This window comes from Argentina silus, assembly GCF_951799395.1.
Source record: "Argentina silus genome assembly, chromosome: Y".
NCBI classification, from domain to species: domain Eukaryota; kingdom Metazoa; phylum Chordata; class Actinopteri; order Argentiniformes; family Argentinidae; genus Argentina; species Argentina silus.
Window position 1 is genome coordinate 8,714,670 of NC_139654.1, and position 139,302 is coordinate 8,853,971.

The window sequence follows — 139,302 nt, forward strand, 5'->3', positions numbered from 1 at the left end:
CCAGTCAGTCAGTCACCCCGTGAGTCAGTCACCCAGTCACCCAGTCAGTCAGTCACCCACCCAGTCAGTTACCCAGTCAGTCAGTCAGTCATCCAGTCAGTCAGTCAGTCAGTCAGTCAGTCAGTCAGTCACCCAGTCAACCAGTCAGTCAGTTAGTCAGTCACCCAGTCACCCATTCAGTCACCCAGTCAGTCACCCAGTCAGTCAGTCAACCAATCACCCAGTCAGTCAGTCACCCAGTCAGTCAGTCAGTCAGTCACCCAGTCAGTCAGTCAGTCAGTCACCCAGTCAGTCAGTCAGTCAGTCATCCAGTCAGTCAGTCAGTCACCCAGTCAGTCAGTCAGTCAGTCAGTCACCCAGTCAGTCAGTCAGTCAGTCAGTCAGTCAACCAATCACCCAGTCAGTCAGTCAGTCAGTCACCCAGTTAGTCAGTCAGTCAGTCAGTCAGTCAACCAATCACCCAGTCAGTCAGTCAGTCAGTCAGTCAACCAATCACCCAGTCAGTCAGTCACCCAGTCAGTCACCCAGTCAGTCAGTCAGTCAGACAACCAATCACCTAGTCAGTCAGTCAGTCATCCAGTCAGTCAGTCAGTCAGTCATCCAGTCACCCAGTCAATCAGCCACCCAGTCACCCAGTCAATCAGTCACCCAGTCAGTCAGTCAGTCAACCAGTCAGTCAGTCAGTCACTCACCCAGTCAATCAGTCACCCAGTCACCCAGTCAGTCACCCAGTCAGTCAGTCAGTCACCCAGTCAGTCAACCAATCACCCAGTCAGTCAGTCAGTCAGTCAGTCAGTCACCCAGTCAGTCAGTCAGTCAGTAACCCAGTCAGTCAGTCAGTCAGTCACCCATTCAGTCACCCAGTCAGTCACCCAGTCAGTCAGTTAGTCAGTCACCCAGTCACCCAGTCAGTCACCCAGGCAGTCAGTCAACCAATCACCCAGTCAGTCAGTCACCCCGTCAGTCAGTCACCCAGTCACCCAGTCATTCAGTCACCCAGTCAGTCACCCACCCAGTCAGTCACCCAGTCAGTCATTCAGTCAGTCACCCAGTCAGTCAGTCAGTCATCCAGTCATTCAGTCAGTCAGTCACCCAGTCAGTCAGTTAGTCAGTCACCCAGTCACCCATTCAGTCACCCAGTCAGTCACCCAGTCAGTCAGTCAACCAATCACCCAGTCAGTCAGTCACCCAGTCAGTCAGTCAGTCAGTCACCCAGTCAGTCAGTCAGTCAGTCACCCAGTCAGTCAGTCAGTCAGTCAGTCACCCAGTCAGTCACCCAGTCAGTCACCCAGTCAGTCACCCAGTCAGTCAGTCACCCAGTCACCCAGTCACCCAGTCAATCAGTCAGTCAGTCAGTCAACCAGTCACCCAGTCAGTCAGTTAGTCAGTCACCCAGTCACCCATTCAGTCACCCAGTCAGTCACTCAGTCACCCAGTCACCCATTCAGTCACCCAGTCAGTCACTCAGTCAGTCAGTCAACCAATCACCCAGTCAGTCAGTCACCCAGTCAGTCACCCAGTCAGTCAGTCAGTCAGTCACCCAGTCAGTCAGTCAGTCAGTCAGTCAGTCACCCAGTCAGTCAGTCAGTCAGTCAGTCACCCAGTCAGTCAGTTAGTCAGTCACCCAGTCACCCAGTCAGTCACCCTGTCAGTCACCCAGTCAGTCAGTCAACCAATCACCCAGTCAGTCAGTCACCCCGTCAGTCAGTCACCCAGTCACCCAGTCAGTCAGTCACCCAGTCAGTCACCCACCCAGTCAGTCACCCAGTCAGTCAGTCACCCAGTCAATCAGTCACCCAGTCAGTCAGTCAGTCATCCAGTCAGTCAGTCAGTCACCCAGTCAGTCAGTCAGTCAGTCAACCAATCACCCAGTCAGTCAGTCATCCAGTCACCCAGTCAATCAGTCACCCAGTCACCCAGTCAGTCAGTCAGTCATTCAGTCAGTCAGTCAGTCAGTCACCCAGTCAGTCAGTCAGTCATCCAGTCAGTCAGTCAGTCAGTCAGTCAACCAATCACCCAGTCAGTCAGTCAGTCAGTCACCCAGTTAGTCAGTCAGCCAGTCAGTCAGTCAGTCAACCAATCACCCAGTCAGTCAGTCAGTCAACCAATCACCCAGTCAGTCAGTCAGTCACCCAGTCAGTCAGTCAGTCAGTCACCCAGTCAGTCAGTCAGTCAGTCATCCAGTCAGTCAGTCAGTCACCCAGTCAGTCAGTCAGTCAGTCAGTCACCCAGTCAGTCAGTCAGTCAGTCAGTCAGTCAACCAATCACCCAGTCAGTCAGTCAGTCAGTCACCCAGTTAGTCAGTCAGTCAGTCAGTCAGTCAGTCAACCAATCACCCAGTCAGTCAGTCAGTCAGTCAGTCAACCAATCACCCAGTCAGTCAGTCACCCATTCAGTCACCCAGTCAGTCAGTCAGTCAGTCACACAGACAGCCAGTCTGTCAGTCAGTCAGTCATCCAGTCACCCAGTCAATCAGCCACCCAGTCACCCAGTCAATCAGTCACCCAGTCAGTCAGTCAGTCAACCAGTCAGTCAGTCAGTCACTCACCCAGTCAATCAGTCACCCAGTCACCCAGTCAGTCACCCAGTCAGTCAGTCAGTCACCCAGTCAGTCAACCAATCACCCAGTCAGTCAGTCAGTCAGTCAGTCAGTCACCCAGTCAGTCAGTCAGTCAGTAACCCAGTCAGTCAGTCAGTCAGTCACCCATTCAGTCACCCAGTCAGTCACCCAGTCAGTCAGTTAGTCAGTCACCCAGTCACCCAGTCAGTCACCCAGGCAGTCAGTCAACCAATCACCCAGTCAGTCAGTCACCCCGTCAGTCAGTCACCCAGTCACCCAGTCATTCAGTCACCCAGTCAGTCACCCACCCAGTCAGTCACCCAGTCAGTCAGTCAGTCAGTCACCCAGTCAGTCAGTCAGTCATCCAGTCATTCAGTCAGTCAGTCACCCAGTCAGTCAGTTAGTCAGTCACCCAGTCACCCATTCAGTCACCCAGTCAGTCACCCAGTCAGTCAGTCAACCAATCACCCAGTCAGTCAGTCACCCAGTCAGTCAGTCAGTCAGTCAGTCACCCAGTCAGTCAGTCAGTCAGTCACCCAGTCAGTCAGTCAGTCAGTCACCCAGTCAGTCACCCAGTCAGTCAGTCAACCAATCACCCAGTCAGTCAGTCACCCCGTGAGTCAGTCACCCAGTCACCCAGTCAGTCAGTCACCCACCCAGTCAGTTACCCAGTCAGTCAGTCAGTCATCCAGTCAGTCAGTCAGTCAGTCAGTCAGTCAGTCACCCAGTCACCCAGTCAGTCAGTTAGTCAGTCACCCAGTCACCCATTCAGTCACCCAGTCAGTCACCCAGTCAGTCAGTCAACCAATCACCCAGTCAGTCAATCACCCCGTCAGGCAGTCACCCAGTCACCCAGTCAGTCAGTCACCCAGTCAGTCACCCACCCAGTCAGTTACCCAGTCAGTCAGTCAGTCATCCAGTCAGTCAGTCAGTCAGTCACCCAGTCAGTCAGTTAGTCAGTCACCCAGTCACCCATTCAGTCACCCAGTCAGTCACTCAGTCACCCAGTCACCCATTCAGTCACCCAGTCAGTCACTCAGTCAGTCAGTCAACCAATCACCCAGTCAGTCAGTCACCCAGTCAGTCACCCAGTCAGTCAGTCAGTCAGTCACCCAGTCAGTCAGTCAGTCAGTCAGTCAGTCAGTCACCCAGTCAGTCAGTCAGTCAGTCAGTCACCCAGTCAGTCAGTTAGTCAGTCACCCAGTCACCCAGTCAGTCACCCTGTCAGTCACCCAGTCAGTCAGTCAACCAATCACCCAGTCAGTCAGTCACCCCGTCAGTCAGTCACCCAGTCACCCAGTCAGTCAGTCACCCAGTCAGTCACCCACCCAGTCAGTCATCCAGTCAGTCAGTTAGTCAGTCACCCAGTCACCCAATCAGTCAGCCAACCAATCACCCAGTCAGTCAGTCAGTCAGTCAGTCACCCAGTCAGTCACCCAGTCAGTCACCCAGTCAGTCAGTCAGTCAGTCAGTCACCCAGTCAGTCACCCAGTCAGTCAGTCAGTCAGTCAGTCAGTCAACCAATCACCCAGTCAGTCAGTCAGTCAGTCAGTCAGTCAGTCACCCAGTCACCCAGTCACCCAGTCACCCAGTCAGTCAGTCAGTCATGCCGGCACCATCCACTCCACGCGCTCCCTGGCTGTCTGAAACCCTGCAAGCTTGTAGAATAGGGCTCCGGGCAGCTGAGAGGAAATGGAGAAAATCTGGCCTTCCTGATGATCTAGACCCTTATCTCTCTCTCCTCCTCAACTACACCTCATCTGCATCAGCTGCTAAAGCCTTATACTACCATTCCAAAATTCAATCCTCTGTCTCTGACCCAAGGAAACTGTTCTCCACATTTTCCTCATTCCTCAACCCTCCTCCTCCCCCTCCTCCCTCCTCTCTGTCTGCCGATGACTTTGTCACCTATTTTGAAAAGAAGGTTGATGACATTAGCAGCTCCTTCCCTCTACCTCTCACCAACAATGCTACCTCTCCTCCCAAATCCACTGTGAAACACCCAGTCTCTAGTTTATCAGATTTCTCCCCCCTCTCCCCTGATGATGTTATAAAGCTGGTCACATCCAAGCGTGCAACCACCTGCCCCCTCAATCCGATCCCCTCCCCCTTTCTCCAATCCATCTCCAAAGACCTCCTTCTGTTCCTTACCACCTTAATCCATTCCTCTCTATCCACAGGATCTGTCCCAGCTGCCTTCAAGACAGCCAGAGTCAAGCCTCTTCTCAAGAAACCAACTCTTGACCCGTCTGCTGTCCATACCTACAGACCGGTATCCCTTCTCTCCTTCTTATCTAAAACCCTTGAACGTGCTGTCTCTAACCAACTGTCTAACTACCTCCTTCAAAACAACTTCCTTGACCTTCACCAATCCGGCTTTAAAGCTGGGCACTCTACTGAAACTGCTCTCCTCGCTGTCACAGAGGCTCTCCACGCTGCTCAAGCTTCTTCCCTCTCCTCTGTTCTCATTCGTCTGGACCTGTCTGTTGCATTTGACACAGTAAACCACCCAATCCCCTCTCAGAATTTCTGGCTCTGCACTCTCCTGGTTTGCATCCTACCTGGCCGGTCACTCCTACCAGGTGACCGGCACGACCCCTCACCACTGGTGTCCCCCAGGGCTCTGTCCTTGGGCTTTTACTGTTCTCTCCCTATACCAAATCTCTCGGCTCTGTAATTTCTTCACATGGTTTCTCCTACCACACCTACACAGATGACATTCAACTTTTTCTCTCTTTCCCCCCACAGGTGGCAACACGTGTCGGCATGTCTTGCAGACATTTCTGCTTGGATGTCAGCCCACCACCTCAAGCTCAACCTTGACAAGACTGAGCTGCTCTTCCTCCCAAGGAAAGCCTGCCTTCTCCAAGACTTCTCCATCACAGTAGAAAACTATATTGTGACCTCCTCCCATACAGCCAAGAATTTTGGGGTGCTCCTTGACAACCACTTATTCTGTGTGGCGAACATCACAGCGACAGCACGCTCCTGTAGATTCTTCCTCTACAACATCTGAAGGATACGTCCATTCCTCACCAGAGAAGCAGCGCAACTTTTGTTCCAAACACTTGTAATCTCTCGTCTTGACTACTGCAATGCACTCTTGGTCGGACTCCCTGCCTCCTCCATCAGGCCTCTGCAGCTCCCCAAATTCTCCCATGTCACGCCCCTCCTCCGCACCCTCCACTGGCTCCCGGTAGAGGCTTGCATCAAATTCAAGACCCTGGTGCTTGCCTACCGGGCGGCAAAGGGAACAGCCCCTCCCTACTTGCAAGCAATGTTTAGCCCCCAAACCCCTGCAAGATCACTCCGCTCGTCCACCTCGGCTGCCCGCCTGGCACCGCCGCCTCTACGTGGATGCAGTGGCCGCGCTACTTGGTCACGGCTTTTCACTGTCCTGGCGCCCCGCTGGTGGAATGAGCTTCCCACTACTGTCAGGACTGCAGAGTCACTTCCGATCTTCCGCCGTAGATTGAAAACCCATCTCTTCAGGCTACATCTTAACAGTCCTTCCTAAGACCTCTTCACACCTACTACCCTCCCTGTACTAACCTTAACCCCAACCCTAGAGACCTCTTCACCCCCGCTACCCCCCCAGTACAAGTTCTCTCCTGCTAATAAAATAAATGATAAATGAGCATTGATTACTTTGTCTTATGATGACTGTTGGATAGACGATTCACTTACTTAAACAAATGTATTGTTGTAAGTCGCTTTGGATAAAGGCGTCTGCTAAATGCCATAAATGTAAATGTTAACCCTCTAGCCCCCAATAGAATTCTGGGCTACCGGGCAGGTTGTTCTGGGGGTAGGATCGACCGTCCACGCTTGTCCATCCAGTCCCCTTACTCCCATTCCCCACCCACTGCCACCTACCTCCCCTGTTCCCGATCTGATCGGTGTTCCCCTGGAGTATTGGGACCTGGCGGAGGTCTTTAGTAAGTCACGGGCCAAGAGCCTGCCACCCCACAGGTCCTACGACTGCGCTATCGACCTCCTGCCAGGTTCCACGCCTCCTAGGGGTCGCTTGTTCTCCCTGTCCCGACCAGAGACATTGGCCATGAAGGAGTACATTGAGGAGGTGCTCGCCGCGGGACATATCCGACCTTCCACGTCCCCGGCGGGTGCAGGGTTCTTCTTCGTGGCCAAGAAGGACGGAGGACAGCAGCCCTGCATCGATTACCGGGGCCTGAACGCCGTCACCGTGAAGAATCGCTACCCACTCCCCCTGATGACATCGGCCTTTGAATCCCTGCAGCAGGCCCGGGTCTTCACCAAGCTGGACCTACGTAACGCGTACAACCTGGTGAGGATCCGGGAGGGGGATGAGTGGAAGACGGCGTTCAACACACCGAGGGGCCACTACGAGTACCGGGTCATGCCTTTCGGATTGGCCAACGCCCCAGCGGTCATCCAGGCGTTGGTCAACGACGTCCTTCGGGATCTCCTGGACCTGTCCGTCTTTGTCGACCTGGACGATATCCTTATTTTTTCTAAGGACCTGGCCCAACATAGGCTGCACGTTCGCCAGGTCTTGCAACGCCTTCTCCGCCATCAACTTTATGTCAAGGCGGAGAAGTGCGTTTTTCACCAGGAGACAGTCTCCTTCCTGGGATTCATCGTTTCATGGACCCTGCCAAAGTCAAGGCAGTGTTGGACTGGCCCCAACCCTCCTCATTAAAGCAATTACAACGCTTCCTGGGGTTCGCCAATTTTTATAGGCGATTCATCTGGGGGTTTAGTGCCCTGGCCGCTCCCTTGACCGCCCTCACCCAGTCCAGCCGCCCTCAATTCGCTTGGTCCCCCGAGGCAGAGAACGCCTTCGCCACACTCAAGCGGCGCTTCACCTCCGCCCCGGTCCTTGGGCATCCGGATCCTGCCCGACCCTTCGTGGTGGAGGTGGATGCCTCCGACACTGCAGTGGGGGCGGTGCCTTACGGACGGGAAGGTCCATCCCTGTGCCTTCTTCTCCCGTCGGCTGTCCCCAGCAGAGCGGAATTACGACGTGGGCAACCGTGAGCTGCTGGCGGTTAAGCTGGCGTTGGAGGAGTGGAGGCACTGGCTGGAGGGCGCCGTCCAGCCGTTTGAAGTGTGGACGGACCACAAGAATCTGGAGTATATCCGGGGGGCCAAGCGGTTGAACTCCCATCAGGCGAGGTGGGCGCTGTTCTTCACCAGGTTCACCTTCACCATCTCATATCGCCCAGGGGCGAAGAACGTCAAACCGGACGCCCTCTCCCGTCAGTTCGACCCGGTGGACCTGGTGGAGACCCCCGACCCCATCATTCTGCGGCGCTCATCCGTTTGAAGTGTCCTGGGACATAGAGCGGGTGGTCAGGACGGCCCTGAGGCGGGAGCCCAACCCTCACAGGTCACCCAGGGGCCGGCAGGCCCTTGGAATTCATCCGGACGAGTTTCTGGTGGCCTTCGTGGCGGCGTGTGCGCGTGCAGCAAGAGCCCCCGTCTGGCCCCGGCGGGTCTCCTCCAGCCCCTTCCCATTCCCAAGCACCCTGGTCCCACATCTCATTGGATTTTATATCGGGCCTTCCCCCCTCCGACGGGTTCACCACTTTCCTGGTGGTGGTGGACTGGTTTTCCAAGGCGGCCCACTTCATTCCCCTTCCCAAGCTGCCCTCGGCCCTGGAGACCACGGACCAGGATGTGGTGTCGGATCAGGGTCCCCAGTTTGCCTCCAGGTTCTGGAAGACGTTCGCCACCAGCCTCCGCGCCTCCGTCAGCCTCTCGTCCGGGTTCCACCCTCAATCTAACGGGCAGACGGAGCGCGTCAACCAGGACCTGGAGGGCGTGCTGAGGTGCTACGTCTCCGGTAACCCTGCGACCTGGAGCCGGCGACTGGCCTGGGCTGAGTACGCCCACAACACCCTCCTCTGCTCCTCCATTGGTCTGTCCCCCTTCCAGTGCCAGTATGGTTACCAACCCCCCCTGTTCCCTGAGCAAGAGGAGGAAGGAGAGGTACCTTCGGTCCAGGCCCAAGTCAGTCGGTGTCACAGGACCTGGAGACGGGTGCGGGTGGCGCTCAAGAGGGTTTCGGCCAAGTCCCAGCTTCAGGCCAATCGCAAGCGTCGCCCGGCCCCGGTCTTCCGCCCGGGCCAGAAGGTGTGGCTCTCGACCCGGGACCTTCCCCTCCGGGTCGAGTCCCGGAAGCTGTCCCCCCGCTTCGTGGGTCCCTTTCGGGTGGTTAGGCGGGTGAACCCAGTCTCGTACAAACTGCAACTCCCCCCCTCCATGCGGGTTCACCCGACCTTTCATGTCTCCCTCCTCAAGCCTGTCATCTCCTGCCCCCTGACCCCCCCTCCCCGCCCTGCTCCCCCACCTCGTCTCGTCGGAGGACAGCCGGCGTACACCGTGGACCGGATTTTGGGTTGTAGAAGGGTGGGGAGGGGTCTGCAGTACCTAGTAGATTGGGAGGGGTATGGTCCGGAGGAACGGACTTGGGGCACCCAAGTAACGGCTGGTGCCGTTCGTCGGGGGGGGGGGGGGGTACTGTCACGCCTGAGGTTGCTGTCTGGTGACTCTGGTGCCCTCCTCTGGTGGTATGGGGCCAGTGCCCTCCCAATCTATCAGCATTCGTTTCACCTGTGTAGTCTGTCTCCTGTTTGTTATATATAGCCTGTGTGTTCCCCATGTCTTTGTTGGAGATTCTCCCTGTATGTCCTTGAGTACCCTGTCTGCCCGTCTGTTCCGTGAGTCTAGTTGTTTACCCCATTGCCCTAGTTCGAGTCTGGTCTTTCTTTAGTTCTAATTATTCCACTTAAGTGTGTACTTTTGTTAAACGGAGCTTGGTTTTCTCCACCTTTATTTTACCCTTTTTCCCCAGTGTTTGTTTGGTGTGCCGTGCCCAGTTTTCCTATTAAAACCCTCCTTGATTTACTTTACGCTGTCCGTCTGAGTATCTCTCCGCACTTGGGTCCTCTGCACTATCACTTGCTAACAGTAACCTCCACATGGGCCCGCTTGACAAACTTCTTACAGTAGCTTCTCAAATGATAAAATGTGGGGTAGGGTGCATGATAAACAAATGGACTAACTGTAGAGAGAGATGAGAGGACTGGACTGGAGTAGATCGGACACACTGACTGTAATTGACTGAGATTGATTGTGCCACTTGTTAAAGGTAAATACATTGAAAGGGAATAAAATAACAACAACTGAAAAACCCACTAAACAATACAGGGGGGAAAAAATGGAAAATGTTTCCCTGATCTCTTTCAACAAGACAATCAAGCAAGCTTCTGGAAAATACATACATGTAGCAAACAATGATTCAACACAGTAACACACCTCCTATACAATTATCCACAGCCCTGAGCCTGTTGTTCTCTCGTGACTTGCCACAAACTCTGCTGGCCTTGTGCGCTGCTGCCTAGCGTGCCTAGCGGGCAGGCATGAAGATGTCGATCGACTCAAACCTAACAACTCGCTCGGCCTAAAAGCGAGTGCAGCCCTAAACCTTCTGCAGAATCCTCACCATGATCTCTAGGGATGAATCTGCAGAGACATTAAGATCATGACATGCATGAAAGGATGATTTTATGTATTTGAATACCTCAGGCAGCATCAGGTCCAACACAAAGTCATTAGACTTTGGATCGAAATCTGGACCTGTGCAGTACATGACTTTCGGGGTCTAAATAGCTGCTAGTACAGACTCTGTATTGTTGAATACATGAGTATGTTGGTAGAGACTAATCTGTCAGAGGGAAATGCTGTGTGAGAAAGAAATATACAAAAAACTATTTATTTATTTACTTCATTTAGCTGCTTGGTGTAATATGGGACTAAATTTGATTTGTGTTTGTGTCTTACCTGTCCCAACCCCATGACCTCTGTCCCTAAAATGGAAAGATGCCATTCAGATTAACCCTTGTGTGGTCTTCGGGTCAAATTGACCCGTTTTACATTTTTACTTGAAGAAAAAATATACAAGGAAACAATTTTTCAACCTGAAACTTCATGGCCTTGGCTTATTTACTGTGAAGAACATGTCAAAGAAAAAAAAATCATTGAGTGCACATGCTACACCCCCCCTACACATTTATGTCCTTCACAAAGTGTTCAGGTCAATTTGACCCGCATATACACAGAGACACACAGACTCACAGAAACATGCACACACACACTCACTCACACACATACAAACACACACACACACACAGAATCTGCACAATGTTGTTACAAAACATTCTGGGAAGCCAGAGGGAGGAGACCCTGAGAGACACCAGGGGACACGGGTGGTACTGGATATGTCACAGGGCCTCAGTGGCCACAACATCACTTGGGATAATTTTTTCACATCGTACAGCCCGGGACAGGAACTTCTCAAAAGAAAGCTGACAATGGGTGGAACAGTCAGAAAAAATAAGACAGAGCTCCCACATCAGCTTCTAACTGTAAAGAACAGGCCAGTCCATTCCTCCCACTTTGTGTTTACGGCCAACATGGCCCTGGTATCCTACATACCCAAAAAGGGCAAAAATGTGATGCTTATGAGCACTGGTGACACCGCACATACAGAGGAGACAACATGTGCCCAGGAACCCAGCTTCTCTAGCCATAGTGAGGAGGGTGGAGGAGGCTCCTGCTGTCCCACCTGCACGACCCACACAACCACAACCTCCAGTGCCTGAAGTAAGTGTCCTGTTGTTGTTGTTGTTTATGTGTGCATGTATCTGTGTGTGTGTGTGTGTGTGTGTGTGTGTGTGTATGTTTCTGAGTATCTCTGTATGTATGTGGGTCAAATTGAAATTGACTATTAGAAGATGTGGTGGGAAAAAAATCCTGAACTAATAAAGTATTTTCATTATTCTAGATTGCAGCTGGTGGCAACAAGAGGAAGCACAGCGAGGTGTGTGAACCCTCAAAGGACTCAAAGACACAAACCACATGGATAAACTGCTAAAAGTACATCTGTAGTACACATACTCTCAAATTGTATGTATCCAATATTATTTCAGAATTGTTTGAAAGATGTATTTTTCAGTGTACTGTATTTCATTGACAGTGAATAAAGCAGTGTACATTTCGTTCATGTTTTGTGTTTCTATTTATTGTAAATCATCTCAAATTATTTTTGAGACATTTTTGAGAGATGTATTTCATATCCAGTGACTAAATCGATCTAAGTTTGGTTCTCGTGTTTCTATTGTCGTTCATCACCTGTATTTGCTTTTCACAGCTTTGATTATAATAAGATAAAGATGAAAATCAAATGAGAATATCTCCTCAAAAATAATAAACATCAATGAAAACATTGTTTCATTTCAACTTTTCAGAGATAAGCATTCCACCCAAGTCCTTATTATAGCAGATTTTTTACATAAATTATAACTTTATCACAAAAAACTAATTACACTTCCACTGTTAAATATGATCTAGCAGAGATTAATTGCAAATATTAATCATACATGTTATCTATATTGTTTGGAATTGAGATAAAGACAATATATGTTAAAGAGTTTTGAATGGAAATTTGTATTTTTGTATTGCTTTTAAAGCCCCAATAATGTCCCGGGTCAATTTGACCTGAAGACTTCCAAAGGGTCCAAAAAGTGAAGACAATACGAGGGTTAAGACCAGGGCCCAACATGCTGTGACAATAATGGGAGTGCCCACTGTCTATGGTGGGGATAGGGATGGTCATGTCAGGCCTGGTCAGAGTTAGCTGCTGGTCAAGGGCAAGGGTTATGACAGGAAGGGTACTATGTGGTGTGTTGGCTTGGATAGTTTAGGGATCACTGGTCCTGAGAAGGAGAGAATAAAAACATGAGGGAAGAAGGCAGGCAGTATAAGCATAACCGGTAACGATAGAGGTCCAGTGTAAGAATCAATGCTAAAAATAGATGTAAGATACTTATTTTGGAAATGGGTAGGCGACAAGATGTTAGCTATGAGCTCAGCTTTCATGTCAAAACTCAAATTAGAATCAGACATAATATAACTGACATGCACTACTAGATAATTGCTTTTGATTATTACTGTAAACATGAATTGATGATGAAAAAAAACAACATTTATTGCTTAAAGAAGGTTATGTGGATCTTCCTTGGTATGCCTTGTTGTTACGTTCCCACTCCTGCATGTGCGTGTGTTTGCCTTGTTGTGTTTTGTGTTTCCTTCTGTTTCTCCCTTATCCTATCATTCTACATTCAGGTGTCCGTCAGCAATTGGCCATTCATCCCCGTCATCACTCATCTGTTCCTGTCCAATCATAGAGCTGTCCGTTTCCTTCATAAGCTCCGCCTGTCTTCCCTTCGAGAGTTGACCCGTTTCATTTCTTGTGTTAGCCGTCGACTCGCGATTCCATTGTTTGTTCGAATCCCATACGTATTTCAGTTTACATCATGTTTTCTTTTGAAGAAGAAGAAGAAGAAGAAGACTCTTTATTTGGCCATGCAATCAATTCTCATCAATTGTAGGAATTTGACACGTGCACACCCCTCCCAAGACAACACACACACTGCACACACCACACCCCCAAGGGAGAACAGAGCTCTGGGCTTTGGGCACAGGGCAGCCATATTCAGCGCCGCTGGAGCAGTTAGAGGTTAAGTGCCTTGCTCAAGGGCACAACGGCAGTGGTAGGAGCCTTAGATATGACGCCAGCAACCTTCCAGTTACCAGCTCACATCTGGCTCCCTCCTAGGGTGGGGATCGAACCAGCAACCTCTTGATTGCTGGCCGGCCTCTCTAACCTCTAGTCAGTGGTTGTTTATGTCATTATTTACTTATTTTATGTTTCGTCCTCATCTTGTTTTCTCGTAATTTGTCTCTTTGTTATTTGTACGCCATAGGGGTAAGGTGAATAGGTAAGAGACCCATGGGTTTACATTTCCATCACGTAGGCTTACCTCTGTTACAATTCACCAGGTTAGGAGTGGGTGCCTCCTTCTGTATGTATTAGTCTAGTGTAGCATAGCATTTTAGTATAGCCTTGATAGTATAGCCTACTATTGCAATAGTTTAGGACATCACTTTTGTTTATGATTTCTTTGCTTTGTCACCGCTCGTAGTTCCCTTTTCCCCTTGGCGTGTCTTGTGTTTGTGTTTGCCCTGAGCAAATAAATACATGTATATCAGTTGGATTGTGGCCTGTTTAATTCCTACAATAAGTTCAGTGTACTACCTTTTGTTGCAACTCCTCTACAGCCCCTAGACGTAGATGAGTTTTCATCTAGAGTCGTAACACTTGTGACTACCAGCACTGGGACCACCAGCACTCATGGGCTGTGATGATGGTGGTAATTTGGCACATAGCTATATAACTATTCAATCAATTATCTTGCCTAGGTTAACTTGAAATATCACATATGAATATGAATATCATGAAGCCAGCAGCTGATGATCTTGGCTGGCTAAGTGGCTAATTATCTCTACAACGCCACACAACCAATGACAAATATGACTAGAAAGACAGCAAAACGTAGTAAGGGGAATAAATGCATTAACAACTATGTTCTGGATAGATTAGATACAACTTTTCAATCGCGAATTCAAGTGTTATTTTTTTTCAGCAAACACATATGCTAATTTACGATCCATAAAGACAGCTTGATACAAAATTAGCTAAATTACACCCGAAAACATCCGTTAAATACACTTACACACAGATTATTGCATAACGTCAACACCTGTAAAACGACCCGGAAATAGAAGCTTACTTTAATTTAATCCATTTTAAATTGAGTCTATAAGACAACATAATGTGGAAAAAGTCAAGGGGTCTGAATACTTTCCGAAAGCACTGTATTCATCATGGAGGACGCTGGCTTTTGCTAGCTGTATAACTGTTGTCCCAAGCACTGTCAATTCTGGCGAGTGTGAAAGCTATTGACAGAATCATCAAGTCATCAAATCAAATGTATTTGTATAGCACTTTTTACATAGACAAATGTTGCATAATGCTTCACAACAAAAACAATACTAAATAATATAAACAATACAAACAATATGATCTAACACCAAACCATAGACCCCCACGAACTAAGCCAAGGAAAAAACTGGGAAGGGGAGAAAAATATAGGGCACAGTGGCAAGAAAAAAACTTCCTGGGAGGAAGAAACCTTGAGAGGAACCAGACTCCAGGGGGGACCCATCCTCCTCTGGCTGATCAGGTGCTGAACAGTAAACTAATGTGGAATGTGGTGTGGTGCAACAGTTCAGGGGTCCATAGTGAAGGGCAGCTTCCTGGTGGGACCCGGGTGGGGCGGCAAGGACCAGGATATAGGGTGGAGTAGACTCAGCCTGGAAGAATTCTGGAACTGGAGTCTAGTTTTGAGAGGCTCAGAGCCTCTCGGACAGATAAGCAGGAAGAGGACAACACAAGATCAGAAGCTGTTACAAACTGAAAAACTGATACAGTAGGAGGTGACCTGAGGCCCATCTAAGGGACATTTAAAATACATCTAAAGGACAAGGGCCCGCTTACACCATGTCCACTCTGTCACGGGCCGGCCCGCCAGAGTGACATCAGGGGGGTAGAGAGGGCAGCAGCAAAGCCGAGACGCCCAGAGTCAGCACCGTGACCATCCTAGCCTGCACGGTACTGGGCCGTATACCTGCACAAGGAGGGCCTACAGCAGAGGCCCCAGCCAACCCAAGCCCACACAAAGCAAGAGCCCACCCACCACTGAACGGGAAGAAGGACCCGAGATCGGCCCAGGCAGAACACTTCAGTATAAGAATCCTGTCAACCAACTTGCTGTTTCTTTGCAAACATAGGCTTTAGAGTGTATGACAGTTATGGCCAAGCTTTGGCCCTTTCTCAATTGTTAGAAACACGTCAAGCCACACCTGCTTCCATCAGCCCTCGATTATTAGATCAGTCATTGTCAGCTGGTTATGAATATGATAATAGCCTATCACTTTCTATTGTGAAGGTGTGCATGTCGTTAGACATATTTAATGTAAAAAATATGTATTATTATTATTACTATTATTATTTATTAAAATATATTTAATGTTTCAAAAATGTGGTATCTGATGTGATACTTTTCATAATGTGAAGTAATATGATTCAACAATACAATATTATTATTATAAATATTACAAATTAATTTTGTGATCAAAACCGTCAAGTGTTGAGTTATATTCTTAATTTTATGCGTGTTAAACATGTCCCCGGTTTCAGCCACTAGTTGTTGCCATTTCACACCTGTCATTTAATATATCCACTGTTATCAGTCTATCCAGAATAAATGTAGTAAAAATCATGTTTAGCCTTGGAAAATATTTTGTGTACAGTCCATTATCCCTATGCAGTGCAGCAGTCTTTCATCAGGGTAATTTGGATATTAGAAGAATTACAAACCCTTAACAACACAAATAATACATTGAGAGGATTTTATGTGTGTTCCCAGATATAGTTACATATCATTTATGGTTCCTTTATACATATTTAGTATTTCTAAATGCTTAAACAAGCATTGTGTGCGCTTATATTTTGAAGAAATCCCCATTGTCGTTCACAGAACACAGATGACATTACATTCGTATCGTCACCATAATTCTATGCACATCTGTGTTCTCTGATATGGCGTTATTCCAACTAGCTCCATATAGCTCCATTAAGACTTCCGGTTTCGCTTTCCGCCGTATTCGCGGCTTCAAAATAAAAGCGAGAGTTAAAACATGATTAAATGTTTATTCCCAGGTATAGTTACATACAATTTGTAGTTCCTTTATCCATATTTAGTATTTCTAAATGCTTAAACAAGTTCAACATGGGTGCTTTTATTTTGAAGAAATCTTAATTTACAAACATTTGCATCGACCGGAAGTAGGTGGGCGGAGTTCCACTGTTGGAGCACAGAGAACACAGATGTAATGCACTGTTTGAGCTGAATCTGGACGATATTCATTAAAGCACTTCCATATTATTCTGAGAAAAAGTATACGCCAAAGGGTAAGATAAATTTACCAAGCTAGCGATTCAGATTGATAACTGTTGTTGGTTCGCTAACAGATAGTTGGTTCGCTAACAGGTAGGTAGCCAGCTAATAGTAAAAACAGCTAGCTAGCTGTCAGAAATGATGATCGGGTCGCCAGGCCAAAGTCTCAGTCAGTTTACACTATCACAGACTTTGAGCGTGGCAGAGATCTGTAGTACTAGTAATTTACTAGCTAGGTAGTTGATATTGCGACCAAAAACTGTTTATAGAAATGTCACTGTGTACGAAACAGGGTTTCGACCTCAGTACATAATTATGTTGGTTACGTTAACCTATCATCAGCCAACTCCACGGGTAAAAGTGTGTAGCTACATAAATGGTAAATCATTTAGGTGCCATCTCTTAGGTCTTGTTCACCATTGTCTTGTTTATCGTTGCAAGGCCAAGGGTATTCCCAAACTATGCTGTGGAGCCAGTTAAACTGGATTAACTTGGAAAGTAAAGACTGTAAGAGACTGCAGAGTCTCTTAAATCAAATCAAATTGTATTTGTCACTTATCGCATACAGATCAGAATCAGAATTTGGCCAAGTATATTTGCACATACAGGAAATTGACTTGGTGAGGTTGGTGCATGAGACATAAAAAACAATAGCAAATAATGACAACAATTTACAGAATAGCAAAATATTAACAAAATAGCAATAACAAATTTACAAAATAGAACAATAAAACAATACATTAAATTGAATACAATACAAGGCTTGCGAGGCGGAGTGGCAATGAGGCTAGAGGCTGTGAAATGGGTATGGGGCATGTACACTATAAATTAGAATAATTTTAAATAGTTATAAATTACACTGTCAGTGCATTGTGTGTGTGTGTGTGTGTGACAGGGTGGGGTGGAAGTCCCAGAGTCAATGAGAGGCAGGAAGCTTGTTTGTGAGCCCCACTGCCATGGGGAAGAAACTGTTCAGGTGGCTCGAGGTTTTGGTCTTGATTGACCGGAACCTTTTGCCGGATGGAAGTCTATGGAAGAGGATGGGAAGGATCAGCTATGATCTTTCCTGCTCTCTTACTGGTCCTGGAGTGAAACAGGTCCAGGAGAGATGGCAGGTTGCAGCCGATGACCTTCTCGGCTGACCGAATGGTCCGCTGTAGTCTGCCTTTGTCTTTGGCAGTGGAGGCAGCGAACCAGATGGTGATTGATGAGCTGAGGATGGACTCAATAATGGCCATGTAGAACTCGACCATCACTTTCTGCGGCATGTTGAATTTCTTCAGCTGCCGCAGGAAGAACATCCTCTGCTGGGCCTTTTTGATGGTGGAGGTGATGTTCTCCGCCCACCTGAGGTCCTGTGAAATGATTGTCCCTGTTGGGGCTGGGCTTCTCCTGAAGTCTACTACCATCTCTACAGTTTTTAGAGCGTTCAGCTCCCAGTTGTTCTGGCTGCACCAGGAAGCCAGGCTGTCAACTTTCTCTCTGTAGGCGGACTCATCCCCATTGGAGATTAATCCAATGAGGGTTGTGTCCTCCGCAAACTTCAGGAGTTTGACAGAAGGGTGGCTAGAGGTGCAGCTGTTGGTGTAGAGGGAGAAGAGTAGAGGAGAGAGCACACAGCCTTGTGGGGCTCCAGTGCTGATGGTCCGGGGCTCCGAGACAAGCTTGCCCAGCCGCACATGCTGCTTCCTGTCTGTCAGGAAGTCAGTGATCCACCTGCAGGTGGGCTCAGGCACGCTCAGCTGGGATAGCTTGTCCTGGAGGAGAGCTGGGGCGATGGTGTTGAATGTGGAGCTGAAGTCCACAAACAGGATCCTGGCGTAGGTGCCGGGGGAGTCTAGGTGCTGGAGGATGAAGTGGAGTCCCATGTTGACTGCGTCGTCTACAGACCTGTTGGCTCTGTAGGTGAACTGCAGTCGGTCGAGGAGGGGGTTGGTGATGGCCTTGAGGTGGGTGACCATGAGGCGCTCAAAGGTCTTCATTACCAGAGGTCAGGGCGACTGGTCTGTAGTCATTAAGGACTGTGATCCTCTGCTTTTTGGGAACTGGGATGGTGGATGTTTTGAAGCAGGCAGGTAACATGCATTCGGCTAGTGAGGTGTTAAAGATGTCCGTAAACACTGGAGACAGTTGGTCTGCACAGTGCTTCAGTGTGGAGGGGGAGTCCAGCTGCCTTGCGGGGGTTCTGACTCTTTAACAGTTTGTTGACGTCTCTCTCCTGGATGGAGAGAGGTGTGATGGGGGGTGCAGGCCAAGTGTGGACATTTTGTGGATGAGTCTGTGGGGGATGACCGTATTAAAAGCGGAGCTGTAGTCTACAAAGAGCGTCCTGATGTAGGAGTCTTTGTTTTCCAGGTGGGAGAGGGAATAGTGGAGGACAGCAGCGATAGCGTCTGAGGTGGACCTGTTGGGCCGGTAGGCATACTGCAGGGGGTCTAGGGTGTCCGGCATGCTGCTCTTAATGTGTGCCAGTACCACTCTCTCAAAACACTTCATAATGATTGGAGTGAGTGCTACTGGCCTGTAATCATTCAGGCAGGCAGGTTGGCTCTTCTTGGGAAGGGGGACGATGGTTGTGGTCTTGAAGCAGGAGGGAACAGTGCTGTGACTGAGGGAAAGGTTGAAGATGGAGGTGAGAACATCAGCCAGCTCGTTGGCACATGCTCTGAGAGCCCGCCCAGGGATGTTGTCTGGTCCTGCTGCCTTGCAGGGGTTGATCTTCCTCAGGGCTTTGTTTACCTGGCCTGATGAGACGGTTAGTGGAGGGGAGGGGGGTCCCGGTGTGTGTGCCTCCTCTCTGTGCTGTGGCTGGAGGTCTCAAAGCGGGTGTAGAAGATATTTAGGTCGTCCGGCAGGCTGTCTGTGGAGCTGATGGTGTTGGTGGTGGTCCTGTAGTCTGTGATGTGCTGCAGGCCTTGCCACATCCGCCCGGAGTCAGCAGTGGAGTAGAAGCCGTCCAGCTTCTCTCTGTACTGCCTCTTGGCCGCTGTAATGGCTTTTTCAGTCCATACTTCGCAGCTTTGTACTCCGTCTCATTGCCTGATCTAAATGCAAGAGAGCGAGCACGCAGCATGTGGCGTACCTGACTGTTTATCCAGGGCTTCTGGTTGGGAAACTTCCTGACTTGTATGGTGGGCACAATGTTGTCAACACAAGTGCTAATGTACCCAGTCACATACTCAGCATAGTCCTGTATGCTGACAGAAGAGTCCTCCAGCGTGGCTGCAGCTTTAAACACATCCCAGTCTGTCCGAGCAAAACAGTCCTGCAGGGTGCTCTCAGTCTCTGGGGTCCAGAGTTTGATTTGTTTAGTGACAGGGTTTATCTGTTTCAGTCTTTGTCTGTAGGCTGGATACAGGAACAACGAGATGTGGTCCGAGTGTCCAAAGTGGGGGCGGGGTGCAGCCTTGTATGCACTGCGTATACTGCTGTAAACATGATCCAGTGTATTCTTCTCACTGGTGGGAATATCCACATGTTGATAGTATTTGGGAAATACAGTCCGTAAATTGCACTGGTTAAAGTCGCCGGCGGCGATAAAAACAGCATCAGGATGAGCAGTTTCTAACACGCTGATAGCTTCGTGGAGTTTGCTGAGCGCTGCCGTGGAGTTAGCTCGCGGGGGGATGTAAACAGCGGCCAAAAACACAGCAGTAAATTCCCTCGGTAGATAATAGGGACGGCATTTCAGCAGCAAAAACTCCACATCTGGCGAACAGTGCTTGTGAACGGTCCGTATGTCGCCACACCACGAGTTGTTGATAAACATACACACACCTCCCCCTTTGGTCTTACCGGAGGCTGCAGTCCTGTCTCCTCGGTGTACGGAGTGAGTCTGTAGCTAAACGGCGCATTCTGGGACTTTGTCTGAAAGCCAGGTCTCGGTGAAAATTAGAGCACTGCACTCTCTTACTTCCCGCTGTGTTGTCGTCCTGGCTCTTAGTTCATCCAGCTTGTTTTCCAGAGACCGCATGTTAGCTAGCAAGAGGCTGGGTAGCGGTGGTCGGCTAGCGCGAGCTACAGGGGGTAGTGTCTCTGTCCAGGCTGGGAAGAAGAGGTGTGATAGCTGTGGAGGGGGGTTGGTTGTGTGGGTCAGAGTCAGGACTGTTCCATTGTCTGTCGAATCTACAGTAGAAGTCATTCAGGTCATTTGCAAGTCTGAGGTTATCCATAGAGTGGGGGGATTTGGTTTTGCAGTCTGTGATCACTCGAAGGCCTTTCCAGACTGACAAGGAGTCGTTGGCTGCAAATCATTGTTCCAACTTCTTTGAGTACTGTCGTCTGGCCTCCTTAATCTCCTTGCCAAACGTGTACTTAGCCAGTCTAAACCTTTCCTTTTCTCCACTCCTGAAAGCCCTCTCCTTGCTGTGAACCAGGGCTTGTCATTGTTGTAACTCACCCTGGTGCGTGTTGGAATACTTCTGTCCTCACAGAAGCTGATGTATGACGTCAGAGACTCTGTGTATTCGTCCAGGCTGTTGGAAGCAGTCTTAAAAATGTCCCAGTCTGTGGGACATTATTACAACTGACATTTCACTCGTCAGTTGTAATAGACAAGTGAAATGTTTTGGGATCTTGCTCCACACTCAACAAAGCAGCAGCAACAACAATTCAATAATAAGTAATAAAAGTGACAAAAAGTCTTACAGTCTTTACGAGTATAATAGTAATCATCTCATGACTAACTTCTGTATTAGTCACATTGCTATTGATCTGATTATCTCAATGGTGTTTGTGTTTTCAGCCAAATGAACAGAGCAGCATTCCCTCCTACTGCAGAAATGGCAGAGATGAACCGCATTCACTATGAGCTGGAGTACACAGAGGGTATCAGCCAGCGCATGCGCATCCCAGAGATGCTCAAAGTGGCCCCCTACAGCCCTGAAGACCCAGAGGCAGGGTCACAGGAGGCCCTTCATAGCGTAATGATGCAAGTCCCAGAGAGGATCGTTGTGGCAGGTAGCTACACCAGTCCTCAATAGGGTTTCTGTCATGTTTATGCTCCTGTTTTACCTCTGACTCCCTCCCTGTGCACCTGTCAGGAGACAGTGAGGAGTCCCAGTTCCCCAGACCCAGAGACCTGGACTTGATACAATCCACACCACTAGAGAACTTGTCACTGAAGACCCCTCCACGGGTCCTCACCCTCAATGAGCAGCCTCTGGACTTCATGGAGATGGAGCAGAGCACAGCCCCAGTCCAGCCCAGTGAGGAGGTAAAGGAGTGTGGCCCGGGGAGGAAGATTATTTGAGGGAATGGGTACGATTAGGCTTGTATTTATTTGTCTCTCCTCACAGGTGCGTTCACAAGGGTGGTTACGGCGTGAACACTCAGCCAGTGAGAACACTGCTGTCCGTCATAATGGTCAGCTGGCCAGAAATTATTCTATGTAAGTATCAGCTGTGCTTTCTTCCACACCCTAAAAGTGCCAAGAACCAGTGCCTGTGCCACCCCTCTCCTCCACAAGCCTGCATCTCCTTTCTCTCCTCCAGTGGTTCCCTGTGTTTGCTTGTTTGTCCATCTGTTTCTCTTTGTTGTTTGCTGTGATTACTTGGCTGTAGTTGGATGTCTGAACTCTGTACTTCCTTGATGTTGCACACTGTTTTCTGTTTAGTACCTGTTTCTGGGTCCTAGTGCTGTCACAATGCTGTCAATGTGTGAATGTATTGCTGCTCCCAGCTGAACATGTCAGACTAAGCTTTCCCCAGTACCACCAACTTTTTGATTTGATGGCACCAGCAGATGATTTGGTCACATCAACATTTTGTCACACAACAGAAAGAATGAGTAGGCTAATCATCTAAGAAATGGACTTGCCATTGCATTCAGAGATAACTTGCTATGGGTGTGCTAAATATTCCTCTTCTCATTACAATGGTCTTCCTATGGTTTTCCTTTCCCAGCATCAATTTAGCATAATATTTGTTTTCATGTAGGCCTATGGCTTTCGCTTCAGCAGGTGAAAACTACCGGAGAATAGTTTTGGAATCGTGGCGATTCTAAACATGTCTTGTCAGGGAAATTAGCAACAGTGTTTTGGCTGAGGTCTAGTAAGCAGTTGAATGTATAATGTTATGCGTAGCATCACTCAAGCTATACGGTTGCTATTATAATTAAATGACAACGAGAGGGCTGAATGAATATCAAACATGTTGCGTTATAAAATAAAAAAATTGGTCTTATTAGTTAGTCCAATGAGCACTCTCAGATAGTTATTGCAGCTTGCACCTGGTGCAACCAACATTTCTTTTACATAAGGTCACAAAATGCGACCAAATTCTCTCAAGCTACTGTATGAACATACTAACATATTCTATACTATGCTATGAGGGGCACCTTCATAAACCGAGTATACAGTATTCACTTTATCCAAGCCCTTTTCATCACAAAAAAGGTTATTGGTGCTCCTCCTTCTCTTCAGAGTATCATTGTGAGAGATGATTCATTGGGACCATTAATAGATTGTCTTAAACCTGGGTGATGTCATCATCATCAGACATGCAGTCACTGGTTTTCTCATGCTTTTGTTTCCACATCTTCCTCTTTTCCTGGTGGAAGGCTTAGGTATAGTTTTGTGGTGCACTACTATGATTTTCTTTATTACCCTATCAGTACTTCTGTCTAACTCCATCAATCTTGGTGGCTGTCTCTGCACAATGAGTATGTGCGGAAGGTCTCTCTCCTCTCCCTCTCCTTCACTTTCTCTCTCTTCCCTCCCCCCTCTCTATCTCTGCTCTCTTGTCTCTGGCTTGGCCACCCATGTTGGTGGGCAGTGTGACCCCGTCCCCCCCAACCCCCATCCGTGCCAGCCCCCCTCTTGCTGTGGCTGAGGATGGACAGAACCTGTACAGCACTAGCGGTGTTCTATCTTTCATCCAGTCCACTACACGCCGGGCCTACCAGCAGGTCCTGGAGGTTCTGGACGAGAACCATCACAGGTGACCTGCCCATGACCCATCCTCCTTGTGTCATCTTAGCTGACCACTCCGTTTCAGTTCACAGTGCAATCATCCCTTTCACATTAACAGGGCATTTCTTTTTTGAGGAATTGGTATGGAACAGCCAGCAATTTTAACCTTCTGTAATACTACTGGCCTAATATATTATCTGTATTAATAATTTCAAATGAAACATTACCTTGTTTGATGTGCTCAACTAGCTATGGCTCTGTGCTTGGCTGAATAGGTTGAGAGGAAGACAAGTAATGTTTTAAAATGTTAGGGCTGCATTATTAATTGGTCCGTTAACTACTGAATGAGTAACTTTTTGCTGCCTTAAGAAAATGGAAAGAGGTGGAAAGGGGAATACTTGGTTTCTCTCCAAGAGCTCTGTTTAGTAGTGACTGAAATAATGAGACACTTAGGTATAGATTAATGACTGGGATATTGCATGTACTGTATGATACACTGTACTTTGTGTGCTACTCAATCTCTCTTGTGTTTCCTTTCTCCCTTCCCCTTTTTCCCACCCTCTTCAGCAAACCATTGCTGCGAGGGGGGTCGGCATCAACTTCTAACCCCCTGCATGAATCCAGGTAACGACATCTGGCAGACATCTTAGACCCCACTCCTTCCTCTTCCTCTCTTGGTTTCCCTCTTTTACTTTTACTTTCATCCTATATGGTCATTGTCAACACAGGGTCACACCTTTGTGAATAGTTGGCAGATAACAATTCCCTTTCAAAAAATAAAATAAAGATTGTCCATCTTTGCTTTCTTATCTTGTATGCCAAAAGGGATAAATGAGAATTTGACAACGAGATTGACACAAAAATGGGTTTCACAGCTGAGCTCATTCATCACTGATCATAAATATCCCTGTTCCATGACAGAACTGGCTAACGGTGATGTTGTTTTTTTTTTCCTTACCAAAGGTTTGCACTGTCCTCCACACTTGACACGACTCTGGATGGAGCTCCTGACGACATGGCTGTCGTAGATGCAGCAACACTTCGACGTCAGGTCAGCTCCTTATACAGTTTAGCATACCTACATTATATGGCACCGAAGTTGTGTTGAAGTTGGTGGTATTAATTTAATTATCATCTGTCCTTGACTGTAGATCATCAAACTGAACCGCAGGCTTCAACTCCTAGAAGAGGAGAATAAGGAGAGAGCAAAGCGTGAGATGATAATGTACTCTGTCACCGTGGCATTCTGGCTCATCAACAGCTGGGTATGGTTTCGCCGCTAGAGTTCATTTTTGTCACCACAGCCAGAGAGAAGAAGAAGAAAAGAAATAGCCTCTCATCTCTATTGTATGTATGTATGTATGTACAGTATGTATGTATTGTATGTCAAATGTTACGAAAAATGTACTCTGCACTCAGTCCCAGCACTGCAAGGCAGTGATGTGTCCACAGCAAGACCTACATTATTGGGCAAAAGGATAATGTTGTTTTCATGTTGTTATTGTACACACATACTTGTACTGTACTTGTTATTGTTATTTTACAATTATGCATTATTGTTTTTTAATGTTTTTAACATCCTATTAACTCAGAGAAGCAAAGCATGACTCGGCTGTAAATACTGTATTTCTTCATTAAATTCAAAGTTGTGGTAATCATTGCTCCCAAGATATTTCCAACAGATGTGAGGACTGAACAAGGAAAATAGGATCACAATGAAGTGGTACTGTATGTGAATAGATTTGAAACATATTGTCAAGTACTACTGTTATATTGTAAGATAATATCTGTGACATGTATTGATGTTTTAATTGATGGATTAAACATAATCACACAAATCAACTCAATTCTAATCAAAGTTTATTTATCATATGCGCAGAATACAGATGTAAATGGTACAATGAAATGCTTGTTACGAGCAACCTAAATACAAGTGTACAGTTGTCTCCCACAAATGATGTAGCGCCTCTCCATAAAAGGAGAGTGGTGGAGAAGCCTGTGAATGAAGCAAGATGTCTATTCATAAACGTTTTACGATGACACTGGTTGTTTCTGTTTCACAGTGCTGTCTTGATGATTGACACTTGCTCAGGTTTCTGTAGGGCCACCAGTAGATCGTGAACCATGTCTCCATTCTTGACTGGCGCTCCTAATGCATTGAGGAATCCCTGATTCCTCCAGATTTTTCCAAAGTCATGAGTCACACCGAAGGCGTATCTTGAATCTGTGCAGATGTTTGCGGTTTTCCCTTGTGCTAGATTGCATTCTTCAGTGAGGGCCTGCAGTTCCGCTTGCTGTGCCGAGGTCCCAGGGGGCAGATCCCCAGAGGCTATCATGTCGCTGTCAGTGGTGACTGCCAGCCTTCCGCACTCCGTCTTCCACCATGGAGGACCCATCGGTAAACAGTATCATGTCAGTGTTGTCTAAGGGTGTGGATTTAATCATTCCTTCATCTGCCTGGTCCATGACCAGGTCTTGATAGTTGTGCTCGAGGATATCACAGTTGTGCTCCAGGATATCATCTGTTTCAGTGGTCGTCGACCACTTGCTCCATCGAGACGCAGTGACTTGAGCTGCTCTGTTCATGGTCAGCAGGACGTGGACTGAATGTGGGCACTTGACAATCAACTTTCAGTCGAGAGTGATTCCAGTCCCACAGCAAGGTATGTTGCTTGTAGGGCTCCAAGGCAGGCTCCAAAGCCTATGGCCACAGCATCCAATTTGGCTGAATAGTACCCCACAGGTCATCGTCGATCTCTGTGTTCTTGTGCGAGGACGGCAGTCATGTATCCGTTTCTCTCTGACACATACAACACAAAGGGCTGTCCATTGTCTGGTATTCCAAGAGCTGGAGCAGAGCTCAGTGTTGCTTTTAACTTCTGGAATGACTGTCTTTGTTCTTCGTTCAGTTGAATTGGAGTCTTGGACTCTGGTTGACCTTTCAGCAGTTCGTCCAGGGGCTCAGATATCTCAGTGTATGCATCTACCCAGGCTCAGTTGTAGTTGCACAGCCCCAAGAAGGATCTGAGTTCTTTGATTTTCGTTGGTTCCGGAGTCTGTTGGATTGCTGCAGTTCAGTTTTGAGTGATTTCTCGCTTTCCCTGGGAGATCAGCTGACTGAAGTAGGTCACTTGCTGTTGCACCAACTGAGCATTGTCTCTATTGGCTTTGTGAACCTTTATCTGAAGATGGTCCAAGAGGGTCTTGAGGGTCTTGCTCCTGCTCGTCCTCTGACGCCAACAAGATGTCATCCACATATTGGAGTATCGTGGATTTGATTAGGGGCATCTCTCTGAGGTGTTTTTGAAGGGCCTGATGGTACACAGATGGACTGTTGTGCAGGCCCTGAGGAGTTCTAAGCCAGAGGTAATGAATGTTCTTCATTGTAAAGGCGAGCCAGGGTTGAACATCCTTCGGGGGGACGGACCAAAAAACATTCTTTATGTCGATAACACTGAAGTACTTGTGCTCAGGCTTGAGATCTTGGAAAATGGTTGAGGGATCGGCTACCAGTTGAGTCAGCTTGTCAATGCACTCATTGGCCACCCTGTAGTCAACGGTTAGTCGCCAAGTTCCATCCACCTTACGAACTTGCCACACTGGGGAATTTGAGCTGCTGTGTGTCTTCACCAGTATCCCTCGTTCCACCAGGTCATAAACAATCTGTTGGACTGCTGCAACTGCTTCTTTGTTGATGGGGTACTGTTTGGTGCTTGTGGGTAGTCGCCCAGTGAATGTTACTGGTTCCATATCGAGATTTCCACAGTCATTTTTGTCGTCTGACCATATTTTGTGTCTTACGAGGTCTGATGTCTGAACTCGTCAATTTACCCATGAGACTTTCTTGCCTGTGATGTTCAGAGAGGTGTTCATTTTTGTCATGATGTCAAGCCCTAGGATGGGCTGCTCCACATGTTTCCCAACCCACAATTTGGCTGTGAGGGTTGTGGGTCTAATTCCTATCTCCACTGGCTTGGTTTCGTGGAGCTCCAGTTTCCCCTCTCCTACTCCATGCGCACTCAGTGTTTTTCCGGTGTAGGAGATGTTGATTCCTTTAAGGCTGCTGCTCGGGATAATTGTTATTTCAGCTCCAGTGTCGACCAGGAAGTAAGTCGTTCTTCCCCAGACATCCAGTGAAGCATACACTCACCAGCAACTTTATTAGGTACACCTGTTCAACTGCTCGGTAACGCAAATATCGAATCAGCCAGTCACATGGCAGAAACTCAATGCATTTAGGCATGTAGACATGGTCAAGACGACCTGCTGAAGTTCAATCCAAGCATCAGAATGGGGAAGGAAGGTGATTTAAGTGACTTTGAACGTGGCATGGTTGTTGGTGCCAGATGGGCTGGTCTGAGTATTTCAGAAACTGCTGATCTACTGGGATTTTCACGTACAACCATCTCTAGGGTTTACAGAGAATGGTCCGAAAAAGAGAAAATATCCAGTGAGCGGCAGTTCTCTGGGCGAAAATGCCTTGTTGATGCCAGAGGTCAGAGGAGAATGGCCAGACTGGTTCGAGATGATAGACATTTACATTTATGGCATTTAGCAGACGCCTTTATCCAAAGCGACTTACAACAAATACATTTCTTTAAGTAAGTAAATCATCTATCCAACAGTCATCATAAGACAAAGTAATCAATGCTCACACCAGGGGCCATTGGCAGTCATAATGCCAGAAGCATTTTTTTAAATTAGGGGTGAAGAGGTCTCAAGGGTTGGGGTTAGGGTTAGTACAGGGAGGGTAGTAGGGGTGAAGAGGTCTTAGGAAGGACTGTTAAGATGTAGCCTGAAGAGATGGGTTTTCAATCTACGGCGGAAGATCGGTAGTGACTCTGCAGTTCTGACAGTGGGGGGAAGCTCATTCCACCAGTGGGGCTCCAGGACAGTGAAAAGCCGTGACTGAGTGGCGCGGCCGCTGCATCCACGTAGAGGTGGCGGTGCCAGGCGGGCAGCCGAGGTGGAAGAGCGGAGTGATCGTGCAGGGGTTTGGGGGCTAACCATAGCTTGCAAGTAGGGAGGGGCTGTTCCCTTTGCCGCCCGGTAGGCGAGCACCAGGGACTTGAATCTGATGCGAGCTGCTACCGGGAGCCAGTGGAGGGTGCGGAGGAGGGGCGTGACATGGGAGAATTTGGGGAGGTAGCGGCAGCGTTCTGGATGAGCTGCAGAGGTCTGATGGCGGAGGCGGGGAGTCCGGCCAAGAGTGCGTTGCAGTAGTCAAGTGTTTGGACCAAAAGTTGTGCTGCTTCTCTGGTGAGGAATGGGTGTATCCTTCTGATGGAATAGAAAGGCAACAGTAACTCAAATAACCGCTTGTTACAACCAAGGTATGCAGAAGACCATCTCTGAACACACAACATGTCGAACATTGAAGCAGATGGGCTACAGCAGCAGAAGACCACACCTGGTGCCACTCCTGTCAGCTAAGAACAGGAAACTGAGGCTACAATTCGCATGGGCTCACCAAAATTGGACAATAGAAGATTGGAAAAACGTTGCCTGATCTGATGAGTCTCGATTTCTGCTGTGACATTCAGATGGTAGGGTCAGAATTTGGCATAAACAACATGAAAGCATGGATCCATCCTCCCTTGTATCAACGGTTCAGGCTGGTGGTGGTGGTGTAATGGTGTGGGGGATATATTCTTGGCACACTTTGGGCCCCTTAGTACCAATTGAGAATAAAACGATAGTTAACAGACTGACAGGATATCAAGACAACAAAATAATGGATTGACAGATTAACAGGACATTTTGTAGTTAATCGCGACATCGTCACACCGGCAGCTCGGCTCTAAACTTCTGCCAACTGTATACTCCAACAGTTTGGATTTGAAATCAAACAATTGCTACAACGTGAAAGAGATTCTCAGCTTTAATTCAATATTTATTTATTTTTATTTTATTTTCACCATTTAGAAATTACAACCCATTTTATACATAGTACCCCTATTTCAGGGCACCAAAAGTATTAGAAAATTAGCTTACCAGGTGTTTCTGGTTAGTCAGGTGTGTCACATCATTTGTGCAGGTACAGTGGGGGAAATAATTATTTGATCCCCTGCTGATTTTGTTAGTTTGCCCGATTACAAAGAAATGAGCGGTCTATAATTTGTATGGTACTTTTAGTTTAACAAATAGAGACAGAATATCAACAAAGAAGTCCAGAAAAAACACATTATATAAAGTTATAAATTAATTTGCATTTGATCGAAGGAAATAAATATTTGATCCCCTACAAACCAGCAAGAATTCTGGCTCATACAGACCGGTTATATGCCCATGAGGCACACAGATTAGTCCTGTCACTTTAGGAAAAGTACTCCTAATCTCTGCTTGTTATGGGTATAAAAGACACCTGTCAATAGAATCAATCTCTTCCATTCCAACCTCTCCACCACCATGGGCAAGACCAAAGAACATTCAAAGGACATCAGGGTAAGAGTTGTAGACCTGCACAAGGCTGGAATGGGCTACAAGACCATCAGCAAGAAGCTTGGTGAGAAGGAGACAACTGTTGGTGCAATTAATAGAAAATGGAAGAAATACAAAATAACCATCAATCGCCCTCGGCCTGGAGCTCCATGCAAGATCTTGCCTCGTGAGGTAAGGATGATCATGAGAAGGGTGAGGGATCAGCCCAGAACTACACGGGAGGAGCTTGGTAATGATCTCAAGTCAGCTATGACACTCTTAAAATTTGCTCAAATGCAAAAATTACTCAATAAGTTGAATTGTGTCCATCTTAATGCAATGATAATAGTTCATGTGATTTTGGAATTAATATCTTTGTTTGTATAGGGTCTCTGATTTGCATAGGCATCAATTACACACAGTGTGGATCAGGTTGTCATTACAAATTGAGCAAATGGAGAGGAACACAACTGGTCAGGAATGCTACCTGGAGGCCTGGGGAGACTTACAAATATCTGCAAAGTTGAATGGTGGAGAGGGAAAAGCACAGTCAATGGGACAACATCATCTCAGTCACTCTACAAAATTGGTCTATAACCAAGAGGTCAAAAATGATCCCTGAATTGTGTTTGGAACAATGAATTCAAGTGATACAGCAAAGAAAGTGGCTGGAAATGTGTTTATTTGGTTTTACTACAAAGCATTAAGTTTGGTGCAAATCCACTGCACCATCACTCATGTGAAGAAGCTGGATCATGTTATGGGTATGTTTGCCACCGGCAGGGACTGGGGAATTTGTCAGGAGCAAGAGAAAATTATGACATTTTAGTTGGTAGTGACAGCCTAATCCACACAGTGTGTAATTGATTCCTATGCAAACCAAAGACTATAAAAACAAAAGATATTCATTCCGAAATCACATGAACTATTATCCTTGCACTCAGATGGACTCAATTAAACTTGTTGAGTGACTTTTTGCATTTGGGCAAATTGTAAGAGTGTCATAGCAAAGGGTCTGAATACTTATGTAAATTAGGTATTTCTGTATTTCAATTTTAATACATTTGCAAACATTTCTAAAAACGTTTTTTTCGCTTTGTCATTATGGGGTATTGTGTGTGGATTGATATCAATAATTTAATTCATTTTAAATTGAGTCTATAACACAGCAAAATGTGGAAATCGTGAAGGGGTCTGAATACTTTCCGAAGCCACTGTACTGTATATATAAAATACATTAGGAACTTAAATAAAATACGTTTCATTAATCTGGTTACGATAAGTAAGAAAAATCTGAAAAATTAAGAAAATCAAATATAAAAGTACAGTTCTGGACTAGAAAAATTAAGTAGATCCATTTACAATAATGACTCTGCAACTGATACAATTAAGTTGGTTTTACACTAAAAGCTTAGTATAGCATGCATAAAACTCAGACTTGTTGGTAATACTTAAAAAGCTGATGCAAAGAGCAAGCACAATATTTTTTACAGTGTGTAAGAGGCAAATTCTGACAGAAAAATATATAGCTTGGGTGGAAAGGAGAAAATATAGTTTTTTTCGGAACTTTGTAAAGATTAAGTTACAGTATACTGATTTTGATTTGGCCTAGTGTGAATACAGACTTGGTGGGTGTAAAATGGGTCTCTCTTGGCTGAATACGGATCACAGCCACACTCCATAAGATATGGAGTCATGTCATGTCACCTCAGACCAGACCTGGGATCAGATTGTATTTGAAATCATTTTAAATACTTTAGCCGTGCTTGATGTAACCAATGAAATAGTGTCAAAAGTGCAAACCCCACCCATCTGGCATCTGTCTCAGATCTGCTGTGTACTGTTCTGTGTGTGTTTACCTTAGTTTTAACCTGACATTTTTCCTTCTCTCCTCAGATGTCAGCCATTGAGAACATGGCTGAGAAGCTGGAGACGTTTGGTTCGGTTAAGCCGGAGTCAAGTGACCTCATGCACTCCGTCCCCTCCATGTTTGACTTCAGAGCCCCGCCCACAGCCCTCCCAGAGATACTACTGCGCAAGGGCAAGGAACGCTACACCTGCAGGTAACCACTGGAATGTGTTGCAATTATTATTTTTTTAACAGAAAAAAAAGCAGTGTTTCATCTAGAACTCTAGTGTGTCCTCTGATTCAAAGTAATTTTCCCTTGCTGCATGGCTTATTTAGATTGACACTTCCATGGTTCTCCCTGCTCTGCTCTCTCTCTCTCTCTCGACCCTGATTTGCAGATTAATATGAGGGGCTTTCGGGCCATGGCGGTGCTTTGATCAATCATTCTGTGTATGGACACACCCCACTCTACACCTCAACCCCCACCACTGCCATTACACATACACACAGACATTGACAGTGTCAGATTTTGTTGAATTCTATCTCCAAGGATTGTTTAGTTGAAGTGACAGTCAGAAGCACTATTGATATTTTGTTTTATGACCAATGCTACATGTGATATGTACGGTATACTGTTTAGACATATTGTGACATGAGGTGTCCCCTGTCCTACAGATACTGTGGTAAGATATTCCCACGTTCTGCCAACCTTACCCGCCACCTTAGGACTCACACAGGAGAGCAACCATACAAGTAAGACTCATGCACACAGACTCTGACACTCATACCGTTGGCAGTGTGTGTGTGTGTGTGTCTCATCCTCCTTCAGTGTCTGTTCATCTCAGTCTGCGAGCACAGACAATGCAGAATGGAGACAGGGCACTTTTCACCAGTGAATGTATCATTTGTGAATGTACAGTGGGGGAAATAATTATTTGATCCCCTGCTGATTTTGTTAGTTTTCCCGATTACAAAGAAATGTGTTAGGGCTGAGAGGTGGTGTGGTGGACCCAAACGCGGAGAGATACTCAGACCACAGCGCGAAGTGTATGAGAACAGGTATTTTTAATAAGGACGGGTAGGGACACGGGAACAAACAAACACTGGGACCAATGATAAAATAAAGGCGGAGAAAACAAGCTCCGTAACAGAAGTACACGCTTAACAAGCGGTAGATAATCTAGACGGGGAATACAGGGATAGGCGATACTGACAAGGCTAACGAACAGACAGACTGGTACTTGCAGATAAACGGAGAGGACACGGAGAGAATCTCGGACAGGGACAAGAGGGAAAAAACAGGCTAAATAGCAACACAGGTGAAGCGGATGAGGGTGATCCCGGCAGATTGGGAGGCACTGACCCGTGTGGCCGGAGGGGGGCGCCAGAGTCACCAGACAGAACCCTCAGGCGTGACAAAATGAGCGGTCTATAATTTTTATGGTACTTTTATTTTAACAAATAGAGACAGAATATCAACAAAGAAGTCCAGAAAAAACACATTATATAAAGTTATAAATTAATTTGCGTAGGAAATAAGTATTTGATCCCCTACAAACCAGCAAGAATTCTGGCTCATACAGACCGGTTATATGCCCATGAGGCACACAGATTAGTCCTGTCACTTTAGGAAAAGTACTCCTAATCTCTGCTTGTTATGGGTATAAAAGACACCTGTCAATAGAATCAATCTCTTCCATTCCAACCTCTCCACCACCATGGGCAAGACCAAAGAACATTCAAAGGACATCAGGGTAAGAGTTGTAGACCTGCACAAGGCTGGAATGGGCTACAAGACCATCAGCAAGAAGCTTGGTGAGAAGGAGACAACTGTTGGTGCAATTAATAGAAAATGGAAGAAATACAAAATAACCATCAATCGCCCTCGGCCTGGAGCTCCATGCAAGATCTTGCCTCGTGGGGTAAGGATGATCATGAGAAGGGTGAGGGATCAGCCCAGAACTACACGGGAGGAGCTTGGTAATGATCTCAAGGCAGCTGGGACCACAGTCACCAAGAAAACCATTGGTAACACACTACACTGTAACGGATTGAAATCCTGCAGTGCCCGCAAGGTCCCCCTGCTCAAGAAGGCACATGTACAGGCCCATCTGAAGTTTGCCAATGAACACCTAAATGATTCAGAGAAGGCTTGGGAGAAGGTGATGTGGTCAGATGAGACCAAAATTGAACTCATTGGCATAAATTCGACTCTTCGTGTTTGGAGGGAGAGACATGCTGAATGCTACAATCCCAAGAACACCATCCCCACCGTCAAACACGGAGGTGGAAACATTATGCTTTGGGGTTGTTTCTCTGCTAAGGGTACAGGACGACTTCACTGCATTGAGAGGCCAATGGACGGGGCCATGTACCATAAGATCTTGGACGAGAACCTCCTTCCCTCAGCCAGAGCACTGAGGATGGGTCGTGGATGGGTCTTCCAGCATGACAATGACCCAAAACATACAGCCAAGGCAACAAAGGAGTGGCTCAAGAAGAAGCACACTAAGGTCATGGAGTGGCCTAGCTAGTCTCCAGACCTTAATCCTATCGAAAATTTGTGGAGGGAGCTGAAGCTTCGAGTTGCCAAGCAAAAGCCTTGAAACCTTCAGGATTTGGAGAGGATCTGTAAAGAGGAGTGGACCAAAATCCCTCCTGAGATGTGTGCAAACCTGGTGACCAACTACAAGAAACGTCCGACTTCTGTGCTTGCCAACAAGGGTTTCTCCACCAAGTACTAAGTCATGTTTTGCTTGGGGATCAAATACTTATTTCCTTCGATCAAATGCAAATTAATTTATAACTTTATATAATGTGTTTTTTCTGGACTTCTTTGTTGATATTCTGTCTCTATTTGTTAAAATAAAAGTACCATAAAAATTATAGACCGCTCATTTCTTTGTAATCGGGCAAACTAACAAAATCAGCAGGGTATCAAATAATTATTTCCCCCACTGTATGTTATGTGTTTTGTTAATGTATTTTTTCATTCATGGTTTTTATTTGATGTATAGTGTGTTGAGACCTCGGATGAAAATGCACTTTAAAACTAATTAAACTTGAAATAAATAAACTTGATGCTGTGTGGAACCTAACAATGTGCTGAGCCTTGAAATGAAGCTCTATGGATGTAAAGTGTCTGTTCCCACTCTTGTTGTACAGAACCAAACTGATGATCTGATATAGGCACACATGTCATAAAACACATGGAATCGATGGAAGGTACTGGAAAGCAGTTCCTCTCCCTTCTTGCAGGCCTTAACTGGTGGACCGGTGATGATGTCTCTGACAAAGTAGTCACAGTTAGGTGTAACAAAGCCATTACTCGTCCAGCTGCTAGTGAGGTTTTACTATGGGGAAAACTGCCTAAGAATGTAACCATTTCCCCTGCCATTTTCAGTAGGCATTAACTTTGAGTGCACTGTGAAAAAAAATATTCAGGGGCTTCGTAAAGCTAACTACTAAAAATCTATGATTTTGACAAAGAAAATGTAAGTTTATATCTTCCCATGAATATTTCTAGTACAGTACTTAATTTTCACTTAATATTCAACGTAGCCAGCTGCATAATCTCAACATTATTTTTTTTTAATACATGCATCTACAAATAAATATTATGTTACATTTACTTACATTTATACGTTAACTTAACTGAAACTCTCATGACCTCATACTTACCCACAATTCCTTAGCAAATGTGCAAATATGCTTCCTTCTGTTGCAAGGGCATTGTGGATAATTGTGAATTTCAGTTCTTTCTGTTGCATTATCTCACTAACTAATGTACCTATGATGTTGGTTCTTGTTTGATTTTAACTGTATTAAGTCTGAGCTTACGGTCATGCAAGTGTTTTGTTAGAGTGGTTTGGACCCATTGGCGTGAAATGTGTGTCTGACGTGAAGTCTATAGGTCTGGCCCTCCACCTAACAATAATAATTGGAAATCAAGGTTCTTCAGTTATGAGGAATTAGTACACTCAGAAACAAATGTATTCTTTTTCTTTTGAGGGGCACCTTTGAAGAACTTTTTTGGGTTCTATATTGAACCCTGTAATAGAGAAACAGACAAACAAACTATTATATCAATTGGAGAATTCCATACAATGATTGATGAAATCCATAAATTTACATAAAAGTCCACATCAAAGTGGCCATATATTTATACAATTTTTTAAAGTATTTTCATAGCTTAGAACTTAATTTTAACATATAAATTGTACTATTTCGACATTCAAAAATGTGAATTCAAATTGGATTTTAATATGAAATATGAAATATATAATATATATAAATATATCTAATATAAAAGCCTGTAAATTAACAAAATTATTCTTTATTTTACCAAATGTAAATAACTGTATTTTTATCGGTTTTCTATGTTCTTAAAAAATACGTTATTTTACTGTAATTTCACAGCTGACAACCTTGCTGCCAGACTTTTTACAGTTTTTTTGTTTTTTTTTACAGTGTAGATTACCTTTTGGTTTTTGCCCCAACTGAGAAGTTAGCCTGAGAGAACTTAGAGCTAGTTTTTAGCTGTCTACGTACACACAACCTGAAATTAGTCCCTAAGAAGTGTTGGTTTCTCCAGAGGGCAGTTAAGTTTCAATGTCACATTATGCTGTAGATGAGTCAGGGGTGTCTACTGACCCTAGCAAGGTTGAAGCCATTAGTCAGATGTGCACTACAGGTCTAATGGAGCAGGATGGTGTCACACTGTCACAGACACGGATAAGATTCTTAGGCATGGTCAAACATTGTTCACACTGCTGACTGGTCAAAAGCAAAAATGCAAAGGAAGACCAAGTGCTAGGCACACTTTGCTCTGAAAGTTGACCCCTGCTGTTTGTACAGTTGATAATCAGCAAGGCTTTGAGAAGTTGAAGATATCGCTGATGACCTGCTTGTGTTTAGCTCATCCTGACTTCCCTCTTTATCCTGTCCACAGATGCTTCACTTTATGTGCCGTTCTTTCATAACTTCAAGCATTGAAGTGTATAGAATGTTGCCACTGGCTTAAAGGCTATGGCTTCAGAGTGTGGACAGACAATAATCCACTCACACATATCATGATGAAACTGAAACTGAACTGCTGTGAACAGCGTTGGGTGGCGACGTTTGCTTCCTCTGAGTTCAATGTGAAGTACATTCCAGGGCCCAATAATTGTCGCTGCAGACGCACTGAGCTGCAGACCCTTTGTGAAGTACAACGTTGGACAGAGGAGTCTGAAAAACTCCTATGGGTGCAAGGGATGACTCCAGAAATGGAACCAGGAAGAGGCCCTACATATCAGAGTGTGCCAAAAGCCAGTCCTTCTCCGAAGACGAGGTGTCTGCCATTCTAGAAAGAGACAGTGTGCATGATCTCTGGTCTTTTACATTGTTGACAATTAGCAGACGCTTTTATACAAAGCGACTTACAAGTACATTTGTCTAAAGTAAGTGAATCATCTATCAGTCATCATAAAAAATTTTTTTACAGTAGAGGGACTGTACAGGGGGTAGTTGGAGGTGAAGAGGTCTTTAGGAGGGACAGTCAAGGTGTAACCTGAAGACATGGGTCTTCAGTCTACGGCGGAAGATAGGTAGTGATTCTGCAGTCCTAACAGCAGTTCCAACACCGGGGCGCTCGTTCCAACACCGGGGCGCCAAGACAGTGAAGAGCCATGACCTAATAGTGCGACGGCTGCATCCTCGTAGAGGCGGTGTCGGTGCCAGGCGGCCAGCCAAGGTGGAAAAACTGAGTGATCGGGCAGGGGTATAGGGGCTGACCATTGCTTGCAAGTAGGGAGGGGCTAGGCAAGCACCAGGGTGTTGAATCTGATGCGAGCTGTTACTGGGAGCCAGTGAAGGGTGCGAAGGAGGGGGGTGACATGGGAGAATTTGGGGAGATTGAACACCAGACGGGCAGCAGCATTCTGGATGAGCTGCAGAGGTCTGATGGCCCCAGTAGTCAAGGCGGGAGATCACAAGTGCCTGGACCAAGAGTTGTTGTCACACCCTTCACTTCCACCTAGTCAGTGTCAGTCTCTCTCCCTCTTCCCAGGGTAGGGTAGACTGGGCACGCAGGTAGGCAGGGCAGGCAGGCAGGGCAGGGCAGGATAACGGGTAGTCCAGACAGGGGTTGATACACGGGTCGACAGTTCTAAGAAAGGCAGATAATCTCACAGGGAAATCCAGGCAGGGGTTGAGACACAGGTAGGCAGTTCTAGGGAAGGCAGATAATCCGACAGGGGTTAGGCAGAAGCACAGTCCAGAAAACACATGAAGATCCGAAACCAGGAATCAACAGACTAGAAATGCTGGGACGTATAGGTAGGAAGTACGATGACAAATTGGCGGGGAATGAATGAAAAACCGGAGTATAAATCACAGAAGGGTGATGAGGACACGAGCCACAGATGTGTAGATGATGATGTTACTATTGGCAGCCACGCCCACACCAAACACCCAGGCTGGGAAGAGGGAGAGAGACTGACACTGGCTAGATGGAAGTGGAGGGCGTGACACAGGCTTGACTCTGGCTGTCTTAAAGGCAGCTGGGACAGATCCTGTGGATTGAGAGGAATTGATTATGGTGGTAAGGAATGGAAGGAGGTCTTTGGAAATGGATTGGAGAAAGGGTGAGGGGATAGGATTAAGAGGGCAGGTGGTTGCCTGCTTGGATGTGACCAGTTTTAGTATATCATCAGGGGAGAGGGGGGAAAGAGCTGATAAACCAGAGACCGAGTGTAGCGCAGTGGGTTTGGGAGGAGTGGTAGCAGTGTTGGCGAACGGTTGACAGAAGGAGCTACTAATGTCATTTTTTCAAAGTAGGGGACGAAGTCATCTGCAGACAGGGAGGAGGGAGAAGGTGGGTTGAGGAGTGAGGAAAATGTGGAGAACAGTTTCCTTGGGTCAGATGCAGTGGATTGAATTTTGGAATGGTAGTAAGAAGCTTTAGCAGCTGATACAGATGAGGTGTAGTTGAGGAGGAGAGGGAGATAAGGTTTTAGGTCATCAGGGAGGCTGTTTTTACTCCATTTCCTCTCAGCTGCCCAGAGCCCTATTCTACAAGCTTGCAGGGTTTCAGACAGCCAAGGAGCACATGGAGAGGATTGTGCTGGCCTTGAGGTCAGTGGACAGAGAGAGTTGAAGGATGAGGAAAGAGTGGACAGAAGGATGGAGGAGGCTGCATCAGTGGATAGAAGGGAGAAGGATTCAACAGAGGGTAGGGAGGATAAGACAGAGGAAGAGAGAGCGGTGAGGGAGAGGGTACGCAGGTTGCGACAGTGTGGGTCGAGTCTGACTGGAAGGGGGTGGATTTGAGGGGAAGGGAGAAGGATACAAAATGATGGTCAGAAACTGGAAGAGGGGTAACAGTAAGGTTTGAGGTATGGGAGGATCTGGTGAAGACAAGGTTGAGCTGATTGCCTGCCTCATGAGTCGGAGGAGAGTGGGACAGGGTAAGGTTGAACGAGGAGAGAAGGTCAAGTTCTCCAGACGAGTGAAACTTCTCTGACTGGATGTTGAAGTCACCCAATAGTCTGAGCGGTGTGCCGTCCTCAGGGAAGAAGCTGAGAAGCATCTCTTCTAAGAAGTCGCCAAGCTGACCTGGGGGACGATAGATAATAAGTTTGACAGGGAAGGTGACAGAAACAGCATGGAATTCGAAGGTGGATATGGACAGGTGTGACAGGGGAAGGACATTATGTGACCACTTAGATGAGATGAGGAGCCCTGTGCCACCCCCTCGACCAGGAAGTCTAGGGGAATGAGAAAAGGAGTAGGCATCAGAGAGGGCTGCCTGAGTAATTGTGTTTTCCAGTGTAATCCATGTCTCTGTAAGAGCCAGGAAGTGGAGGGACCTGAAGCAGGCTAGGTTGAGATTGCCTCTACTTTCTGGACCACTGACTGGCAGTTCCAAAGTCCTCCCACGACAGCAAGGTTAGAATGGGGAGAAAGCACATTGTGGGAGTTACAGGTATAGGTGTGGTTTGAGGGTTTGTTGGCAATATGAGATGCAGGTAGCGCTAAATACACTCAAGAGTAGCGAAAAAAAATACTTAGTAGTCTGGCCCTTCTCTCAGTCCTTCCTCGATGGACTCCCACAGATAGACTCCCTCAGCTTTGTGTCAAGAGGCTGTCGCTCTTAGACAGTCAGGACAGATGTACAAATTCTGTAATTGCTGATGACCTTGCAGAGTTGCAGCCCCTCCCACCTAACGACCAGTTAAATCATTACTCGACTCGACTTCTGTAGCAAAAGTAGGCTAATACTTTACTTGGAAACTTGTGTCAATGAACTTTTAGACATCACAGCTTCAGAACAGAAAAATAATAAATGTTATATCTTATTCATAACAAGGCTTTATAGAACGAGAGATGCTGTCATGAGCGGACATTATGATTTGAGATCAACAATCTTGTCAATCGTGGCTAATGATGGAAGATATTAGCCTATAGAAAGCCTATTTGTGTCACGCCCTCCACTTCCATCTAGCCTGCAGTACCCTTCCTCCCCTGCTCTCTCTGGCTCTCTCTCTGATTACAGGAGTGGAGTCAGGTGTGCGGGAGTCAGGCTAACCAGCTGTTTGTCATCATCTCATCATTAGCCCTGCCATAAAGACCCGGTCCAGACTTCACCACTCTGCCAGATCGTAGCTTCAGTTTTTCTGTTAAGTTGCGCTTCCAGCCTTTGGATTATACTGTCTCGTCAGTATTTCCTTGTGTATTAATTCCTGTTTACCTGTGCCTGCAGTACCCCAGCCTGACTCCTGCCTCTGACTCCAGCCTCCTATTTCCTGCCTGCCTTGCCCTTCGCCCTCCCGGGCTCTTGTCCTGGAACCCCCTCTGTTCGTCCTGGAGCCCCCCCTTGTTTGGTTTCCTCGCCCAGGCCCCGTCACCTATGTACTGCCCGTCCCAGAACTCTGCTCAGCCCCTCTCTGCCTTGGCCCCCTCAGCCTCTCCCTAGCTCTACCTTGCTTCAACAATAATTACACCCATCATTTGGGTTTTACCATCATCTGCCTATTTCTCTGTGTTCGGCATTTGGGTTCACTAACCTGACCGTTACAATTTGGCTATTTAAAAATCGATCGATATGCTTTGGATCAAACAGTGTTCATTAATTTCTCAAATCATTACAAATCATTCGTTCTCACATTACTAACTCTTATGCTTTTATGATTGTATTCTCAACGTAGCCTAATCAGATGTAGTAGGCTAGATGGATTGACAAAGTTGATGATGAAATAACATGAAATATCATGGCCATATTGAAACTAATCGCTTGGTATATTTTCAACAGCTAGGAGCTTCTCATAAATAATAATAAAAAAGGATTTGCACAGAATCTGAATAAATGACACTACAGGTATCCAATAGGGCAATGATTAAACGTCAGAACAAAATAAATACGAACAAAATTACGATGTAGGCTACCCATTAAGATTACTGCAGTTTATCTATATGTGCTTTCACCTTGGTGAAAAAAAAGCCAATTTCTATAGCGGATGTTGTTTTATCAGCTGAATAATGTGCTGTGTCTGTCTCTATTGCTGGCATTGATGGTTGCTGGCTGAGGACTGAGGCATGTTCCTGTGTGCTTCTCATCTTGGTAACCAAGTGTGCATGCTCAATTGGCAGAGGCCTGCACAGGGCTGCCTTTAGCTCACTTGTTCTTCTCGCGTTGTTCTAGACAAGACAGAATACTGAGCACGTTCTGTGGGCGGACAGACCAAAATGGCGACGAGGAAGTACGCATTTCGTTAGCGACACCAGCTACTACTATAGAAATAAATTGGGTGACTTCATACTTCAATGTGTCCATTCCTATGTCCAGTCATTGATACATACGGATAATTGTGTGGTGAGAGGTAGAAGCAGTGAAGAGAGGTTGTATCGTTTCGAGATGGCCAGAGTCAATATGTATACTGGAAGGGACTAGGGGACGACAAGCACCGACTGCCACCATTTACTATTTATCTGTTGTTGTTGTCTACATGAGTGAATAATGTTTGTAGACGTATTTTAATTTGGTGCATGATATCATTGAGCACCACATGCATCACATCTTTGGAGTCACAATCTGACCTGTAAGTGAGCTTTGCATGTGTTCCGCAAATACAAATAAAACTAATATGGATAAATGTTGTTTTACCACAGGTTTTGGCACTGTGTGCAATCTGAATTCAAACAGATTCTTAGATCTTCAAGCTCAATAGTTAATGCACCGTTTTGGAAACATTATTAAAGGTATCAATGGCCTACTTATTATGGCAAATTGCAATTGTAGACTTTTTTGTGCTTTTGTATAGCCTACAATTAGGGACATATCTGTCTGCCTAACCTACATCAGAATTAGAATTGTCTTCCTCCGCTCAGTTACAGGAATTTATGTTTACTATAGTGTCCTCTAGGGGTCTCCTATCTTTGCCCCCACGTAGATGAGCTGGAGTGGTGCTCATCTCCTGTCTAGGAACATAGATGATAGCTTGCATCAGTCTAATCAACTATGACATGCTAGGGCGCACGCCAGGCAGCAGACTTTTAGCCCCAAGTCTGCTAGTTGAGAGGAGTCTGCCAACAGTATTAGTACACACATGTCTTACTTTTCTCACAGACGGACCCAGCCCACCCAGGTGAGCATGGGCAAGCCCCACTCACATGGTCACATAGAGCTCCATTTGACACTGGCGGTCCTGGGCACGGCCCATACCATAGCTGCCTTCCACACACCTTGACAGAGCCAGGGGAGAGAGAGGAGAGAGGACAAAATAAGATGGATACATTACCAGTACAAATACACAAAAGCATCAGGATAGTTGTATGGGGTGGATGCTTAGTACAACTATACTGTATGTACAACTGTGCATCTTGTCCAGAAATAAATAACAAGGAACCACCTAAAGATGGCAGCATTTACAAAGAAATAGGAGATTATAATACAAATTACAATAAAGTTTCTCCCTTGTGCTGATGGTGGAGGAGGCGATTCAGTTCTTACTCTGCTCACAGTGGTCTCCAGTGAAATAGTGGGGGTAATAGTGGCCCTTACGTGTGGTGTAGTTGAGGCCTGGTCTCCCTGGTGGACAGGAGCAGTATCCGGTGACTGGGTCACAGCTGGCATCAGGGTGGCAGGCACAGGAGCTCACACAGTCTGGTCAATAGTACCCGGTGGGGCACACTATCGAGGAGAGCCATTGAGTCACTGCGAACTATATAAAGTCTCTCTCTCTCTCTCTCTCTCTGTCTGTCATTGGTTGAAGTTTACTGTACTTGAGTGGTGCTCATACCTGTACTACAGGTATGAGCACCACTCACCACTTTGACAGAGCTTTCCTATGACCCAGGGCTGCAGTCACAGACACCTGTTTGCTTGTTACAGGATGCTCTATTCTCACACACTGGAGAACGGGCACTTCAAGCCCCAGAATCCCTCTGGGCAGTCTAGAGGGGTGGACAGGAAGACACTGGTCATCTCTTACAGATAATGAGATGTATGTCCACTAGAGACACCTCAACAGCACAGGGGGGTCAACTGGCTGGTGAGATGAGGAAGTGTTTGGAGGGGCTGATGTGGGATTGTCTCCACATAAAGAGCACTTTACCAAGATTTCAACCAAAAGTGATTAAGAATGCTGAAGAAATTATACAGCATAATTACATTGTTGACATGCAATCCCTGTCTTCCCCGCAGGGCAGATGCCTATCCACAAGGATGGAATCATAGAGACAGAGAGAAAGAAAAAGGTGTCATGTGTGACATCCAAACATACATATGGAGTGTGCATTAGGACAAACCTGCCGATGTTATCTTGGCCAGTCTGTCGGGAGATGGAGTTATGACTTAAACAGAGCGCCTAAATGTTAATCAATTACGCATGCACGCACACACACACGCACAGACTACTTAGTGACATGTCTCACATTCATGAGTATTTAGATAGACTGGCTAAGTACACGTTTGGCAAGGAGATTAAGGAGGCCAGACGACAGTACTCTAAGAAGCTGCCACAACAATTCGCAGCCAACGACTCTTCGTCAGTCTGGAAAGGCCTTCGGGAGATCACAGACTGCAAAACCAAATCCCCCCACTCTATGGATGACCTCAGACTTGCAAATTACCTGAATGACTTCTACTGTAGATTCGACAGACCAGCCACCAGGGAGACCAATCTTGACTCTGACCCACACACCCAGCCCCCCTCCACAGCTAACACACCTCTTCTTCCCAGCCTGGACAGAGACACTACCCCCCCCTTACACAATGGACCCAAACAGCCCCCTCCATTCCATCACACCTCTCTCCATCCAGGAGAGAGACGTCAACAAACTGTTAAAGAGACAGAACCCCCGCAAGGCAGCTGGACCAGACGCTGTCTCCCTCTCCACACTGTAGCACTATGCAGACCAGCTGTCTCCAGTGTTCACAAACATCTTTAACATCTCACTGGTTGAATGCATGATACCTGCCTGCTTCAAAACATCCACCATCATCCTCGTTCCCAAAAAGCAGAGGATCACTGGCCTTAATGACTACAGACCAGTCTCCTTGACCTCTGTGGTAATGAAGACCTTTGAGCGCCTCATGCTGACCCACCTCAAGGCCATCACCAACCCCCTCCTCGACCCACTGCAGTTCGCCTACAGAGCCAACAGGTCCACATTTTGCTGTGTTATAGACTCAATTTAAAATGAATTAAATTATTGATATCAATCCACACACAATACCCCATAATGACAAAGCGAAAAAAACGTTTTTAGAAATGTTTGCAAATGTATTAAAATTGAAATACAGAAATACCTAATTTACATAAGTATTCAGACCCTTTGCTATGACACTCTTACAATTTGCCCAAATGCAAAAAGTCACTCAACAAGTTGAATTGAGTCCATCTGAGTGCAAGGATAATAGTTCATGTGATTTCGGAATGAATATCTTTTGTTTTTATAGTCTTTGGTTTGCATAGGAATCAATTACACACTGTGTGGATTAGGCTGTCACTACCAACTAAAATGTCATAATTTTCTCTTGCTCCTGACAAATTCCCCAGTCCCTGCCGGTGGCAAACATACCCATAACATGATCCAGCTTCTTCACATGAGTGATGGTGCAGTGGATTTGCACCAAACTTAATGCTTTGTAGTAAAACCAAATAAACACATTTCCAGCCACTTTCTTTGCTGTATCACTTGAATTCATTGTTCCAAACACAATTCAGGGATCATTTTTGACCTCTTGGTTATAGACCAATTTTGTAGAGTGACTGAGATGATGTTGTCCCATTGACTGTGCTTTTCCCTCTCCACCATTCAACTTTGCAGATATTTGTAAGTCTCCCCAGGCCTCCAGGTAGCATTCCTGACCAGTTGTGTTCCTCTCCATTTGCTCAATTTGTAATGACAACCTGATCCACACTGTGTGTAATTGATGCCTATGCAAATCAGAGACCCTATACAAACAAAGATATTAATTCCAAAATCACATGAACTATTATCATTGCATTAAGATGGACACAATTCAACTTATTGAGTAATTTTTGCATTTGAGCAAATTTTAAGAGTGTCATAGCAAAGGGTCTGAATACATATGTAAAAGAGGTTTTTCTGTATTTAAATTTGAATACATTGGCAAAAATGTCTAAAAACGTGTTTTCGCTTTGTCATTCTGGGGTATTGTGTGTGGATCGATGGCAAATTCTTTTAATTTAAACAATTTTAAATTGAGTCTATAACACAACAAAATGTGGAAAAAGTGAAGGGGTCTGAATACTTTGCGAAACTCTCATGACCTGTACGAGTTCTGTCATATCAAAGGTACATTGGTTAGGTACATATACAGGTACATTGGTTAGTGAGACAATACACCACAAAGAACAGAAATTCACACTTACTCACAATTCCATAGTAAATATGCAAATGTTCTTCCTTCTGTTGCAAGGGCATTGTGGGTAATTGTGCATTTTTGTTCTTTCTGTTGCATTATCTCACTAACTAATGTACCTTTGATGTTGGTTCTTGTTTGATTATAACGGTATTATGTCTGAGCTTACATTCATGCAAGTGTTTTGTTCGGGTGGTTGGACCGGCACCCATTGGCGGGAAGTGTGTGCAAGTCTCTTGGTCCAACCCTCCACTTAGGATTGCAAATTAAGGTTCTTAAACTTTGAGGTATTTTCTGATACACTCTGAAAAAACACTGTTTATTTCTTTTGAGTGGTAACCTTAGAAGAACCCTTGTGGGTTCCATATTGAACCATGCAGTGGAATAACAGAGTAATATTTATGGAACTTTGAGGGAGACTTCCATTGTACAGAACAAAATATGCAAATTTGTCATACATTCCTTAGTCAATGTCAGTCACAGAATGTTTGAATTCTGCCATTTACACTTGATTCTCATCAACCACAAACCCCTACCTCTATGCATTTGTGTCCACTAGGTGTACCTAGTGACTTGGTTCATATTTCACCTGACAGAGAGCTGGATGAAATGACTGCCGTACTAACAACTATCCAGTCGTCTCAGATCTATGCAAGTGGATAGAGGGTAGGGGCTTGAGGTTGTTATGTGTTATGTGTCTGTGTCATATTGCTGACACTGATGGCAACATGAAAAGATGGATAGGTATAATCCTTTCTTCTGACACCTTTTTGGGTTCAAATATGTGGAGGACTGCCCGACAACATTTGTGCCTGGAGATGCAGAAGCCCCCTCCAGTTTCATGACATCATCTACTCTGCAGACCCCCAGACGTGGTAAGTCAAATACTACAATGATCAGTCATATTATAAAGTGTGGAATCATTGTGACTTGTGAATTTAGTATAATAATAGTGTGAAATAAGACCCCTAGAGACACCTAGACCCTCAGTCAGACCCCTAGAACTGTTGCATTTGAACTGTAGGAACCATTATTGTGTTCAGTAATAATTCAAGGAATTAATTTTGCATTACATTTCTGCTTTTTTGCTTTATTTTCCCATCTCTATTCATGTGGCTGCAATCGGCAATGAAATCGAGGGTGCCTTGGAGGACTACCTTAGGCAGGGAGATCTGTTGATGATGGATACAAGAAAGCTGATTTGATCATGCTGAAAGATATTCCTGAGATGACTCATGACTCTTTACATGTCAGACAATCTGGAGGATTAATGTGTAATTAGATGTTGGAATTGTTAATTGACTCCCTTTATGACTCCCTTTATTCTTTTTATTTTTTTAAACTGCCCTCCATAACTATTGGAAAGAGGAACCATTTTGTTTTCTTTTAGCTCTATACTCCAACAGTTTGGATTTGAAATCAAACAATTACTATGGGGTCAAAGTCAAGATTCTCAGCTTTCAATCAATGTTTTTTTGGTGTCATTGTCTTGCTGTATGATGAAGCGCCATCCAATGAGACTGGAAGCATTTGCTCATACTTGAGCAGACAAGATGTTTCCGTACACTTCAGAATTCATTCTGCTGCTGCCGTCAGCAGTTACATCATCAATGAAGACAAGCGAGCCAGTTCCAGTGGCAGCCATACACGCCCAAGCCATAACACCCCCTCCACCCTAGTGCACAGATGAGGTTTGGGCAGTTCCTTTTTTTCTCCACACTTGCCATGTACTCTGGTACATGTTATCTTTGTCTCATCTGTCCACAATTCCTTTTTCCAGAACTATGCAGGCTCTTTTAGGTTTTAGCAAACTGTAATCTGGCCATCCGGTTTCTGTTGGGGTAACCTCGTCCCCAGACTATTGCTCACAGCGCATATAAGCCTGGAAGAACAACAACTCAAACCTGGCCTTAGTGGGAATGAATTTACTGAGTGAAGTATTTGTTATTATTTGATGGATAATGGCTATACGCTGTCCGTTTTCGACGCTCTTTCTATTGGCTTATCCATTTCCGATTTTATCTGACATACTGTTCCTCATCTATGTCATATAGGACACAGATGTTACATAAATACTTTATAAAAGGCTGACACAACATTTATGAAGGTGTTATGAAGTGTTTCTGTCAGATGTTATAGATGTGTTATTCCCCGTACAGTATGTTTCGGCAACAATGTGTGTAATGTTTGTGAGTGTGTGATATGAATATATGCGTCAATGACTGTGTGTGTGTGTGTGTGTGTGTGTGTGTACCTGTATGTGTGTGTGTGTGAGAGAGAATATACAGTATGGTTTTGTATATGTGTGTATATGTGTGAGAAAGTGTGTGTGTGTGTGTGTGTGTGTGCGCGTGTGTGTGTGTGTGTGTGTGTGTGTGTGTGTGTGTGCGATGTGTGCAGTGTGGGGCAGAGGAGTGATTCATGTCCACTGCTGGGCTGTAAACCATTCTATGCACAATGCAGGCAGACAGCACATTTGTCAATATGAAAGATGTTGACATTACTGATCAAGGGCCAGACACCAGTAATAATGATATCGCTGTGCTGAGAGGGGCGGGATGGGGAGGGATAAGGGAAGGGGGGGTTTACCAGCAGAGCCGCAGGGTCTGTCGGCCGTTCTCACAGAGGAGCCTTTTTTTTAAAGGGGCCACAAATTTGCATTATTTTTTCTGTGTATTGAATTTTCATTGTGTTCCTTATTCTTATTTCAATGAGGCAACAAATCAATCATAATTTAGTTCCTCCACCAGCATCCTGCTCTGGCCTGACATTCTGTCTCACCTTCCCCTGTCACTCTTTACAGAGAGAAGGAGGGAGGGAGCGGGAGAGAGCGAGAGAGAGAGAGAGAGAAAGAGAGAGAAAGGGAGAGAGAGACAAAGACAGGGAGAGGGAGAGGGAGAGATAAAGAGACAGAGAAAGGGAGAGATGGAGGAGTATAAAGTTCCTGCTGGAGCATCGACGTTCCAATTCTGGGAGGATGTGGAGTGTCAGGTCCATTTGATTATGAATATGCCAATGCTGCGTGTCGTGAATCAAAGGCTCCCTCTACGAGCACGGGGGGCCCCAGTGTAGGTGGGGTGAAATTTCTTTAGAATGTGCATTATGTTATTTCATTGGGCTCTTTACAGGCATGGGGCTTGTTTCCCTTGCTCAATAAGGTTATAAGAAGATAACTCCTGAGAGCATTAGGAGCCCTAAAGCTGTCCGCAGCATTGAGCTTGTGAGACACTTTAGTTTTAGGGGAGTGGGGGACCACTCCCACTCAGACACACTCATTCTCCTGCCTGTGGGACTTCTCCACGTCAGAGCAAGCGGCTCTAAACAGCCTTTGTATTTTTTTTATAGATTGTGAGTCAGGTTCATTAGACCGGGTTTGACACAATACAGTCTTGAAATGTCCAATAGGAGGATAATGAGAATAAATGCCAACACATTTACTCAAACGTGATTCACAAAGCCCTTCCTTTAGCCCCCCCCCCACCCCCCCCAGGAGCCAGCTGCTAATTAGTCATCAGTGATGTTGCAAGCAGCTTAATAAGTGACATGCATTCTCAATTGTTGATCTTATCAGGAACCAGATGTCTGAGGGAGGTACTCCCTCCCCAGGTCCCAAAGAGACTCTCGCACTGATGCAGAGCAGTCTCCCCCCCCAACCTCCTGTGCCCCACCCGCCCTGCCTCACTCTCCAAATAAGCAAATATTCATTCAGTGCTGTGAGCTACAGAGGGTGTAGCTCAGCTAGAAATCTCCAGGTCAGTCCTATCATGTCGGCAAGAGATATAAACGTAAATACAGCTACAGATGAATTTCACATCTATGTAATCCAGGAAAGTTTGTAAAATAAAGAATGAGAAACAAAAATGAGAAAAAATACACAAATAATCATGAAATATGTGAATTTGATTTAAAGATTCTATTTCTATTCTTCAGTCATGGATCTACAATTACTAAAACCCTTAGGAATTGATGTCTGGTCAGTAACTGCTGTTGATTGGCCAAAGCCATGTGAACACAGTGATCTGGGAGGCAAAAGCACAGAGATATACAGGTTTAGAGGAATTTACCCAGGTTCTCTGATCTGGCATACGAAACTGAGGGGTGGGACAGAGGGAAAAGAGCATTCAGAACCAGGAAGTAGTGCATGGATGAACAGCTTTTGATTGGACGCACATTGCAGGCGGGGGATGAATGTAGGAGGTTCAAGTGACTGATAACAAAATCTAAAATCTAGAACTGGAAAAAAGGGCCCCTTACTGGCCGGTGTTCCTGGGAATGATTTGTCCAGACGTAATAAAGTAACAAAGATGGCCTAAATGTGCTGTTACTGTTTATACTGATAGGACACCTCACTACACTGTACAGATTGGCCATGTGGCTGTTATGAAAAAGAAAGACTGTGTGGAGAGAGGGGACATAAATCAGCAGACTATAACAGCCAGTAAAAACCAAGCCTGAAATGGTGTCGCCGAGGGCGAGTCTAGTATGGCCTTTCCCCGGCCTAAACACCATTCCCAACGTTACCCAGTTAAGCACAGCAGGATTGGCCCGAGGTTTGAGAGCAACCTTGGTGAATCACCACGACACTGCGAGAAAGAGAAAAAGCTTAGCAGCTGGGAGCCCAACCTGACGAGGGACACCGCGGCTGCGGATGTTCCTGAAACAAATTTATCTTTGATCTATCCCTCAAATAGGTGCAACTGCATAACTGCTTATAACTGAATATGTGTAACTGCATAACTAAATAAGAGGAATTAGAATGCAAGTGCTTGACCCCGTGTCACTATATCTGCTTAGGCCTCATTGTAAGAGTAGGCCCGCTAACAAAGAAAGTGCTAGAAATAACCATGTTTACTGTGTGGTCTTGCTCAGAATTAATCGCTGAAGTAAGGCAATATATCATTGAAAAGTTGAAGTCATGGGTGCAAAGTGCAACCACTGTAGGAAAGAAAATATGAAGTGAGACCCGTCGAAAGGTCAGGTCAGGTGATGGAAAGTCCCCAACAGGAAAAGTACCATGGCGTCCGAAATCAAGTGTGAACATGTTAAGAGATGTGTAATACTAATAATATGAAGAATAGAATGATTTACTGGTTTTAGATCCTTTAAAATGATTGATTACTATATGGTTATACGGTTGGAGAGTGTGTTGATGTGATAGGGCCTAAAAGCAATACTTGCTGAGGGACAGAGAAAATGTCCTAGTCTTAGTGTTGCGAAATCTGGTGTTATTGCAATACCCTCTTCCTCTTTTTTATTTTTATATTCTCTGAAAAAATACTTTGCAGGCCTGCTCTGCAGAACATAGACACACACAATGGAAACTTAGACACAATGTTCAGACATAGACACACAATGTTCAGACATAGACAAAACACCCAAGATAGGGAGGTACCTTAGCCAGGGTATAAAACATGCTTTTTGGGGCATTTCGTTGGTCGCACCCCGCTGAGGAGCGTATGAACCTGAGGCATCGGAGCAGGATTGAGTGTGTTGGAGACCAAGCCCGGAGCTCATACTCTGATCATATTCTGACTTACGGATTGCCACCGCTGAACAACTTTTGGAGACGAGTTTTCTTGATAAGCATTTGGAGCTCATTTTAGTGACTAGACCACAATCTGAGAACTCCACAGCTCCTCTTTCAGCACGGGGCTAAACCCTTAGCTGTTGGGGCTGTGGCAGTAAGCAACACCGAGGAGCTATTATCATAGGTTTTCACTCTGAGGAGCATTTATTATAGGTTTTCACACTGAGGAGCATTTATTATAGGTTTTCACCCTGAGGAGCATTTATTATAGGTTTTCACACTGAGGAGCATTTATTATAGGTTTTCACACGGAGGAGCAATTATTATAGGTTTTGTTCTTTTCTAATTTTTATCGTTTTCAGAGGAGCACCTTTGGATATAGTATTATTACAGGAGTTCTCATCAGATTCACGGATAATACTTGGACACAGGATTTCAGGATCATCTGGATTTCAGGATCAACCAGAGTTCCGGATCATTGAGATTTCAGGTTCGTCCAGAATTCAGGATTCTTCAATCAATTGCAAAATAAATTAATTTTAGTAGTTTTTCTGGATTTTACTCGTCAGGGGCAAGGCTGAGGCCCCCCGCGGGGAATCAGAGCCTCTTGGCTGGGTAGAGGAAACTCGAGCTTACCACAAACACGGCGGATAGAGGAAACGGGTCTAACTCGACAGGGTTTTTGAACCGGAGTCTCTCCAAAACTTCATTGACCAACAGTAAGGCAGACGGATGTTATTTTCTAATTTTTATCATTTTTAAATGTTATCATGTTAACATTTTAATCAAGCTGTCTGTAACCCCATTTATGATAATTTAGCTATGCTGTAATGCTTTGAATATTAATTAAACATCATATCCTGCATTTAAAGCAACAGTGTCATGAAATTTAATGGTTTATTATTATTATTATTATTATTATTATTATAAATTGTAGAACTCAGTATAAGTCATATTTCTCTTCCTGGTAATGTAAAAGGTTATAGGCTACTGTGCATGTGATATCATAGGATCTGAAAGGTTATATCTGGCCTATTATTTTTACCTCCATTGGGTATATTTTCCATACCGATAAATCTTGTATCCGCAACCACACCAACTGGCACTCATTGAGGTTAGAGCAGCCGTATAACCATAGTGTGCATTCTGTGCACGGTTTTATAGGGGTGACTTTTCAGTGCATTTGAAGTGAGTGAAGGAAGCTTTTATGGAGGAACTATGGGATTTTTAGGCTGTTAACAGCGGAGTGAATCTAACCACCACCGACCTACACCGGACCCCGAGGTCCAAACCTGTTACTAGAGGGTTGGTACCGGAGCCCTGTAAAGGGCTTTGAGTTCTGTTTGTGAATTTTATATTTTTAAACTGAAACTCAACTTTTGCCGGGAGACAATGGCCAGTAAAAAACACAGGCCTGAGAAAGTGGTGTTTTCACTTTCCTATGGTCCATTTTCACTCGGGGAGAGTGTGAGCACATGCACGTCAATGCACATCAATACATAACACACTGAGTCACACAAAGAATACACGCACAGAGAGACCGGGGGCAGAATTCAGTACTTTAACAGCATATCATTTTTTATATTGTAATCAAAGACACATATGTGAGGACATGTCACTGTGTGCCCTTTCCTTCTCCCACATCTGTTTCAGATAACTGACAACAGCACAAACACGCTTGAGCATGGATCAGATGGTCCCCATCAGCCCAGACCACCCTGGACCGCTATACTCCGCCTGGGCCTCAGAATTACACCAGGCCTCCCTGTGGAGGAAATACTGAGACAACACAGACAGAACCTACCTGTGGATGGAAGAGGAAGCCTGGTGCTGGCTGCATGTACTGGTCTTTCAGACCCTCAAATGGATTATTCATTTTCCTCTTCTCAACCCTGCTAATATTAGAATTCTATCAGTTCTTACATGCAGACAGCGAAAAAGCTGAGCAAGGTAATTACATCCAACAGAGAGAAATGATGTTTGAAGAATTTGACACAAATCATGATCACAAAATATAGAGATTATTGCAATAAGTGTGTGATAATTGAGCAGGTGGTGTATAGTACTGGAGAATCACAGTACCTGTAAATTGGGTCCTTGAAGAAGGGAGTGGGCCTAGCATGCTGTAGGGAGGAGTCAGCTTTGGGAAGCTCCACCCCTACCTTGTCTTCTCCAAACACATTGCTCTTCTTTGACTCCTCGCCCCTGGCGGTGCTGCTCCTCCTCGCACCCATACTCAGGTCCAACGGCTGGTCCTGATTGATGGAAAGTGAGGCCTCTGGTTTGGAGGGGGCGAAGGAGGCTGGCTTCTCCTCCTTGCGCTTGGTGATGAGGTCAAAGAGGGACTCAGAGGTCCTGCTCTGGCCCTTCTTGGGTTCATCTGGGAGAGACTGTGGCTCCCCCTTGAGGGCTGGACGGCTGACGTCTCTCTCTGGGAAGGGGTAGACAGGTGGAGAGAAAGCTGGGAAGAAGGGCAGTGGGAACATGGATGGGTAGGGCAGGGCGCTGACCTTCTTATCCCGCAGGCCAGCCAGCCCAGTGGAACCAAAGTACTTCTTAGCTATGGAGGCGATAGCCTTTATGGAGTCATTGACAGCCCCAGAAACAGCCATGTGCTCGTCCAGCGAGGGAGGGAACAGGACTGGGCCCTTAGCACCACTACTGCCTGTGAGGGTTAGGCTCTGGAGTCCGCTAGCCTTCCTCTTTGGCCCCTTGCCGTTCTCCCTGGCTCTCTCCTGTTCACTTTCCATATCACTTTCCAGCTCCGAGCCTGACATAGTCTCCAGATCACTCCCACCGGGCGTGCTGACGTCATCCAGATCGCTGCTCTCCGGTTGGTTGCTCATGCCAGTGTGCCTCTGTTTGGAGGAACTCTGACTCTGCCGCTCAGCCCCTTGAGTCTTGTTGCCCAGCGACTGCTTGCGGAGGGTTTTCAGCAGCTCTCTGGCCTCTTGGGCTCCTGGGCTGGGTGAGAGGAGGGGGCTCTTGCTGTGCTCCGTACTTGGGGGCCGTCTGAGAGGGGATGTGGCGGGGGGCTATGGTAGATTGCAAAGGGGAAGAGGCCTGGGAAGCTGAAGGGAAAGGGAGGGGCAGCAGGGAATGTCAGTCTGCTGTGGTGACGGTTTGCCCCAAAGTAGTCTGCAAGCCCAACACTGCTGTGACCCATCGCCTCTAGGGCGCACTTGTCCACGGTAGGTGCTCCAGGAAGGGAAATGCCCTGAGCAAATAACCCCCCCGCTGTGAAATGGTTCTTCCCCTCACAGAAGCAGTGGTGCTTGTTAAGGGACGAGGTAGTGCTGAACATCTGTCCGCAGTCCTTACACTTGATCTGAGTGCGGCAGTCAGCGTGCATACGCTTATGACGACATAGGTTAGAGAACTGTGTGTAGGACTTCTGGCACACCTCACCTACAGGGACAGGGGGACAGACACAGCCCTCTCAGTACACACACACACACACACACACACACACGTTACATCTACTTAATGGTGCCAGATATGGGTTTTCAGACAGGGGAACTCTAAAATATAATGGGTGTAAGATGCACGTCTCCTCAGTCCATCAATGAGAATGTTATTTAAGGTAAGGTGACGGGGAGATGAGATGAGTCACCCATCACCTGCACATCAAATACCATCTCCAGGCATTGTATTACCAGGGTCAGCGAGTCAGTAAACAAACACACCCACACAAGCACAATGTGTGTGTGTGTGTGTGTGTGTGTGTGTGTGTGTGTGTGTGTGTGTGTGTGTGCACACACAATGGTTCTTTTCATCCTGTGAAGGAAGCAGAGTAAAATGAATCCTATCCTGCAGGTCCGGTTCCCAGGGACAAGGCTTACATCCTCTCCTGTCCACCCCCCTCGCCTCACCATGTCCCCCTCGCTGTCTGTCCCAGTCATCCCCCTTACGGTCACCTTCCCACAGTCCTGCCTGTCTGACCCTACGGAGGACACCCATCTACAGTACATGTATACAGCTGAACATAACCTACTGTACTGGCTGTATAATAGCAAGTCTGCTTCATTCTACTGAGATAGGGCACTCACAGGAATGAGTTCCAAACTTTATTTGACAACACTTTCTGAAATTGTATGAATGAGATTTGTTGTTATCTTTAACAATTGATTAAGCTTGGTGTGTTTTCATTCAATTGGTGTCGGAAAGTGACGTGCATACTTTGCTCCAAGAATTTATGGTTGTAAAGTCTGGGGCAAATTTCACAAAATGTTTTGTCTTCAACTGTGTCAATGTCATCATTAATACTACACATAAATCTTAGGTGTGTCTCAGGTTGTTGGCTAATGTGTGTTGGAAATCTAGTAGAAACCCAAAGCCGTACATTACACACTCCAGACGTTTACAGACTAACAACAAACACACACGACACAGGGTGTGAGGGAACTGATCCACTGCACACGTATGTTTTGTCAGCTCTCCATAAACTGTAACTAAATATTATAAACACATTCCTGTGAAGAGAGCACTGGGTGGGAGAGCAGAGTGTCTGAATGAATGACCAGGACTGAGTGCTCCACAGGCACAGGCAGAGGCTTTCTATCTCGGAATATACTGTAGTACACACACTACACAGACACTAAACACAGTTAACAAGCACGCACAAACCCACAATGTATACAATACAACAATACAAATGTACAACACAACATGTATGCTGTTCGCACACAAACAAACATGAAGGACACACATGCTCTCACACACAGCTGTCAAGGCTGAGGGTGTTCTGTCTTTTTACACAGTCATAAGCTGTTTTTAGACCTGCATATTTTCTGCTGATTACTGCAAATGGACTCCTATTCAGTGCACTGTGGAGGAGTACATGTGGTTGTTATTTGTCTGGAATGGTGTGTAGGGGAGGAAGTTGAGTGTCCACCAAGGGGGACAGCCACACCGCCCTGTGTATGGGGTCAGTGTGTAAGGTCAAAGGGAGAACGTCAGGGTGCTTTAGGGTAAGAACTTTAGGGTGTGAGCCATCATGTGCAGTTCTAGTACAATGTCAGACTGCAGGGGTTAGCATTTATGGAGAGAGAGTGGGGTCAAGGCAGGAGCTTTGGGGTCAATGAGAGGTCACAATGTGAGAGGCAACAGTGAGGTTCAACCATGAGGTCACAGTGTGAGGTCATTGGTTGGAGACAGTTTAGGGATTAATGCTAATATCATTGGGTCTGCAAAGTGGTAAGACGGTGCAAATATTTCTAGTGCTTGACTCTTCATAGCAATGGAATTCACATTCAAAATAGAGCTACTCCCCTGTGACTAAAATCTCTGTGAGTAAAAAGTGTTTAATGTTTAATCCTGAAAAAATAAACATCACTACATTCATTATGACACTTCCACAAATTAAATAAAGTCCCCACTTATATTGCAAATACAATAAATCATATCTAAGTGATTATTTAACATGAATTAATATACAGTAAATAATTATGCAAAAATTGATCAGGGTAATTATGCAAAAATGTATCAGGGTGCTACCAATATACTTTTTTACCAAGGAGTACCATATTAATGGGACTGAATTCTAATCTACTGGCAGCTGAATCTACTGCATAACATAACATAATGTGGAATCTGCAGTATGGGGAAATTAGAGGGGGGTGTTAACTACCTAATAGAAGATGTGGAAAAAGTGTGCAGACCTACATATGAAGGGTCTGAGTGACTTACATATGAAGAGCTTGACGCTGCTGTGGATGTGCTTGTGCTGCTTTAGGCCCGAGGACGTGGCAAATGTCTTCCCACAATCAGGACAGGCATGAGCACGTGCCCCCACGTGCTGCGAGCGGATGTGCCTCTGCAGGTTACTAGGGTCTGTGAACACCTGCTGGGGGAGGAACCAGGGGACACACAGGCGAGTCACCAATCTGGTCCTCTATATACTGTACACACATGCACAACAAATACACACACTCACATTCACCCCTGAAAAAGTCATCACTTTACCTTTGTGCAGTTTTCACATTCGTAGTGCTTGCTATTGTCATGTGACATCTGATGACGAATCAGGTTGGATTTCCAGTTGAATGCCTTGGGGCACTGGTCACACTTGTACTCTCTCTCATCTGAGTGAGACAGAGCATGGGCCTCCAGACTGCAGGACAGATGGACAGGGAAACAAAAGCATCACAAGCCTATCAACAAGTCTCAGCCTGACCAAAATAAAATTGAATGAAATTAAAAACATGCATAGACAAAACACAAAGACATTGGCTATGTTCCAATACACACCAGCATATACCATTTAGAATGAAGCAATGCATTCCATATATTCCATATATTCCAATGTTAGTTTGAGTATAGAAACGTAGCCATTGACATTGACAATGCTCATGTTGGTGATGCAGGTAATGCAGGTTGGATGTTAGGGGTTGGACGCCCCCTCACCTCTGGACATCAGGGAATACCTGGTCACACTCCTTACACTCCAGCTGGTTGTGGGAAAGGTGCAGGGAGTGCAGGTCGTGTGGCTCCAGCTCTTGGTCCTCCAGGTCACTGTTCTCTGGGTTGAGGTAGGATGAGGGGGGCGTCCCACACGGCTGCTTCTGGTGCTCCAGCAGCTGAACGCCTAACTCAAAGTGCTTGTCACAGTCCTCACAGCGGTACTGCCTCTCCTCTGGAAGGATGGGGAGGGGGAATAAGACACCATGAGTGCCCCACAACTTATCACAGCTAATGAAAGTTAGTTGTATGTATGTGTGTGCGTGCGTGCGTGCGTGCGTGAGGGCGTTCATGAAAACTGACAGTGAATATTAGGAGCCATAGTGTCACATGAATACTCCTCTGCCTTCATAAACAGTAGCAACTCCTCTCCAGGGTGGATCTCTCGTGAGACTCTGTAGAAGACCTGGAAAACACACACACACAAACACTTATATACAAACCATGCATAAAAACACATAATTTTACCATCATTTAATTCTGTATTACATTTAAATCTTAAAGCTGGATGACCGATGTAACTGTTTAGCTCAAAGACATCAATATTTAGTGTAAATCTCAGATTTAAGATTTAATCTAAATGTTTGTCTTTGAGCTAAACATTTAAATCAGTCATCCAGATTTAAGATTTAATTTAAATACATAATTTCTTCTTAAATATTTTATTTAGCCCTGCAGATATAAAATATTAATTAAATATGTATTTAGTCACTGAAATATTTTATGTTTTGCTAAATATTTAGTTGAAAACCTATGTTTCAGATTTAAATCAAATATTTGCTAACTTTGACATTTTGCTGAGATTTCTAAATTAAATCTGTTAAAAATATGTAATCCATATATCTTAAAAATATTTCAAAATCTGTAAAAAAGTAAGACATTTCTAAATCTTAAAACAATAAATGTTTTAATAAGTTAAATCTTGTTACCACATTTAATTTATGAATCAGATTAAGCAGAGCATGTTTTAAAACATTTGATTCAAATTAGTTTGAAAATAAATCTGTTTAAAAATAAATGTTTAAACAAAAACATGAATATTTAAATTATATGAAAATATTTGATTCCAAAGTAAATATTTTTGTATAAAAAAATATTTTATCTGTAGTGCAAAATGAATATTTAAGAACAAATTATACATTTAATTTAGATTAAATTTAAATCTGGATTACAGAAATACATATTTAGCTCAAAGACAAATATTTACATTAAATCTTAAATCTGGATATTAAATTAAATATTTCATTTAAATCTAAATCTGAGATTAACACTCAAATTTCGCAGATTTATTATATCTGCGAAAAGATAATTTAATTAACCCCACCCACCTCAGGAGAAATGGGTGTGTTCTTGTTCAGTGATCAGACAAGGCTGTCTAAGCAGGTGCCTGTTGATTTTTGTGTGAGATCGGGCTTCTCTTCAATGTGTTGACATTCTGATTATCTTGTGGGTGCTTATGACTGATCTTCATCGTGCCATTGAACTGGCAGTCACTGCTAGCGTTTGCGCTGTCCTTCTAACAGATGTACCCAGACCGCCCATAATTGCTACCCAGGCATCTACGAACATAACACTGTTAGTTAGCTTGTATGTATGGGATGTTGATAGTAGTACCAAGGGCTCAGTAAGTGGTGTAGTCGAGACCATACGCAAATATACGCATACCCACCTATTCATCAATGATACATATGTATAATTGCGCTATATGAAAAGTAATATCTGACGCAGATCTATCCCATTTTTCTTGCACAAGAGAGTGACAAGTTTTGAGTTTTCAAACTTCTCAACATGGACAGTTGTAGGCTACTCTACCGTTAGTATGTTCACACACAATCTTCTGCAATAATTTTAATTGTAGCAGATACATATATACACTCACCGGCCACTTTATTAGCAGATATATATATATATATATATATATATATATATATATATATATATATACATATACACTCACCGGCCACTTTATTAGGTACACCTGTTCAACTGCTCGTGAATGCAAATATCTAATCAGCCAATCACATGGCAGCAACTCAATGCATTTCGGCATGTAGACATGGTCAAGACGACCTGCTGAAGTTCAAATCGAGCATCAGAATGGGGAAGAAAGGTGATTTAAGCGACTTTGAACGTGGCATGGTTGTTGGTGCCAGACGGGCTGGTCTGAGTATTTCAGAAACTGCTGATCTACTGGGATTTTCACACACAACAACCATCTCTAGGGTTTACAGAAAATGGTCAGAAAAAGAGAAAATATCCAGTGAGCGGCAGTTCTCTGGGCGAAAATGCCTTGTTGATGCCAAAGGTCAGAGGAGAATGGCCAGACTGGTTCAAGATAATAGAAAGGCAACAGTAACTCATATAACCACTTGTTACAACCAAGGTATGTAGAAGTCCATTTCTGAATGCACAACACGTTGAACCTTGAAGCAGATGGGCTACAAAAGGGGGTCCAACCCAGTACTAGCAAGGTGTACCTAATAAAGTAGCCGGTGAGTGTATATATACAGTATCAGTCAAGCTGTCATCAAAGCAAAAGGTGGCTACTTTGAAGAATCTAAAATATAAAACATATTCTGGTTTGTTTAACACTTTTTTGTTTACTGCATAATTCCATATGTGTTCCTTCATAGTTTTGATGTCTTCAATATTAATCTACAATGTCGAAAATAATAAAAATAAAGAAAAACCATCGAATGAGAAGGTGTGTCCAAACTTTTGACTGGTACTGTATATATATATAACAAGGTGCTGGAAACATTCCTCAGAGATTTTGCTCCATATTGACATGATAGCATCATTGCTGCAGATTTGTCAGCTGCACATCCATGATGCGAATCTCCCGTTCCACCACATCCCAAAGGTGCTCTATTGGATTGAGATGTGGTGACTGTGGAGGCCATTGGAGTACAGTGAACTCATTGTCATGTTCAAGAAACCAGTTTGAGATGATGTGAGCTTTGTGACATGGCGCGTTATCCTGCTGGAAGTAGCCATCAGAAGATGGGTACACTGTGGTCATAAAGGGATGGACATGGTCAGCAACAATACTCAGGTAGGCTGTGGTGTTTAACCGATGCTCAATTGGTAGTAAGGGGCCCAAAGTGTGCCAAGAAAATATCCCCCACACCATTAGATACTTGCGTTAACGAGCAGTTGAACAGGTGTACCTAATAAAGTGGCCGGTGAGTGTATATACAGTGGGGGAAATAATTATTTGATCCCCTGCTGATTTTGTTAGTTTGCCCGATTACAAAGAAATGAGCGGTCTATAATTTTTATGGTACTTTTAGTTTAACAAATAGAGACAGAATATCAACAAAGAAGTCCAGAAAAAACACATTATATAAAGTTATAAATTCATTTGCATTTGATCGAAGGAAATAAGTATTTGATCCCCAAGCAAAACATGACTTAGCGCTTGGTGGAGAAACCCTTGCTGGCAAGCACAGAAGTCAGACGTTTCTTATAGTTGGTCACCAGGTTTGCACACATCTCAGGAGGGATTTTGGTCCACTCCTCTTTACAGATCCTCTCCAAATCCTGAAGGTTTCAAGGCTTTTGCTTGGCAACTCGAAGCTTCAGCTCCCTCCACACATTTTCTATAGAATTAAGGTCTGGAGACTAGCTAGGCCACTCCATGACCTTAGTGTGCTTCTTCTTGAGCCACTCCTTTGTTGCCTTGGCTGTATGTTTTGGGTCATTGTCATGCTGGAAGTCCCATCCACGACCCATCCTCAGTGCTCTGGCTGAGGGAAGGAGGTTCTCGTCCAAGATCTTATGGTACATGGCCCTGTCCACTGGCCCCTCAATGCAGTGAAGTCGTCCTGTACCCTTAGCAGAGAAACAACCCCAAAGCATAATGTTTCCACCTCCGTGTTTGACGGTGGGGATGGTGTTCTTGGGATTGTAGCATTCAGCATTTCTCTCCCTCCAAACACGAAGAGTCGAATTTATGCCAAAGAGTTCAATTTTGAAATCTCATCTGACCACATCACCTTCTCCCAAGCCTTCTCTGAATCATTTAGGTGTTCATTGGCAAACTTCAGATGGGCCTGTACATGTGCCTTCTTGAGCAGGGGGACCTTGCGGGCACTGCAGGATTTCAATCCGTTACGGTGTAGTGTGTTACCAATGGTTTTCTTGGTGACTGTGGTCCCAGCTGCCTTGAGATCATTACCAAGCTCCTCCCGTGTAGTTCTGGGCTGATCCCTCACCCTTCTCATGATCATCCTTACCCCACGAGGCAAGATCTTGCATGGAGCTCCAGGCCGAGGGCGATTGATGGTTATTTTGTATTTCTTCCATTTTCTATAAATATCACCAACAGTTGTCTCCTTCTCACCAAGCTTCTTGCTGATGGTCTTGTAGCCCATTCCAGCCTTGTGCAGGTCTACAACTCTTACCCTGATGTCCTTTGAATGTTCTTTGGTCTTGCCCATGGTGGTGGAGAGGTTGGAATGGAAGAGATTGATTCTATTGATAGGTGTCTTTTATACCCATAACAAGCAGAGATTAGGAGTACTCGACTCTTCGTGTTTGGAGGGAGAGAAATGCTGAATGCTACAATCCCAAGAACACCATCCCCACCGTCAAACACGGAGGTGGAAACATTATGCTTTGGGGTTGTTTCTCTGCTAAGGGTACAGGACGACTTCACTGCATTGAGGGGCCAGTGGACGGGGCCATGTACCATAAGATCTTGGACGAGAACCTCCTTCCCTCAGCCAGAGCACTGAGGATGGGTCGTGGATGGGACTTCCAGCATGACAATGACCCAAAACATACAGCCAAGGCAACAAAGGAGTGGCTCAAGAAGAAGCACACTAAGGTCATGGAGTGGCCTAGCTAGTCTCCAGACCTTAATTCTATAGAAAATGTGTGGAGGGAGCTGAAGCTTCGAGTTGCCAAGCAAAAGCCTTGAAACCTTCAGGATTTGGAGAGGATCTGTAAAGAGGAGTGGACCAAAATCCCTCCTGAGATGTGTGCAAACCTGGTGACCAACTATAAGAAACGTCTGACTTCTGTGCTTGCCAGCAAGGGTTTCTCCACCAAGCGCTAAGTCATGTTTTGCTTGGGGATCAAATACTTATTTCCTTCGATCAAATGCAAATGAATTTATAACTTTATATAATGTGTTTTTTCTGGACTTCTTTGTTGATATTCTGTCTCTATTTGTTAAACTAAAAGTACCATAAAATTTATAGACCGCTCATTTCTTTGTAATCGGGCAAACTAACAAAATCAGCAGGGGATCAAATAATTATTTCCCCCACTGTATATATTGTGTTTAATATCAATGTCATTGGTTAGATGGACATTACATTCAGATGTTTGACTGAAATATACAGTGTGCTACAAGTAATGGGACACTAAAGCAGTGAAATCAAACAGTTACTACTGTTACACAGAAAGTCTGAGGAACCAAACAACGGCACACAGAGAAGGTAGATGAAGCCTGAAGGCGTATTTAATGATAAATAATAATAAGGGAAAGTGGAATGGGGACAAGTGGAGAATCCAAAGAGAGTAGTCGGGGGTCGGTCCACGGTCGGCAGGAGAGCGGGTAGTCAGACAGTCAGACAGGCAGGAGGGCTGAAGCGTCTGTAGGTCTCGATTCACAAAGGTTACCGTAATATCGCAGTACGTTCTGGCACTGGAGTGTTGACCGGGCAGGGTTCTTATAGGGTGCTGATTGGGGATCGGGTCCAGGTGTGCTGTCGGCTGGATGCTCCAGCGATGATCGCCGGGGCCTCGAGGTGGTGCCAGACGGATGGTTAGGAGGGGGAACCGTAACAACTACAAGGTTACAGTAGATATTCTCAGTTTTTATTTGATGTACATATTGGTTTCACCATTCAGAAATTACACCACTTGTTGTGCATAGTCCCCCTATTTCAGGGGCAGATTTATGAAATGTCCAAATGAAGCACTCATGTCTAGTATTTGGATGACAAATCTTTGCATGCAATAACTGCCTGAAGTCTGCACTGCAGCCATCTTCAGTTGTTGTTTGTTTTGTGTTTTTGGCTAAACTCTTGTCATCAGGAAATTAAACGCATCACAAAACGTTCAATTGGATTTCAATCTGAAGATTGACTTGGCCAGTCAAGACCTTTCCACTTTTTGGCCCTGCTATGGCAGTATGTTTTGGGTCATTGCCTTAGTGTATGATGAAGGGCCATCCAATGAATTTGGAGGCATTTGCTTGCATTCGAGCAGACAAGATGTTTCTATACACTTCGGAATTCATTCTGCTGCTGCCGTGTAAGCTTTAGCACGGATGGAGTTTCAGTGAAGAGGCAGACATGTTGCCCCAAAAAAAGAAAAGGAAGGAGAAAGGGGGAAGAAAGAAGAAAAGAAAAGAGGGAAAAGAAAAGAAAGAAAGAGAAAAAAAAAAGAAGAAAAAAAACACCTTTGTGGGGCCACTTATTGGTACCGATCTCACCCTAACCCAACTACCAATGGCCACACTTAAATACCCTCCCAGGTGACATGATTAACATAGGACAAACCAAGTAAGAGGGGAGCTTCACAATGTACACAAACCAAATTACATAATCTAACATCTATTTTTACACATTATCACACATAACCAAGTATCACAGGTAGGTAAAAACAAACAATCACTGTTAGGCTATGGTAAGTGCAAAAAACACAGTATATTCTCCAGCCACAAATCCCATCCCCCCGTTCAATTAACAATGGGAGCTTCCAGAACCATATAGGCTGTCCCTGTGGGTTAAGGACTCCTTTTGCCGGTGAACCAGGAACTGCAATCACAACCAGGTGAGTATATACACACATTCTACCTTTCATTCATCTCCCATATACAATGTAAAATGTAGAATACCAATGTTTCACAATAACTCAAATGTTATTTATAGTTAATGTTATTTACAGCTGTGAGTACCAATGTGTTAGCCGCGTACTCATACCTTTTATTCTTTGCAGAACTGCCCCTCATGACTGCCCAACAACCGCAGACCCATGAGTCCTCCCCTGCGTTGCACAAGCACCTAAACACAACATATACCCCTTGTGGTGGAAGTCTAGGATTTACCACTCTGTACTTTAGCTCTTCGGAGGCAAGAATCAAGAAACAAGTCCTGAGTAGCCACAATATGAGTCCGGTATTTATTGCTTGCAAACAAGAGACAAGAGCGTAACAGCAGCCCAGCGTAGATCCGGGGTCCGTTCAGAGCAAGTCTGAAGAGACAATGATCAGGTTTGTCTTTTATACAGTTTGAACATATTGCCAGGCGCCTACAAGGCTATCGGCTGATGGGCTTGTGCTTACGTGAGAAAGGGCGGGAGAGACTGAACAATGGGGAGACTCTCTTACTGATCAATCAGCACTTTCTTACTGATTAATCGCCGTTCAACATTTCACACCTATCGGCAGGATGCGCCTGTCCCCCCATTATTGCTCTCTCTCACCACTCCCTCAGAGATCACCGCTGTTCATATGGTAAATCATACAGTGCTTCTCAGAACAATGGCTATAGAACCTTAGAGGTGTGGCAAGAGAAAATGTAATCACCGTAGTTACACAAGTTGTATCAGTCATATGAAAGTGTATAACCTGAAAATAGTTCTATGAATGTATTTTCCATAACACCCTGCACTCCCAACCCGTGATGGACTGATCTCCATCACATGCCGTCAGCAGTTACAATCATCAATAAAGACAAGTGAGCCAGTTCTAGTGGCAGCTATACATGTCCAACCCCCAAACACCCCCAGCACCATGTTTCACATATGAGGTGGTATGCTGTAAAATCTTGGGCAGGTCCTTTTTTCTCCAAACTTTCCTCTCGCAATCACACTGGTACATGATAATATTCATCTTATCTGTCCACAATTTTTCCAGACCTCTGCAGGCTTTTTAGGTACTTTTTAGCAGACCTTAACCTGACCATCCTTTTTTAGGATAACGAGTGGATTATACCTTGGATTGTGCCTTGTACCTTGCCTGTAGTTTGGCTGGTAAAGTATTCTGCGGATGGTAGTCTCTGACACATTCACACCTACCTCCAGGAGACTGTTCCTGATCTGCGTTTGTTTGGGGGTTTTCTTAATTACGGTTATCATTTTTTAATGCTGTTCCAACTGGTGATTTTGGCAAGCCTAAAGTTTTGGCTATGTTTCAGATTTTTAATAATGGCTTCCTTGACTTTCATTGACACCTCTTTGGTCCTCATGTTGACAGACACCAATAGCAGACTCCAAAGGCAAATGCAAAGCCTAGAATCAATGCTAGACATTGACAGCCTGCACAAATGATGTGACTGAACACACCTGACTTACCAGAAACACCTGTCAAGCCGATTGTCCCATTACTTTTGGGTACCCTAAAATAGGGGGATTATGCACAAAAAGGTGTTGTAATTTTTGACCGGTGAAACCAATATGTCCACAAATATCATCAAATAAAAGAAGAGAATCTCTACTTTAACCTCATAGTAATGGTTGATTTAAACATTTAATTTGCATTTGATTTAAAATGCTTCACTGTCCCATTACTTACGCAGAGCACTGTAGGTTAGCCTTGATGTAGGCCTAATTAACCCTCCTGTTAGAGTTTGACATTCCTGAAATTCTATTTATCGAAAACAAAATGTTAATAAAAGGGGAAAAACACAAGCTTAAATCTCAATATACAGGCCTACGGATGAGCCTGAACTTTTGTATTGTCTGCTGCTTGACAGGATAATTGATTAGCAAGTTAAGTTAAAAGCTCTAAAAAGGATCATATTGAACTACAAAGCATAGGGCCTATTGGTTTTAGATGTAAAGCATCTTGAGGTTGGCTAAGTGAAATACAGTGCCTATAGAAAGTCATCATACCCCCTTGATACCCCTTTTTCCAGCTTTATGTACAAATTTAGCCGTACAACATCAAACTAATGAAAAAAAAGGCAACAGTTCTGAAAATGTATAAAAAATTAAAAACAAGAATAACAGGGTTGTAAAAGTCATCAGTCCCCTGATTTAATACTTTGTAGAGCCACCTTTTGCTGCAATTACAGCCATCAATCTGTTTGGATATGTCTCTACTAACTTTGCACACCTAGATTGGAGAATATTTGCCCATTCTTGCAGAATTGTTCGAGTTCAGTCAAATTCCGTGGTGAGCGGCGATGGACTGCTCTCTTCAAGTCCATCCACAGATTTTCTATTGGATTTAAGTCAGGGCTCTGACTTGGCCACTCAAGGACATTCACCTTTCTATCCTTAAGCCACTGCGTTGTTCTTTTGGTGGTATGTTTAGGATCGTTGTCGTGTTGGAAGGTGAATGACCTGCCCATCTTCAGCTGTCTAGCAGAGGGACGCAGGTTGTCCTCAAGAATTTGGGTGTACTTGGCAGCATCCATTTTCCCTTCAATCCTGACCAATTGCCCAGTCCCCGCTGAAGAGAAACATACCCACAGCATAATGTTGCCATCACCATGCTTCACAGTAGGTATGGTGTGTTTTGGGTGGTGTGCTGTGTTTGGTTTTCGCCAAACATAGCGCTTGGAGTTCAGTCCAAAAAGTTCAATCTTAGTCTCGTCTGACCATAAAACCTTTTTCCACATGGCAACAGAATCTTCCAGATGTGTTTATGCATTGCACAAACGAGACTGAGTGTGGCACTTTTTCAGAAAAAGCTTCTTTCTTGCTACCCTGCCATACAGGCCAGCTTTGTGTAAAGCTTGTGAGATTGTTGTCACATGCACAGACAGACCAGTCCCAACCATAAAGACTTGTAAGTCCTTCAAAGTTGCCTTTGGCCTATTGGTAGCTTCTCTGATCAATGTCCTTGTGGCTCGGTCATCCAGTTTGGACGGACGACCTGATCTAGGCAAGGTGTTGGTGGTGCCATACGCCTTCCACTTCTTAATGATGCTCTGAACGGTACTCAGAGGGATAGCTAAAGCCTTCGAAATCTTTTTGTAGCCTTCACCTAACTTGTGCCTTCCTACAACTTTATCCCGGAGGCCTTTTGAAAGTACTTTTCCAACCATGGTGAATTCTTTGCAGAACCATGCACTTCTAGTAGTGGAATCCTCAAGAAACAGCTGGTTTTATTCTGAAGTAATCAAAACCACTACAATTCATGTCAGGTGGAGGGCAATTAGCCTGGTGTTTGATCTGGAAGTTGATTGGTTGCACCTGAGCAAGTTTATAATGGTATACTTTAAGGGGCTGATCACTTAACCAAACCAGGTATTTCACTAATTAATTTTTAATAATTGTCCAGAATTTTTAAATGTTTTATTTTCACTTTGATGATAAGGGTTATAATGTGTACATACAGGGTATGATGACTTTCTATAGGCACTGTACATCATCCATATGTATCCACTGATACCATATAGGCCTACACACTTCTACAATTAGTCCTATATTGGTTATAGGAGTTAGTCTTATATTGCCTTCCAGAAAAGGGCGCCTCTTTGTAAAATTACAGAATACCCACCTCTTAATTTACCACTACCTATAGCTTCAGTATGTATAAGTCCCATAAATATTCCCATAACGCATGTTGCCCCAGCAGCCCCATTTGATCTCAGCGAACGTTATGCTAAAGGATGAAATGGCAGGAAAACCGAAAGTGTCATAGTATTCTTTAGTATATGCCTACATATAATGTAGGCAGTGTTACGGTTCCCCCTCCTAACCATCCCTCTGGCGCCACCTTGAGGCGATCATCGCTGGAGCGTCCAGCTCCCAGTCGCACCTCAGTCTCCACTCAGCACACCTGCGAACCATCTGCAATCACCGCCCTATAAGAACCCTGCCTGAACTCCACTCCAGTGCCAGAACGTACTGTGATCTTACGGTAACATTTGCGCATCGAGACCTACAGACGCTTCAGCCCTCCTATATATCCTGCAAATTCCTTGTGCCTTGTCTTCCTCCACGTAACCCAACCTGTTCTCCTGTGTTCCCCATCCAGATACCTCGTCCTCCCTGGTTTTCCCCTCGTCGACACTTCCATGGACCTAGCCCCCTTACCTATTACCGGACCTCCCTGCCTGCCATGTGCCTGTCCGACTACCCGTCTACCTGCCCGACCCCCTGCCTGTCTGACTACCCGCTCTCCTGCCGACCCCCGACTACTCTCTTTGGATTCTCCACTTGTCCCCATTCCCCTTTCCTTTACTATTATCATTAAATATCGACCCTCTCTGTGTGACGTTGTTTGGTTCCTCAGACTTTCTGTGTAACAGGAAGTATTGCAAGTGTTAATAGCAAAATGATAGCTTTATTATCGTATGTGTTTTAGGCGGGCATTGAAGTGAATGGATTTTCAGACATTGTTTCTCGATAGAACAGTTCTGTGGCTGTTAGCAATGGAGCACACGTCATTGATGACACTAATAACATAGATATAGAACACTGTTCTTTCTTTAATGACACTAACTTGACTTTGTCGTAGCCTAGCTACATATTCCAGTGACCTCTATGGCCAAGTGCCTATTTCCAGGGTCGTTCCATGTCAAATCAACATGACCCGACCTGATAAGACAAACATTCAAACAAAACCAAACAAAACTGAAGAACCACAGGACGTGGCACAGCCCAGTAGGCAGTACTTTGGCCCTTTCTCAATTTCAAGAAACTCAATTTCTCGCATCCTCTCCTCCGTCCTCCTCTCTTTCTACTCATAACTGTTAACAATTGATGATGCGGTGGACCCAAGTGCAGAGGAATACTCAGAGAACTAGCGTGAAGTTAATCACAAGATGTTTAATGAAGTAATCAGGGCACGATACATAAACAAACAATGGGGAAAAAGGTGTAAAATAAAAGTGGAGAAGCCAAGCTCCGTAAACAAAGGTATACAAGTGGAAAACGGTAAACTAAAGGAATATCAAACACGAAGTAGGGCAACGGGGTAAACAACTGGGTACACAAAAACCGACTGGCAGACAGAGTACTCACACACGGACAGGGAGAATCTCTGACAAAGACATGGGGAACACACAGGCTAGATAGAGCAAACAGGGGACAGAACACACAGGTGAAACAAATCTGGGTAGATTGGGAGGCCACTGGCCCCGTACCGCCAGAGGAGGGCGCCAGAGTCACCAGACAGTAACCTCAGGCGTGACAGTACCCCACCCCCGACGAACGGCACCAGCCGTTACTTGGGTGCCCCAGGATGCAGGCGGCGGAAGTCAGTAATCAAGGTGGGGTCCAGTATACTCCGCCGGGGCACCCAAGTCCGTTCTTCCGGGCCATACCCCTCCCAATCTACCAGGTACTGTAGACCCCTCCCCACCCTTCTACACCCTAAAATCCGGTAACTACCGCCCAACCTAGATAACTACCGCCCAATATCCAAGCTACCTTGTCTTTCCAAAGTATTTGAATCCCTGGTCAACTCGCAGCTAAGAACCTTTTTATCTTTGCAGTTTTACACACACAAGATGGTGCCGAGTATAGCTCCCGTGCTTCGGGCTCCTGAACGACAATGCAGCTTTCTGCTTATTTTATTATTATTTTGTGTTATTTTACCTTCTAAAGTAGCCTGCTACCTTAGATATGACAGAGACGCACTACTGCACATGAGGGAATTGATGACCATGTACCCAAAACCGGAGTTTTTCATTGGGACCCGCTGCTCGCTCCAGACCCTGACCAAACAACAACAATAGCCGGACCACAACAAGAGAAGCCACAGAGCTGGAGTGCGGGTGAAGCTGCGGAAACAAACCTCCGCTCCCTAGCATTCTGCTAGCGAATGTCCAGTCACTAGACAACAAGCTCTGTGAGCTAAGAGCAAGGATTGCCTTCCAGAGAAAAACAAGAGACTGTAACATCATTTGTTTGACTGAAACCTGGCTTACGGAAAACACACCGGACCAGGCGATTGTTCCTCCGGGGTTCTCCGTCTGCCACACGGACAAGTCAGCAGAACTTTCTGGACAAAGCAAAGGAGGTGGGTTTTATAATCAATAACACTTGGTGCAAACCAGAGAGTGTTCATACCCTTAAGACTTTCTGCTCCCCAGACTTAGCGCTGCTGTGTCGCCCTTACTGGCTAGCTCGTGAATTCACTGCCGTTGTAGCAATAGACCAGACCATTAGCAAACACAAGTACAGTGCTCAGCGAACTATATGACTTAGTCAGTAAAACAGAAAACAAGCACCCAGAGGCCGCTCTCACTGTGGTGGGCGATTTCAAGCGAGCATGCCGGAAGTATTTTTGATCACTGTTACACCCCCTTCCGTCATGCCTACAAACCCCTCCTTCGACCTCCGTTTGGCAAATCAGACCACTCCTCCATCCTGCTTCGGCCCGCCTACAGACACAAGCTGAAACTCGCTCCACCCACCATGAGAACGATCCAGGTTTGGTCCAAGGAGACAGAGGCTGTTCTACAAGACTACCTGGACTGGGAAATCTACCACGAGATGAATGACGACATCCATGGGTACGAGTCATGGGATTCATACAACACGGAATACAGGAAGTTGTCCCCACAAAGACTGTCCAAATCAGAAATCGTGGATTAATAGCGCAGTCAGAGCTGCACTCACCGCGAGAGATACAGCCTTCAAATGACATCACAAATGACAAGAAAGCCCGCTACGACCTCCGCAGAGTGATTAAGGTAGCCAAATGGGAATACAGCAAAAAGATAGTCACAACTATGCAGCAACAACTCACGTAGCATGTGGCAAGGGCTACACACCATCTCAGACTTTAAAGGGAGACTTGGCTGCGCAGCTAGTGTAGCTAGCTCTCTCTCTCTGAATAGCTTCTACGCCCAACAGAGAGGACACACACCGCAGTCAGCACTGCCAGCGCTCTGGTCATCACCGAAGCAGAACTGCACAGGCAGTTCGGGCACGTCAACATCCGCAAAGCGGCCGGACCAGACAGCATCCCAGGCCGGGTGATCAAAGTGTGCGCAGCGCAACTGGCTGGTGTGTTCACAGACATATTCAACCTCTCCCTCTCCACAGGAGTAGTCCCCTCCTGCTTCAAGTCATCCACCATTGTCCCAGTGCCGAAGAAGAGCAAGGTAGCATGCCTAAACGACTGGCGCCCTGTTGCTCTCACTCCCATCGTGAGCAAATGCTTTGAGAGGCATGTCAAGGCCCAGATCTGCAGCATGCTCCCTCCCACCCTGGATCCTCACCAATTTGCCTACAGGCAAAACAGATCCACTGACGACGCCATCGCCACCGGACTCCACTCCGCCCTCACCCACCTGGAGAAGAGGAACACCTACGTGAGGATACTGTTCGTTGACTACAGTTCAGCATTCAACACTATTGTCCCCTCCAGGCTCGACACCAAGCTGAGAAACCAATCGGACCGACGACAGGTGGTGAGAATGAGCTCGGAGACCTCCACCCCCCTGATCCTTAACACAGGAGCCCCCCAGGGCTGTGTCCTGAGTCCCCTCCTCTACTCCCTGTACACCCACGACTGCGTGGTCACTCATTGCTCCAACTCTGTGATCAAATTCGCTGATGACACTACAGCGATTGGTGTGATCACAGATGGCAATGAGTCGGCCTACAGGAGAGAGGTCGACCGCTTGGCCCAGTACAGCCAGGAGAACAACCTCTCTCTCAACACCGACAAGACCAAGGAGCTGGTGGTGGACTTCAGGAAGAAAGGCCGGGAACAGGACCCTATCACCATCAACGGGTCTGCAATAGAGAGGGTCAACAGCTTTAAGTTCCTTGGCGTCCATATCTCCGACGACCTCACCTGGGACGAGCACACCAATCAGGTGGTGAAAAAGGCACAGCAGCGCCTCTTTCACCTCAGGCAGCTGAGGAAGGTTGGCATGGGGCCCAAGATCCTGCGGGCCTTCTACAGGGGCACTACTGAGAGCATCCTGACGGGATTAGACCTGGTCATAGCACAGTCTCAGTGGCTACACTTGCCTTAAATGATGTGTTAAATTGCAGAGATCAGAAAAAACATTTTGCTGCCTTATCTATAGATCTCTCCAAGGCATTCAATACGGTCGATCATTACCTACTCATTCAGAGGTTGTCTGAAATAGGCCTGGTTCAGGCTTAATGTAGATGGTTTGAAAATTATTTAACGGACAGAACACAGTGTGTCTTAACTGATGGTGTTAAATCTGGTTTTCTGGACATAACAAGGACAAGGATCAATTCTTGTTCCGGTTCTTTTCACATCAATAATATTGGATTATCTGTAAATAATTGTAACCTGCATCTATATGTTGATGACACTGTTTATGTAATACTGAATAGGGCCTCCCTTTGCTCTCAAAACAGCCTCAATTCTTCATGGCATTGATTCCGCAAGATGTTGGAAACATTCCTTTGAGATGCTGGTCCATGATGACAGGATTGCATCACGCAATTCCTGCAAATTTTTCAGGTGCACTTAAGCTGTGAATCTCCCCTTCTACCACATCCCAAAGGTGTTCTATTGGATTCAGATCCGGAGACTGAGAAGGCCACTGAAGAACACTGCACTCATTGTCATGTTCATGAAACCAGTTTGAGACGACTTTTGCTTTGTGACATGGTGCATTATCATGCTGGAAGTAGCCATTGGAAGATGGGTAAATTGTGGCCATGAAGGGATGCACATGGTCAGCAACAATACTCAAATAGGCTGTAGCATTCAAGCGATGATTGATTGGTATTAACTGGCCCAAAGTGTGCCAAGAAAACATTCCCCACACCATTACACCACCTCCACCATGAGAAGGTGTACAGGTGTTCCTAATAATAATGTTATTTACCAAATCACAGAAAAATGTATCTGATTTATGCATATGTACTTTGGGTGGTGCCCCCATTGAGCGTGTCCCCGCTTATGAAGACCTGGGCATTTGGTTTGACGAAGACTTGACATTCAGAAAACACACAGAGAAGCTTGTTAAAAAGCTAAGATTTAAGGTGGGCTTCTTTTATAGGAATAGATCTTGCCTTTCCCTGAACAGCAGAAAGCAGATTGTGCAATCAACTTTCATGCCAGTACTTGATTATGGTGATATCATCTGCCAAAATGCAGCAGCCACTACTCTTAAACCTTTGGATGCCATCTACCATAGCACCCTTTGCTTTATTACAGTTTAAATACTCATCATTGCATACTTTATCATCAAAAGGTCCCACTATCACAAAAGGTCATCACTCCCTTTTTGTGTTTAAAGCCCTACTACATAAACTCCCGGCTTACCTAAACCTCATTATTAATGTTCAAGAACATAAATTACCGAACCTGTTCTTAAGAGTTTTTAACTCTTGAGGTTCCCCGGATCTCCACTGAATTGGGTAAATCCGCTTTTAGTTATGGGGCACCGAACTGCTGGAACAATCTACAGAAACAATTTCAGTTGGATGTTCTGGTGCAGCTTGGATAATGTGGGGTGTTAATTGAGGACCTCCTTGGTGAAAGATGTGATTGTTTCTCCTAATATTGTGGTTTTATATGATGTATTGATTTCTGTATTGAACTGTGTTGTATTTTTGTATGTGTTGTTTTGTTATTGTGTAAATATTGTGGACAATAAATAAAATACATATATATTTAGGTTGTGGATCTCGGATATGGGGTATGTTTAAATGGTGGGTAACCAGGTTTGAGATGTTTGTGTGGTTCCTATGTCTTCTCACACCATCTAGTGCCTGCTGCTAACTTATACAAAATAAGATTGAGTTGTATGTTATGCGGTCATTTGATAACCATTTTTTAAGACTGTCTCTACCTTATTTCAGTTCAAAGATATTAGGTATGGCTCATTTCGTCATGTATTTTCTGAACTAGAATTAGTGGTGAGTTAGCCTAGTCTTAAGGGAACAGGATCTCATCTTAGTTGATCCAGATCTAAAACCAGCTCATAAAACTGTCCCTCTTATGGACACACACATTATTCAACAGTGTTCCCTCGCAGAGGATTAATTCAGATAAGATCTTATTTAATTAATTAATTACTACACAGACGAATGTAAATTGTTTGCTGAACCGTCTCATATTTGCCTGTGAGGGGACTAGGTCTCTCAGGAGAGAGGGATTGGGCCTCCCCTCACACCCCGACACCTCTCCCTCTCTTCAGGCCGAGCCGACCGCTTGACCACTCCATGTCACTCAATCCAATATTTGTTTTTCGTCATCATAAATATGCGCAGGGGCAAATATTTGGGTTTGGTGATCTCAAAGTGGCAATGTATTCATGAAGAAAGCAGGGGAGTTCTCACACACACGTCCCTTCAGTCTCTCCAGCTCTTTACCATAAAGCCTGGCCGTGGTGACACGGGGGAAAGAAGAACTTCTGAGGGCTGGGGGGAGGGGGGATGAGGTGGTGAGGGTAAACCAAAAAGAGGGGACAGAAAGGTGATCCTCGTCTGACCCTGGCCTCTGTGTGTAATTGTGACCTCTGACCCCAAATCCAAACACTCAGATCCCCTGTAAATACCCACAGAGAAGCCCAGCTCGCCACAGGACTCTCCTCATTGGGCTTCCTCAGAAACCCCTAGCCATGACATCACCCAGGGTCGTTTGACCTCTTGGCGATTTTGTCGCCCCTTTCACCTAGTGGCTGGCTGGGGTGGCAGGGCTAATGGTTCAGAGTGAATATGAGAATGTTTGCCAGTTGCCCCTGATTGCAACTGGCAGGGGGGTACCTGGAGGGGGTAGGAGCGACCGGCCAGGTAGGATGCAAACCAGAAGAGTGCAAAGCCAGAGATGTCCAATTCTGAGAGGGTGGAGAGAAGGATCGGGTGGTTTACTGTGTCAAATGCAGCAGACAGTCCAGAAGAATCATTCTTGCTCAGTCCAGAAGAATGAGAACAGAGGAGAGGGAGGAAGCTTGAGCGGAGTGAAGAGCCTCTGTGACAGCGAGGAGAGCAGTTTCAGTAGAGTGCCCAGCTTTAAAGCCGGATTGCTGAGGGTCAAGGAAGTTGTTTTGAAGGAGGTAGTTAAACAGTTGGTTAGAGACAGCACGTTCAAGGGTTTTAGATAAGAAGGAGAGAAGGGATACCGGTCTGTAGTTATGGACAGCAGACGGGTCAAGAGTTGGTTTCTTGAGAAGAGGCTTGACTCTGGCTGTCTTGAAGGCAGCTGGGACAGATCCTGTGGATAGAGAGGAATTGATTAAGGTGGTAAGGAACGGAAGGAGGTCTTTGGAGATGGATCAAGGGGGCAGGTGGTTGCCCGCTTGGATGTGACCAGCTTTAGAACATCCTCAGGGGAGAGGGGGGAGAAATCTGCTAAACCAGGGACTGGGAGTTGCGCAGTGGGTTTGGGAGGAGAGGTAGCATTGTTGGTGAGAGGTCGAGGGAAGGAGCTGCTTATGTCATCAGCCTTCTTTTCAAAGTAGGTGACAAAGTCATCAGCGGGGAGGGAGGAGGGTTGAGGAGTGAGGAAAATGTGGAAAAAAGTTTCCTTGGGTCAGAGACAGAGGATTGAATTTTGGAATGGTAGTATAAGGCTTTAGCAGCTGAGGTGTAGTTGAGGAGGAGAGAGAGATAAGAGTCTAGATCATCAGGAATGCCAGATTTTCTCCATTTCCTCTCAGCTGCCCGGAGCCCTATTCTACAAGCTTGCAGGGTTTCAGACAGCCAGGGAGCGCGTGGATCGGATGGTGCTGGCCTTGAGATTTGTGGACAGAGAGAGTCGAAGGATGAGGAAAGAGAGGACAGGAGGGTGGAGGAAGCTGCATCAGTGGATAGAAGAGAGAAGGATTCAACAGAGGGTAGGGCAGATAAGACAGAGGAAGAAAGAGTGGAGAGTGAGAGGGTGTGCAGGCCACGACGAGAGGACACAGTGTGGGTGTCCTCTCGTGAAGACAAGGTCAAGCTGATTGCCCGCCTTATGAGTGGGAGGAGAGTGGGACAGGGTAAGGCCAAAGGAGGATAGAAGGTCAAGCGTTCCAGACGAGTGAAGCTTCTCCGACTGGATGTTGAAGTCTCCCAGTAGTGTGAGCAGTGTGCCGTCCTCAGGGAATGAGCTGAGAAGGACATCCATCTCATCTAAGAAGTGTCCAAGCTGACCTGGAGGGCAATAGATAACAATAATGTGAAGTTTGACGACGGAGGTGATAGAAACAGCATGGATGATATGGACAGGTGTGACAGGGGAAGGACATTATGTGACCACTTAGGCGAGATGAGGAGTCCTGTTCCTCCTTCTCGACCAGAGAGTCTAGGGGAGTGAGAAAAGGAGTAGGCATCAGAGAGGGCTGCCGGGGTAGCTGTGTTATCTGGTGTAATCCATGTCTCTGTGAGAGCAAGGAAGTGGAGAGACATGAAGCAGGCATAGGCTGAGATAGCCTCTGCTTTCCGGACCACCGATTGGCAGTTCCAAAGTCCTCCTGCGACAGTGAGGTCGTGGTCAGTTGAGCATGGTGGGTAGATTGGGGAGGAAGCACATTGTGATATTTGCTGGTATAGAGATAGAGGGTTAGTGGGCAATACAAGATGTAGGTAGCACTCAGAGTAGTGAAAAAAACAAAGTAGTAGAATAAAAATACTTAGTAGTTTGGCCTTCCTCGATGGACTCCACAGATTGACTCCTTCGTCTTTGTGTCAGGAGGCTGTCGCTCTGTGATCATCACAATATAAATGCAGATTCTGTGATTGCTGATGACTAGCAGGGTAGCAGCCCCTCCCATCTGATGATCAATTAACGACCAGGCAGGTTTCACCGCTCACTCAATTCCAAATTTATTAGTCCTGGTCCAAGGTGAGCAGGAGTTAAATACCTTGCAGGATAGTGTTAGGCCCTCTCACTGGAGATTGACAGCACTTCACAGCAATTGACTTCAAACAGCTGGCTTCCAATAGAAACTAGGTTCCTGAGCTTAAAGTAGGATAGCCACAGCAAAATACACAAGCTACCAACAGCATACTGACTTTAAACAAGATTAAACTAAGTTACTTAGACTGGAGAACAGGCTTCACCACTCACTGAAACCCAAATGTATTGTCAGGGCCAGATCGTACTGTTACGGTCAGAGTGAATGAACCCAGGTGCAGAACACAGCGTCAGGACAAGGATATAAAATAATTGGGTATTTAATGAGGGAATAACAGGGAACGGGACAAGCAGGGGGGAAATGGCAAACGGGGTAGGGCAGGCAGGCAGGTAGGGCAGGCGGGTAGTGTGGGCAGCCAGGCTGACAGGCAGGCAGGTGGATAACTGGGTCGAGGTTTTGGAGCATAAGGGAGGCGATTAAACAGAGAAACACACAAAGATCTATATGCGACTAAGCGGCCGAGAACGAGACTAACTTGAAACAACAAACAACGATCTGGCCAAGAGTAGATGGGAAGCCTGTTTAAATACAGGAGGTGATGAGCAGATGACCAACAGGTGAGCAGAATGAGCAGGTGGAGATGGTGAGTGACAGAGAACCGGAGCCTGGCCACGCCCACACACAACACACACAGACAGACAGGAAAGAGGGAGGCACTGGCACACACTAGGAGGAAGTGACAGACGGGCCAGGGAAGGCCCAGAATACAATACTGATGGTCTCTGATTGGTCTATTAACGACTTTTCAACATTGTGTTCCCTTAAGAATTTTGTAATTAATATCTCTCATTCATAGATGATGCAAGTCACACAGGTTCATTGTTAATACATCATACCCAGTTATAAATTGTGTGCACATGCCTGTAGCATGTGTATACGCATGTAAAAACATCTGTTTGATTGGACATATACAGGCCAGAGTTGCATGTTCACAAACAGAGAGTGGAAATTAGGATGTGTCTCTGTTAATGGGGATGCATTTGTTTTCTATGCATATACAATGCCCTGCGTAAGTAATGGGACAGTGAAGCATTTTTTCTTCTTTTGGCTCCAATAGTTTGGATTTGAATGCTCTGACAGGCCTGTACTGCAGCCATCTTCAGTTGTTGTTTGTTTTGAGGGCGTTTTGCCTTCAGTCTCTTTAGCAAATTAAATGCATGTTCAATAGGATTTAAATCTGGAGATTGCCTTGTCCAGTCAACAACTTTCCACTTTTTGGTCCCGAAAACCTCCCTAGTTGCTATGGCAGTATGTTTTGGTTCATTGTCCAATGAGTTTGGAGGCAAGAGGTTTCTGTACACTTATGTGAGCCAGTTCCATTGGAAGCCATACATGCCCAAGCCATAACACCCCCTCCACCATATTTCACAGATGAGATATGTATCCTGTGGATATTGGGCAGTTCCTTTTTTTCTCCACTTTACTCTTGCCATCACTTTGGTATATGTTCATCATTGTCTGATCTGTCCACAATACCTTTTTTCAGAACTCTGCAGGCTATTTTAGGTACTTTGGCAAACTGTAACCTGGCCATCCTGTTTTTGTGGCAAACTCGTGGTTTGCACCTTGCAGTGTAGCCTCTGTAATTCTGCTGGTGAAGTTTTCTGTGGGTGGTAGTCTCTGACACATTCACGCCTCCCTCTTGGAGAGTGTTCCTGATCTGTGTTTTTTTTCTTAATCATGGTGAGCATTCTTAGGTCATCCACTGTAGAAGTCTTCCTTGGCCTACCAGGCTGTTTGCGTTTTGTGAGCTCACAGTGCCTTCTTTCCTTTAATGATGTTCCAAACTGTTGATTTTGGTAGGTTTAAGGTGTTGGCTATGATATTTTTTTTTGGGATATGTCAGCCTCATCATGGCTTCCCTGACTTTCGTTGATGTCTCTTTGGTCCTCATGTCCACAGACACCAATAGCAGACTCCAAAGACAAACGCAAAGCCTAAAATCAATACCAGACATTGAGAGCTCTCTTATGACTGCACAAATGATGTGACGGAACACATCTAACGAACCAGAAACACCTGTCAAGCCAAGTGTCGCATCACTTTTAGGTACCCTGAAATAGGGGGACTATGCATAAAAACTGTTGTAAATTCTGTTTGATGAAACCAATATGTACACAAATACCATCAAAGACAAGCTGAGAATCTCTACTTTAACCTGATATTAATTGTTTGACTTAAAATCCAAACAAGAAAATATGCTTCACTGTCCCATTACTTAAGCAGGGCACTGTATGTATACATTTATTCAGTACTGATTGAATTATCTTTTTGTATGTATGTGTATCTATGAGGGAGAGCAGGAAAAAGAGACAAAAGAGAGAAGAGTGGAGAAGTGGAGAGAGCCTGTTACGGTTCCCCCTCCTAACCAATCCTCTGGCACCACCTCGAGGCCGCGGCGGTCATCACTGGAGCGTCTTCCCAGTCGACAGCGCACCTGGACCCGATCCCCAATCAACGCACCTGCAACCCATCCCCAATCAACAGCCTACTTAAACCCTGCCTGAGCTTCAGTCCAGTGCCAGAACGTACTGTGACCATACGGTAACCTCTTGAGTATTCTCATCGCTACGCTTCAGCCCTCCAGTGTTTTTCCTTCCGTCTCCTCGTCGTTGCCTCACCCCTTGTCTCAAACATTCGATCTCTCTCTCTCTCTCTCTCTCTCTTTTTCCCCTCTAAACCTGTCGTTTTTTCCCTGGACAGGCGTGGTAGTCAGGGCAGCTTGTGCACATACATTCCCGCTCTCTGCAGAATCAGGGCCCATCAATCATGTTAACATGTTAATTAGTGGGAATTAGACATGCACCTCCACCATTTTTGAGCTGTATGTACACATTATAACCCTTATCATCAAAGTGAAAATAAAAATTAAAAAAATTCTGGACAATTATTAAAAATTAATTAATGAAATACCTGGTTTGGTTAAGTGATCAGCCCCTTAGAGTATACCATTATAAACTTGCTCAGGTGCAACCAATCAACTTCCAGATCAAACACCAGGCTAATTGCCCCCCACCTGACATGAATTGTAGTGGTTTTGATTACTTCAGAATAAAATCAGCTGTTTCTTGAGGATTCCACTACTAGAAGTGCATGGTTCTGCAAAGAATTCACCATGGTTGGAAAAGTACTTTCAAAAGGCCTCCGGGATAAAGTTGTAGAAAGGCACAAGCTAGGTGAAGGCTACAAAAAGATTTAGAAGGCTTTAGCTATCCCTCTGAGTACCGTTCAGAGCATCATGAAGAAGTGGAAGGCGTATGGCACCACCAACACCTTGCCTAGATCAGGCCGTCCGTCCAAACTGGATGACCGAGCCAGGAGGACATTGATCAGAGAAGCTACCAAGAGGCCAAAGGCAACTTTGAAGGACTTACAAGTCTTTATGGATGGGGCTGGTCTGTCTGTGCATGTGACAACAATCTCACAAGCTTTACACAAAGCTGGCCTGTATGGCAGGGTAGCAAGAAAGAAGCCTTTTCTGAAAAAGTGCCACACTCAGTCTCATTTGTGCTATGCAAAAACACACCTGGAAGATTCTGTTGCCATGTGGAAAAAGGTTTTATGGTCAGACGAGACTAAGATTGAACTTTTTGGACTGAACTCCAAGCGCTATGTTTGGCGAAAACCAAACACAGCACACCACCCAAAACACACCATACCTACTGTGAAGCATGGTGGTGGCAACATTATGTTGTGGGGATGTTTCTCTTCAGCGAGTACTGGGCAATTGGTCAGGATTGAAGGGAAAATGGATGCTGCCAAGTACACCCAAATTCTTGAGGACAACCTGCGTCCCTCTGCTAGACAGCTGAAGATGGGCAGGTCATTCACCTTCCAACACGACAACGATCCTAAACATACCGCCAAAAGAACAACGCAGTGGCTTAAGGATAGAAAGGTGAATGTCCTTGAGTGGCCAAGTCAGAGCCCTGACTTAAATCCGATAGAAAATCTGTGGATGGACTTGAAGAGAGCAGTCCATTGCCGCTCACCATGGAATTTGACTGAACTCGAACAATTCTGCAAGGAAGAATGGGCAAATATTCTCCAATCTAGGTGTGCAAAGCTAGTAGAGACATATCCAAACAGATTGATGGCTGTAATTGCAGCAAAAGGTGACTCTACAAAATATTAAATCAGGGGACTGATGACTTTTCCAACCCTGTTATTCTTGTTTTTCATTTTTTATAAATTTTCAGAACTGTCGCCTTTTTTTTCATTAGTTTGATGTTGTATGGCAAAATTTGTACATAAAGCTGGAAAAAGTTTTTTTTTAATGGGTTTTGATTTCTGGCTGTACAACAAATATAGTAACTATTTCAAAGGGGTATGATGACTTTCTATAGGCACTGTATGCACATACGGCAATGGAAAACCAGGGTAGGATGTGGCACACCATACCTGGAGGAAAAATGGCATTTCAATTGCTTTATCGCCATATAAAGATGCTACCCAGGAAATGTAATATATATATATATATATTATTACTTGTTAAAGTGTTGTAGATGCCTTAGATGCTACCGATGATCAAGTAATCAGAACATACAGTGGGGGAAATAATTATTTGATCCCCTGCTGATTTTGTTAGTTTGCCCGATTACAAAGAAATGAGCGGTCTATAATTTTTATGGTACTTTTATTTTAACAAATAGAGACAGAATATCAACAAAGAAGTCCAGAAAAAACACATTATATAAAGTTATAAATTCATTTGCATTTGATCGAAGGAAATAAGTATTTGATCCCCAAGCAAAACATGACTTAGTACTTGGTGGATAAACGCTTGCTGGCAAGCACAGAAGTCAGACGTTTCTTATAGTTGGTCACCAGGTTTGCACACATCTCAGGAGGGATTTTGGTCCACCCCTCTTTACAGATCCTCTCCAAATCCTGAAGGTTTCAAGGCTTTTGCTTGGCAACTCGAAGCTTCAGCTCCCTCCACAAATTTTCTATAGGATTAAGGTCTGGAGACTAGCTAGGCCACTCCATGACCTTAGTGTGCTTCTTCTTGAGCCACTCCTTTGTTGCCTTGGCTGTATGTTTTGGGTCATTGTCATGCTGGAAGACCCATCCTCAGTGCTCTGGCTGAGGGAAGGAGGTTCTCGTCCATTGGCCCCTCAATGCAGTGAAGTCGTCCTGTACCCTTAGCAGAGAAACAACCCCAAAGCATAATGTTTCCACCTCCGTGTTTGACGGTGGGGATGGTGTTCTTGGGATTGTAGCATTCAGCATTTCTCTCCCTCCAAACACGAAGAGTCGAATTTATGCCAAAGAGTTCAATTTTGGTCTCATCTGACCACATCACCTTCTCCCAAGTCTTCTCTGAATCATTTAGGTGTTCATTGGCAAACTTCAGATGGGCCTGTACATGTGCCTTCTTGAGCAGGGGGACCTTGCGGGCACTGCGGGATTTCAATCCGTTACGGTGTAGTGTGTTACCAATGGTTTTCTTGGTGACTGTGGTCCCAGCTGCCTTGAGATCATTACCAAGCTCCTCCCGTGTAGTTCTGGGCTGATCCCTCACCCTTCTCATGATCATCCTTACCCCACGAGGCAAGATCTTGCATGGAGCTCCAGGCCGAGGGTGATTGATGGTTATTTTGTATTTCTTCCATTTTCTAATAATTGCACCAACAGTTGTCTCCTTCTCACCAAGCTTCTTGCTGATGGTCTTGTAGCCCATTCCAGCCTTGTGCAGGTCTACAACTCTTACCCTGATGTCCTTTGAATGTTCTTTGGTCTTGCCCATGGTGGTGGAGAGGTTGGAATGGAAGAGATTGATTCTATTGACAGGTGTCTTTTATACCCATAACAAGCAGAGATTAGGAGTACTTTTCCTAAAGTGACAGGAGTAATCTGTGTGCCTCATGGGCATATAACCGGTCTGTATGAGCCAGAATTCTTGCTGGTTTGTAGGGGATCAAATACTTATTTCCTTCGATCAAATGCAAATTAATTTATAACTTTATATAATGTGCTTTTTCTGGACTTCTTTGTTGATATTCTGTCTCTATTTGTTAAACTAAAAGTACCATAAAAATTATAGACCGCTCATTTCTTTGTAATCGGGCAAACTAACAAAATCAGCAGGGGATCAAATAATTATTTCCCCCACTGTATATATTTGACAATCACACTGTAACAGGTTCCGTTGTACACAGAGGCGGACACAGTGGTGTGATGAGGGAATGGTCCCGTTTATTCATAAAGTTCTTAGTTTTTAGTATCTGGCTTTCCAGCCCTCCAAACACTCGGCAACTTTTCAGTTGCCGTCTTCCTCCTCGAAAGCAGAGGCACACACATCTTAAACCCTTTCGTTAGTGAGGCTTCATTCGCAACAGGTGCGCAACCAGCCTCGCTTCTGTCACACTGGCCACGGTCCTGTAGCTCCCTCTACAGGCCGAACGCTGCATGTCCCCCCACATAACCCCACCGCCCGACACAGGCCGAGGACACGACGGCCGACAACCTACTCCCCCCCCCTGCACGGGAGAGGAAGTCTCCCACGACCATCTGCGCCCCCGGTCTGTGCACGACCGAAAAGTTGAAAGGCTGCAACGCGAGATACCACCGGGTGATCCTCGCGTTCACATCCTTCATGCGGTGGAGCCACTGGAGGGGAGCATGGTCGGAGTAGAGGGTGAAAGCGCGACCCAGCAGGTAGTAGCGGAGGGCGCCGACCGCCCACTTGATGGCCAGGCACTCCTTCTCCACCGTGCTGTACCGGCCCTCCCTCTCCGACAGTTTGCGGCTCAGGAACAGCACCGGCCGGTCAGCCCCCTCCACCTGCTGGGTCAGCACTGCTCCCAGGCCTCTATCCGACGGGTCCGTCTGTAGGGAGAAAGGGAAGTTAAAATCAGGTGCATACAGGACCGCTTCTCCACAAAGAGCGCCCTTAAGGGCCTCGAACGACCCCTGGCACTGGCCCGACCATTGGACCGGATCCGGGGCACTCTTCCGGGTGAGGTCCGTCAAGGGACTGGCCAGCTCTGAAAATCCCGGCACGAACTGCCGGTAATAGCCAGCCAGCCCCAGGAAGGCCCTCACCTCCTTCTTCGTCTTGGGCCGCGGAGAGGCGGCGATGGCCGCAGTCTTTTCAATCTGCGGCCGCACCTCCCCTCGACCCAAGTGGTACCCCAGATACCGGATCTCCCTCCGCCCGATCACGCACTTCTTCGGGTTGGCTGTCAGCCTCGCCTGCCTCAGGGACCGCAGAACAGCAGCCACACTCTGCACATGCAGAATGCGGTCCATGAGGCGCTGAAAAGTGGCTGGGGCTCCGAACAACCCGAAAGGGAGCACCGTGAACTGGTATAGCCCGAGCGGAGTGGAAAATGCAGTCTTCTCCCGGGATACCGGCGAGAGTGGAATCTGCCAGTATCCCTTCGTGCAATCCAATGTCGTGAAATATTTCGCCATGCCAAGCCGGTCCAAGAGCTCGTCAACCCGGGGCATCGGGTAGGCATCGAACTTGGAGACCGCATTAACCCGTCTAGAATCCACACGGAACCGTATAGCCCTATCCGGCTTGTTGACAAACACGATGGGGCTACACCAGTCACTGCGGGACTCCTCGACCACACCCAGCTCCAGCATGGCTTATAATTCCCTGCACACAATGTCTCGTTTGTGTACCGGTAACCTATAGGGACGCGTGCGCACCGTTAAACCCGGCTGCGTTTCTATATGGTGGTCGATAAGCGTAGTCCGACCGGGCAGGGGAGAGAACACGTCGGCGAACTTAGCTTGTAAATCTGCAACGTCCGTGGCCTGGCTAGCAGAGAGATGGTTATCAATACCGACCGGAGTGCTAACTTTTGATTTTGGGACTTCCGGTCCGAACTCATCTCTCTCTGGAATTATTGTAGCCAGAGCAACAGTGACCACGTCGTTCCATTTTTAAAGGAGATTTACGTGATACACCTGCAAGCTATCCCCCCGGTCCGAGCGTACTACCTCATAATCCACGTCCCCCATGCGACATGTGACCACAAACGGCCCTTGCCACTTTCGTGCTGGAGGTGGGTAACAGTACGAGCACCTTGTCTCCCGGTGTAAATTCTCGCAGGTTAGTTCCCCTGTCGTATAGGCGCTTTTGACACTCCTGGGCTTGCTGCAAATGCTCGCGTGAAATAACCCCTAGGGCGTGGAGCTTTGTGCGCAAGTCCAGGACGTATTGAATCTCACTTTTACTGTCACTAGACCCTTCCTCCCAATTTTTTTTAAGAAGGTCTAGGACACCCCGGGCTTACACCCGTAGAGTAATTCAAACGGGGAAAACCCGGTGGAAGCTTGGGGGACTTGCCGTACCGCAAACAGCAGGGGATCTAGCCATTTATGCCAATTCCGACTATCCTCGTGTACAAACTTCCGGATCATTGATTTTAAGGTCCGATTGAACCTCTCACAAAGGCCATCAGTGGCCGGGTGGTAAACACTGGTTCGAACCGCCTTGATGTTCAACAATACGTACAGTTCTTTGAGGGTGCGTGACATCAAATTAGTGCCCTGGTCGGTGAGAATCTCTTTCGGGATTCCCACGTGGGAGATTACTTGAAACAATGCCTGCGCTACACTCCTGGCAGAAATATTGCGCAGCGGTATTGCCTCGGGGTATCGGGTTACGTAATCTATCAAGACCAACACAAATCGATATCCCTGTGTACACCGATCAAATGGCCCGATAATATCCATGGCAATGCAGTCGAATGGGTTCTCAACCAATGGTAAGGGCCGCAAGGGGGCCCGTGGAATGGCTGGGGGATTTACCAACTGACATTCGCGACAGAAGCGCACCACCTACGCATCTCTGCCCGAATTCCCGGCCAATAAAATCGAGCCATTATACGGTTTAGTGTCTTATCATACCCTAAATGGCCCGCCATGGGGTTGAAATGAGCCGCCTGGAAGACCATTTCCCGGCGGCTACGGGGAACCAACAACTGGGTTACTTCCTCCTGGCTATGTGAGTCACAACTTACTCGGTACAACCTGTCGCTGATAATCGCGAAATAGGGGTGGGCGCGTACTGTGTCTGGCCGTACCAAAGTACCATCAATCGCTATCACTTGGTCAATCATAGGGTCTCGTCACGAGACTGCTCGAGGGGGAAGTCACCCCGCCGAACTTATCTAAAACCCTTGAACGTGCTGTCTCTAACCAACTGTCTCACTACCTCCTTCAGAACAACCTCCCTGACCCTCACCAATCCGGCTTTAAGGGTGGGCACTCTACTGAGACTGCTCTCCTTGCTGTCACGGAGGCCCTCTACTCTGCTTGAGCTTCCTCCTCTCCTCTGTTCTCATTCTTCTGGACCTGTCCGCTGAATTCGACACAGTAAACCACCCGATCCTTCTCTCCACCCTCTCAGAATTGGGCATCTCTGGCTCTGCACTCTCCTGGTTTGGATCCTACCTGGCCGATCGCTCTTACCAGCTGATGTGGAGAGGATCGCTGTCCTCTCCACGAGCCCTCACCACTGGGGTCCCCCAGGGCTCTGTCCTAGGGCCCTTACTGTTCTCTCTCTATACCAAATCTCTTGGCTCAGTAATTTCCTCACATTGTTTCTCCTACCACAGCTATGCAGATGACACTCAACTTTTCCTCTCTTTCACCCCTTCTGACTCACAGGTGGCAACACGCGTCTCTGCGTGTCTTGCAGACATTTCTGCTTGGATGTCAGCCCACCACCTCATGCTCAACCTTATCAAGACTGAGCTGCTCTTCCTCCCAGGGAAAGCCTGCCCTCTCCAAGACTTCTCCATCACAGTCGAGAACTCTACTGTGACCTCCTCCCATACAGCCAAGAACCATGGGGTGATCCTTGACAACCACTTATCCTGTGTGGCGAACATCACAGCGACAGCACCCTTCTGTAGATTCTTCCTCTACAACATCAGAAGGATACGTCCATTCCTCACCAGAGAAGCAGCACAACTTTTGGTCCAAACACTTGTGATCTCTCACCTTGACTACTGCAACGCACTCTTGGCTGGTCTCCCCGCCTCCACCATCAGGCCTCTGCAGGTCATCCAGAACACTCCCGCCCGTCTGGTGTTCAATCTCCCCAAATTCTCCCATGTCACGCCCCTCCTACGCACCCTTCACTAGCACCCTTCACTAGCTCCCACCCTTCACTAGCTCGTATCAGATTCAAGACCCTGGTGCTCGCCTACCGGGCGGCAAAGGGAACAGCCCCTCCCTACTTGCAAGCAATGGTCAGCCCTCAAACCCCTGCTCGATCACTCCGCTCTTCCACCTCGGCTGACCGTCTGGCACCGCTGCCTCTGCGTGGATGCAGCAGCCGCACTACTCGGTCACGGCTTTTCACTGTCCTGGCGCCCCGATGGTGGAGCGAGCTTCCCACTGCTGTCATGACTGCAGAGTCACTACCAATCTTCCGCCGTAGATTGAAGACCCATCTCTTCAGGCTACATCTTAACGGTCCCTGCTAAAGACCTCTTCACCCCCACTACCCCCCTGTACAAGTTTCTCTCCTGTTAAAAAAAAAAATATAGTAGTAATTTTTCCTTCTTCTAGCATTGTGACTGCCAATGGCCCCTGGTCCGAGCATTGATTACTTTATCTTATGATGACTGATGGATAGATGATTCACTTACTTAAACAGATGTATTTGTTGTAAGTCGCTTTGGATAAAGGTGTCTGCTAAATGCCATAAATGTAATGTAATCATGCTTGGTGCATTATAACTTCCTGTCAGGTGGCACAAGTGAGTTGTTGTTATGAGAAGTGAACACAACTCGCCTCTTTCAAATTTGAAACACAACGAAAGAGGTATACGATTGTTTAACTGCTTTCAAATAAAGGGAATTGTTTGATCTGAGAGTGCTGGAAACATAATTAAACGTTCTATATGCCCGCGTGTTAGTCAAGACGGCTGGTTAGCACGCTAGCCACAAAGTATGTCAAATATATTTATGGTGTTGTAAAAACAAGGTTAGCTTAAGCCACCTTGCTGGATAAGCAGCAATGTGTTATGTCCCATAACCCAAAATCTGACAAAAATATAATTTGATTGCATAACCGTGCATATACTAGGTAAAATCAAATAATCAAAATCAAATGCCTTTACAACATGATTCCTCTATGGCGATGACATCTTCGTCCTGCTAAAACTTGCTGCTTGTTTGATCCACAGGTTTTGAAAGTTCGCAGACCCAGTGATTCCAGAAGGACCTTGGTTGAAAAACTTGACTGAGTTTGGATTGACTGTGTATTTTTAGTTGTGCATTGATGCAAATGTGTATAGTGGATACGTCAGAGATGGGTGCGATTTCAACGGCCAGTCGACATCTAAATGTTTGGTGGGTATTCACGATCAAGTACAGCTTCTCGTGCCTGACTGCTTGATTAGGACATACAACAACACCATGACCAAACAAGATTCACCTACTGTCGGAAAAAGCGTGACTTTCAGTGAAGCACATTGAAATATGTGCTTCACTGTGGGTGAAATATGGCCAGGTTGATAAGAATAAATTAGAGTACATTGAGGAAAGAAAAAAAGGTGAAGTGTGACACTCCTCAAAGAGGAAACTGTGGGGGGACATGCAGCGTTCGGCCTGTAGAGGGAGCTACAGGACCGTGGCCGGGGTTGTGTTGGCGAGTGCTTAAGATGTGTGTGCTTCTGCCTTTTCAGGAGGTGAGGTGAGCTGGGAACGGCGACACGGGAGAGAGAGACGTTTTGACGAGGCTGGAAAGCCCAAACAGTTGTTATCGTACTTTATGAATAAACGGGAGCAATTCCCTTATCGTAATACTGCGTCTGCCTCTGTGTACGAACAGACATTGTTACATTGGCGCCCAACTTGGGACACGGTATGGAGACGCTAGCAGCAGCAGTCTCGAGGATATCGCTCATCCTCGAGCAACAGACAATCTTGCAGCAGACACAGCAGGCTGCGCTGGGAGAGCTGACAGCGGCGAGGGCGGCGGACCGTGCCCTCCTTCAGGACCTCACCAGGGTCATCGGGCTGGCGCCGGGGACCGGGTCGGCACAAGGTCCCCCCAAGGTCCAGCTACAGAAGATGGGGGACCTGGACGACCCGGAGGCGTTCCTCGCGGTGTTCGAGGGGACGGCGAGGATCTCGGGGTGGCCGGACCGAGAGTGGGCCTACCATCTGCTGCCCCTCCTGTCAGGGGAGGCGCAGCTCGCGGCCCACAGTTTGCCAGCGGCCGCCCAACGGGATTACCCATCCCTGGCCCGGGCAATTCGGGACCGCCTGGGCCTCACACCGGAAGAGCACCGTCGCCGGTTTCGGGCCCTGATAATGGAGGAGGGGAGCCGGCCCTTCGCCTACGCCCAGCGGCTGCAGGACAGCGCGTGGTGGTGGCTGGACCCAGAGAACAACTCGGCGGAAAAGTTCGGGTACCGGGTAGTCCTGGAACAGTTCCTCGCGGGGCTCCCGGCGCGAACCGCCGCCTGGGTCCAGTACCACCGCCCCCAGGACCTCAAGACCGCCGTGGGGTTAGCGGAGGACCATCTCTCCCTCCCACCGCGGGGGCCGCAACGACCAACCCCGGCCCCGCGCCAGGGGGCGGGGGGCTGGCGCCCAGGAGGAGCCGAGGGACCGGAAGGGGAAAGGCCGGCGCCCGCCCCACGGACGAGATGGCAGGGGCGCACCCATCCAGAGCCAACCCTGGCCCCACAGGTAGCACCCCGAGTGACAGGGGGGGTGTGTTGGCAGTGCGGACGGCCGGGCCATGTACAGGCCGAGTGCCAGGCGATGGAGGTGGGGCAGGTCGTCCGCATCGGCGACATACCGGGCCCTCCCCCCGGACCTGGAGCGGCGTATCGTGTTCCGGTAAGGATACAGCATGATACGCACCAGGCGTTCTTGGATTCGGGCTGCATACAGTCCATGATCCAGGAGCGCCTGGTTCGGCCGGGGGCATTGTTGAAGGCGTCGAGGGTGCGGGTGAGGTGTGTGCATGGGGACGTTCACGAATATCCGGTGGTCGCTATCGAAATTCATTTTGAGGGGAAAAAACATAGTGTACAGGCGGCGGTTAGCCCACGCCTCACGCATCCCCTGATTCTAGGTGTAGATTGGGAGGGGTTTCCTCAAGCGGTAAAGAGGGCTACCGGGATGCGTGCACGACAGTTAGGGAGGTGTGAGGCGTGTAATGTGCTCTGTGCTGAGGCGGCGCCTCGCGACACTGCCGGGGAGCCGGAGCCGGCGGGGGCGCCTCACCCCGAGATTTCCCGAACTATCCGCTGCTAGGCGACTTCCCCCTTGAGCAGTCTCGTGACGAGACCCTAAGATCAGCCTTTGACCAAGTGATGGTACTTTGATACGGCCAGACACAGTGCGCGCCCACCCCTATTTTGCGATTATCAGCGACAGGTTATATAGAGTAAGTCGTGACTCACATAGTCAGGAGGAAGTAACCCAGTTGTTGGTTCCCCGCAGCCGCCGGGAAATGGTCTTCCAGGCGGCTCATTTCAACCCCATGGCGGGCCATTTAGGGTATGATAAAACACTGAACCGTATAATGGCTCGATTTTATTGGCCGGGGATTCGGGCAGAGGTGCGTAGGTGGTGCGCTTCTTGTCGTGAATGTCAGTTGGTAAATCCCCCGGCCATTCCACGGGCCCCCTTGAGGCCCTTACCATTGGTCGAGAACCCATTCGACCGCATTGCGATGGATATTATCGGGCCATTTGACCGGAGTACACAGGGATATCGATTTGTGTTGGTCTTGATAGATTACGCCACCCGATACCCCGAGGCAATACCGCTGCGCAATATCTCTGCCAGGAGTATAGCGCAGGCATTGTTTCAAGTTATCTCGAAAGAGATTCTCACCGATCAGGGCACTAATTTTATGTCACGCACCCTCAAGGAACTGTATGGCTTGTTGAACATCAAGGCGATTCGAACCAGTGTTTACCACCCGGCCACTGATGGCCTTTGTGAGCGGTTCAATCGGACCTTGAAGTCAATGATCCGGAAGTTTGTCCACGAGGATAGTCGGAATTGGCATAAATGGCTAGATCCCCTGTTGTTTGCGGTGCGGGAAGTTCCCCAAGCTTCCACCGGGTTTTCCCCGTTTAAATTACTCTACGGGCGTAAGCCCCGGGGTGTCCTAGACCTGCTTAAAGAAAATTGGGAGGAAGGGTCTAGCGACAGTAAAAGTGAGATCCAGTACGTCCTCGACTTGCGCACAAAGCTCCACGCTCTAGGGGCTATCTCACGTGAGCATTTGCTGCAAGCCCAGGAGCGTCAGAAACGCCTGTATGACAGGGGGACTACCCTACGAGAGTTTACACCGGGAGACAAGGTGCTCGTACTGTTACCCACCTCCAGCACGAAATTACTCGCGAAGTGGCAAGGGCCGTTTGTGGTCACACGTCGCATGGGGGACGTGGATTATGAGGTTGTACGCTCGGACCGGGGGGATAGCTTGCAGGTGTATCACGTCAATCTCCTAAAAAAATGGAACGACGTGGTCACTGTTGCTCTGGCTACGGTAATTCCAGAGAGAGAGGAGTTCGGTCCGGAAGTCCCAAAATCGAAAGTTAGCACTCCGGTCGATATTGATAACCATCTCTCTGCTAGCCAGGCCGCGGACGTTGCAGATTTGCAGGTTAAGTTCGCCGACGTGTTCTCTCCCCTGCCCGGTCGGACTACGCTCATCGACCACCATATAGAAACGCAGCCGGGTTTAACGGTGCGCACGCGTCCCTATAGGTTGCCGGTGCACAAACGAGACGTTGTGTGCAGGGAGTTGGAAGCCATGCTGGAGCTGGGTGTGCTCGAGGAGTCCCGCAGTGATTGGTGTAGCCCCATCGTGCTTGTCAACAAGCCAGATGGGGCTATACGGTTCTGTGTGGATTATAGACGGGTTAATGCGGTCTCCAAGTTCGATGCATATCCGATGCCCCGGGTTGACGAGCTCTTGGACCGGCTTGGTACGGCCAGGTACTTCACGACATTGGATTGCACGAAGGGATACTGGCAGATTCCACTCTCGCCGGTGTCCCGGGAGAAAACGGCATTCTCCACTCCGCTCGGGTTATTCCAGTTCACCGTGCTCCCTTTCGGGTTGTTCGGAGCCCCAGCCACTTTTCAGCGCCTCATGGACCGTATTCTGCGGCCGCACGCTGCCTATGCTGCGGCCTACCTAGATGACATTGTCATTCACAGTGACACCTGGCCGCAGCATGTGCGGAGTGTGGCTGCTGTTCTGCGGTCCCTGAGGCAGGCGGGGCTGACGGCCAACCCGAAAAAGTGCGTGATCGGGCGGAGGGAGATCCGGTATCTGGGGTACCACTTGGGACGGGGGGAGGTGCGACCGCAGATTGAAAAGACTGCGGCCATCGCCGCCTCTCCCCGGCCCAAGACGAAGAAGGAGGTGAGGGCCTTCCTGGGGCTGGCTGGATATTACCGGCAGTTCGTACCAGGGTTTTCAGAGCTGGCCAGTCCCTTGACGGACCTCACCCGGAAGGGTGCCCCGGATCCGGTCCAATGGTCGGGCAAGTGCCAGGGGTCGTTCGAGGCCCTTAAGGGGGCTCTTTGTGGAGAAACGGTCCTGTATGCGCCTGATTTTAACCTCCCTTTCTCCCTACAGACGGACGCGTCGGATAGAGGGCTGGGAGCAGTGCTGACCCAGCGCGTGGAGGGGGCCGACCGACCGGTGCTGTACCTGAGCCGCAAGCTGTCGGAGAGGGAGGGCCGGTACAGCACCGTGGAGAAGGAGTGCCTGGCCATCAAGTGGGCGGTCGGCACCCTCCGCTACTACCTGCTGGGTCGCGCCTTCACCCTCTACTCCGACCATGCCCCCCTCCAGTGGCTCCACCGCATGAAGGATGTAAACGCGAGGATCACTCGCGTTGCAGCCCTTCAACTTTTCCGTCGTGCACAGACCGGGGGCGCAGATGGTCGTGGCAGACTTCCTCTCCCGTGCAGGGGGGGGGGAGTAGGTCGTCGGCCGTCGGGTCCCCGGCCTGTGTCGGGCGGTGGGGGTATGTGGGGGGACATGCAGCGTTCGGCCTGTAGAGGGAGCTACAGGACCGTGGCCGGGGTTGTGTCGGCGAGACTTTGTTGCACACCTGCTGCAAATGAAGTCTCGTCGGCGAATGTTTAAGATGTGTGTGCTTCTGCCATTTCAGTAGGTGAGGTGGGCTGGAACGAAGGAGCAGGTTCCGAGAGAGAGACGACTGGAAAGTCGCCGAGTGTTTACGGAACTATTATTGACTTTATGAATAAACGGGACCTTTCCCTCACCGACACGCTGCGTCTGCCTCTCTGTGTACACGGACATTGTTACACAGTCCCTCTCACTTGTCTGTCTGTGTGTGTTTGTGTGTGAGCGTGGCTCCAGGCTCCAGCCATCCAGTTCACCTCATCATCTCCACCTGCTCGATCTTCACACCTGCAGTTCATCAGCTCATCAACTTGCAGTATTTAAACCCCGGCTTCCCATCCACTCATCGCCAAATCGTTTGTTGTCTTTTCACGTTAGTCTCGCTCTCGGCCGCTTTGCAGCGCTTAGTTGTCTGTAGAGTCTCTTTGTGTAAGTATTTGTCTGACCGTGCTCTCTCTGTGCTACAGGACCGCTTCCCAGTTTCTGCTCACCTGCCTATCCTACGTTTCTTTTCTTTTTTCTCTACACTCCAAAAGTTTGGATTTTAAATCGAACAATTACTATGAGTATACTAATTAGTAGAGATTTTCAGCTTTTATTTGATGGTATTTGTGTACATATTGGTTTCACCATTCAGAAATTACAGAAAAACACTTTTTATGCATAGTCCGCCTATTTTAGGTTAACCAAAAGTAATGGGACAATTGGCTTGACAGGTGTTTCTGGGAAGTCAGGTGTGTTCCGTCACATCATTTGTGCAGGCATAAGAGAGCTGTCAATGTATAGTTTTGATTCGAGGCTTTGCCATTGGAGTTTGCTATTGGTGTCTGTCAACATGAGGACCAAAGGGGTGTCAATGAAAGTCAAGGAAGCCATTATTAGGCTGAAAAATACAAATAAAAATGATCAGAAACATAATCAACACCTTAGGCTTGCCAAAATCAACAGTTTGTAACATCATTAAAAAGAAACAAAAGCACTGGTGAGCTTAGCAATCGCAAACGTGCTGGTCGACCAAGGAGGACTCCCACAGTGGATGACCGAAGACTGATCACCATAATTAAGAAAAACCTCAAAACAACTGTCGCACAGATCAGGAATACTCTCCAGGAGGTAGGCGTGAATTTGTCAGAGACTACCATCTGCAGAATACATCACCAGCCAAACTACAGATGCTTCACTGCAAGGTGCAAACCACTAGTTATCCTCAAAAAGGATGGTCAGGTTAGTTTGCTAAAAAGTAGCTAAAAAGCCTGCAGAGGTCTGGAAAAAGGTATTGTGGATAGATACAATGAATATTATCATGTACCAGAGTGATTGTAAGAGGAAGGTTTGGAGAAAAAAAGGATCTGCCCAAGATTTACAGCATACCACCTCATCTGTGAAAGGGGGTGTTAGGTTTGGGGATGTATAGCAGCCACTAGAACTTTCTAACTTGTCTTAATTGATGATTGTAACTGCTGACGGCAGCAGCAAAATGTATTCTGAAGTGTACAGAAACATCTCGTCTGCTCGAGTGCAAGCAAATGCCTCTAAATTCATTGTAAAACAGTGACCCAAAACATCCTGCCAGAGCAACTAGGGAGTTTTTCAGGGCCAAAAAGTGGAAAGGTTTTGACTGGCCAAGTCAATCTTCAGATTTAGGCAAAAAGACCTCAAAACACACAATAACTGAAGATGGCTGCAGTACAAGCCTGGCAGAGCAGAGGCAGTTATTGCATGCAAAGGATTGTCCACCAAAAACATGAGTGCTTAAAAGCTGATAATCTCTACTTTAACCTCATAGCAATCAAACTTTTGGAGTGTAGAGCTGAAAGAAGAAAAACTGCTTCACTGTCCCATTAATTACGCAGGGCACTGTATATACAGTGCCTTCGGAAAGTATTCAGACCTCTTCACTTTTTCCACATTTTGTTGTGTTATTTAAAATGGATGAAATTCATTTTTTTGCCATCAATCCACACACAATACCCCATAATGACAAAGCGAAAACAGGTTTTTGAGATATGTTTGCAAATGTATTAAAATTGAAATACAGAAATACCTCATGTACATAAGTATTCAGACCCTTTGCTATGACACTCTTAAAATTAGCTCAAATACAAAAATGTCTTCAACAAGTTACTCAACAAGTTGAATTGAGTCCATCTGAGTGCAAGGATTATAGTTCATGTGATTTCGGAATGAATACCTTTTATTTTTATAGTCTCTGGTTTCAAGGAATCAATTACACACTGTGTAGATTAGGATGTCACTCAGCAAATTTCATAAATGTCTCTTGATCCTGAGAAACTCCCCAGTCCCTGCCAGTGACAAACATACCCATAACATGATGCAGCTACCACTATTCTTCACACGAGGGATGGTGCGGAAACTGCATTGCATGTACCCTATAAAAACTGGGAAATATTAATTCCAAAATCACATGAACTATTATCCTTGCATTAAGATGGACTCAATTCAACCTATTGAGTGATTTGTTGATGACAATTTTGCATGTGAGCTCATTTTAAGAGTGTCATAGCAAAGGAATACTTGAATACTTATGTACATGAGGTATTTCTGTATTTAAATGTTAATAAATCTACAGAAATTTCGCTTTGTCATTATGGAGTATTGTGTGTGGATTGATGGCAAAACATGAATTTAATCCATTTTAAATTGAGTCTATAACACAACAAAATGTGGAAAAAGTGAAGGGGTCTGAATACTTTCAGAAGGCACTGTATCTCCATGTGCTGCTCATATGTTGGGTGTTTGTTAATAGTCACCCACCAAGCCCTGTGGTCCCTCTCACCCCCAAACTAAACCTGGAGGTAGCTTTGTGCTGATCAGTAGAGCAGGGTTACAGAGATGTGAGCTGCATACATCTACTCTAATTAAGAAATTAATAGAGGGATGGATGGGTGGATAGAGAAATTAACTTATAAATGCATTCTGGCTGACACATTGACAAAGTGCCATATTAGTAAGCTTAGACTGATGCATTGATAAGCTGATACTGTATATTGATAAGACGTGATATTGATAAGCTTTTATCCATGTACTGCTAGACTTGCAGGTATTTATTGAGAAGCTCATAACTGATGTATAAGTGTGTTAAATAAAAAAGGTGTTGATAAGCTTTTTGTTCCTTATAGGACCCTTATTGTTCTCACTCTCCTCACACGGTTTCTCTTACCATTGCTATGCTGATGACACTCAACTTTGTATCTCTTTCATCCCCTCTGACATACAGGTGGCGACACGTGTCTCTACATGTCTCGCAGACATCTCTGCCTGGATGTCTGCTCACCACCTCAAGCTCTTGACAAGACGGAGCTCCTCTTCATTCCTGGGAAAGCCTGCCCTCTCCAAGACTTCTCCATCATGGTGGAGAACTCCACTGTGTTCCCCTCCCAGATAGCAAAGAATCTTGGGGTGATCCTGGACCAACTGTCCTGTGTGGCTAACATCGCAGCGATGGCCCACTCCTGTAGATTCTTCCTCTACAACATTCGAAGGATACGCCCATTCCTCCTCTACGAGAAGCAGCACAACTCCTGATCCAGGCGTCATCTCCCACCTAGACTACTGCAAATCACTTCTGGCCGGGCTCCCTGCATCCGCCATCAGACCTCTGCAGCTCATCCAGAACGCTGCAGCCTCTGGTGTTCAATCTCCCCAAGTTCTCCCATGTCACCCCCCTCCTCCGCACCCTTGACTGGCTCCCAGTAGCAGCTCGCATCAGATTCAAGACCTTGGTGCTCGCCTACAGAGCGGTAAAGGGAACAGCCCCTCTCTATCTGCAAACAATGGTCAGTCCCCAAACCGTGGCCCGATCACTCCACCTCTGCTGGCTGCTTGGCACCGCCATCTCTAGGACGTAGTGATCGCTATGCTAGGTCAAGGCTCTTCTCTGCCTTCCCACCATTGGCAGGACAGCAGAGTCACTAACTATGTTCCGCCGTAGATTAAAGACCCTTCTCGGAGGACACCTGGGTTCTTCCTCCTCCTCCACCCCTAACACCCTACATTACCAAGAAAATAAAATAAAAAAACTGGCACTTGTTCTTATCAAAGGTTTTACTTACAAAGATTGTTGTATAGTTGATTCAATTACTTAGACAAATGTTGTTATTGTAAGTTGCTTTGGATAAAAGCGTCTGCTAAATGACTTAAATGTAAATGTAAATTATAGTTGATACACTGATGTATTCATGTGTGTTGGTTATTTTTGTCCTTAGTTGCAGTTTGTCAGGCTCGAGGTCTGCCTGCTTCTCACATGGTCACCCCAGAGAGACACCATGCCAGCCAACAAAGCTTCATACCCAGCATGCCAGGTGTGTGTGTGTGTGTGTGTGTGTGTCTGTTGCATATATGTGATTGAAAGTAAGATAAGAGTGTCATTGTGTACACACGTCAGTGTGCTGTACACAGAGTTGCAATGTAGATCAACAGCATGAAGCAGAATCCCCTATTTATTGTAGATACAGCACACTGAGGTAACATTTATGATAAAAAGTAAAACAAAAAACATTAACATTCAAAACTCTGTTAAAAAAAATCATGCTTTATGAGTAAACTTGGTTGGAGAGGCCAGTTGGTAAAAGGGGGTGGAGCCAGTTTAGCAAATGGGCAGAGTTAGTCGTTGGTGTAGGAAGGGGCCGTGGCGTTGAGAGAGCGGATTGGTGGTTAGGCAGAGACCACCAATCCACTCTCAACCTCTCCCCCCCTCCATTGCTGTAATGAGAGTCAGGCACACATGTCTTTGCAGCCTGTCTGGCCAACACATCGTAATTTACGAGCACTCCCGAGATGTCACGTTGAGATCTCAATCAAGCTGGCTACATGGTCGCTTGGCAGAGCCTCTAGCCCAGGCACACAACACAGCGCTCCCAAGTCCAAGTGCATGTATTTATAACTGTGCTTTTGGCTTTTCACTGTTAGTAGTGGCAGATGTTACCATTCAAAACACTCAGAATTTCAGATTGACCAAGAAACAGGTAACTTACTGACACTAATGAGAAGGGTGACATTGAGATTTGGATTTCAGTAGACAGGCCAGGTCTGATTTGAGGGCAGTGGTTGAGATGTGTAAAATGGTGGAAGTCACTTAGTCTTGACCTCAAGCAGTTCATGACAGAGAACATCTGCTCACACAAATATGTGGAGCCGAATAAGCTCAGCATTTTCTTCGCAAATGTTCGCATTTCTGGAAACCTGCCTTTATCCAGCTGCTGTAAAAGTCAACAAGAGAAAGCTGCTGGTGTCTGCCGCGCCACTCGTTGTCACACTGCAGCTCAATGAGCTGCAGCTGTGGCAGAGCATCATCGGGGTACAGAAGGGAGAAGACAAAAGCATCGGTTGTCCCTTTTCAGCCAAAAATTTTCAAATTTCTTCTCTGAGAGAGAAAAATCGCTGCAGTGCGGACCCCCGACTGAGCCACCTCACATCGTTGTGATATACTACATCTCCGTATTCAGCCTGGAAGTCAAGCAGGAACTGCTTAAACTGGCGGTGGTATAGGGCTTTAGAGCGAATAGAATTGATTGCCTTTACCACGGGTTTCATAACATGATCAAATTTGAGATGTTTTGCGCAGAGAGCCTGCTGGTGAATTATACAGTGGAGTATAATAGCGTTACCTCCTTCTTCGCTGACTTTGTTGCAGATCAATGTGGACAATCCACTTCGTTCACCAACCATGGCAGGCGCACCATCGGTAATAATCCCACTAACTTTACTCCATGGTAGTTTCATATCGTCAACAGCTGTACAAACAGAAACAAATAAATCTGTTCCTCTTGTTTGGCCTTTAAGGCTTTGGAGGTCAAGCAGCTCCTCTGTTATGTTCATGTTCACGTCAACTCCTCTCAAAAAAATCAGTAGCTGCGCAGTGTCAGATGCATCTGTGCTTTCATCGCAGGCTAATGAAAAATAATCAAAAGTCACTCCCCTGTCCCCCAATTGTCTCTGAATATCTGATGATATGTCCTCTATTCTCCGTGCCACAGTGTTACGAGCCAGGCAAACATTAGCAAATTCTTGCTTCTTCTCGGGGCAAATGTTCTCCACCATTTTCATGACACAGTCTTTGATAAACGTACCCTCTGTGAAAGGTTTGCCATATTTGGCGATTAACATGGCCACTTCGTAGCTTGCTTTGGTGACGTTTTCATTTGACTCACAGGCCCGCGTGAAGAGTCGCTGTTGTGAGGCCAAAGCAGCTTGGAGTTGCTTCACTTTTTCAGTGCGCTCACTCCCTGTTAGCTTGTCGTATGCGTTAGCATGTTTTGTCTGGTAGTGTCTCTTTACATTGAATTCCTTAAACATGGTAACAGTCTCTTGACAAATTAGACAAACACAATTGCTCCGATTTTCAGTGAAAAAATATTGTAATTCCCATCTCTCCTGGAAGCGTCGGCCCTCACTGTCAACTTTCCTCTTTTTATTTACAGGCGCCATGGCAGAAACTAGCGAGAAGTGTTCACAGCAAGGTCACAGAGCCATATAGAGTTAGATGCGGTGAAAGGAGAAATTGCATTTTGAACCTTTTATGATTTATTTATTCTGTTTGACAGTCCTAGCGGGCCATAAAGAATACATTATAAAACCGAAGCTGCGGGCCATGTGAAATCTGACCGCAGGCCGTGATTGGCCCATGCCTGATCTAAGGGGACAGGGGTGGAATGTGTGTTTTCCTTGTACAAACTCAGAGTAGGGCGCAATCTCTCTCTCTCTCGCTCTCTCTCTGTCTCTCTTAAACTCACACACACACACGCACACACACACGGGAGAGCGGGATAGGTGGATAAAACAGTGAATATTATATTTGTGTTAGAGCTTGAGCACGCTGCAAAGACCCATGTCTTTCATAAGTGGCTGAACACAAGTGGCACATTAGGACACCCAGGCAGGCAGGGAACAGATCTCTTCTCATTTCAACTCTATTAGGACATCAGCTCACACTGATCATGCCCTACATCTTCATCCAAACAGGGCAGGGGGTAGAGGAGAGGAGAGGAGAGGAGCGGAGAATCTGTCATATTAGTATTGTAGAACACCTTTGTAACAATGTCCGTTCTTACACAGAGGCAGACGCAGTATATCGGTAAGGGATGGTTCCCGTTTATTCATACAGTTCAGGGTAATTGTTCGTTTGGCTTTCCAGCCTCCTCCCAATGTCACTCTCCACGCTCTCTCGTGTCGCCGTTCCCAGCTCACCTCTGCTCTCGCCGCCTGCTTCTCCAGCTTAGCTCCCTTACTGAAATGGCAGAAGCACACCCATCTTAAACATTCGCCGGCGAGACTTAATTCGCAGCAGGTGTGCAACAAAAGTCTCGCCGACACAACCCCGGCCACGGTCCTGTAGCTCCCTCTACAGGCCGAACGCTGCATGTCCCCCCACATACCCCCACCGCCCGACACAGGCCGGGGACCCGACGGCCGACGACCTACTCCCCCCCCCCTGCCCGGGAGAGGAAGTCTGCCACGACCATCTGCGCCCCCGGTCTGTGCACGACGGAAAAGTTGAAGGGCTGCAACGCGAGGTACCACCGGGTGATCCTCGCGTTTACATCCTTCATGCGGTGGAGCCACTGGAGGGGGGCATGGTCGGAGTAGAGGGTGAAGGCGCGACCCAGCAGGTAGTAGCGGAGGGTGCCGACCGCCCACTTGATGGCCAGGCACTCCTTCTCCACGGTGCTGTACCGGCCCTCCCTCTCCGACAGCTTACGGCTCAGGTACAGCACCGGCCGGTCGGCCCCCTCCACGCGCTGGGTCAGCACTGCTCCCAGCCCTCTATCCGACGCGTCCGTCTGTAGGGAGAAAGGGAGGTTAAAATCAGGCGCATACAGGACCGTTTCTCCACAAAGAGCCCCCTTAAGGGCCTCGAACGACCCCTGGCACTGGCCCGACCATTGGACCGGATCCGGGGCCCCCTTCCGGGTGAGGTCCGTCAAGGGACTGGCCAGCTCTGAAAACCCAGGCACGAACTGGCGGTAATATCCCGCCAGCCCCAGGAAGGCCCTCACCTCCTTCTTTGTCTTGGGCCGGGGAGAGGCGGCGATGGCCGCAGTCTTTTCAATCTGCGGTCGCACCTCCCCCCGTCCCAAGTGGTACCCCAGATACCGGATCTCCCTCCGCCCGATCACGCACTTTTTCGGGTTGGCCGTTAGCCCCGCCTGCCTCAGGGACCGCAGAACAGCAGCCACCCTCCGCACATGCTGCGGCCAGGTGTCACTGTGGATGACAATGTCGTCTAGGTAGGCCGCAGCATAGGCGGCGTGCGGCCGCAGAATACGGTCCATGAGGCGCTGAAAAGTGGCTGGGGCTCCGAACAACCCGAAAGGGAGCACGGTGAACTGGAATAACCCGAGCGGAGTGGAGAATGCCGTTTTCTCCCGGGACACCGGCGAGAGTGGAATCTGCCAGTATCCCTTCGTGCAATCCAATGTCGTGAAGTACCTGGCCGTACCAAGCCGGTCCAAGAGCTCGTCGACCCGGGGCATCGGATATGCATCGAACTTGGAGACCGCATTAACCCGTCTATAATCCACACAGAACCGTATAGTCCCATCTGGCTTGTTGACAAGCACGATGGGGCTACACCAATCACTGCGGGACTCCTCGACCACACCCAGCTCCAGCATGGCTTCCAACTCCCGGCACACAACGTCTCGTTTGTGCACCGGCAACCTATAGGGACGCGTGCGCACCGTTAAACCCGGCTGCGTTTCTATATGGTGGTCGATGAGCGTAGTCCGACCGGGCAGGGGAGAGAACACGTCGGCGAACTTAAGCTGCAAATCTGCAACGTCCGCGGCCTGGCTAGCAGAGAGATGGTTATCAATATCGACCGGAGTGCTACCTTTCGATTTTGGGACTTCCGGACCGAACTCCTCTCTCTCTGGAACTATCGTAGCCAGAGCAACAGTGACCACGTCATTCCATTTTTTTAGGAGATTGACGTGATACACCTGCAAGCTATCCCCCCGGTCCGAGCGTATAACCTCATAATCCACGTCCCCCATGCGACGTGTGACCACAAACGGCCCTTGCCACTTCGCGAGTAATTTCGTGCTGGAGGTGGGTAACAGTACGAGCACCTTGTCTCCCGGTGTAAACTCTCGTAGGGTAGACCCCCTGTCGTACAGGCGTTTCTGACGCTCCTGGGCTTGCAGCAAATGCTCACGTGAGATAGCCCCTAGGGCGTGGAGCTTTGTGCGCAAGTCGAGGACGTACTGGATCTCATTCTTACTGTCGCTAGACCCTTCCTCCCAATTTTCTTTAAACAGGTCTAGGACACCCCGGGGCTTACGCCCGTAGAGTAATTCAAACGGGGAAAACCCGGTGGAAGCTTGGGGAACTTCCCGCACCGCAAACAACAGGGGATCTAGCCATTTATGCCAATTCCGACTATCCTCGTGGACAAACTTCCGGATCATTGACTTCAAGGTCCGATTGAACCGCTCACAAAGGCCGTCCGTGGCCGGGTGGTAAACACTGGTTCGAATCGCCTTGATGTTCAGCAAGCCATACAGTTCCTTGAGGGTGCGTGACATAAAATTAGTGCCCTGATCGGTGAGAATCTCTTTCGGGATTCCCACGCGGGAGATGACTTGAAACAATGCTTGCGCTACACTCCTGGCAGAGATATTGCGCAGAGGTATTGCCTCGGGGTATCGGGTGGCGTAATCTATCAAGACCAACACAAATCGATAACCCTGTGTGCTCCGCTCAAATGGCCCGATAATATCCATCGCAATGCGGTCGAATGGGTTCTCGACCAATGGTAAGGGCCGCAAGGGGGCCCGTGGGATGGCCGGGGGATTTACTAACTGACATTCCCGACAGGACGCGCACCACCTACGCACCTCTGCCCGAATCCCCGGCCAATAAAATCGAGCCATTATACGGTGCAGTGTTTTGTCATACCCTAGATGGCCCGCCATGGGGTTGAAATGAGCCGCCTGGAAGACCATTTCGCGGCGGCTGCGGGGAACCAGCAACTGGGTTACTTCCTCCTGACTATGTGAGTCACGACTTACTCGATATAACCTGTCGCTGATAATCGCGAAATAGGGGTGGGCGCGCACTGTGTCTGGCCGTATCAAAGTACCATCAATTGCTATCACTTGGTCAAAGGCTGATCTGAGGGTCTCATCACGAGACTGCTCGAGGGGGAAGTCGCCTAGCAGCGGATAGTTCGGCGAGGAAGTCTCGGGGTGAGGCGCCCCCGCCGGCTCCGGCTCCCCGGCAGTGTCGCGAGGCGCCGCCTCGGCACAGAGCACATTACACGCCACACACCTCCCTAGCTGTCGTGCACGCATCCCGGTAGCCCTCTTTACCGCTTGAGGAAACCCCTCCCAATCCACACCTAGAATCAGGGGATGCGTGAGGCGTGGGCTAACCGCCGCCTGTACCCTATGGTTTTTCCCCTCAAAATGAATTTCGATAGCGACCAGCGGATATTCGTGAATGTCCCCATGCACACACCTCACCCGCACCCTCGATGCCTTCAACAGTGCCCCCGGCCGAACCAGGCGCTCCTGGATCATGGACTGCATACAGCCCGAATCCAAGAACGCCTGGTGCGTATCACGTTGTATCCTTACCGGAATACGATACGCCGCTCCTGGTCCGGGGGGAGGGCCCGGTATGTCGCCGATGCGGACGACCTGCCCCACGTCCATCGCCCGACACTCGGCCTGCACGTGGCCCGGCCGTCCGCACCGCCAACACACCCCCCCTGTCGCTCGAGGTTCTCTCTGCGTGGCCGGGGCTGGTTCTGGATCGGCGTGCTCCTGCCATCTCGTTCTCGGGGCGGGCGCCGGCCTCCCTCCTTCTGCTCCCCCGGCTCCTCCTGGGCGTTGCCCCCCCCCCCCTTGCCGCGGGGCCGGGGTTGGTCGTTGTGGCCCCCGCGGTGGGAGGGAGAGATGGTCCTCCGCCAGACCCACGGCGGTCTTTAGGTCCTGGGGGCGGTGGTACTGGACCCAGGCGGCGGTGCGGGCCGGGAGCCCCGCGAGGAACTGCTCCAATACCACCCGGTTCCCGACCTCCACCGCCGAGTTGTTCTCGGGGTCCAGCCACCGCCATGCGCTGTCCCCCAGCCGCTGGGCGAAGGCGAAGGGCCGGCACCCCTCCTCCATGGACATGGCCCGGAACCGGCGCCGGTGTTCCTCCGGTGTCAGGCCCAGGCGATCCCGAATCGCCCGGGCCAGGGACTGGTAATCCCGTTGGGCGGCCGCCGGCAAACTGTGGGCCGCGAGCTGCGCCTCCCCTGACAGGAGGGGCAGCAGATGGTAGGCCCACTCTCGGTCCGGCCACCCCGAGATCCTCGCCGTCCCCTCGAACACCGCGAGGAACGCCTCTGGGTCGCTCCGGTCCCCGGCGCCGGCCCGCCGGCCCTGTCCGCGAGCCTCGCCGCCGTCAGCTCCTCTAGTGTCGCCTGCTGGGTCTGCTGCAGGGCCGTCTGTTGCTCGAGAACGAGTGTTATCCTTGCTATCGCCGCTGTTAGCGCGTCCATCTTGCCTTTTTCCTGTGCCCCACGTTGGGCGCCAATGTAACAATGTCCGATGGTACACAGAGGCAGACGCAGCGTTTACGTTGAGGGAACAACTTTCCCGTTTATTCATACAAGGCGTTATAACTGTTCGTTGGGACTTTCCCGTCCCCGCTTTCCAGCCTTTCCACGCTCAGGCGACTTTCCAGTCGACGTTCGCTCTACTGTCAGCCTGTCTCGCCGTCTCCAGCTTAGCTCCCTACTGAAATGGCAGAAGCACACACACATCTTAAACATTCGCCGGCGAGACTTAATTCGCAGCAGGTGTGCAACAAAAGTCTCGCCGACACAACCCCGGCCACGGTCCTGTAGCTCCCTCTACAGGCCGAACGCTGCATGTCCCCCCACACTGACTGACTGTGTAACTTACTGACTGTTTGACTGACTGTGTGGCCTGACTGACTGACTTGTTGACTGACTGACTGACTGCCTGTGTGACTGACTGACTGTGTGACTGACTGACTGACTCGGTGACTGACTGACTGACAGGATGACTGACTTACAGGGTGACTGGGTGACTGTCTGGGTGACTGACTCACTGTCTGGGTGACTGACTGACTGACTGGGTGACTGACTCGGTGACTGGGTGACTGGGTGACTGACTAACTGACTGACTGTGTGACTGATTTACTGACTGATTGACTGTGTGATTGACTGAATGACTGTGTTGTTGACTCTGTGACTGGCTGTGTGGCCTGACTGACTGACTTTTTGACTGACTGACTGACTGACTGTGTAACTTACTGACTGTTTGACTGACTGTGTGGCCTGACTGACTGACTGACTGACTGACTGACTGCCTGTGTGACTGACTGACTGTGTGACTGATTAGGTGACTGACTGACCCACACTCAGTACTGGGTATAGATGGCGCCCCCCGTGGCAGACGTCTTTGTTTCGTCCTCCCGAAACCAACGTTGTTTATTTATTATATTCTTAGTTTGCACCCTAAATGCAAAGTTCTTGCACGCATTAGTGAGTTACAACAGAGTAGCACTTCTGGACATCGGCAAAGCTCAACATGAGCTCATTTATAACTTAAAGGATTTCGACTTCTTACTGCGTCGGGACCCCGCTAACTATAGACGGGAAGGCCCAACAGCACCGGACGTGGGTGAGCAGCGCAGCCGACGGAGAGAGCGGTCAAGGCGGATACGTGGCAAGAGAGGTGGGCTACATGCCAGGCTAAAGGCTAGGGCAACACGACCACCGCTACCTAGCTTGCTGCTAGCTAACGTCCGCTCTCTCGAAAACAAGATGGATGAGCTAAGAACAAGGATTACAACCCAACGTGAGATGAGAGAATGTTGTGCTCTTATTTTCACGGAAACCTGGCTCTCGGACATCATTCCAGACTCTACCATCCAGCTTGAAACACATTCTGTCTTCCGCGGGGACCGCACATTAGCCTCGGGGAAAACGAGAGGCGGTGGCGTCTGTGTCTATGTGAACAATAGATGGTGCTCGGATGTACAGGTTGTTGAAAGACACTGCTCGGCTAATATTGAACTTTTGATGGTGAAGTGCAGACCCTTTTATCTACCAAGGGAGTTCAGTGCAGTGTTTATTTTAGCTGTTTACATCCCGCCACAAGCGGACTCCACAACTGCACTGGGGCTGCTGCATGACATCATCAACAAGCACGAGACTGCACACCCAGACGCTGTGTTCACCGTAGTCGGAGATTTCAGCCACCGCAACCTTAAGAGTTGTCTCCCGGCAAAAGTCGAGTTTCAGTTTAAAAATATAAAATTCTCAAACAGAACTCAAAGCCCTATACAGGGCTCCGGTACCAACCCTCTAGTAACAGGTTTGGACCTCGGGGTCCGGTGTAGGTCGGTGGTGGTTAGATTCACTCCGCTGTTAACAGCCTAAAAATCCCATAGTTCCTCCATAAAAGCTTCCTTCACTCACTTCAAATGCACTGAAAAGTCACCCCTATAAAACCGTGCACAGAAGCAGGCGACCTCTATGGTTGACGGCTGCTCTAACCTTAATGAGTGCCAGTTGGTGTGGTTGCGGATAAAAGATTTATCGGTATGGACAATATACCCAATGGAGGTAAAAATAAGGGGCCAGATATAACCTTTAAGATCCTATGATATCACATGCACAGTAGCCTATAACTTTTTACATTACCAGGAAGAGTAATATGACTTATACTGAGTTCTACAATTTAGAGTAAAATGATAATACATCATTAAATTTCTTGAAACTGTTGCTTTAAATGCAGGTTATGATGTTTAATTAATAATTCAAAGCATTACAGCATAGCTAAAATATCAATAAATGGGGTTACAGACAGCTTGATTAATTGTTAACATGATAATACTAAAATGATATAACTTGAAAATAATAAAAACCTATTAGCATGTCTTACTACTGATCAGTGAAGATTTAGAGAGGCTCCGATTCCAAACCCCGTCGAGTTAGACCCGCTTCCTCTATCCGCCGTGTTTGTGGTCAGCTCGAGCTTCCTCTACCCAGCCAAGAGGCTCTGATTCCCCGCAGGGCTTCAGCCTTGCCCCTGACAGGCAGGATCCAGAAAAACTACTAAAATTATTTTCTTTTGGTATTGATTGAAGAATCCTGAATTCCAGACGATCCTGAACTCCCAATGTTCCGGAACTCCAATTGATCCTGAAATCCTATGTCCAATATTATCTGTGAAACTGATGAGAACTCCTGTAACAATACTGTATCCAAGGGGGTTCCTCTTAAAACAATAATACTTAGAAAACAACAAAACCTATAATAATTGCTCCTCCGTGTGAAAACCTATAATAAATGCTCCTCAGTGTGAAAACCTATAATAAGTGCTCCTCAGTGTGAAATCCTATGATAAATGCTCCTCAGGGTGAAATCCTATAATAAATGCTCCTCAGGGTGAAATCCTATAATAAATGCTCCTCCGGGTGAAAACCTATGATAAATGCTCCTCAGAGTGAAATCCTAAAGCCACAGCCCCAACAGCTAAGGGTTAAGCCCCCGTGCTGAAAGAGAAGCTGTGGAGTTCTCAAATTTTGGTCTATTCCCTAAACTGAGTTCCAAATACTTATCAAGAAGACTCGTCTCCAAAAGTTGTTCGGCGGTGGCAATCCGTAAGTCAGAATATAATCAGAGTATGAGCTCCGGGCTTGGTCTCCAACACACTCAATCCTGCTCCAATGCCTCCAGTATTACGCTCTGCAGCGGGGGTGCGCGCCCAGCGAAATGCCCCAAAATGTAGGTTTTATACCTTGGATAAGGTACCTCCCTGTCTGGGACACTACGTCAATGCCTGAATCACTGTGTCCAAGCCTGAATCATTGGGTCTATGTCTGGACATTGTCTATATCTGAATATTGTGGGTCTAGGTCTGCTTGCACAGTACATATCTATGTTTTGCATGCAGAACTTCTCTATCTGTTGTACATCTATGCCTTGGTTACAGTGCATCTATTACACTATTACACATCTTATTACACACTTCACATTCTGGTGATTCTCTGGTTGGTACATAGCAGGCCTGCCATGCTTCCTTTCCAGAAGTCAAAAGATTAGAAGGTGGGGGCTGCTGTTGCTCCGAATGTAGCAACCCTGTGGTGAGGCCGTTATCCCTTCCCCCAACCAGTATGGCTTCCAGGCTCCATTATCTACGCACTTTCTTGATCGTATAACATATAATAATTAATCATGTTAAAAGCCTTAAAACCAGCAAATCGCTATATTCCTTATATTAATAATATTACACTTCACACAGTATATTTGTACTTGATTTCAAACGCCATGGCATTGTCCAGCTGGGGACTTTTCATCTCCTGACCTGACCTTTAGACGGGTCTCACTTCCCATTTTCTCTCCTACAGCCGTTGCCCTTTGTACACATGACGCCAACTTTCCAAAGATATATTGCCTTGTCTCAGCAATCAACTCTGAGCAAGAATACACAGTTAAATATGGTTAATTCTAGCACTTTCTTTGTTAGTGGGCCCACTTTATACACAAGGCCTAAGCAGCTATAGTGACTCTAGGTCACACTTGCATTCTAATTTCTCTTATTCAGTTATGCAATTACACATATTGGAAACTACTCATTATCTGCAGGTTAAGTACAGTCATGAGAAAAAGTTAGGACACCCCCCAAAATATTAAGTTATTCTCTTAAAAATATGGACATATCAATATGTTATCTTCTTTCTAACAATGTCTATAGATAAAGGGGATGTAATTGAACAAAAAACTATGAAAATGTAACTTTGTAATCATTTATTTAACGAAAAATTAACAATAATGCCAATTCCTACTGAGGAAAAAGTTAGGACACCCTATGCCCTAATAGCTAGTATTGCCCCCCTTGGCTGAAATAACCTCAATTAGACGTTTCTTATAACTGTCTACAGGTCTCTGACATCAATTGGGAGAAAGTTTTTCCCACTCCTCCTTGCAGAATTCTTTCAGCTGTGTGATGTTCGAGGGGTGTCTTGCATGCACAGCCAGTTTCAAATCAATCCACAGCATCTCAATAAGATTAAGATCCGGGCTTTGACTTGACCATTCCAGAACTCTCAATTTATTTTTCTTGAGCCATTCCTTGGTAGATTTACTGGAATGTTTTGGGTCATTGTCATGTTGCATGGTCCACATCTGCTTCAGCTTCAACTTTCGAACAGATGGTCTCACATTTTCCTCAAGCACCCTCTGATACAATACAAAATTCATAGTGGATTCTATGATGGTGAGCTGACCAGGCCCTGCTGCAGAAAAGCAGCCCCAAACCATGACATTTCCACCCCCATGCTTCACAGTTGGTATGAGGTTCTTGTTCTCAAATGCTGTCTTGGTTTTGTGCCAAACATGTCTACTCTTACTGTGCCCAAATAGTTCAACTTTGGATTCATCTGTCCAAAGCACATTGTTCCAGAAGTTCTGGTCTTTCTCTAGGTGTTCTCTGGCAAACTTTAGTCTTGCCCTGATGTTTTTTTTTGACAGCAGGGGTTTCCTCCTTGCACACCTCCCATGTAATGCAAACTTGTTCAGTCTCTTTCTTATGGTGGATGCATGTACTTTGACATCAATTGTGGCAAGAGATACCTGTAGGTCTCGTGATGACATTCTGGGATTGTTGGAGACTTCTTTAAGCATCTTTCGGTCAGCTCTTAGGCTGAACTTGCTTGGGCGGCCTGACCTGGCCATGTTGGTGGTGGTTTTAAATGTTCTCCACTTGTAAATTATTTTCCGGACAGTGGAATGGCCAATTTCGAATAGTTTGGAGATCTTTTTATATCCCTTCCCAGACTCATATGCATCTACAATTTTTCTTCTGAAGGCCTCAGAGAGCTCTTTTGATCTCGCCATGGTGATGCAACTCACTTCAACAATCAAGAGCAAACCAAACTAAATATCTGAGGCTTAAATAGGACAGGCTCCTCCAAAATCCTCTGTAACGATGTTCTAATCATTTGCACCTGATGTGGTGCTCTTTATTATAATTTTAGGCATTTTAAGTGGAACTAAATGTGGGGGTGTCCTAACTTTTTCCTCACAAGAAGATTGCATTTCTATTAATTACATTTTACCAATCATTTTTTAAATAATTTGTTTCAGTTGTATTTGTTTAGTTATATTACCTCAATTTTTCAATATTGTTCAAATGAATATCAAATGTCCATATGTTTGAATATGTTGAAGAAGACAAAGGTTTTCATAGGGTGTCCTAATTTTTTCTCATGACTGTATATGGTTATATAGTTGCTCTACTTCTAAATCATTATACTTTCTTTAAGCAATTCTTGGATATATATTTATTTTTGGCCAACTTATCATTCCACTCAGTCCAGGAAGATAGAGTCGAGGAAGGGATCCATTACTTCTTCCAGAGCTGGCATTTCATCAGATGGCAGGAGAAACTCATAGATGTCAGAGAGATCGATATCAAAAGTCACTGCTCCTTCACGAGGGGGGGTCTGCATCATATCCTCCTCTAAGGTACCAATAACAATAACCTCTCTCTCGGGAACGGGGGTCTGCAGGGCAGCTTGAACCTCAGCCACAAATGCCGCAACTGATTCCTCCATGACCGGTGTTGGTTTAGCCAATCCATTTCTGCGAGGGGGAGAGAGGTTAGGAGAGAGAGGATAGATGAGGGTGGCACGGAAGGGGGCACCAGGGGGTTCAGTTGCAGCCGGTGTATCCTCAGTCCAATCGTTCTGGACGGGTGTATCTTGATGGGAGGTCACTTCATCCACCACCACCCAGCCGGGTGGCAGTTCCACACTCTCCATTTCCCCCCCCACTGCGGGGTGGTAAACAAGATTTCTGATCAAATCCTCTGGTGTGCCCAAAGAGGCTGGTGAACCTGGTGTAGGTGATGGTGTATCCGCCTTCCTTTCCTGAGCCCTGTGGCTTTTATGTGGTCCTCCAATAGGTCTAAAACCCATACGTCTATCCATTCTACGCATTCTACTCATACGTTTCTCTAACCTTTGCCCACTAGGCCTAGTCCCAGGCCTATACTCAGAAACATCAGATTCAGAGTCTGTTGACTCGGTGTCAGTATCTGTGGTAGAGGTCCGTTCACTAGGCAGTCGTGACCTCCCAACTCTACGGGGTCTCAATTCTCGTCCAATGCTTACCGGCTTGGTCTCTATGGCCTTGCTTTCAGCTGTGTCTGGCTCCACCTCCTGGGTGTTTACGGGTAATTCCTCTCCCTCCGTGGATGCCTCCTGCTTACAAAGTTTCACTGGTGCTCCGGCTCCCATCTCAAATGGCTTTGGTGTAATACGGTAGGTGTTCTCGGCTCCCATCTCAAATGGCTTTGGTGTAATACGGTAGGTGTTCTCGGCTCCCCCATCCGTAGGCATTTCCTCCGGGATACATTCCCACAGCACATATTCTGATTTCTTACTACTGCTTTGGTAATTCTGAGTGTGGTGCTGAGGCCGGGTAAAGGCCATACTAGACTCGCCCTCGGCGACAGAGTGTACTCCCGAAATACCATCAATACGTGAACTTTCCGACGAGGGAGAAAAATACTCTTGACCACGTCTACAGCAACGTGAGAGGAGCCTACAAAGCTGTGCCCCGGCCACACTTCGGACAGTCCGACCACATCTCAACGTTCCTCTATCCAGCGTACAGACAACTCCTCAAGCAAGCCCCCCCAGTGAGTAAAAATGTTAAAGTGTGGACTGAGGAAACTGAACTGGTGTTGCAGGACTGCTTTGACAGAACAAACTGGGATGTGTTTAAAACTGCTGCTCTGAGGGATGACTCTACTGTGGATTTAGAGGAATATGCTTCCAGTGTAACTGGTTACATCAGTACATGTGTTGAAAATATTGTGCCCACAAAACGCTGCAGGACATATCCCAACCAAAAGCCCTGGATTAACTGCGAAGTTCGGTCCATGCTATGCGCTCGCTCCACTGCATTTGCTTCAGGCAACGCTGAGGACTACAAGAAGGCCAGATATGACCTGCGTAGATCCATTAAAGAGGCCAAGAGGCAATACAGACTGAAGCTGGAGGGATTCTATTCCACCGCAGATTCCCGACGCATGTGGCAAGGCCTGCAACACATCACAGGCTACCGGCAGAGGAGCAGGGGGGCCACAACCAGCCAACTCACACTGCCAGATGAGCTGAACGAGTTCTATGCACGCTTCGATACCCTCAACACCAACCAACAGAGAGGGATTTCGACCACGGAGCACACACAGGACTCATCACTCACTGTGACATCAGCAGAGGTGTGTACGGCTCTGAGGAGAATAAACCCACGGAAGGCAGCTGGCCCAGACAACATCTCCGGGCGTGCCCTCAGGGTCTGCTCATCAGAGCTGGCTGAGGTGCTGGCTGATATTTATAACATGTCACTAGCACAAGCTTTGGTGCCCACCTGCTTCAAGACAACCACCATCGTGCCCCTACCAAAGAAAAACACCGTGACCTGCCTGAATGACTATCGACCCGTCGCACTCACCCCAATAGTGATGAAGTGCTTTGAGAGGATAGTCATGACGCACATCAAGAGGACCATCCCAAACACCTTAGACCCTCTACAGTTTGCGTACCGTCAGAACCGGTCCACCGACGATGCAGTCAACGCCGTCATCCACACCACCCTCACACACTTAGAGGGAAAGGACACATATGTAAGACTACTCTTTATTGACTACAGTTCAGCATTTAACACGGTTATCCCACACAAACTCTGTGCAAAACTCCTCACTCTTGGACTGACACCTGCTCTCTGTAACTGGGTGCTGGACTTCCTATCAGACAGACCCCAGTCAGTCAGAGTAGGCAACCGCACATCAGGCACAAGAACCACAAGCACAGGGACCCCCCAGGGCTGCGTGCTGAGCCCCCTGCTGTACACCCTCTTCACATATGACTGCGTGGCCTCCCAGGATAACACCAGCATCATCAAGTTTGCGGATGATACGACAGTCATTGGACTGATCACCGGGGGGGCTGAGGCGGCATACAGAAGAGAGGTGGCGGATCTGGTGGCCTGGTGTCAGGACAATAATCTCTCCCTGAACGCAGACAAGACCAAGGAGATGATTATTGATCCACGAAAGAAGAGTGTGCAGCACACACCACTGCATATAGATGAGACAGAGGTGGATAGGGTGAAAACCTTCAAATTCCTCGGAACCTACATCAGCGAGGATCTTACCTGGTCTCACAATGCACAACAGAACATTAAGAAATCCCAGCAGCGACTGTACTTCTTAAGAAGGCTGAAGAAATTTGGCATGCCATCCAAAGTTCTCAGCAACTTCTATAGATGTACAGTTGAGAGCACCCTTACCAGTTCCATCACAGTCTGGTATGGAAACTGTACAGCCCAGGACAGGAAGGCACTCCAGCGTGTGATAAAAACTGCACAGTATATCTCAGGAGCAGCCTTCCCCTCACTTCAGGACATTTACAACACCAGGGTCACCAGGAGAACACACAACATCATCAGGGACTGTACACACCCCCAGCACAGACTCTTCACTCTCCTACCATCAGGCAGGCGCTACAGGAGTCTGAAATCTAGGACCACCAGACTGACAAACAGTTTCTATCCACAGGCCATCAGGCTTGTGAACAAGCTACCTCACAAAGCCCTCCCCCTTCCACCCCCCCACATCACTTGCATTACTTGACTTGACTGATCAACTGTGAACTCGACAGACATTCTGACTGCTGCTGTGACTTCACTACTGTTTGCACTACTACTGTTTGCACTAAATACCTCATGCAATTTGCAACAATGCATAAGCGCACTTTATAACTTTATAACTGTGATCCACCAGGTGCAATATAGAATTTGTATATGTATATATGGAACTAGTTTTTTTTTCTTTAGTTTAGTCTGTTGTGTTAGGGGGGACTAGCAAAGTAAGATTTTCATTGTGTGGTGTAACTGTCTGTTTACTGTGCATATGACTAATAAATATCTTGAATCTTGAATCTTGAATCTCTGACTGACTGACTGACTGACTGACTGACTGACTGGCTGACTGGCTTGCTGGCTGGCTGGGTTACAGACTGTGTGACTGACTGTGTGACTGACTGACTGACTGACTGACTTACTGACCGTATGACTGACTGACTAACTGACTGACTGACTGAATGATTGACTGCCTGACTGACCGACTGATTGTCTGACTGACTGTGTGACTGACTGACTGACTTGTTGACTGGCTGATTGACTGACTGTGTAACTTACTGACTGTTTGACTGACTGTGTGGCCTGACTGACTGACTTGTTGACTGACTGACTGACTGCCTGTGTGACTGACTGACTGTGTGACTGATTAGGTGACTGACTGACTGACTGACTGGGTGACTTAATGACTGACTGACTAACTGACTGACTGGGTGACTGACTGACTGGGTGACTGACTAGGTGACTGATTGGGTGACTGACTGACTGACTGACTGACAGATTGACTGGGTGACTGACTGACTAGGTGACTGACTGGGTGACTGGGTGACTGACTAATTGACTGACTGGGTGACTCACTGGGTAACTGACTGACTGGGTGATTGGGTGACTGACTGACTGACTGACTGGGTGATTGGGTGACTGACTAGGTGACTGACTGGGTGACTGACTGACTGACTGGTTGACTGAGTGACTGACTCACTGACTGACTGGACGACTGACTAGGTCACTGACTGACTGACTGGGTGAATTACTGACTGACTGACTAACTGACTGACTGACTGACTGGGTGATTGGGTGACTGACTGATTGACTGACTGGGTGATTGGTTGACTGACTGACTGGGTGACTGACTGACTGAATGACTGGGTGACTTACTGGGTGACTGAATAATTGACTGGGTGACTGACTGGGTGATTGGGTGACTGACTGACTGACTGACTGACTGGGTTACAGACTGACTGGATGACTGGGTGACTGACTCACTGACTGACTGGGTGACTGACTAGGTCACTGATTGACTGACTGGGTGACTTTCTGACTGACTGACTGGGTGACTGACTGGGTGACTGACTGGGTGTCTGACTGGGTGACTGACTGACTGACTGGATGACTGACTGACTGACTGGGTGACTGACTGACTAACTGACTGGGTGACTGACTGGGTGACTGGGTGACTGACTGACTGGGTGACTGACTGACTGACTCGGTGACTGACTGACTGACAGGATGACTGACTGACAGGGTGACTGGGTGACTGTCTGGGTGACTGACTCACTGCCTGTGTGACTGACTCACTGCCTGGGTGACTGACTGACTGACTGGGTGACTGACTAACTGACTGACTGACTGGGTGACTGACTGACTCACTGACTGGGTGACTGGGTGACTGACTAACCGACTCACTGGGTGACTGACTGGGTGACTGGTTGACTGACTGACTGGGTGACTGGGTGACTGACTGACTCGGTGACTGACCGACTGACTGGATGACTGGGTGACTGACTGACTGTGTGACTGATTTACTGACTGATTGACTGACTGACTGACTGATTGACTGACTGTGTGGTTGACTGAATGACTGACTGAATGACTGTGTTGTAGACTCTGTGACTGACTAGGTCACTGACTGACTGACTGGGTGACTTACTGACTGACTGACTAAGTGACTGAGTGGATGACTTACTGGGTGACTGACTAACTGACTGACTGACTGGGTGACTTACTGACTGACTGACTAAGTGACTGAGTGGATGACTTACTGGGTGACTGACTAACTGACTGACTGGGTGACTGGTTGACTGACTGACTGACTGACTGACTGGGTGACTGACTGACTGGGTGACTGACTGGGTGTCTGACTGGGTGACTGACTGACTGACTCGGTAACTGACTGACTGACTGGATGACTGACTGACAGGGTGACTGGGTGACTGTCTGGGTGACTGACTCACTGCCTGGGTGACTGACTGACTGACTGGGTGACTGACTAACCGACTGACTGTGTGACTAATTTACTGACTGACTGACTGACTGACTGTGTGATTGACTGAATGACTGTGTTGTTGACTCTGTGACTGACTGTTTGGCCTGACTGACTGACTGTGTGGCCTGACTGACTGACTGGGTGACTGACTAGGTGACTGATTGGGTGACTGACTGACTGACTGGGTTACAGACTGACTGACTGAATGACTGACTCACTGGGTGACTGACTGACTGACTGGGTGACTGACTGACTGACTGACTGACTGACTGGATGACTGACTGACTGACTGGGTGACTGGGTGACTGGATGACTGACTGACTGGGTGATTGGTTGACTGACTGACTGACTGGGTGACTGACTGACTGACTGACTGGGTTACTGACTGACTGACTGGCTGACTGTGTGACTGACTGACTGACTGGGTGATTGGTTGACTGACTGACTGACTGACTGGGTGACTGACTGACTGACTGACTGGGTGATTGGTTGACTGACTGGGTGATTGGGTGACTGACTGGGTGACTGACTGGGTGACTGGGTGACTGATTGACTGGGTGACTGGATGACTGACTGACTGGGTGACTGACTAGGTCACTGACTGACTGACTGCGTGACTTACTGACTGACTGACTGACTGACTGACTGACTGACTGACTAAGTGATTGAGTGGATGACTGAGTGGGTGACTGACTGACTGACTGACTTACTGGGTGACTGACTAACTGACTGACTGACTGACTAGGTGATTTGGTGACTGACTGATTGACTGACTGGCTGACTGGGTGACTGACTGACTGACTCACTGACTGACTGGGTGACTGACTGACCGACTGTATGACTGACTGATTGACTGGGTGACTGACTGACTGACTGGCTGACTGGGTGACTGACTGACTGACTCGGTGACTGACTGGGTGACTGACTGGCTGACTGGGTGACTGACTGACTGACTGACTCGGTGACTGACTGGGTGACTGACTGGGTGACTGACTGACTGACTCACTGGGTGACTGACTGACTGGGTGACTGACTGACTGACTGGGTGATTGGTTGACTGACTGACTGGATGATTGGTTGACTGATTGACTGGGTGACTGACAGGGTGATGGGTGACTGACTAACTGACTGACTGGGCGACTGACTGACTGTCTGACTGACTGTCTGACTGACTGACTGACTGAATGAATGGGTGACTGACTAGCTGACTGGGTGACTGGGTGACTGACTGACTGGGTGACTGGGTGACTGACTGGCTGACTGACTGACTGGGTTACAGACTGACTGACTGGTTGACTGAGTGACTGACTCACTGACTGACTGGATGACTGACTAGGTCACTGACTGACTGACTGGGTGAATTACTGACTGACTGACTGACTAAGTGACTGAGTGGATGACTTACTGGGTGACTGACTGACTGACTGGGTGATTGGTTGACTGACTGACTGACTGGTTCACTGACTGACTGACTGGATGACTGACTGACTGACTGGGTGACTGACTGACTGCCTTACTGACTGACTGACTGACTGGGTGGGTGAATGACTGGGTGATTGGTTGACTGACTGGGTGATTGGTTGACTGACTGACTGGGTGACTGACTGGGTGATGGGTGACTGACTAACTGACTGACTGGTTGACTGACTGACTGTCTGACTGGGTGACTGGGTGACTGACTGACTCACTGGGTGACTGACTGACTGGGTGACTGACTGACTGGGTGATTGGTTGACTGACTGACTGGGTGACTGACAGGGTGATGGGTGACTGACTAACTGACTGACTGGTTGACTGACTGACTGACTGACTGAATGAATGGGTGACTGACTGTCTGACTGACTGACTGACTGACTGACTGAATGAATGGGTGACTGACTGGCTGACTGGGTGACTGACAGGGTGATGGGTGACTGACTAACTGACTGGGTGAATGGGTGACTGACTGACTGACTGGGTGACTGGCTGACTGGGTGACTGACAGATTGACTGGGTGACTGACTGACTGACTTGGTTACAGACTGACTGACTGGTTGACTGAGTGACTGACTCACTGACTGACTGGACGACTGACTAGGTCACTGACTGACTGACTGGGTGAATTACTGACTGACTGACTAACTGACTGACTGACTGGGTGATTGGGTGACTGACTGATTGACTGACTGGGTGACTGACTGACTGGGTGATTGGTTGACTGACTGACTGGGTGACTGACAGGGTGATGGGTGACTGACTAACTGACTGACTGGTTGACTGACTGACTGACTGACTGACTGACTGAATGAATGGGTGACTGACTGTCTGACTGACTGACTGACTGACTGACTGAATGAATGGGTGACTGACTGGCTGACTGGGTGACTGACAGGGTGATGGGTGACTGACTAACTGACTGGGTGAATGGGTGACTGACTGACTGACTGGGTGACTGGCTGACTGGGTGACTGACAGATTGACTGGGTGACTGACTGACTGACTTGGTTACAGACTGACTGACTGGTTGACTGAGTGACTGACTCACTGACTGACTGGACGACTGACTAGGTCACTGACTGACTGACTGGGTGAATTACTGACTGACTGACTAACTGACTGACTGACTGGGTGATTGGGTGACTGACTGATTGACTGACTGGGTGACTGGGTGACTGAGTGACTGAGTGACTGGGTGATGGGTGACTGACTAACTGACTGACTGGTTCACTGACTGACTGACTGACTGGATGACTGACTGACTGAATGACTGGGTGACTGACTGACTGACTGACTGACTGGGTGACTGGGTGATTGGGTGACTGACTGACTGGGTGACTGACTGACTGGGTTATTGGTTGACTGACTGACTGGGTGACTGACTGGGTGATGGGTGACTGACTAACTGACTGACTGGTTCACTGACTGACTGACTGACTGGATGACTGACTGACTGCCTTACTGACTGACTGACTGACTGACTGGGTGACTGACTAACTGACTGACTGACTGGCCTACTGGGTGACTGACTGACTAACTGACTGACGGACTGGGTGATTGGGTGACTGACTGATTGACTGACTGGGTGACTGACTGACTGACTGACTGGGTGATTGGTTGACTGACTGACTGGGTGACTGACTGGGTGATGGGTGACTGACTAACTGACTGACTGGTTCACTGACTGACTGACTGACTGGATGACTGACTGACTGCCTGACTGACTGGTTCACTGACTGACTGACTGACTGACTGACTGATTGACTGACTGGGTGACTGACTGACTGACTGACTGACTGGGTGACTGACTGACTGACTGACTGACTGACTAACAGATTGACTGGGTGACCGACTGACTGGGTGACTGACTAGGTCACTGACTGACTGACTGGCTTACAGACTGACTGACTGGCTTACAGACTGACTGACTGGGTTACAGACTGACTGACTGGGTTACTGGGTGACTGACTCACTGACTGCCTGGGTGACTGACTAGGTCACTGACTGACTGACTGACTGACTTACTGACTGACTGACTGACTGACTGACTAAGTGATTGAGTGGATGACTGAGTGGGTGACTGACTGACTGACTGACTTACTGGGTGACTGACTAAATGACTGACTGACTGATTGACTGACTGGCTGACTGGGTGACTGACTGACTGACTGGGTGACTGACTGACTGACTGACTGGGTGACTGACTCACTGACTGACTGGGTGACTGACTAACTGACTGGATGACTGACTGATTGACTGGGTGACTGACTGACTGACTGGCTGACTGGGTGACTGACTGACTGACTCACTGGGTGACTGACTGACTGGGTGACTGACTGGCTGACTGACTGACTCACTGGGTGACTGACTGACTGGGTGACTGACTGGGTGACTGACTAGATGACTGACTGACTGACTCACTGGGTGACTGACTGACTGGGTGACTGACTGACTGGGTGATTGGTTGACTGACTGACTGGGTGACTGACAGGGTGATGGGTGACTGACTAACTGACTGACTGGTTGACTGACTGACTGGGTGACTGACTGACTGGGCGACTGACTGACTGTCTGACTGACTGACTGACTGACTGACTGACTGAATGAATGGGTGACTGACAGGCTGACTGGGTGACTGACTGACTGACTGACTGACTGGGTGACTGACTCACTGACTGACTGGGTGACTGGGTGACTGACTGACTGGGTGGGTGAATGACTGGGTGATTGGTTGACTGACTGGGTGATTGGTTGACTGACTGACTGGGTGACTGACTGGGTGATGGGTGACTGACTAACTGACTGACTGGTTGACTGACTGACTGTCTGACTGGGTGACTGACTGACTCACTGGGTGACTGACTGACTGGGTGACTGACTGACTGGGTGACTGACTGACTGGGTGATTGGTTGACTGACTGACTGGGTGACTGACAGGGTGATGGGTGACTGACTAACTGACTGACTGGTTGACTGACTGACTGGATGACTGACTGACTGGGCGACTGACTGAATGAATGGGTGACTGACTGGCTGACTGGGTGACTGACAGGGTGATGGGTGACTGACTAACTGACTGACTGGTTGACTGGCTGACTGGGTGAATGGGTGACTGACTGACTGACTGGGTGACTGGCTGACTGGGTGACTGACTGACTGACTGACTGACTGACAGATTGACTGGGTGACTGACTAGGTGACTGACTGGGTGACTGACTGACTGACTTGGTTACAGACTGACTGACTGGTTGACTGAGTGACTGACTCACTGACTGACTGGACGACTGACTAGGTCACTGACTGACTGACTGGGTGAATTACTGACTGACTGACTAACTGACTGACTGACTGGGTGATTGGGTGACTGACTGATTGACTGACTGGGTGATTGGTTGACTGACTGACTGGGTGACTGACTGGGTGATGGGTGACTGACTAACTGACTGACTGGTTTACTGACTGACTGACTGACTGGATGACTGACTGACTGAATGACTGGGTGACTGACTGACTGACTGACTGACTGGCTGACTGGCTGACTGGGTGACTGACTGACTAACTGACTGACTGACTGGGTGATTGGGTGACTGACTAACTGACTGACTGGTTGACTGACTGACTGGGTGACTGACTGACTGGGCGACTGACTGACTGTCTGACTGACTGACTGACTGACTGACTGACTGAATGAATGGGTGACTGACAGGCTGACTGGGTGACTGACTGACTGACTGACTGACTGGGTGACTGACTCACTGACTGACTGGGTGACTGGGTGACTGACTGACTGGGTGGGTGAATGACTGGGTGATTGGTTGACTGACTGGGTGATTGGTTGACTGACTGACTGGGTGACTGACTGGGTGATGGGTGACTGACTAACTGACTGACTGGTTGACTGACTGACTGTCTGACTGGGTGACTGACTGACTCACTGGGTGACTGACTGACTGGGTGACTGACTGACTGGGTGACTGACTGACTGGGTGATTGGTTGACTGACTGACTGGGTGACTGACAGGGTGATGGGTGACTGACTAACTGACTGACTGGTTGACTGACTGACTGGATGACTGACTGACTGGGCGACTGACTGAATGAATGGGTGACTGACTGGCTGACTGGGTGACTGACAGGGTGATGGGTGACTGACTAACTGACTGACTGGTTGACTGGCTGACTGGGTGAATGGGTGACTGACTGACTGACTGGGTGACTGGCTGACTGGGTGACTGACTGACTGACTGACTGACTGACAGATTGACTGGGTGACTGACTAGGTGACTGACTGGGTGACTGACTGACTGACTTGGTTACAGACTGACTGACTGGTTGACTGAGTGACTGACTCACTGACTGACTGGACGACTGACTAGGTCACTGACTGACTGACTGGGTGAATTACTGACTGACTGACTAACTGACTGACTGACTGGGTGATTGGGTGACTGACTGATTGACTGACTGGGTGATTGGTTGACTGACTGACTGGGTGACTGACTGGGTGATGGGTGACTGACTAACTGACTGACTGGTTTACTGACTGACTGACTGACTGGATGACTGACTGACTGAATGACTGGGTGACTGACTGACTGACTGACTGACTGGCTGACTGGCTGACTGGGTGACTGACTGACTAACTGACTGACTGACTGGGTGATTGGGTGACTGACTGATTGACTGACTGGGTGACTGGGTGACTGAGTGACTGACTGACTGGGTGATTGGTTGACTGACTGACTGGGTGATGGGTGACTGACTAACTGACTGACTGGTTCACTGACTGACTGACTGACTGGATGACTGACTGACTGCCTTACTGACTGACTGACTGACTGACTGACTGACTGATTGACTGACTGGGTGACTGACTGACTGACTAACAGATTGACTGGGTGACTGACTGACTGGGTGACTGACTAGGTCACTGACTGACTGACTGGCTTACAGACTGACTGACTGGGTTACAGACTGACTGACTGGGTTACTGGGTGACTGACTCACTGACTGCCTGGGTGACTGACTAGGTCACTGACTGACTGACTGACTGACTAAGTGATTGAGTGGATGACTGAGTGGGTGACTGACTGACTGACTTACTGGGTGACTGACTAACTGACTGACTGACTGACTAGGTGATTTGGTGACTGACTGATTGACTGACTGGCTGACTGGGTGACTGACTGACTTGGTGACTGACTGACTGACTGGATGACTGACTGATTGACTGACTGACTGACTGACTCACTGGGTGACTGACTGACTGGGTGGTTGGTTGACTGACTGACTGACTGACTGGTTGACTGACTGACTGGATGACTGACTGACTGGGCGACTGACTGACTGTCTGACTGACTGACTGACTGAATGAATGGGTGACTGACTGGCTGACTGGGTGACTGACAGGGTGATGGGTGACTGACTAACTGACTGACTGGTTGACTGACTGACTGGATGACTGACTGACTGACTGACTGGGCGACTGACTGACTGACTGACTGACTGACTGACTGAATGAATGGGTGACTGACTGGCTGACTGGGTGACTGGGTGACTGACTGACTGACTGGGTGACTGGATGACTGACTGGGTTACAGACTGACTGACTGGTTGACTGAGTGACTGACTCACTGACTGACTGGACGACTGACTAGGTCACTGACTGACTGACTGGGTGAATTACTGACTGACTGACTGACTGACTAAGTGACTGAGTGGATGACTTACTGGGTGACTGACTAACTGACTGACTGACTGGGTGATTGGGTGACTGACTGGGTGACTGACTGGGTGATGGGTGACTGACTAACTGACTGACTGGTTCACTGACTGACTGACTGACTGGATGACTGACTGACTGAATGACTGACTGCCCGACTGACTGACTGACTGAATGACTGGGTGACTGACTGGCTGACTGACTGACTGGGTGACTGGCTGACTGGGTGACTGACTGACTGACTGACTGACAGATTGACTGGGTGACAGACTGACTGGGTGACTGACTGGGTTACAGACTGACTGACTGGGTTACTGGGTGACTGACTCACTGACTGCCTGGGTGACTGACTAGGTCACTGACTGACTGACTGGGTGACTTACTGACTGACTGACTGACTGACTGACTAAGTGACTGACTAAGTGATTGAGTGGGTGACTGACTGACTGACTGACTTACTGGGTGACTGACTAACTGACTGACTGACTGACTAGGTGATTTGGTGACTGACTGACTGACTGGGTGACTGACTGACTGACTGGCTGATTGACTGACTTGGTGACTTACTGACTGACTCACTGGGTGACTGACTGACTGGGTGACTGACTGACTGGGTGACTGACTGACTGACTGGGTGACTGGGTGACTGACTGACTGACTCACTGGGTGACTGACTGACTGACTGGGTGACTGACTGACTCAGTGACTGACTGGGTGACTCACTGGGTGACTGACTGACTGGGTGACTGACTGACTAACTGACTGACTGGTTGACTGACTGACTGGATGACTGACTGACTGGGCGACTGACTGACTGTCTGACTGACTGACTGACTGAATGAATGAATGGGTGACTGACTGGCTGACTGGGTGACTGACAGGGTGATGGGTGACTGACTGACTGACTGACTGACAGATTGACTGGGTGACTGACTAGGTGACTGACTGGGTGACTGACTGACTGACTGGGTTACAGACTGACTGACTGGTTGACTGGGTGACTGACTCACTGATTGACTGGACGACTGACTAGGTCACTGACTGACTGACTGGGTGAATTACTGACTGACTGGGTGACTGACTAGGTTACTGACTGACTGACTGGTTGACTGAGTGACTGACTCACTGACTGACTGACTGCCTTACTGACTGACTGACTGGGTGACTGACTGACTGGGTGACTGACTGAATGACTGGGTGACTGACTGACTGGGTGACTGACTGACTGACTGACTGACTGACTAACAGATTGACTGGGTGACTGACTGACTGGGTGACTGACTAGGTCACTGACTGACTGACTGGCTTACAGACTGACTGACTGGGTTACAGACTGACTGACTGGGTTACTGGGTGACTGACTCACTGACTGCCTGGGTGACTGACTAGGTCACTGACTGACTGACTGGGTGACTTACTGACTGACTGACTGACTGACTGACTTACTGGGTGATTTGGTGACTGACTGATTGACTGACTGGCTGACTGGGTGACTGACTGACTGACTGGGTGACTGACTGACTGACTGGATGACTGACTGATTGACTGGGTGACTGACTGACTGACTGGCTGACTGGGTGACTGACTGACTGACTCGGTGACTGACTGGGTGACTGACTGACTGACTGGCTGATTGACTCACTGGGTGACTGACTGACTGGGTGACTGACTGACTGACTGACTGACTGGGTGACTGGGTGACTGACTGACTGACTCACTGGGTGACTGACTGACTGACTGGGTGACTGACTGACTCGGTGACTGACTGGGTGACTGACTGGGTGACTGACTGACTGACTGGGTGATTGGTTGACTGACTGACTGGGTGACTGACTGGGTGATGGGTGACTGACTAACTGACTGACTGACTGACTGGGCGACTGACTGACTGACTGGCTGACTGGGTGACTGACTAACTGACTGACTGACTGACAGATTGACTGGGTGACTGACTAGGTGACTGACTGGGTGACTGACTGACTGACTGGGTGATTGGGTGACTGACTGACTGCCTTACTGACTGACTGGGTGACTGACTGACTGACTGACTGACTGACTGACTGGGTGATTGGTTGACTGACTGATTGGGTGGGTGACTGAATGGGTGGCTGACTGACTGGGTGATTGGTTGACTGACTAACTGACTGACTGGTTGACTGACTGACTAACTGACTGGATAACTGACTTATTGACTGACTGACTGGGTGACTGGGTCACTGACTGGGTGATGGGTGACTGACTAACTGACTGACTGGTTGACTGACTGACTAACTGACTGGATAACTGACTTATTGACTGACTGACTGGGTGACTGGGTGACTGACTGACTGACTGGGTGACTGACTGCCTGACTGATTGTGTGACTGACTGACTGACTGACTGTGTGACTGACTGACTGGGTAACTGACTGACTGGGTGACTGACTACCTGACTGACTGGGTGACTGACTGATTGGGTAACTGACTGACTGGGTGACTGACTACCTGACTGACTGGGTTACTGACTGACTGACTGACTGGATGACTGACTGTGTGACTGACTGACTGACTGGGTGACTCACTGACTGACTGACTGGGTGTTTGGTTGACTGACTGACTGACGAACTGACTGGGTGACTGACTGGGTGACTGACTGACTGACTGGGTGACTGGATGACTGATTGACTGGGTGACTGGGTGACTGATTGACTGGGTGACTGGGTGACTGATTGACTGGGTGACTGGGTGACTGGGTGACTGATTGACTGGGTGACTGGATGACTGACTAATTGGGTGATTGGTTGACTGACTGACTGGGTGACTGACTGACTCGGTGACTGACTGGGTGACTGACTGGCTGACTGGGTGACTGACTGACTGACTGGGTGACTGACTGACTGGGTGACTGACTGGGTGACTGACTGGGTGACTGACTGACTGACTCACTGGGTGACTGACTGACTGGGTGACTGACTGACTGACTGGGTGATTGGTTGACTGACTGACTGGATGACTGACTAACTGACTGACTGGTTGACTGACTGACTGGTTGACTGACTGACTGGATGACTGACTGACTGGGCGACTGACTGACTGTCTGACTGACTGACTGACTGAATGAATGGGTGACTGACTGGCTGACTGGGTGACTGGGTGACTGACTGACTGACTGACTGGGTGACTGGGTGACTGACTGGCTGACTGACTGACTGGGTTACAGACTGACTAACTGATTGACTGACTCACTGACTGACTGGATGACTGACTAGGTCACTGACTGACTGACTGGGTGAATTACTGACTGACTGACTGACTGACTGGGTGATGTGTGACTGACTAACTGACTGACTGGTTCACTGACTGACTGACTGGATGACTGACTGACTGACTGGGTGACTGACTGACTGGGTGGGTGAATGACTGGGTGATTGGTTGACTGACTGACTGACTGGGTGACTGGGTGACTGACTGACTGACTCACTGGGTGACTGACTGACTGACTGGGTGACTGACTGACTCGGTGACTGACTGGGTGACTGACTGGGTGACTGACTGACTGACTGGGTGATTGGTTGACTGACTGACTTGGTGACTGACTGGGTGATGGGTGACTGACTAACTGACTGACTGACTGACTGGGCGACTGACTGACTGACTGGCTGACTGGGTGACTGACTAACTGACTGACTGACTGACAGATTGACTGGGTGACTGACTAGGTGACTGACTGGGTGACTGACTGACTGACTGGGTGATTGGGTGACTGACTGACTGCCTTACTGACTGACTGGGTGACTGACTGACTGACTGACTGACTGACTGACTGGGTGATTGGTTGACTGACTGATTGGGTGGGTGACTGAATGGGTGGCTGACTGACTGGGTGATTGGTTGACTGACTAACTGACTGACTGGTTGACTGACTGACTAACTGACTGGATAACTGACTTATTGACTGACTGACTGGGTGACTGGGTCACTGACTGGGTGATGGGTGACTGACTAACTGACTGACTGGTTGACTGACTGACTAACTGACTGGATAACTGACTTATTGACTGACTGACTGGGTGACTGGGTGACTGACTGACTGACTGGGTGACTGACTGCCTGACTGATTGTGTGACTGACTGACTGACTGGGTGATTGGTTGACTGACTGACTGACTGACTGTGTGACTGACTGACTGGGTAACTGACTGACTGGGTGACTGACTACCTGACTGACTGGGTGACTGACTGATTGGGTAACTGACTGACTGGGTGACTGACTACCTGACTGACTGGGTTACTGACTGACTGACTGACTGGATGACTGACTGTGTGACTGACTGACTGACTGGGTGACTCACTGACTGACTGACTGGGTGTTTGGTTGACTGACTGACTGACTAACTGACTGGGTGACTGACTGGGTGACTGACTGACTGACTGGGTGACTGGGTGACTGGATGACTGATTGACTGGGTGACTGGGTGACTGATTGACTGGGTGACTGGGTGACTGATTGACTGGGTGACTGGGTGACTGGGTGACTGATTGACTGGGTGACTGGATGACTGACTAATTGGGTGATTGGTTGACTGACTGACTGGGTGACTGACTGACTCGGTGACTGACTGGGTGACTGACTGGCTGACTGGGTGACTGACTGACTGACTGGGTGACTGACTGACTGGGTGACTGACTGGGTGACTGACTGGGTGACTGACTGACTGACTCACTGGGTGACTGACTGACTGGGTGACTGACTGACTGACTGGGTGATTGGTTGACTGACTGACTGGATGACTGACTAACTGACTGACTGGTTGACTGACTGACTGGTTGACTGACTGACTGGATGACTGACTGACTGGGCGACTGACTGACTGTCTGACTGACTGACTGACTGACTGAATGAATGGGTGACTGACTGGCTGACTGGGTGACTGGGTGACTGACTGACTGACTGACTGGGTGACTGGGTGACTGACTGGCTGACTGACTGACTGGGTTACAGACTGACTAACTGATTGACTGACTCACTGACTGACTGGATGACTGACTAGGTCACTGACTGACTGACTGGGTGAATTACTGACTGACTGACTGACTGACTGGGTGATTGGTTGACTGACTGACTGACTGGGTGATGTGTGACTGACTAACTGACTGACTGGTTCACTGACTGACTGACTGGATGACTGACTGACTGACTGGGTGACTGACTGACTGGGTGGGTGAATGACTGGGTGATTGGTTGACTGACTGGGTGATTGGTTGACTGGGTGACTGACTGGGTGATGGGTGACTGACTAACTGACTGACTGGTTGACTGACTGACTGTCTGACTGGGTGACTGGGTGACTGACTGACTGACTGGGTGACTGACTGACTGGGTGATTGGTTGACTGACTGACTGACTGACTGACTGACTGAATGAATGGGTGACTGAATGGCTGACTGGGTGACTGACAGGGTGATGGGTGACTGACTAACTGACTGACTGGTTGACTGACTGACTGGATGACTGACTGACTGACTGACTGACTGACTGGGCGACTGACTGACTGCCTGACTGCCTGACTGACTGACTGACTGACTGACTGAATGAATGGGTGACTGACTGGCTGACTGGGTGAATGGGTGACTGACTGACTGACTGACTGACTGACTGACTGACTGACTGACTGACTGGGTGACTGGGTGACTGGGTGACTGACTGGGTGACTGACTGACTGACAGATTGACTGGGTGACTGACTAGGTGACTGACTGGGTTACAGACTGACTGACTGGTTGACTGAGTGACTGACTCACTGACTGACTGGACGACTGACTAGGTCACTGACTGACTGACTGGGTGAATTACTGACTGACTGACTAACTGATTGACTGACTGGGTGATTGGGTGACTGACTGACTGGGTGACTGACTGGGTGATGGGTGACTGACTAACTGACTGACTGGTTCACTGACTGACTGACTGACTGGATGACTGACTGACTGAATGACTGACTGACTGGGTGACTGACTGACTGCCCGACTGACTGACTGACTGAATGACTGGGTGACTGACTGACTGGCTGACTGGGTGACTGGGTGATTGGGTGACTGGGTGACTGACTGACTGGGTGATTGGTTGACTGACTGACTGGGTGACTGACTGGGTGATGGGTGACTGACTAACTGACTGACTGGTTCACTGACTGACTGACTGACTGGATGACTGACTGACTGAATGACTGAATGACTGGGTGACTGACTGACTGACTGACTGACTGGCCTACTGGGTGACTGACTGACTAACTGACTGACGGACTGGGTGATTGGGTGACTGACTGATTGACTGACTGGGTGATTGGTTGACTGACTGACTGGGTGACTGACTGGGTGATGGGTGACTGACTAACTGACTGACTGGTTCACTGACTGACTGGATGACTGACTGACTGACTGACTGGGTGATTGGTTGACTGACTGACTGGGTGACTGACTGGGTGATGGGTGACTGACCAACTGACTGACTGGTTCACTGACTGACTGACTGACTGGATGACTGACTGACTGCCTTACTGACTGACTGACTGATTGACTGACTGGGTGACTGACTAGGTCACTGACTGACTGACTGGCTTACAGACTGGCTTACAGACCGACTGACTGGCTTACAGACTGACTGACTGGGTTACAGACTGACTGACTGGGTTACTAGGTGACTGACTCACTGACTGCCTGGGTGACTGACTAGGTCACTGACTGACTGACTGGGTGACTTACTGACTGACTGACTGACTAAGTGATTGAGTGGGTGACTGACTGACTGACTGACTTACTGGGTGACTGACTAAATGACTGACTGACTGATTGACTGACTGGCTGACTGGGTGACTGACTCACTGACTGACTGGGTGACTGACTAACTGACTGGATGACTGACTGATTGACTGGGTGACTGACTGACTGACTGGCTGACTGGGTGACTGACTGACTGACTCGGTGACTGACTGGGTGACTGACTGACTGACTGGCTGATTGACTGACTGGGTGACTGACTGACTGACTCACTGGGTGACTGACTGACTGGGTGACTGACTGACTGACTGACTCACTGGGTGACTGACTGACTGACTGGGTGACTGACTGACTCGGTGACTGACTGGGTGACTGACTGGATGACTGACTGACTGACTCACTGGGTGACTGACTGACTGACTGACTAACTGACTGGGTGATTGGTTGACTGACTGACTGGGTGACTGACTGGGTGATGGGTGACTGACTAACTGACTAACTGGTTCACTGACTGACTGACTGACTGCCCGACTGACTGACTGACTGACTGACTGGCTGACTGGGTGACTGATTGACTGGTTGACTGGCTGACTGGGTGACTGACTGACTGACTGACTGACTGACTGACTGGGTGACTGACTGACTGACTGACTGGCTGATTGATTGACTGGGTGACTGACTGACTGACTGACTGACAGATTGAGTGGGTGACTGACTAGGTGACTGACTGACTGTCTGACTGGGTGACTGGGTGACTGACTGACTGACTGGCTGACTGACTGACTGGGTTACAGACTGACTGACTGGTTGACTGAGTGACTGACTCACTGACTGACTGGACGACTGACTAGGTCACTGACTGACTGACTGACTGGTTGAATTACTGACTGACTGACTGACTGACTGGGTGACTGACTGACTGACTGGCTGACTGGGTGACAGACTGACTGGGTGACTGACTAGGTTACTGACTGACTGACTGGGTTACAGACTGACTGACTGGTTGACTGAGTGACTGGTTCACTGACTGACTGACTGACTGGATGACTGACTGACTGAATGACTGACTGACTGGGTGACTGACTGACTGACTGGCTGACTGGGTTACAGACTGACTGACTGGTTGACTGAGTGACTGACTCACTGACTGACTGGGTGACTGACTGACTGCCTTACTGACTGACTGACTGGGTGACTGACTGACTGGGTGACTGACTGACTGACTGGGTGACTGACTGACTGGGTGACTGACTGACTGGGTGACTGACTAGGTCACTGACTGACTGACTGGCTTACAGACTGACTGACTGGGTTACAGACTGACTGACTGGGTTACTGGGTGACTGACTCACTGACTGCCTGGGTGACTGACTAGGTCACTGACTGACTGACTGGGTGACTTACTGACTGACTGACTGACTGAATTACTGGGTGATTTGGTGACTGACTGATTGACTGACTGGCTGACTGGGTTACTGACTGACTGACTGGGTGACTGACTGACTGACTGACTGACTGGGTGACTGACTCACTGACTGACTGGGTGACCGACTGACTGACTGGATGACTGACTGATTGACTCACTGACTGACTGGGTGACTGACTGACTCGGTGACTGACTGGGTGACTGACTGGGTGACTGACTGACTGACTCACTGGGTGACTGACTGACTGGGTGATTGGTTGACTGACTGACTGACTCACTGGGTGACTGACTGACTGGGTGATGGGTGACTGACTAACTGACTGACTGACTGGGTGATTGGGTGACTGACTGACTGACTGGATGACTGACTGACTGACTGGGTGACTGACTGACTGCCTTACTGACTTACTGGGTGACTGACTGACTGACTGACTGACTGGGTGATTGGTTGACTGACTGATCGGGTGGGTGACTGAATGGGTGGCTGACTGACTGGGTCACTGACTGGGTGATGGGTGACTGACTAACTGACTGACTGGTTGACTGACTGACTAACTGACTGGATAACTGACTTATTGACTGACTGACTGGGTGACTGGGTGACTGACTGACCGACTGGGTGACTGACTGCCTGACTGATTGTGTGACTGACTGATTGACTGGGTGATTGGTTGACTGACTGACTGACTGACTGACTGTGTGACTGACTGACTGGGTAACTGACTGACTGGGTGACTGACTGACTGGGTGACTGACTACCTGACTGACTGGGTGACTGACTGATTGGGTAACTGACTGACTGGGTGACTGACTACCTGACTGGGTGACTCACTGACTGACTGACTGGGTGTTTGGTTGACTGACTGACTGACTAACTGACTGGGTGACTGACTGGGTGACTGACTGACTGACTGGGTGACTGACTGACAGGGTGACTGGGTGACTGATTGACTGGGTGACTGGGTGACTGATTGACTGGGTGACTGGATGACTGACTAATTGGGTGATTGGTTGACTGACTGACTGACTGACTGGGTGACTGACTGACTGACTGACTGACTGACTGACTGGGTAACTGACTGGGTGACTGACTGGGTGATTGGTTGACTGACTGACTGGATGACTGAATGACTGGGTGACTGACTGACTGACTGACTGACAAGGTGACTTACTGACTGACTGATTAAGTGACTGATTGGTTGACTGACTGACTGGGTGATAGTGCTGACTGAATGACTGGGTGACTGACTGACTGACTGACTGTGTGACCGACTGACTGAATGACTGGGTGACTGACTGACTGACTGACTGGGTGACTGACTAGGTGACTGATTGGGTGACTGACTGACTGACTGACTGACAGATTGACAGGGTGACTGACTGACTGGGTGACTGACTAGGTCACTGACTGACTGACTGGGTGACTTACTGACTGACTGATTAAGTGACTGAGTGGATGACTGACTGGGTGACTGACTAACTTGGTGATTGGTTTACTGACTGACTGGATGACTGACTGACTGGGTGACTGGGTGACTGACTGACTGGGTGACTGAGTAACTGACTGACTGACTGACTGACTGGTTGACTGACTGACTAACTGACTGCCTTACTGACTTACTGGGTGACTGACTGACTGACTGACTGACTGACTGGGTGATTGGTTGACTGACTGATCGGGTGGGTGACTGAATGGGTGGCTGACTGACTGGGTCACTGACTGGGTGATGGGTGACTGACTAACTGACTGACTGGTTGACTGACTGACTAACTGACTGGATAACTGACTTATTGACTGACTGACTGGGTGACTGGGTGACTGACTGACCGACTGGGTGACTGACTGCCTGACTGATTGTGTGACTGACTGATTGACTGGGTGATTGGTTGACTGACTGACTGACTGACTGACTGTGTGACTGACTGACTGGGTAACTGACTGACTGGGTGACTGACTGACTGACTGACTGGGTGACAAGGTGACTGGGTGACTGACTGGGTGACTGAATAATTGACAGACTGGGTGACTGACTGGGTGACTGACTAATTTACTGACTGGGTGTCTGACTGGGTGACTGGGTGATTGGGTGATTGGGTGACTGACTGACTGACTAACTGGTTGACTGACTGGATGACTGGATGAATGACTGACTGACTGACTGGGTGACTGACTGACTGACTGACTGGGTGACTGAATAATTGACTGGGTGACTGACTGGGTGATTGGGTGACTGACTCACTGACTGACTGGGTGACTGACTGACTGACTGACTGACTGGGTTACAGACTGACTGACTGGGTGACTGACTGACTGGATGACTGGATGACTGACTCACTGACTGACTGACTTACTGACTGGGTGACTTACTGACTGACTGACTAAGTGACTGAGTGGATGACTGACTGACTGGGTGACTGAATGACTGGGTGACTGGGTGACTGACTGACCGGGTGACTGACTGGGTGACTGACTGACTGGGTGACTGACTGACTGACTGACTGGGTGATTGGGTGACTGACTGATTGACTGACTGGGTGACTGGGTGACTGACTGACTGGGTGATTGGTTGACTGACTGACTGGTTGACTGACTGGGTGATGGGTGACTGACTAACTGACTGACTGGTTCACTGACTGACTGACTGACTGACTGACTGGATGACTGACTGACTGATTGGGTGACTGACTGACTGCCTTCCTGACTGACTGGGTGACTGACTGACTGACTGGGTGATTGGTTGACTGACTGATTGGGTGGGTGACTGAATGGGTGGCTGACTGACTGGGTGATTGGTTGACTGACTGACTGGGTGACTGACTGGGTGATGGGTGACTGACTAACTGACTGACTGGTTGACTGACTGACTGACTGACTGGATTACTGACTGACTGAATGACTGACTGACTGGGTGACTGACTGACTGCCCGACTGACTGACTGACTGAATGACTGGGTGACTGACTGACTGACTGGCTGACTGAGTGACTGACTGACTGACTGGGTGATTGGTTGACTGAGTGACTGACTGACTGGGTGATTGGTTGACTGACTGACTGGGTGACTGACTGGGTGATGGGTGACTGACTAACTGACTGACTGGTTGACTGACTGACTGGATGACTGACTGACTGACTGACTGACTGACTGACTGGGCGACTGACTGACTGACTGACTGACTGGGTGATTGGTTGACTGACTGACTGGGTGACTGACTGGGCGATGGGTGACTGACTAACTGACTGACTGGTTGACTGACTGACTGACTGACTGGGCGACTGACTGACTAACTGACTGACTGGTTGACTGACTGACTGGATGACTGACTGACTGACTGACTGACTGACTGGGTGACTGACTGGGTGATGGGTGACTGACTAACTGACTGACTGGTTGACTGACTGACTGACTGACTGAATGAATGGGTGACTGACTGACTGACTGGGTTACAGACTGACTGACTGGTTGACTGGGCGACTGACTGACTGACTGGGTGAATTACTGACTGACTGACTGACTGACTGGGTGACTGACTAACTGACTGGGTGATTGGGTGACTGACTAACTGATTGGGTGACTGACTGACTGACTGGGTGATTGGGTGACTGACTGACTGACTGACTGGCTCACTAGGTGACTGACTGACTGACTGGATGACTGACTTACTGAAAGACTGACTGACTGGGTGACTGACTGATTGACTGACTGACTGGGTGACTGGGTGACTGACTGACTGACTGGGTGATTGGTTGACTGGGTAACTGACTGACTGGGTGACTGACTGGGTGATTGACTGACTGGGTAACTGACTGACTGGGTGACTGACTACCTGACTGACTGGGTTACTGACTGACTGACTGACTGGGTGACTCACTGACTGACTGACTGGGTGATTGGTTGACTGACTGACTGACTAACTGACTGGGTGACTGACTGGGTGACTGACTGGGTGACTGACTGACTGGGTGACTGGGTGACTGATTGACTGGGTGACTGGGTGACTGATTGACTGGGTGACTGGATGACTGACTAATTGGGTTATTGACTGACTGACTGGCTGACTGTGTGACCGACTGACTGACTGACTGGGTAACTGACTGGGTGACTGACTGACTGGGTGACTGACTACCTGACTGACTGGGTGACTTACTGACTGACTGACTGTGTGACCGACTGACTGAATGACTGGGTGACTGGCTGACTGGGTGACTGACTGACTGACTGACTGACTGACTGACAGATTGCCTGGGTGACTGACTGACTGGGTGACTGACTAGGTGACTGACTGGGTTACAGCCTGACTGACTGGTTGACTGAGTGACTGACTCACTGACTGACTGGGTGACTGACTAGGTCACTGACTGACTGACTGGGTGACATACTGACTGACTGATTAAGTGACAGAGTGGATGACTGATTGGGTGACTGACTCACTGACTGACTTACTGGGTGACTGACTAACTGACTGGGTGACAGACTGACTGGCTGATTGGTTGACTGACTGACTGGATGACTGACTGACTGGGTGACTGACTAACTGACTGACTGGGTGATTGGTTGACTGACTGACTGGGTGACTGACTGTGTGACTGACTGACTGATTGTGTGACTGACTGACTGCGTGACTGACTGACTGGGTGACTGACTGACTGAGTGATCGGTTGACTGACTGACTGGGTGACCGACCGACTGACTGTCTGACTGGATGACTGTCTGACTGACTGGGTGACTGACTGACTGGGTGACTGACTGACTGACTGACTGAATGGGTGACTAGGTGACTGGGTGACTGACTGGGTGACTGAATAATTGACAGACTGGGTGACTGACTGGGTGACTGGGTGACTGACTGACTGGGTGACTGGGTGACTGACTGACTGGGTGACTGACTAATTGACTGACTGACTGACTGACTGACTGACTGTGTGACTGACTGACTGCCTGACTGACTGTGTGACTGACTGACTGACTGACAGACTGGGTGACTGACTGGGTGACTGACTGACTGACTGGGTGACTGGGTGACTGACTGACTGGGTGACTGACTAATTGACTGACTGGGTGACTGACTGGGTGACTGACTAGGTAACTGACTGACTGATTGGGTGATTGGGTGACTGACTGACTGACTGACTGGGTGACTGACTGGATGACTGGATGAATGACTGACTGACTGACTGGGTGATTGACTGACTGGGCGACTGACTCACTGACTGACTGACTGACTGGGTGACTGACTCGCTGACTGGGTCACTGACTGACTGGGTGACTGACTGACTGGGTAACTGACTGACTGACCTGGTGATTGGGTGACTGACTGACTGGGTAACTGACTGACTGACTGCCTGACTGGGTCACTGACTGGGTCACTGACTGGGTGACTGACTGACTGACTGACTGGGTTACAGACTGACTGACTGGGTTACAGACTGACTGACTGGGTGACTGACTCACTGACTGACTGGGTGACTGATTAGGTGACTGACTGACTGACTGACTGACTGGGTGACTTACTGACTGACTGACTAAGTGACTGAGTGGATGACTGACTGACTGGGTGACTGACTGACTGGGTGACTGGGTGACTGACTGACTGGGTGACTGACTGGGTGACTGACTGACTGGGTGACTGACTGACTGAATGACTGACTGGATGACTGACTGATTGACTGGGTGACTGACTGACTGACTGGCTGACTGGGTGACTGACTGACTGACTCGGTGACTGATTAGATTAGATTAGATTCAACTTTATTGTCATTGTGCAGAGTACAAGTACAGAGACAACGAAAACTGACTGGGTGACTGACTGACTGACTGGCTGATTGACTGACTGGGTGACTGACTGACTGGGTGACTGACTGACTGACTGACTGACTGGGTGACTGACTGACTGACTCACTGGGTGACTGACTGACTGACTGACTCGGTGACTGACTGGGTGACTGACTGGGTGACTGACTGACTGATTCACTGGGTGACTGACTGACTGGGTGACTGACTGACTGACTGGGTGATTGGTTGACTGACTGACTGGGTGACTGACTGACTGGGTGATTGGTTGACTGACTGACTGGGTGACTGACAGGGTGATGGGTGACTGACTAACTGACTGACTGGTTGTCTGACTGACTGGATGACTGACTGACTGGGTGACTGACTGACTGTCTGACTGACTGACTGACTGAATGAATGGGTGACTGACTGGCTGACTGGGTGACTGACTGGGTGATTGGTTGACTGACTGACTGGGTGACTGACAGGGTGATGGGTGACTGACTAACTGACTGACTGGTTGACTGACTGACTGGATGACTGACTGACTGACTGGGCGACTGACTGACTGCCTGACTGACTGACTGACTGAATGAATGGGTGACTGACTGGCTGACTGGGTGACTGGGTGACTGACTGACTGACTGGGTGACTGGATGACTGGGTGACTGACTGACTGACTGACTGGCTGACTGGGTGACTGACTGACTGACTGACTGACTGGGTGACTGACTGACTGACTGACTGGCTGACTGGGTGACTGACTGACTGACTGACTGGCTGACTGACTGACTGACTGGGTGACTGGCTGACTGGGTGACTGACTGACTGACTGACTGACAGATTGACTGGGTGACAGACTGACTGGGTGACTGACTAGGTTACTGACTGACTGAGTGGGTTACAGACTGACTGACTGACTGACTGACTGAATGAATGGGTGACTGACTGGCTGACTGGGTGACTGACAGGGTGATGGGTGACTGACTAACTGACTGACTGGTTGACTGACTGACTGGATGACTGACTGGCTGACTGGGTGACTGGGTGACTGACAGATTGACTGGGTGACTGACTAGGTGACTGACTGGGTGACTGACTGACTGACTGACTGACTGGATGACTGACTAGGTCACTGACTGACTGACTGGGTGAATTACTGACTGACTGACTGACTAAGTGACTGAGTGGATGACTTACTGGGTGACTGACTAACTGACTGACTGACTGGGTGACTGACTGACTGGGTGATTGGTTGACTGACTGACTGGGTGACTGACTGGGTGATTGACTGACTGGGTGACTGGGTGACTGACTGACTGACTCACTGGGTGACTGAATGACTGGGTGACTGACTGACTGACTGGCTGACTGGGTGACTGACTGACTGACTGACTGGGTGACTGGCTGACTGGATGACTGACTTACTGACTGACTGACTGACAGATTGACTGGGTGACAGACTGACTGGGTGACTGACTAGGTTACTGACTGACTGACTGACTGACTGGGTGACTGACTCACTGACTGACTGGGTGACTGACTGACTGACTGGCTGACTGGGTGACTGACTGACTGACTGGCTGACTGGGTGACTGACTGGGTGACTGACTGACTGACTGGCTGATTGACTGACTGGGTGACTGACTGACTGACTGACTGACTGGGTGACTGGGTGACTGACTGACTGACTCACTGGGTGACTGACTGACTGACTGACTGGGTGACTGACTGGGTGATGGGTGACTGACTAACTGACTGACTGACTGACTGGGCGACTGACTGACTGACTGACTGGCTGACTGGGTGACTGACTGACTGACTGA

The 139,302-nt window shown here is 47.6% G+C and overlaps 1 protein-coding gene and 1 pseudogene across 2 annotated transcripts; one reads left to right on the forward strand and one right to left on the reverse strand.

Moving 5' to 3' along the window:
* Positions 1-16,380: 16,380 nt before the first annotated feature.
* Positions 16,381-25,112, forward strand: LOC310823802 (mitochondrial fission factor homolog B-like). Its single transcript, XM_083696669.1, has 7 exons — positions 16,381-16,481; positions 21,212-21,426; positions 21,510-21,682; positions 21,765-21,856; positions 23,945-24,001; positions 24,341-24,428; positions 24,529-25,112. Exons 2-7 carry the CDS (start codon positions 21,216-21,218, stop codon positions 24,658-24,660), a joined length of 753 nt encoding a protein of 250 aa, XP_083552795.1. The 5' UTR covers positions 16,381-16,481; positions 21,212-21,215; the 3' UTR covers positions 24,661-25,112.
* A 17,513-nt stretch (positions 25,113-42,625) lies between these two features.
* On the reverse strand, positions 42,626-111,756 carry LOC310823976 (MDS1 and EVI1 complex locus protein EVI1-A-like; annotated as a pseudogene). The gene is made up of 11 exons: positions 111,529-111,756; positions 57,806-57,908; positions 57,449-57,677; positions 57,008-57,155; positions 56,732-56,888; positions 53,126-54,451; positions 52,848-52,935; positions 49,581-49,607; positions 48,298-48,311; positions 42,954-43,079; positions 42,626-42,752 (listed from the first exon to the last, which is right to left on the reverse strand). The product of its transcript is annotated as an MDS1 and EVI1 complex locus protein EVI1-A-like (transcript).
* Positions 111,757-139,302: the final 27,546 nt, after the last annotated feature.

Bases quoted from the DNA above. Each gene is read 5' to 3' on its own strand.
- LOC310823802 (XM_083696669.1), top strand. From the start codon at position 21,216: ATGAACAGAGCAGCATTCCCTCCTACTGCAGAAATGGCAGAGATGAAC. The intron at 21,683-21,764 runs GTAAAGGAGTGT...CTCTCCTCACAG, and splicing joins CAGTCCAGCCCAGTGAGGAG to GTGCGTTCACAAGGGTGGTT. The intron at 24,429-24,528 runs GTCAGCTCCTTA...CCTTGACTGTAG, and splicing joins CAGCAACACTTCGACGTCAG to ATCATCAAACTGAACCGCAG.